Raw genomic sequence first — 110,592 nt, 5'->3', positions numbered from 1 at the left:
GTTTGCATATTATGGTGGAAAATAAGTATTTGGTCAGAAACAAACAATCAAGATTTCTGGCTCTCACAGACCTGTAACTTCTTCTTTAAGAGTCTCCTCTTTCCTCCACTCATTAACTGTAGTAATGGCACCTGTTTAAACTTGTTATCAGTATAAAAAGACACCTGTGCACACTCTCAAACAGTCTGACTCCAAACTCCACTATGGTGAAGACCAAAGAGCTATCAAAGGACACCAGAAACAAAATTGTAGCCCTGCACCAGGCTGGGAAGACTGAATCTGCAATAGCCAACCAGCTTGGAGTGAAGAAATCAACAGTGGGAGCAATAATTAGAAAATGGAAGACATACAAGACCACTGATAATCTCCCTCGATCTGGGGCTCCACGCAAAATCCCACCCCGTGGGGTCAGAATGATCACAAGAACGGTGAGCAAAAATCCCAGAACCACGCGGGGGGACCTAGTGAATGAACTGCAGAGAGCTGGGACCAATGTAACAAGGCCTACCATAAGTAACACACTACGCCACCATGGACTCAGATCCTGCAGTGCCAGACGTGTCCCACTGCTTAAGCCAGTACATGTCCGGGCCCGTCTGAAGTTTGCTAGAGAGCATTTGGATGATCCAGAGGACTTTTGGGAGAATGTCCTATGGTCTGATGAAACCAAACTGGAACTGTTTGGTAGAAACACAACTTGTCGTGTTTGGAGGAAAAAGAATACTGAGTTGCATCCATCAAACACCATACCTACTGTAAAGCATGGTGGTGGAAACATCATGCTTTGGGGCTGTTCCTCTGCAAAGGGGCCAGAACGACTGATCCAGGTACATGAAAGAATGAATGGGGCCATGTATCGTGAGATTTTGAGTGCAAACCTCCTTCCATCAGCAAGGGCATTGAAGATGAAACGTGGCTGGGTCTTTCAACATGACAATGATCCAAAGCACACCGCCAGGGCAATGAAGGAGTGGCTTCGTAAGAAGCATTTCAAGGTCCTGGAGTGGCCTAGCCAGTCTCCAGATCTCAACCCTATAGAAAACCTTTGGAGGGAGTTGAAAGTCCGTGTTGCCAAGCGAAAAGCCAAAAACATCACTGCTCTAGAGGAGATCTGCATGGAGGAATGGGCCAACATACCAACAACAGTGTGTGGCAACCTTGTGAAGACTTACAGAAAACGTTTGACCTCTGTCATTGCCAACAAAGGATATATTACAAAGTATTGAGATGAAATTTTGTTTCTGACCAAATACTTATTTTCCACCATAATATGCAAATAAAATGTTAAAAAAACAGACAATGTGATTTTCTGGATTTTTTTTTCTCAGTTTGTCTCCCATAGTTGAGGTCTACCTAAGATGTAAATTACAGACGCCTCTCATCTTTTTAAGTGGTGGAACTTGCACTATTGCTGACTGACTAAATACTTTTTTGCCCCACTGTATATATATTGTAGCGTTTCACCCACTACGTGTCTTGGGGGACACTCGCTTGGCATGGGATTAAAGCACTCGGGCACGGTTTTCTATCAAAAACACAGTCTTTACGGTTTATTTCGCACAACATAAACCACATCCACAGGAACTTAGTAACATCTTGAACAGTATCTGGACTTATTCAACTTTACCACAGTTCGTCTCTGACCCCAGTCAGCATTACACACGGTTTTCAGACCGTTGCCCGTTGGCAACCTTCACGGGTTCCTGGACACCTCTTGGCTTCAGAGGTGCCCCATACACAATGTCTCTCACTCTGACCCCGGTTAGTACAACACGGTTCCTTCCCGTTACCTGTCGATGCCGCACAGGTTTCTCGGATACCTCTCCTCACCAGAGGCATCCTTCAGTCGTTCACACTCAGTCTTTCCTTTTCTCTGACCCCGGTCAGTATAACACGAATCTCCATTCGTTACCTGCCATTGCTGCACAGGTTCTCGGATACCTCTCTTCCTCAGAGGCATCCTTCAGACATTCTCACTCTGACCCCGGGCAGTACAGCACGGATCTCCATCCGTTCCACAGCCTGGTCTGTGCGAGGTCCAGAGCCCCCCCGCCATGTGCTCTCCAGGGAGCCGACACTCCCAACACTTGGGGCTCTCTCTAGGACATTCCAGCACAACCATTCAGATCCACACTCAGAGCCCATGTGACCATCCCTCAGTCACATTATATAGTACTAACCACTCCCAACACATGGGAGCGTGCATGTGTGGCTAGTTTGTCCCACCCATCTCACACAACTAGCCTAGTAAATCTCCCTTACAACTATACAAACTCTTGAGGGACTACAGGTCCCAGAACAACAACATTGCAACAGACTTACCACGCAGACTCCCTCTGCGACACATATCGGCCATTCACAACACTGCCAGTCACTGTTTTACTACCATTATCACAACAAATATGCCTCCATGCATATCCCAAGGAGCACACACAGCGCCCCCTAGCTGCCACAGGGGTCACTATACTACTATATATATATATATATATATATATATATATACAGTAGATTTTTTAAATACAGATATGAAAAAAATATATAAAAAATGCTTCTAAAATAAAAAAAACTAATTTAGCAATTTTCTGGTGACACATTCCCTTAAACCTCTTCTCAGCAGCAGAATATTTTATCCAAAATGCTTTTGTGCCATTTTTGTTTGGCTTGATGTTCTGCTATTAGGGGACTTGGAGCGGGCGCAGGAGCTGAGCCTACGTCACATAGGGCAGGTGCCAGCTGGGACACTAGCTCCAATTGTTTCTGTTTAACCATTTACATAGCGCTGTCAGTCTCGGACAGTCTAGGAACCTACTGAATACCCTCTTCTATGCCAATGTGTACACCCATAGCGCCAAACCCATAGCTGGTCTTCATAGGAGAAGATCATTTTTGCTATATACTGTAGTACAGTCCAAAACATTGACTTTGTTTTCCTTAAGCCACTTTACCATTTTGGCAGTAAGCTTCGGGTCATTGTCCATTTAGAAGATTAATTTCTGCCCAAGCTTTAGCTTCCTGGCTGTTGTCTTGGGATTAAATACAAATGGACGTTGAGTACTAAGTAAATAGGATGTATATCATAAATTTTGTAAAAAACTAAATGGTAGACTAACATCCAAAAATTGAATGGCAGACCTTTCGGGAATGAACAGAAAAAAGGAATAAACCACCGAGTATGGAAGAATGGAGACGTCAATGGAGGCAACAGGCAAAACTATATACACCAAAGCACGTTCATCTCTGGGACACAGAACCGGTCTCCTTCCTAAGCTCCTTCCCATCTTGTTTGTACAAAGGGTATGTTTCCACGTTCAGGATTGCATCAGGATTTGATGCAGGTCAAATCTGCACCTGAGGTCACTGGCAGGTCACATGCGTTTTTTTAAGCAGATTTGTGTGTGTTTTTATAAGCTCAATATATAAAAAAAAAATGATGATGTAATTTCTTGTCCAACCTCTTCATTTACATACTCCATTGAAGAATGTTTACACACACAGATTTGTTGTGAATTCTGTGGTCAAGCTCCCTCCTGTGGTCATGAGTGGTACTTCGGCTGGTTCTGTCTATGAGCTTCCTCTGGTGGATGTGAGTGGGGCTGCGGCTTCTGAGTTTCCTTCCTCAGGTGTCGAGGTTAAGTCGTTAGGTGCTGCTCTATTTAACTCCACCTAGTTCTTTGTTCCTTGCCTCCAGTCAATGTTCCAGTATTGGTCTTGCTCTCTCCTGGATCTTTCTTGTGGCCTGTCTACCCTGCATAAGCTAAGTTTTGCTGGTGTTACTTTTGTTTGCTATTTTTTCTGTCCAGCTTGCTATATTGGTTTTTCTTGCTTGCTGGAAGCTCTGAGACGCAGAGGGAGCACCTCCGTACCGTTAGTCGGTGCGGAGGGTCTTTTTGCGCCCTCTGCGTGGTTGTTTGTAGGTTTTTGTGCTGACCGCAAAGCTATCTTTCCTATCCTCGGTCTATTCAGTAAGTCGGGCCTCACTTTGCTAAAATCTATTTCATCTCTGTGTTTGTATTTTCATCTTTACTCACAGTCATTATATGTGGGGGGCTGCCTTTTCCTTTGGGGAATTTCTCTGAGGCAAGGTAGGCTTATCTTTCTATCTTCAGGGCTAGCTAGTTTCTCAGGCTGTGCCCGAGGTGCCTAGGTCTGGTCAGGAGTGCTCCACGGCTACCTCTAGTGTGGTATGATAGGATTAGGGATTGTGGTCAGCAGAGTTCCCACTTCTCAGAGCTCGTCCTATGTTATTAGTAACTATCAGGTCACTTTGTGTGCTCTTAACCACTAGGTCCATTGTGGTTCTGAATCACCAGTTCATAACATAGATGATAGATAATAGATAGATGAGAGATAGATATGGGATATAGATAGATAGATCTATCGTATCTATTATCTATCTATAAATATATCGATAGATATATCTATCGATAGCTAGATAGATATATCAATAGATAATAGATAGATGGATGATAGATACGATCGATTAGATAATACCAAGCCCGATGTTTAGTATATCTATGTATGTATGCGAGAACCAGACTAGTGACCGGAGATAACCCCCGGTTATCGCGAGAACTGCAGTGGACGAGGGACTTCTGGCGGCGGGATAGGTGAGCCGGCATGGACATGCGTAGTAAGCTGCATTTACGCAGTTACTACGCATGTGACTAATCATTAGATGCGGTTTTACCGCATCTAATGATTATGGGAAATTGACGGAGCGGCGACGGATCGTCGCCGCATTGTAAACAGACATGCTGCGTTCTGAAAAGACGCGCCCTATGTCCGTGTATGCGGGTCTGCCGCCTGCGTGTTTTACCGCATAGTGGAGACGGGATTTCATGAAATCCCCTCCACTATGCTGTAACATCTGGACGCTGCGTGTTTGACGCTGCGGCTCTACACAGCATCAAACACGCAGCGTTTCCTGATTGTGGAAACACACCCTAATTGTTTGTGCAGATGAATGAGGCGCCTTCAGTTATCTTGAAATTGTACTTAAGGATGAGCCAGACTTGTTCAAGTCCACAATTTTCTTCCTGATATCTTGGCTGATTTCTTTAGACTTGATGCTACACAAAGAAGCAGTATGTTTCAGGTGTGCATTAAAATTCATCCATAGGTGTGTCTCTAACACAACATAACATAGGGGCAGTACAGATTAGTTTCAAGACATAGTAATCTTAGTATATGTTAACTTTTAACTTTGCAGTAAGTAGTAGAAAATGCCTTAGAATGCCTTAAAATATTCTCTCTGTCATTATTCTGGAATTTGGCAAATACAACCCCTTTCCGACATCGGGCGTAAATGAACATCAATGTTGTACCCCCTCCCTTTGCTGTGGGCTCCAGTGGTGAGCCCACATCTTTCCTGGCACATGTCAGCTGTTTTGAACATGATCTGATCATCACCTATATGTATCAGAGCCATTCGGGTTATGGCAGCTTCTGGTCTCCCATGGAAACTATTAAAGCATGCCAAAAGTAAAATAAAATGTTTAAAAAAAAATAAAATATAAACGTTCAAATCACCCCCCTTTCAGCCCATTCAAAATAAAACAAAAAAATCAAACATACACATATTTGGTATCGCCACATTCAGAATCGCCCGGTCTATCAATATAAAAAAAAATAACCGGATCATTCAATGGCATAACGAGAAAAAAAAGTCAAACGCCAGAATTATGTTTTTTTGGTTGCCATGACATTGCAATAACTGGCGATTAAAAGATCGTATCTGCATCAAAATGGTATAATTAAAACCGTCAGCTCGGCGTGCAAAAACATAAGACCTCTCCCAACCCGAGATCATGAAAAATGGAGACACTAAAGGGATCGTAAAATGGCACAATCTTTTTTAACAAAGTTTGGAATTTTTTTTACCCACTTAGATAAAAAAGAACCTAGACATGTTTGGTGTCTATGAACTCGTAATGACCAGGAGAATCATAATGGCAGGTCAGTTTTAACATTTAGAGATCAAAGTAAAAAAGCAAATAAAAAAACTGTGGGATTGCACTTTTTTGCAATTTCACCACACTTTGATTTTTTTTCCCATTTTCAAGTACGTGATATGTTAAAACTAATGATGTCGTTCAAAAGTACAACTCGTCCTGCAAAAAACAAGCCCTCACATGGCCCTTTCGGCCAAAAACTAAAAAAGTTAGGGCTCTGAGAAGGGGAGCAAAAAAATGAAAATGCAAAACCAAAAATACCTCTGGTCGATAAGGGGTTAATTATTATTTATTATAGCGCCATTTATTCCATGGCGTTATACATGTGAAAAGGGGTATACATAATAAAAAACAAGTACAATAATCTTAACACAAGTCATAACTGGTACATTAGGAGAGACGACCCTGCCCGTGAGGGCAGAGCTGGTCATGCAGTGGTTTGGTGGATAGGTGGTTACTGCAGGTTGTAGGCTTGTCTGAAAAGGTAGGTCTTCAGGTTCCTTTTGAAGGTTTCCACGGTAGGTGAGAGTCTGATATTTTGGGGTACAGAGTTCCAGAGTAGTGGGGATGCGTGGGAGAAAGCTTGTATGCAATTGTGGGAAGACAAGAGGGGAGTTGAGAAGGAGATCTTGTGATGATCGGAGGTTGCGTGCAGGTAAGTACCAGAAGACGAGGTCACAGATGTATGGAGGAGACAGGTTGTGGATGGCTTAGTATGTCATGGTTAGGATTTTGAACTGGAGTCTCTGGGTACTGAGGAACCAGTGAAGGGATTGAAAGAGTAGAGGCCAGGGAATAGCGGGGGGTGGGGGGGGATAGGTGGATTAGCCGGGCAGCAGAGTTTAGGATAGATTGGAGGGGTGTGAGCGTTAGAGGGGAGGTCACTGGAGCAGGAGGTTACTCTAGTCAAGGCAGGAGATGATGAGAGCATGCACTAGAGCTTTTGCAGATCCTGGGCTGAGGAATGTATGGGTCCGGGACATATATTTGAGTTGATGTCGGCAGGAAGTGGAAAGGGCTTGGGTATGTGGTTTGAAGGAGAGATCAGAGTCAAGAATTACCCCAAGGCAGCGAGCTTGTGGGACTGGTGAGAGTGAGAAGCCATTTACTTTAATGGATAGGTCTTCTGGAGTCAAGAGAGATTTTGGATAGATGATGAATTCTGTTTTGCCCATGTTAAGTTTTAGAAATCTAGCGGAGAAAAGGATGAAATAGCGGACAGACATTGTGGGATTTTGGTTAGTAGGGAGGTGATATCTGGTCCAGAGATAGATCTGTGTGTCATCAGCATAGTGATGATACTGCAAGATGTGAGATTATATGCGCTGTCCCAGGCCGAAGGTGTAAATGGAAAAAGACTGAAGGCCCTAGGACTGAACTTTGCGGTACTCCGACAGATAGGGGGCTCGGTGAGGAGGTGGTGTGTGAGTGGGAGACACACCACCTCCTCACCCCCTATCTCTCGGAGTCCCGCAAGGTGACGCGATCCAAGATAGAGCCAAGTTTCAGTGGGGTGATGCGGTCAGAAGCCAGATTATAAGTAGTTGGAAAAGAGAGCAGGAAGAGAGGAGGGAGGACAGTTCAACATGGATGTGGTGTTCCAGTAGTTTTGAGGCATATGGGAGAACTGATATGGGGCAATGGCTAGATACAGAGGATGGGTTAAGAGAGGGTTGGGATGAAGACTGGTGGTTTGGGATGAAGTGGGATGTGATCGGGTCAAGTGCACAGGTGGAGAGATGTGATCTCGAGAGTAGAGCAGAAAGTTGGTCTTATGTATTGGTGGAAAAGCTGGTTTTGGAGGAGGGCTGAGTAGTTAGGAAGGGGGGTTGTAGGCCAAAGCTTTCTCGGACGTTATCAATCTTCTGTTTGAAGAATGAGGCAAAGTCTTCAGCTGAAATAAGTGGAGAGCGAGGAGGTGCTGGGGACGGAGGAGAGAATTGAAGGTGTTGAATAGCTATTTAGGGTTGTGAGACAGGAAGGATATGAGAGATAAGTAGGTTTGTTTAGCTGCGCTGAGTGTGGCTTTGAAAGTAGCGAGGGACTGTTTTAATGTGATGAAGTGCTCGTTTGAATGTGATCTTTTCCATCTCCGCTCAGCAACCATGGAAGCCTGCCTCAGTTCTTTGGTCAGGCTGGTGTGCCAGGGTTGTCTGTTGATTTAGGGAGCTTTGGTATGTGTGAAAGGTTTGACTGATTCAAGAGCTGCAGCTATCATGGTGTTATATAAAGCGGCAGCGGCATCTGCACAGTATAGGGAACTTATGTATGTAAGAGGGGTGAAGGGATTCAAAGAGTGAGCGTAGGTCGAGGTGTTTTGAGATTTCTGCGAGGTTGTGCAAGTTTAAGGGGTGGGGATTGTGGACATGCGTCGGAAAGGGAAGATAATATGAGTAGATTGTGGTCAGAAAGAGGTAGAGGTGGGTTAGATAGGGAGCAGAGTCTGGTGAAGATGAGGTCCAGTGTATGGCCATCTTTGTGAGTGGCTGCAGAAGACCATTGAACGAGGCCAAAGGAGGAAGTGAGAGATAGAAGTTCAATGACATGTGAGTGAGACGTATCAATAGGAATGTTTGTCACCCATGATGATAGTGGGGATGTCAGCGGAGAGGAAATTAATTAGCCAGGTGGTGAATTGGTCGAAGAAGGTGGTGGCTGGTCCTGGGGGCGGTAAATGACAGCCAGTTGCAGGTTGGTCGGGGAGTAAATGCGCACTGAGTGCACCTCAAAAGAAGGGAGGGTAACAGAAGATGGCAATAGTATGTGGATGAAGGACCAGTTATCTGACAGGAGAAAAACAACTCTTCCGCCATGCTTGCTGCTGGGGCGGGGTGTGTGGGAAAGGTGGAATCCACCATAAAAAGTGCAGCTGGAGAGTCTGAGTCAGAGTGGGTGAGCCAGGTTTTGGTGATAGCGAGGAAGGAAAGTTAGCAATGAAAAGATCATGGATGTAGGAAAGTTTGTTGCAGAGCGAGCATTCCATCAAGCTCCTGTTACTGGGACTGGGGAAGCGGGGGCTAGGCGAATGGGTATAAGATTAGAGTGGTTACGTTAATTTGTTATAGATTGTGAATGGCAGGTAGAAATGACTGTGGGGGATGTGGTGAGGAGGGCCAGGATTTGGAGAAATATCACTGGCAGTGAGGAGCAGAGAAAGTGATAGCAGGTGGGAGCAGGAGAGGACATAAAGTGGCTGTCTGTGTTTGCAGAGGATTGTATGTTGAGGAAAAGTTCCGAGGAGGAGGTGAGGTGAAAGTGGTTGCAAGAGGCTGAGGTATAGGAAAATTAGTGTGGAAAGATCGGTCACGTACCAAGTGGTTGCAAAAGGTTGAAGTAAGAGAAAGTCACTGTGGAAAGATGGGTCATGTACCAAGTGGTTGCAAGGGGCTGAGGTATGGGAAAGTCAGGGTGGAAAACGGACAACAGGCTTTCCATGCATGTGCTGTGACTGTCACAGAGCTGCGACGCATGCAGCTACATCGTCGCACAGCTGATCAGCCGGAGCGATCCAGGAAGTCAGGTTCCCGCTGCAGCTTATTCCTTAAGCGCTATAGCTTGCTGAATAAGGAGGGAGACGAACATATTCGCTCATCTCTAGCGAAGAGTCGTCATTGGAGCTGCGAGAATTTGATAAGCTTGATTTTGTAACTTTTAGATAAATTAAGCTTTTATGCTAAAAAAAAAGTTAAAACTGGAACATCCATGAAATTAAGTGATGCATCTGTACGAATCCGTTCTCTTCCAGTCTGTAATCAATGTGGATTTAAGAGCAATTATGCCTAAAAGCAAAAAATGTGATGTCAATTTTTGCATGAGTTCACCTCTACTGTTGACTATTCTCACGATTTGTATTTAGGTATTGACTGTATTTAGGTGTTTCTTAGAAAGGTGTGTGACAATCAGAATGGATGCCTGTAGAGAACTAGGAAAGATATATATCTTGGTACGGTGTTAGCTAGTAGATAGAGAACTATGCAGATGTACAAACTATGAGGAGAATGTGGAATAGAAGTTATAGCCTTAAGAAGGGATTTCAACTATTAGTTGCACAAATCACAGAAACATTACTCAAAGATTACCTTTTTAGGTCTGGTCTACAAATACAATGGTAAAACATAACAAATATAAGATCCCATAATAATAATAATCTCTATTTTTATATAGCGCTAACATATTCCGCAGCGCTTTACACATGATCATCGCTGTCCCTGATGGGGCTCACAATCTAAATTCCCTATCAGTATGTGTTTGGAATGTGGGAGGAAAACGGAGTACCCGGAGGAAACCCACACACACACACACAACATACAGAACATACAAACTCTTTGCAGATGTTGTCCTTAGTGGGGTTTAAACCCAGGACTCCAGCGCTGCAAGGCTGCAGTGCTAACCATTGCGCCACCGTGCTGATCCCATAAAAAAAATTACATCCTATAAGCTCTAAGGACAATATTAATTATAACATTTGACATATGCAAATTGCCTCTTCAGACAGGAAGTGTACTAAAACTCTAGTGCCACGTTTTGGAAGTAGTCAATATCAACCCTCTAACAAGCCTTGCCATATGACTTAGGATAAAAACCAAACCAGAAATCACAATTTGTAGACACTTTGTTTCCAGGTACTGAACCTTGTCAGTGCAAAGTATGAGATCTGATTTGGCTGTGTGAGGCTCAAGACTGGTATTATTGTGGTGCACCATGCAACGGATGAAAATTATTATTGATTTGACATTGAAATAAATGTGCAATCAGTGTGTCGACATGGCCAGCTAACATGGGAGGCCAGCTGAAGCAACAGAGCTCCGATGTGACCATTGTAGCAGGCTGCAGTGATATGATGTCTCAGCTGTTGTCTTGTCTATTTGAGAATTCACATGTATCTAATTTTGCAGTAACTGTTTCGTGGTGTTGCCCGTAATCAGTGCAAAATATGAAATCTGATTTGTCTAGGTGAGAGACTTAAGACTGGGAAATTAAATATGTGAATTGCCACTTCAGAGAGGAAGAAGACCAGAACTCTAGTGCCACCTATTAGAAGTAGCAGTCCTAAATGTCAATATTTACCCTTTAATGAGCCTTGCCATATGACTTAGGATCACCTAGCCAAATCAGATGTCCTACTTTGCACTGACGAGGGACAATACCCCGAAACAAACACTGGGTCTGCAAATTTAGATTCTGGTTTGGCTTTTATCATAAATCATATAGCAAGGCTTGTTAAAGGGTATATATCAACTTTTACAATTACTACTCCCTATAGCTGGCACTAGAGTTCTAGTCCTCTTCCTCTATAAAGAGGCAATTTGCTTATTTATTTTCCCAGTGGAGCATGCATGGCGTATAAGTCTCCTCACTCTAACATGCCAGACCTGGCTTGGCACTCTTCACAAGGAGAAACGTTACCCCTTAGATCTCACTCTTATGTCTCTCACCTAGCCAAATCAGATCCCATACTTTGCACTGATGAGGGGAATACCCTGAAACACCATGTTTGCAAATTTAAATTCTGGTTTGGCTTTTACCCTAAGTAATATGGCAAAGGTCAATATTGAATTTTAGGATTGCTACTTCCAATAGGTGGCACTACAGTTCTAGTCTTCTTCATCTCTGAAGAGGCAAGTTGCATATTTAACTTTGCAGAGGAGCATGCATGGTGAATAAGTCTCCTCACACTGATAGACCAGGCCTGGCTTTTCGCTCTCCACAAGGAGAAATTCTACCCCAACATTTGCCCAAATACATTTCAGCAACATAAGGTTCTTAATTAATCTGGTAGAATTTGTATGTTTCTTATTATTTAGGTAATCTATATATAAATATATTTAAAAAATTCTAACAGCCAGCAAAAATTCCATTGAAAAAAGGTCTAATATGGGGGTGAATGTCTCAAAGAAGGCAAGTATGTATACGATGGAACAAAACTGACATGCAATCTGGTCTGGATATGCATTTGGTCTTCTCAAAATTGTGATCAATTGGAGAGGTTTTGCTGCATGTACAGTTCTCTACATATGTTTTTACGCAGGTGTGGAAAAATGCTGCAATGTAAGAATGCATTAAAAAAATAGAAATGTTAATAGTTTATATTTATCAATTAAAGGGACTTTTCCCAGGAACAAAGTTCATTTTCACCAATAGATCTTGGAATAATAATAAGTTCCACAATTGGATATCGTAAATAAATATGTTCCTGTACTGAGACAATCTTATAAATGTGCCCCTGCTGTGTTCTGTGTAATGGCTGTGTCTCATCATGCAGGAACATGGTCTGATCAGACCACAGCTCATGGGTAGGGGAGCCGCCATTACCACTCAGCAGTCTGCAGTCTCATATAAAAAGACCCCCATGTTACCCTTCACTAGCGCCCCCCGAGGAAGCAACGTGTGCGAAACGCGCGTCGGGGCCTCTCTTTCCACGCACCAGCAGCAGGTTGGTTCATTGTTCAGTTATATTTCTTACTCTCCACCTCTATTCTTTGTTATCATTAAGGATTTATTCTGGCCTTACCCACTGTATATTTATGGGACATCCCGGAAAATATCGGTATATATACCATCTCCAATAGGCTGTATGAGTTTTCTTATAGCACTAGGATTGTATTAAATTATTTTCTTGTACATATATACCTTGAACCTCCTAATTGATGTGTGACGCCATGGAGCCTTTTATTGTTGGTGTGGCTGCTCCTATGCCCTATTAGCTATTGGCACAATTATTCAATTAGATTTGTATGCATGTGGAGTTATCAGCTCACCTATTTTGGTCATTTATAGGCATATACACATATGTATCCTTTGTACGGCTTACCTGACTATTCTGCTTGTGCGTGGCACTAGTGTTGCCTTTCTTTTTTCATTGCATCTGTTTTATTGTTGTCTGTATTGCTGTATTTAGATACTTTTTTAGATTTTTGTCTTCAATAAAATTGTTCATTTTAGCTCGTGTGTCCATCTTTTATTGGTTTTCTTATATATATATATATATATATATATATATATATATATATATTATGGCGGAGTATTGACTTTGATTGCCCTCCCTATAGGTTTACTGGTGGGTCAAAAAGACAGACTGCCCACTGATATACTATCTAACATACTGTGTAAAGGTACCGTCACACATAGCGACGCTGCAGCGATACCGACAACGATCCGGATCGCTGCAGCGTCGCTGTTTGGTCGCTGGAGAGCTGTCACACAGACAGCTCTCCAGCGACCAACGATCCCGGGGTCCCCGGTAACCAGGGTAAACATCGGGTAACTAAGCGCAGGGCCGCGCTTAGTAACCCGATGTTTACCCTGGTTACCATCCTAAAAAGTAAAAAAACAAACGCTACATACTTACCTACAGCCGTCTGTCCTCGGCGCTCTGCTTCTCTGGTCTGGCTGTGAGCGCCGGGCAGCCAGAAAGCAGAGCGGTGACGTCACCGCTCTGCTTTCCGGCTGACCGACGCTCACAGCCAGAGCAGGAGGAGAGCAGAGCACAGCGCTGGAGGACAGACGGCTGTAGGTAAGTATGTACTGTTTGTTTTTTTACTTTTAGGATGGTAACCAGGGTAAACATCGGGTTACTAAGCGCGGCCCTGCGCTTAGTTACCCGATGTTTACCCTGGTTACCAGCAAAGACATCGCTGAATCGGTGTCACACACGCCGATTCAGCGATGTCTACGGGGAGTCCAGCGACGAAATAAAGTTCTGGACTTTCTTCCCCGACCAGCGATCTCCCAGCAGGGGCCTGATCGCTGCTGCCTGTCACACTGGACGATATCGCTAGCGAGGACGCTGCAACGTCACGGATCGCTAGCGATATCGTCTAGTGTGACAGTACCTTAAGTCTGTAATAGTGACTGTACATTGAGTGGGTTAAGCTTTGTTTATTGATGTGTGCTTATATGCTAATAGTGCTACTTAATCCCATCACCATTGATTGCCATATCTTGATGTTGAACTAAAGGACACTGGGTAATTCTAAAAATAGCTTACATGCCTTGGGTATAAAAAGACTCATAGTTGACATCCTGGGAGACTGAAGTACACAGAGCTACCAGCAAGACATTCTGCAAACCTCACTACAGACAGAAGAACGGACTGCAGCCAATTCATCATGGCACCATCACGAGGGACACTGGTCTAGGATTTTATAGGATACAACCTAGGGTTTTGGGCTCCGGTTGGAAGGACACAGATCTGATCCAGTGACCATCTCTGCACCATGGATATGTTTGGAGAAAGACAGGGTTGGGACCCGCTGGTCGCCTGGTTCCATGGAGATGGTCCGATAAGACAGGTGGTGACTCTCGTGTCAACTGGCTTTGGACCCTGTATGGACTCTATGGACAGTTCTTGGTCATCTCCCTATGCTTGTCGCTGCCCCTTCTCTGTGCGTTCATCCACAGATGGAGTAGCGACCCTGGGAGCTCTGATATCATGTCAACTGGCTTTGGACATGTATAGACTCTATGGACAGTTCTTGGTCATCTCCCTATGCTTGTCGCTGCCCTTTCTCTGTGCGTTCATCCACAGATGAAGTAGCGACCCTGGGAGCTCTGACATCATGTCAACTGGCTTTGGACCTGGTATGGACTCTATGGACAGTTCTTGGTCATCTCCCTATGCTTGTCGTTGCCCCTTCTCTGTGCGTTCAACCACAGATGGAGTAGTGACCCTGGGAGCTCTGGCATCATGTCATACTGGAAACACGTGGAGACGCAGTGATATTTTATATGCGCCCTCTGCACCATGGATATGTTTGGAGAAACACAGGGTTGGGACCCGCTGGTCGCCTGGTTCCATGGAGATGGTCCGATAAGACAGGTGGTGACTGTCGTGTCAACTGGCTTTGGACCTTGTATGGACTCTATGGACAGTTCTTGGTCATCTCCCTATGCTTGTCGCTGACCCTTCTCTGTGCGTTCATCCACAGATGGAGTAGAGACCCTGGGAGCTCTGATATCATGTCAACTGGCTTTGGACCTTGTATGAGCTCTATGGACAGTTCTTGGTCATCTCCCTATGCTTGTCGCTGCCCCTTCTCTGTGCGTTCATCCACAGATGGAGTAGCGACCCTGGGAGCTCTGATATGTCAACTGGCTTTGGACCTTGTATAGACTCTATGGACAGTTCTTGGTCATCTCCCTATGCTTGTCGTTATCCCTTCTCTGTGCGTTCATCCACAGATGGAGTAGCGACCCTGGGAGCTCTGACATCATGTCATACTGGAAATACGTGGAGACGCAGTGATATTTTATATGCGCCCATGTAATCAAGCAATTGCAGCCATGTTGGGATTGTTCTGTATGCTATTGTGTGCTGTGGTTCAATAAAGTATTGTCACACTGTTTTACCTTAACCCTGTGTTGTCTGTGTAGTGTATTGCCCACTGGGAGATAGAGCGGGCGTTCAGTGGTATGAGCCGTGGTCAATGCAGTCTTGCTAAAGACAGCTGGGCCAGCAGACAAGAGCACCCACTGACCCAGTTTCTCCGTAACAAAACTCCTTGCAGATGTTATCCTTGGTGGGACTTGAACTCTGGACTCCAGTGCTGCAAGACTGCAGTACTAACCACTGAGCCACCATACTGCCCTAATACATCCCTTACTAGCAGCAGATAGTCGAGGGAAGATTATCTCTGCCAAATACAGCAGGGTTAAATTCCTGCAGAGACTGGCCGTGCCTCCCCATAGCCAGGTGGTGACAGCAGGATGATGTAGCAGTGCTGGGGAGTGCTGCAATAGGCAAGCTTAGGTAGATGACCTGACACAAGGGGAAACAGAGCGGTGACTACAGTGAGTAGGATAGCGCTGAGAGCTACCTATGTGACACATAACTAGTAGTTATACTGCATCAGAAAGGGTCTCTGACAGGCAAAGATTCAAAGCTGACTGGGGTTTGAAGATGTGATGTTCAAGCTCTTTCAAATAAGCACCTATTAGGCCAAGTGCACACGCTGCGGATTTTGTTGCGGATCCGCAGCGGTTTCCCCATACGTTTACAGTACAATGCAAACCTATGGGAAACGAAATCCGCAGTGCACATGCTGTGGAAAAAAACACACGGAAACGCAGTGGTTTACAATCCGCAGCATGTCAATTCTTTGTGCGGATTCCGCTGCGGGTTTACACCTGCTCCAATAGAAAACTGCAAGTGTAAACCCGCAGTGGAAACTGTGGTAAATCCGCAGTAAAAACCACAGTGGTTTTGCACTGCAGCTTTCCAAAATCCGCTGCGGAAAAATCTGCAGTCCTCAACCATATGTGTGCACATACCCTTAATGATCAACGTTGAGGACTGCAAACACAATGGCTGGCCAATGTCACAGTGCAACAGATGAAAGACAAATCATACTTGCATCCATTTGAAATTGGTAGATGTTCAACAGTGCCATTAGCTCAGAAGTGTCAGCAATCAGATGGACTCAGCTACACCCATCTACCATTCAGATGTCTGACTAGAAGTTGACTTCATGGAAGACTTGCAGCCCAAATGCCATACCTACAACATGGAAGCAAAGCCTCATCTATGCATGAAAACACCAACTGGAGTGCAGAAAAATGTCAACCGGTACTCTGGAATTATTAGTCAAAATGTGAAATATTTGGCTGTAATAAAAGGCAGTTAGTTCAATAAAGGCCAGTAGAGTGGTACAATGATGAGTGTCTGCAGACAACAGTGAAGCATGGTAGAGGTTCTTGGAAAGTTTGAGGCTGCATTTTAGCAAATGGAGTTGAGAATTTGGTCAGGATTAATGGTGTCCTCAAAAATACAATACAATAAACCACAGGTGTGCTGGCCTCTCGGGGGTCTGTGCGGGCCTGTCAGGGGTCTGTGCAGGCTGCCGGGGGTCTGTGCGGGCTGCTGGGGGTCTGTGCGGGCCTCTTGGGGGTCTTTGTGTGTGTGTGCAGGCATCGTCCGATGGGACTATAAGTCCCATCGGGCTCTGCCTGCTACAATGACAGTGATTGACACATTAGCCAATGATGGGACAGTAGTAGTCCCATCATCCGGCTAATGTGTTGAATGTAAAAAAAACAAACATACATACTACATACATTCTACATACATAGAACATACATACATACATACCTACATACATACAACATACATACTACATACATACTATATACATAGAACATACATACATACATACATACATACAACATACTACATACAGACAACATACTACATACATACTACATACAACATACATACTACATACATACACACAACATACTACATACATACAACATACTACAAACATACATACAACATACAATACATACAATTTTTTACAGTGGCGGAGGAATACAGTGCAGAAGCAAACCTTCCTTCATTGTATTCCTGGAGCCACTAGAGAGTGGTCGCATCAGCTGATGCTGCTGCTCTCCACGGGAGATCGTCGTGGGACACTCATTTTTATTGGATTTCTGCGGATCAGGGAGTATATTGTTTGTTTATTATATTAATATTTTTTACAGGTGACACTGGCTTCGGGGATCAAAGTGACAAGTGATAGTGAGTGTGTACTCTGTTATATGTACTGTATGTTATATGTATGTATTGTATGTATGAATCTATTGTATTGTATGTATCAAGCGCAATCCGGTCGCTAATATAACTCTGAGAAAAAAACAGATCCGGCAAGAAAAAACGGATCCGTTTTTTTCAAAACTCGCCGGATTGTGCCTGACGGCAAAAACCTGATGTGCGAAAGTAGCTTAACTATCCATATATCTATCTACAACTATCTCATTCCTTCTGTCTATCTATGTATCTATCTGTCTATCTGTCTGTCTACCTATGTGTGTAATGGAGTGTGGGTTGGACAAATGTAAAAGAGGAGGTTGGACAAGACATGAGATCAAAAATCTTTTTTTTGTTCAATAATACATCTTTATTTAGCTTTCAAAAATGCATACAAAACCGAAACAAAAACCGCCAAGACCTGCGGATTTAGTGCAGGAAAATCCGCAGGCAAATCTGCAATGTGTGCGCATACCCTAAGGCTATGTGCACACGTTCAGGATTTCTTGCAGAACTTTCCTGAGCAATTCCGGACATTTTCTGCAAGAAATCCGCATGCGTTTTTACGGCGTTTTTTGCGCGTATTTTTTGCAGATTTTTCCGGAGATTTCCCAATGCAGTGATATAGTGGGAAATCCACAAAAAATCCGCAAAATTAATGAACATGCTGTGTTTTTTTACCGCGATGCGTTTTTTTCGCGGAAAAAAACGCATCATGTGCACAACAATTGCGGAATGCATTCTAAATGATGGGATGCATAATGTATGCGGTTTTTTTCGCGTTTTTATAGCGAAAAAAACTCAAAAAATCTGCAACGTGTGCACACAGCCTAAGGGTATGTGCACATGATGCAGATTTAGTGCAGAAAAATCTGCTGCAGTTCTGCACTAAATCTGCATCTCCTGGCAGAATCTGCAGGTGCGTTTTTGATGCGTTTTTGATGCGTTTTTTATGCGTTTTTGATGCGTTTTTTATGCGTTTTTGATGCGTTTTTTATGCGTTTTTGATGCGTTTTTTGAGCACAAATCTGCACAAAAAACGCATCAAAAACGCACCTGCAGATTTCTATTATGGAGGGGTGCAGAAACGCTGCAGAACTGCACAAAAGAAGTGACAGGCACTTCTTTGAAAACTGCAGCGTTTCTGCGCAGATTTTTCTGCACCATGTGCACAGCTTTTTTTTTTTCCCATTGATTTACATTGTACTGTGATCACAGTGCAGTTCTGCAGCGTTTCTGCTGCAGAAAAATCTGCAGCAGTTCTGCACTAAATCTGCATCGTGTGCACATACCCTTACTGTGCTTTTTTTTTATTTCAATTAAAGGAGTCTGTGTCATTATTTCAAATAAATTGAATATTTGAGAAGTCAAATGTGTTGTAATTAGAGATGGGCGATCCTGAACAGTAAAGTGTCACACCTTGATTGCTCAGTTACAATTCCTATACGTCTCACCTAGACCAAATTTGCCACCAGATATGACCTATTGCACTTGGTGTCTCTCTCTCTTTCCAAATTTTATATGCATCACAAATTTTATAGCACTCATGTTAGCTCCACACTATATAATGGCCCACACACTTTATGGAGGCCCTCCAGAGTAGTCCCTATAAAGTATGAGGGCAAACCAACATTAGCCCCCACACTGTATGAGGTCTGCCACATTAGCACCCACATTACATGAGCTCCCACGTTAACGCCATGCTATATACTACCCCCTCTACACTATATGTTTTCATTAAAATGAAAAAAAATATATACTCACTTATTGGCTGCGCACACCAATATAGTTAAGAGTAATGTAGCTCAGGGTGGGTCCCTCTGAGTGCGGGACCCAGGGATACCGCACCCTCTACCCTTCCCCCCACGCTATTGATTGCAATCACATTATACAGCACTGAGTACTTACAATTGCTCATTTTGCCTTTCTACCTAGTTAATTCTTCTGTGTTCCATTAGGTCTATGACATCACGTGACTAAAAACTGACTAGCTGAATCCTTCTAAGCTCTATGTAGAAACATTAGTGATGGGTCGTTCATGAATGATCCGGGACAAAGAGCCGGCTCCCTGCTTTGACCGATGGGAGCCGGCACCCCAGTGAGAGCCACTAAATTGTCTTAATGGCTCTCACTGGGTGTATAATTACCAAGTTCGGCTTGCGTAACTCTGCCGCCCACCTGAGATAAACCCTGCCCATTCATCAATTTAACCCTTTTCTGACCTCGGACGGGATAGTACGTCCGAGGTCAGAAGCCCCACTTTGATGCGAGCTCCGGCGGTGAGCCCGCATCAAAGCCGGGACATGTCAGCTGTTTTGAACAGCTGACATGTGCCCGTAATAGGCGCGGGCAGAATCGCGATCTGCCCGCGCCTATTAACTAGATAAATGCCGCTGTCAAACACAGACAGCGGCATTTAACTACCGGGCACCGGACGATGCTGGGCACCGGAAATGACAGCATCGCCGACCCCCGTCACATGATTGGAGGTCGGCGATGCTTGAGTATTGTAACCATAGAGGTCCTTGAGACCTCTATGGTTACTGATCCCCGGCAGCTGTGACCGCCACCCTGTGGTCGGCGCTCACAGCACACCTGATTTTCTGCTACATAGCAGCGAACAGCAGATCGCTGCTATGTAGCAGAGCCGATCGTGCTGTGCCTGCTTCTAGCCTCCCATGGAGGCTATTGAAGCATGGCAAAAGTAAAGAAAAAAAGTTTTAAAAAAATGTGAAAAAAATAAAAAAAAAATATAACAGTTTAAATCACCCCCCTTTTGCCCCAATCAAAATAAATCAATAAAAAAAAAAAAATCAAATCTACACATATTTGGTATCGCCGCGCTCAGAATCGCCCAATCTATCAATTAAAAAAAAAGCATTAACCTGATCGCTAAACAGCGTAGCGAGAAAAAAATTAGAAATGCCAGAATTACATTTTTTTGGTCGCCACGACATTGCATTAAAATAACGGGCGATCAAAAGAACATATCTGCACGAAAATGCTATCATTAAAAACATCATCTCGGCACGCAAAAAATAAGCCCTCAACCGACCCCAGATCATGAAAAATGGAGACGCTACGAGTATCGGAAAATGGCGGTTTTTTTAGCAAAGTTTGGAATTTTTTTCACCACTTAGGTAAAAAATAACCTAGTCATGTCAGGTGTCTATGAACTCGTACTGACCTGGAGAATCATAATGTCAGGTCACTTTTAGCATTTAGTGAACGTAGCAAAAAAGCCAAACAAAAACAATTGTGGGAATGCACTTTTTTTTTGCAATTTCACCGCACTTGGAATTTGTTTCCCGTTTTCTAGTACACGACATGCTAAAACCAATGATGTCATTCAAAAGTACAACTAGTCCCACAAAAAATAAGCCCTCATATGGCCACAGTGACGGAAAAATAAAAAAGTTATGGCTCTGGGAAGGAGGGGAGTGAAAAACGAACACGGAAAAACGAAAAATCCCAAGGTCATGAAGGGGTTAATTGGCTGACTGCACATGGGCGTGGTTTCGATCACAGGTGGGTGGAGTTTCAGCCACATTGACGTCACCTTAAATATGTGTTCACCTATAGTGAACACACATTTAATAGGGATCCATTTAGGATCCAAAAAGAGCCGGCTCTTTTTGGTGAGCAGAGCCATGAGTATAGATGTGGCATATACAGCTGCCAAATTTGGTTGATAAAACAAACCTAAAAAATATAGACATTTAGCTGTAACTGTAGGAAAATAGACATTGACCGCACAACCAAAACATATACAGTACATTGATCTATTGCGGCTCAGCAAACATTTACAAAACTGAACATAAGTTAACATTCAGATCAGACTGTATGCCGCCCACGGCCATGACACGACAAACTTCTTAGTTGACCCCCTACCTTAGAGGTGCAGCGTTGTGTGGCGACCAGCATAGAAGCAATAACGCACTAGCAGGGGAAATTACTTAGATGCTTCTACATTTTTTAGCATATCAGGTATCCATCAGTTCACCGCAAACACAGTAAGACTTTAGCACAGGAGCCAGTACAAAAGAATATAGATAAAACCATGAGGATAGCGATACAAGCTACGAATTCGTGAAATGCAGTAATGTTTTGACTCAAATGTGACTTTTTCAAGCTTACAACACATGTTGTATTACACGAATAAACATAGTAACATAGTAACATAGTTAGTAAGGCCGAAAAAAGACATTTGTCCATCCAGTTCAGCCTATATTCCATCATAATAAATCCCCAGATCTACGTCCTTCTACAGAACCTAATTGTATGATACAATATTGTTCTGCTCCAGGAAGACATCCAGGCCTCTCTTGAACCCCCCGACTGAGTTCGCCATCACCACCTCCTCAGGCAAGCAATTCCAGATTCTCACTACCCTAACAGTAAAGAATCCTCTTCTATGTTGGTGGAAAAACCTTCTCTCCTCCAGACGCAAAGAATGCCCCCTTGTGCCCGTCACCTTCCTTGGTATAAACAGATCCTCAGCGAGATATTTGTATTGTCCCCTTATATACTTATACATGGTTATTAGATCGCCCCTCAGTCGTCTTTTTTCTAGACTAAATAATCCTAATTTCGCTAATCTATCTGGGTATTGTAGTTCTCCCATCCCCTTTATTAATTTTGTTGCCCTCCTTTGTACTCTCTCTAGTTCCATTATATCCTTCCTGAGCACCGGTGCCCAAAACTGGACACAGTACTCCATGTGCGGTCTAACTAGGGATTAGAGCTTTTATAACTATACTATATGAACAAAAGTATTGGTACACGAGGCTTAGTCATTGATTTTGGTTTTCTTTTTGTTCAGTAACACTGCAACAGACGTAAAAAACCAAGTCATGGAGTCTGCCCTTGAAAGTCTCTAAGTCACTGCAACTGGACTCTGGAGCAGTGGGAATGTGTTCTGTGGAGTGACAAATCACACATCTCTGATGATCATGATGGACAGGTCTGGATTTGGTGAATCCCAGGAGAATGTTCCCTTGCTGACTGCACTGTGCCAACTGTAAAATTTGGAAGAGGAGGGATAATGTCAGCCACAGTGTTATGCACTTCTGAAAAGAAGGAAACGCTGAACAGAGTCCAGAGTAACTCTGCTGCCTCATTATAGTGAATTGTTCCCTCGGGGGTTTCATCTGAATCATGTCATTTGGAGGTTTAGATGGAAATCCCCATGTAAGTAAGGGCTTAGCGTAGTGGGCAGACTAAATGTGATCCAAAATGTTATGTAAAATGTCATCAATAAAAGCTTCAACTCATTCCACAAAAAAAAGAAGACCCCACTCAGATCCATCATCTGTCAACAAAAAAGCGCTATGGCTCCCCCCAAAAAGAAATCCAGCAGGTGAGGGATCTCCTCCCAGACCTGGACTAAAACATCCACCAACTCCTGGACAGTCTGTGGTGCAATGTGACGTTGGTGGATGGTGCGAGACATGATGTCCCAGATGTGTTCAATCGGATTCAGGTCTGGGGAACGGACGGGCCAGTCCATAGCTTCAATGCCTTCATCTTGCAGGAACTGCTGACACACTCCAGCCACATGAGATCTGGCATTGTCCTGCATTAGGAGGAACCCAGGACCAACCGCACCAGCATATGGTCCCACAAGGGGTCATCTCAGTACCTAATGGCAGTCAGTCTACCTCTGGCAAGCACATGGAGGGCTGTTCAGCCCTCCAAAGAAATGCCACACCATTACTGACACACTGCCAAACCGGTCATGCTGAAGGATGTTGCAGGCAGGAGATCGCTCTGATGGTCCATCTGATGGTCCCAACCCCATTAATAAGGCAAGAAATCCCACTTATTAAACCTGGCAGGGCACACCTGTGAAGTGAAAACCATTCCCGGTGACTACCTCTTGAAGCTCATCAAGAGAATGCCAAGAGTGTGCAAAGCAGTCATCAAAGCAAAAGGTGGCTACTTTGAAGAACCTAGAATATAAGACATAATTTCAGTTGTTTCACACTTTTTTGTTAAGTATATAATTCCACATGTGTTAATGCATAGTTTTGATGCCTTCAGTGTGAGTTTACAATTTTCATAGTCATGACAATGCAGAAAAATCTTTAAATGAGGTGTGTCCAAACTTTTGGTCTGTACTGTACGTACGTTTCGCGTGTTCCAGACACCGCTTTCTCAAGAGGATTATTTGCGCAATCACGAGAAATTGCACAACAAACTGTGAGGTCCAATTTTTCTTATTAGCCCTTATTAACAATTAAAAATTGTGGCTAAAATAACATTATATTGATATAAAATGTTCTTATTCTTTCTTTACCATCCAATGGTATAAAATTCTGTGAGGCACATGTGGTAAAAACATGCTCACTGTACCCCTAAATTAACTCATTGAGGGTGTAGTTTGTAAAATGGCGTAGCTCGTGGCATGACATCTGTAATCTATGCCAGTCAAAATGGCACTCTGTTCCTTTTCAAGCCCTGCTATGCACTCAAACAGTAGTTTTCCACCACATATGGTGTATCGGTCTACTCAGAATAAATTGTCAAAAATAATACCATTTTCTCCGGTTAACCTTGTGAAAATGAATAATTTTGGGCAATAGAAACATTCTGTGAAGAGTCTGTATGTTGAAGGTTGCTCATTACACCTCTAAATAAATTCCTTGAAGGGTGTAATTTCCCAAATGGTGGTCATCTGTGGGTGATTTCCACTATTTAGACACATCACAGGCTCTGCAAACGCGTCATGGCATCCGTTATCTATTCTGGTCAATTTTGCACTCCAAAAGTCAAATGGTGCTCCTTTCATTCTGACCCCTTCCGTGCACCCAAACAGTAGTTTTCCACCACACATTAGTTATCGGTGTACTCAGGAGATATTACACAACAAACTGTATGGTGCATTGTCTCCTGTTAACCTTGTGAAAATTAAAAATCAACATTTTTGTGGGTATTTTTTTTTTGTTCATTTTCACGGCTCAACTTTATAAAATTCTGTGAAGCACCTGTGGGTTCAAGGCAATCACCACACCTCTAAATAAATTCCTTGAGAGGTGTAGATTCCAAAATGGGGTCACTTGTGGGGAGTTAACACTGTTTAGGCACATCAGGGGTCCTGCAAGCGCGACATTGCGTCCGCTATCTATTTTGCACTCCAAAAGTCAAATGGTGCTACCTCCCTTCTGTAGTTTTACTACTACTACTTTTAACTCTCTAATAAAAAAAATTATGCTTCAACAATAATGCTAATGTAAAGTAGACATTTGGGAAATGTTATGTATTATCTATTTTGTGTGTTATAACTATCTGGTTTAAGGGCATAAAAATTAAAAGTTTGAAAATTAGGAAATTTTCAAATTTTTTGTAAAATTTTCAATATTTTCACAAATGCATATCATATCAACCAGCATTTGCCACTAAGATTAAGCACAATATGTCACAAAGAAACATGCTCAGAATCACTGTGATCCATTGAAGCATTTCAGAGTTATTACCACGTAAAGTGACAGTGGTCAGAATTCTAAAACTTTGGTAAGAAGGGTGAAAACAGGCTCAGGGGAGAAGGGGTTAATTAACAGAATTACTCCCAATAGCTTCTAATCATCAATTTGCTAGATATGCCAGTCTGTAACTGTGGAATGATGTATTTTATAATTATGCAGACAGGTTCATGCAGATTCTGCCACCTTTTGGTAAAATAAGTTATATGACTCGCTTTAGAAAATAAATATTCCCCCATAAAAAACATATGTAACTTGGTGCTTAAATAGCACCACCACATGGTAAAAAGGTAAAACGCAGCTTCAATACACCATGAACAATACAGAACAAATGCTACATAAAAAAAACAATTCTATAATTACATATTTTTCATTTTTCGGTTCATAAAACCAAAAGTAACAGCAGTGCTGGAGCTGTTATGAAGTGGACTCCATGGGTGCCCAACATTTCCCACTGACTCTGATTCAGATGTAAATCTAGCCTAAATTGTCTGTTAATAACAAATTAGGAGAATATCATTGTAATATACAGTGGCATGTAAAAGTTTGGGCATCCCTGGTCAAGTACACTGTTATTGTGAACAGTTAAGCAAGTTAAAGATGAAATGATATCTAAAAGGCCTAAAGTTAAAGATTACATATTTCCTCTGCATTTTAGCAAAAAAAACAAAAACATATATTTTCATCTTTAGACTTTAAGGCTATGTTCACACATTGCATTTTCATGCAAATTCTCACCTACGCTTTGCAGTACCAGAAAAGTCTATGAGAATTCAGAAATCTCATGTACAATGCAGGGGTTTTTTTTGTCCTCAGTATTTTGCACAAACCTAAGGTTTTGCAGATTGGAGCATCTACGTCTTTTAATGTTTTTTCAGCATGTTTCACCCATTGAAAGCAATGGGTGGTGCAAAAAATGTTGCAAAAACGCAGGTATCAGGTTTCGCTGCGTTTGCGTTTTTTGTGCCAAAACCTTATGAAGTAGTATGAGATTTTTGTTGTGCTAAACTTTACCAACATGCACAAGAGACCAATGTACCATGGAAAAAACCATAGGGAAAAACACATTAAGGCCGGGTTCACACTTGCGTGTGGCTGGGTAGTTCCTCCCTTAAACTTCGCCTACGCTCCGCCTACTTCTGCATGCGTCCTGCGTACCTACTACGCAGACCAGCCACACACAAGTGTGAACTTAGCCTAAAAAAAGCAGCAAAAACACAACAACAAAAAAAGTACGTTTCTTACTGCCAATAAAGCAGGTTTTGCCCATGGAAAAAAAAAATGCAACGTGTCAACATAGCCTAAAAGGAACATAGAAAATGGGCATCCTTGGAGCTTTGTGTGCTCAGATAACTTTGGCCAAGGTTAATTAGCCTGTTAGGGCTATGGCTTGTTCACTATTATTGGTAGGACAGGCCAGGTAATGCAAATTTCCGAGCTTTATAAAACCCAGCCTCCTCTAATCTTGTGCCAAAAAGCAGCCATGGGTTCTTCTAAGCAACTGCTGAGAACTCTGACAATGAAAATGGTGGAAGCCAACTAAGCAGGAGAAGCCTATAAGAAGATAGCAATGCATTTTCAAATTGCCCTTTCCTAAATTTAACATGTAATTAAGAAATGGCAGTTGACATGAACAGTGGAGGTCAAGATAAGTCTGTTACACCAAGCAAAATTTGAGTGAGAGGTGCTCGTAAGATTGCTACAGAGGCAAATCAGAACCCTTTATTGACTGCAAAAGACCTTCAAAAAGATTTAGCACTCTCTGGAGTTGTGGAACATTATTCTACTGTTCAGGGACACCTGCACAAATATGGCCGTTGTGGAAGAGTCATCAGAAGAAATCCTCTCCTGTGTCCTCACCATAAAATTCAGGGTCAGAAGTATGCAAAAGAACAGCTAAACAAGTCCAATGCATTTTGGAAATAAGTCCTGTGGACCGCTGAGGTTAAAATAGAACTCTTTCGCCACAATGATCAAAGGGATGTTTGGAGAAAAAAACGTACAGAATTTCAAGATAAGAACATCTTGCCAACCATTAAGCATGGGGATGGATCAATCCTGCTTTGTGGTTGTGTTGCAGCCATTGGCACAAGAAACATTTCATAGGTGGAGAGAGGAATAGATTCAATTAAATTTCAACAAATTCTTGATGCAAACATAACACAATCTGTAAAAAAGTTGAAGTTGAAAAGAGGATACCTTCTACAGATGGATAATGAACCCAAACACACATTAAAATTCACTGTAGACTACCTCAAAAGGAGCAAGCTGAAGGTTTTGCAATGGCCATCACAGTCCTCTGATCTAAACATCATTGAAAATCTGTGGCTAGACCTCAAAATAGTAGAGCATGCAAGACGATCCAGGACTCTCACAGAACTGGAAGAATTTTCCAAGGAAGAATGGATGGAAATCCCTCAAACAAGAATTGAAAGACTCTTGGCTGGCTACAAAAACCGTTTACAAGTTGTGATACTTGCAAAAGGGGATGTTACTAGGTACTAACCATAGAGTCAATATCAGCTGAACCAATAACATTCTGTATATGGTGTTAATATGGCCAAATGCCTACAAAAATGGCCTCAATATGTAATGCAAGTGGATAATCCCAGTACATATTATTCCTATAAAAACACAGAGTCCCAGTCCACCAGTATATCATAAAATCCAAGAAAGTTAATTGTATCAATACAAGGCATAAATTTATGTAACAGAAATCTTAAAAGTCAAAAGAACAGAGGCTCAGGAGTTTGGGACAGCTGGTCATCGGTGATATAACAGGGTAGGATAATATTGGGCCCCTATATATACATAAAGTGGTAATTGTCGTTATATAGACGCATAAAGTGTTTGGCGGACTCGTATCATAAATCAGAGAAGAACCAATACAATACCATACATGTACAATGTGTGCACAACACACTTTGTGCACAAGTGCGACCTCTATCGTTCACAATGCTAGTACAAAGATATAGCCAGGCATACACAGCCCATAGCTCGCGGGAAAGCACACATCTACACAAGGTACTACAATCCACTTAAGGAACAGTGATTAGTACGATTTCATATATAAGACCAACTTAGACATAGGTATGCAGCCCCAATGCGCGTTTTGCGTGGGCTTCCTTAAGGAGGTAGTATGCTAAAGAGTATTTCCTTGCAACTTTATTACTGAACTGTATGCAAGAACATATTGACCTGCATAGCATATGATGTAATATACTCTGCCATTGAAATGTCACGTAGAATGTATTTGTGGGTTCTTTTACTGGCTAGTGTCACAAGCTGCTTTATTATATACAGCAGACTTTAAAAGTGCACAAATGTAGTGTATGTATTAGATCCTTTTCTGACAATCCAAATACACTACACTGAGAGGCCACTTCATTACAGACACCGATCTAGTACTGTACAGAATCTCGTTTGTTTTTCAACAATTCATCCCAATATAGATTTCATTAGATGTTGAAATTATTCTGCAGGACTTTTGGCCCATGTGGACAGGATAGCTTTTGCAGTTGCCAAAAATCAAATGGACACTTACATGTTCTAATCAGCACATTCTATCTCATCCCATAAGATTAAGATCTAGTGACTGTGAGGGCCAGGTAAGTAAGGAAAATTTCCTCCCAAGTTCTTGGAGCCAATCCATGACTATACGATCCTTGTGGCCAAACTCGGACTGGCCAACAAGTTAATCCCCGGGCGGGCCCTTGTGCAGGAATAGGCACCATAGTCCTCCTATATGAGTAATAAACTTGACACAAAACATTTGATTTCTTATGTGCAGACAAAGTAGTACACCATAATTATTTTAACAAACTACCTGGTTTATTATTATATAAAAGCAGAGGCAAATGTGTGTAATATTTACATGCAGCTGAACAGTGGGTCCTCAAAGTGAATGTTATCGGTGAACTCTTGGTAATCCATTCCCTCACTGTATGTGGCATCATGCATTGACCTGCTGTAAAAGTGATCTGCACAAGGTGAAAAGCTGAATGATCACAATGCTTAGGTTATCCCTGCTGTCCAAATGTCCAAGAAAACATTCTCTGCACCATTACTCCACGTCAACCATCCTAAACTGTAGACACGACAGAAAGGGTTCATAGGTCCATGATGATTGTGCCTAATTCTGACCCTCCCAAGACAATAGTGTAACAGAAATATGGATTCATCTAATCAGGCAATGTTTTTGCGCTGCTTAATCAAACCATTTTTGGTTCTTTTCCCACTGTAGTCTTTTTTTCTGTTTCCCTTAGAAAGGTCTTCTACTGTTATGGCTCATCTGTGCTAAGGAGCTAATAAAAATGTAAATGTTTAAACAACCCCCCATACCTCAGTTTTTTTTTTACACAGATCTGGAAAGCAGAGTTGGTAATAAACCATCTTTGCCTCCTTTATGGGGACACAGGAAGCTCTAACCTTCTGCAGATGCTGACTCTACAAGGATGTTCTACTGGACGTATCAATCTGAACTGCAAGAAATTGTATTCAGACATCCATGGCAGCATACCCAACAACTACAATAAGCTGTCATAGTAAATAAAAATATTTTTGTCAGGTTTCCATTATTATTTTTAGACATTCAGAAAAATGTAGTTGTCTGTACCTTTTTGTCCCCCTAAAATTAATATCATTTTTTTCTTCGTTATTTTCAAAGGTAGAGATATTGAAAGGTAAAGCAGTTTGTTTCAAATTAGTATTCAAATGCTATTTTTCTTTGATTTTCCTAAATCGTGATGGAAATAAGTCAGTATAATTTTGAAATCATTCGTTAGAGTATAAATCAAATTTTATTGGACAAATCTATGAATGATAACAGTATTTGTTTAAGTGAAAAAACATAAAATGTCCTTTTCCTAAGTATTATACACAACAGAGTTTCTCTCCAAACATTTCATGGGTTTTAAAAAGCTGAAAATTGTCATTTGTTGAATTTGCAGCATTAAGGTCACATTTACTGAAGTCAAAAACCTTTTCAATCAAAAACATCTTAACAGGCCAAGTTACATGTTAACATAGGGCTCCTTGCATTAATTGAAATTGTGAGTTTTTGGAGAGTTTCTCCAAGTGCTACTATTTTGATGTTAACTGCCTACCACCTTCATAGATCTTTTGCTTCTGGATATTCAAAAGGTTCTCAAGATAGTTGAGGTCAGGGAAAGATGGTGGCCACATCATGAGTTTATCTACTTTTATGCCCATAGCAGCCAATGATTCAGAGGTATTCTTTGCAGCATGAGATGGTGCTTGTTCATGAATGAAGATGCTTTTGCTATGAATGACACCGTTCTTCTTTTTGCAGCATAGAAAAAAGTGGACAGTCAGAATCTCTAAATACTTTGCCGAGATCATTTTTACACCTTCAGGGTCCCTAAAGGGGCCTACCACCTCTCTTCCCATCATTCTGGCCCAAAACATGACTCTGCCACCTCATTGCTGATGTTGCAGCTTTGTTGGGACATTGTGGTCATCCATCAACCATCCGCTACTATATCCATCTGGACCATCCAGGGTTGCACCGCACTCCTCATTAAGGTAAAACTTTTAAAATTAGTCTTTATGCATGTCTGTGCCCACTGCAACTGTTTGTGCTTGTGGGTACTGTTTAAGTGGCTGAATAGTAGGTTTATATACAACTGCAAATCTCTGGAGGATCTCCATAGGCACCAGCTTCTTCAAACACCTGTTTGCTGCTTTGTAATGGTATTTTAGCAGCTGCTCTCTTAATCTGGTTAATTTGTCAGGCAGAAACCTTCCTCATTATGCCTTTATCTGCACAAACGTATCTGTGTCCTGTATCAACCACAAATTTCTTTACAGTATGATGATCACGCTTGAGCTTTCATAAAATATCAAATGTTTTCATATCTTGTCCAAGACATTGCCCTAGTTGATACTTTTCTGCAGCAGAAAGATGCTTTTTTTCCATATTGCTGAAACCTGTGGCCCAGTGGCGTAGGAAAGGGGGTGCGGGGGGGGCGGTCCGCCCCGGGCGGCACAATGCTGGGGGCGGCCGGCGCTGCAGGAGAAGAAGATAAAAAAAAAAAAAAAAAAAAAAAAGACGCCCCTTTAAATCTTCGGGCGGCGCCGTCCGCCGCCACGACCAGGGCCAGCTCCCCCCACCCCCGGGTCCCGCCCCCGCCCCCCGCTCTATACTCACCTCTCCTGGTTCCTGCGGCGCCGGCAGCTGCAGCGTCCTCTGACTCTGCGACGTCTCAGAGCAGAGGGCGCGATGACGTCACTACTGTGCGCGCCGCTCTGCCTCTCTGTCCTGAGCGTCGCAGAGCCGGAGAGACGCTGACTGCACCGGACCTGCGCTGGGAACGGGAGAGGTGAGGATTTTACTTTTTTTTTTTTTTCTTTATGTCTGACTGTCTGGGGCTGGGGCAATGCTGGACACACTGGGGCAATACTGGAGACCATGGGGCAGATTGCTGGACACACTGGGGCAGTACTGGAGACCATGGGGCAGAATGCTGGACACACTGGGGCAATACAGGAGACCATGGGGCAGATAGCTGGACACACTGGGGCAATACAGGAGACTATGGGGCAGATTGCTGGACACACTGGGGCAATACAGGAGACCATGGGGCAGATTGCTGGACACACTGGGGCAATACAGGAGACCATGGGGCAGATTGCTGGACACACTGGGGCAATACAGGAGACTATGGGGCAGATTGCTGGTCACACTGGGGCAATACTGGAGACCATGGGGCAGAATGCTGGACACACTGGGGCAATACTGGAGACCATGGGGCAGAATGCTGGACACACTGGGGCAATACTGGAGACCATGGGGCAGAATGCTGGACATACTGGGGCAATACTGGAGACCATGGGGCAGATTGCTGGACACACCGGGGCAATACTGGAGACCATGGGGCAGAATGCTGGACACACTGGGGCAATACAGGAGACCATGGGGCAGATTGCTGGACACACTGGGGCAATACTGGAGACCATGGGGCAGAATGCTGGACACACTGGGGCAGTACAGGAGACTATGGGGCAGAATGCTGGACACACTGAATACTGGAGACCATGGGGCAGATTTCAGGACACATTGAGGCAATGCTGGAGACCCTGGGGCAGACTTCTGGACATACTGGGGCAATACTGGAGACCATGGGGCAGATTGCTGGACACACCGGGGCAATACTGGAGACCATGGGGCAGAATGCTGGACACACTGGGGCAATACAGGAGACCATGGGGCAGATTGCTGGACACACTGGGGCAATACTGGAGACCCTGGGGCAGATTGCTGGACACACTGGGGCAATACTGGAGACCCTGGGGCAGATTTCTGGACATACTGGGGCAATACTGGAGACCATGGGGCAGATTGCTGGACACACCGGGGCAATACTGGAGACCATGGGGCAGAATGCTGGACACACTGGGGCAATACAGGAGACCATGGGGCAGATTGCTGGACACACTGGGGCAATACTGGAGACCCTGGGGCAGATTGCTGGACACACTGGGGCAATACTGGAGACCCTGGGGCAGATTTCTGGACACATTGAGGCAATGCTGGAGACCCTGGGGCAGACTTCTGGACACACTGGGGCAATGCTGGACACTGGGGCAGATTGCTGGACACACTGGGGGTAATATACTGGACACACTGGGGCAATGCTGGACACTGGGGGTAATATGCTGGACACACTGGGGCAGACTGCTGGACACACTGGGGAAAGGCTGGACACTGGGGCAGATTGCTGGACACACTGAGGGCAGATTGCTGTACACACTGGGGGTAATATGCTGGACATACTGGGGCAGATTGCTGGACACACTGGGGGTAATATGCTGGACACACTGGGGCAGATTGCTGGACAACATGGGGGTAATATGCTGGACACACTGGGGCAGATTGCTGGACAACATGGGGGTAATATGCTGGACACACTGGGGGCAGGACTTGAGGCATGGGCAGAATGTAGATACGGGGCATGATTGGAGACACGGGGCAGGATTGGATCATGGGGCAGGACGGATACGATGGAGGCTGGTGGGGCAGGATGGGGAGATCATATGGGGTAGAATGGATACTCATGAGGGCAGGATACGACAACATATGGCTGGAGCCAGGAATGAGATAAACGGGGCCAGGGTGGGGAATATTATTACCATAGGGGATAATTAAGGGATATTATTACTGCAGTGATGTATTTATTTTATTTTTTGAGTATACTGTTTTAAATGGGGGGGCGGTCCTGTTACTGTGCAGAGTGACACTATATCACCTTTTTTTCTTCATGTGGTGTAATGTAGAAGTTGTGAAAAATTAAGTATTGTGTTCTGCAAGCGGAGCTCGAGATAACTGTGTTATTTCCTGCAGAAACGAGTCCTGGCTGGAAGGAATGATGGCGGTCTGTGCTGGATGAAAGATGAAGGACTTCACCTAGAGACGTCACTGGTGAGTCAGTGTTACCTATACACTGACACTATACACTGTATACTATATAGAGGTCCTGTGTATAATGTCACCAGTGATCTCTGTATTACCTCTACACAGACACTGCATACTAAGTACAGATCTCCTGTGAATACTGGCACTTATGGTGATAGTATTGTGGTTTTTTTTTTATTACTGATCAGTATTGTAGTATTCAGTCACTATGTGGTGGTAATATGTGGTCTGGAAATGGTGCGGTGGTATTTGTCCCTTGTATGTAGTATTATTCGGTCACTATGTGGCCTGGTCATGGTGTGGTGGTATTAAGTCACAGGTGTGGCATGTGGGGGTGACACCATTAGGCCCAGTTTAAGTTCTACAAAACAGGAAAACCATTTTTGGTAACCTTTGTGTGTATTGAGCTGGGGGGGGGGGATAGGGGGGGGGGGGGGGGGCGCCAAACTCGGGATCAGCCCCGGGCGGCAAAAGCTCTAGCTACGCCTCTGCTGTGGCCTGTTTGAAAATGGTGAACGTCCTTCCTAAGTAGTTTTCCTTTAATTGGGCTTACCTTGCAAACTAACTATCACGGGTGTTTGAGATTGATTTCAGTGATCCAATGAGCCCTGAGGTACAAAGCATCCAAGATTTTATTTGAAAAGCAAAAATGTTCCTCTTTATGATACTTAAATCCAATTGCATCATAATTTGGAACCTGGCGCATAGTGTATGTTTTTAAAGGAGCACTCCCATCTTAATATATTGCAGTCATCATATTATATAGCACTAGGTATTTACAATTGCTCATTTTGCCTTTCTACCCAGTAAATCCTTTTTTTTATCTGCTCTATGTAGAACCAGGAAGTCTCTTTCCCCTGCAAGAACCATTCTCTTCTTCAATGCCTGATCCAGCTGCCCCAATACATAATAAAAGAGGAAATTATGAAACTCCATCCTGCCCCGTGTCTCCATTCTGCCCCTGTTTCTCCATTCTGCCCCTTGTATCCCATCCTGCCTCCGTGTCTCCATCCTGCCCCCATGTCTCCAACCTGCCCCGTGTCTCCATTCTGCCCCGGGCTGGGGCATCCTGCTGGTGAAACATAGTGTGGCTTGCCACTTTCAATAAAAATTTTAAAAAACCCTTTCTTCTTACCTGGCTGCGCTCCTGCGGTGATGATCTCTCTGGCCGGCCTCCGATTGGCTGGCGGCTTTAACTATTGCCGTGCGGGTCCACAAGGCAATAGAATAACTGAACCTGCATCTTGGACGCAAGTTCAGTTACTGCACTGGCAGAATCCTGCTGCTGGGGCCGGATCAGCAAAGGAGATGGGGCCCGGCGTGGGCACCTTCTGCTGATAAAGCCCCATACGCCAGTCAGAGCAGTAATGCCCTGATGGCAGCCCTGGACTGTGCTATACGTAATAAGTGAATATACTATATACTAAGGGACTGTACAATACATAATGAGTAAACTATATACTAAGGGACTGTGCTATACACAATAAGTGAGTACACTATATACTAAGCGACTGTGCTCTACATAATATGTGAGTACACTATACACTAAGGGACTGTGCTATACATAAGCGAGTACACTATATACTAAGGGACTGTGCTATGCATAATACGTGAGTACACTATATACTATCTGTGTGCAGTGTACAGTACAGACCAAAGGTTTGGACACACCTTCTCATTTAAAGATTTTTCTGTATTTTCATAACTATGAAAACTGTGAAACAACTGAAAATATGTTTTATATTCTAGGTTCTTCAAAGTAGCCACCTTTTGCTTTGATGACTGCTTTGCACACTCTTGACATTCTCTTGATGAGCTTCAAGAGGTAGTCACCGGGAATGGTCTTCCAACAATCTTGAAGGAGTTCCCAGAGATGCTTAGCACTTGTTGGCCCTTTTGCCTTCACTCTGCGGTCCAGCTCACCCCAAACCATCTCGATTGGGTTCAGGTCTAGTGACTGTGGAGGCCAGGTCATCTGGCGTAGCACCCCATCACTCTCCTTCTTTGTCAAATAACCCTTACACAGCCTGGAGGTGTGTTTGAGGTCATTTTCCTGTTGAAAAAGAAATGATGGTCCAAGTAAACGCAAACCGGATGGAATACATACTGCAGCAAGATGTTGTGGTAGCCATGCTGGTTCAGTATTACTTCAATTTTGAATAAATCCCCAACAGTGTCGCCAGCAAATCACCCCCACACCATCACACCTCCTCCTCCATGCTTCACGGTGGGAACCAGGCATGTGGAGTCCATCCATTCACCTTTTCTGCGTCTCACAAAGACACGGTGGTGGGAACAAAAAATCTCAAATTTGGACTCATCAGACCAAAGCACAGATTTCTACTGGTCTAATGTCCATTCCTTGTGTTATTGAGCCCAAACAAGTCTCTTCTGCTTGTTGCCTGTCCTTAGTAGTGGTTTCCTAGCAGCTATTTTACCATGAAGGCCTGCTGCACAAAGTCTCCTCTTAACAGTTGTTGTAGAGATGTGTCTGCTGCTAGAACTCTGTGTGGCATTGACCTGGTCTCTATTCTGAGCTGCTGTTAACCTGCGATTTCTGAGGCTGGTGACTCGGATAAACTTATCCTCAGAAGCAGAGGTGACTCTTGGTCTTCCTTTCCTGGGGCGGTCCTCATGTGAGCCAGTTTCTTTGTAGCGCTTGATGGTTTTTGCCACTGCACTTGGGGACACTTTCAAAGTTTTCCCAATTTTTCGGACAGAAAGACCTTCGTTTCTTAAAGTAATGATGGTCACTCATTTTTCTTTACTTAGAATTTGTATTATGGCAAGAAAAAAACAGCTAACAGTCTATTCAGTAGGACTATCAGCTGTGTATCCACCAGACTTCTGCACAACACAACTGATGGGTCCAACCCCATTTATAAGGCAAGAAATCCCACTTATTAAACCTGACAGGACACACCTGTGAAGTGAAAACCATTCCTGGTGACTACCTCTTGAAGCTCATCAAGAGAATCCCAAGAGTGTGCAAAGCAGTCATCGAAGCAAAAGGTGGCTACTTTGAAGAACCTAGAATTTAAGACATAATTTCAGTTGTTTCACACTTTTTTGTTAAGTATATAATTCCACATGTGTTAATTCAAAGTTTTGATGCCTTCAGTGTGAATTTACAATTTTCATAGTCATGAAAATAAAGAAAAATCTTTAAATGAGAAGGTGTGTCCAAACTTTTGGTCTGTACTGTAGGTGTGCTGCCCGCATTCGCAGGCGCATTGAGCATGTCCTATTCTGATCCTCATAATTGGATCAGAACAGAACATTCTCTGACCCTCATGTATCTCATTTCAGAGCCGTGATTTTCACAGATGTGTGAATGGACCTATAAACCTCTATGAGTCCGTGTGCTAAAAAAATCTAGCAGCACACGGACAAATGTGAGACTGCAGCCTAAGGGGTTTTACAGATAACATTACCACTCCACATCACACAGTACAGATTCAGAATAATATTTACAACCAGGTACATACCACTGACGTCTCGACATGTGTATCCCCTGCACCCCTGACTACAGATATGTACCCCACAATTAATATACTATTAGCTTTGCACCAATCAAAATATAAAGTGATAAAAAGCAGTTTCCCCATTAACTGTACTCTCCGCCACCCAATAATATAAACTGTTTAGTCTGTGACTCTCCCCAATTAACTGTAAGGCTATGTGCACACGGAAAATATGCAAGGTTTTACAGTACAAGCAAAGTGAATGAGATTTGTGAAATCTCATACACACGTTGCTTAGTTTTTCTTTGCAGATTATCAGATTAAAATCTGCATAATGTCAAGTCTTGAAGCGTATTCCACCCATACTAATGAGTGGGGAAAATTACGTAACAAAAGCATGTCAAAAACATGGCAAAAATGTATCTTACACAACATTCTTTCAGCCAACATATTAGGATATGCAGCAGAATTTTCTCCTGCAAATCCTGAAGATGTACACATAGCCTTAAGGTACCTTCACACATAACGATATCGTTAACGATATCGTTGCTTTTTGTGACGTAGCAACGATATCGTTCAGGAAATCGTTATGTGTGACAGCGACCAAAGATCAGGCCCCTGCTGGGAGATCGTTGGTCGCTGAGGAAAGTCCAGAACTTTATTTAGTCGCTGGACTCCCTGCAGACATCGCTGGATCGGCGTGTGTGACACCGATCCAGCGATGTCTTCACTGGTAAACAGGATAAACATCGGGTTACTAAGCGCAGGGCCGCGCTTAGTAACCCAATGTTTACCCTGGTTACCAGCGTAAAAGTAAAAAAAAAAAACACTACATACTTACCTACCGCTGTCTGTCCCCGGCGCTCTGCTTCTCTGCACTCCTCCTGCACTGGCTGTGAGCGTCGGTCAGCCGGAAAGCAGAGCGTTGACGTCACCGCTCTGCTTTCCGGCCGCTGTGCTCACAGCCAGTGCAGGAGGAGTGCAGAGAAGCAGAGCGCCGGGGACAGACAGCGGTAGGTAAGTATGTAGTGTTTGTTTTTTTTACTTTTACGCTGGTAACCAGGGTAAATATCGGGTTACTAAACGCGGCCCTGCGCTTAGTAACCCGATGTTTACCCTGGTTACCCGGGGACCTCGGGATCGTTGGTCGCTGGAGAGCTGTCTGTGTGACAGCTCTCCAGCGACCAAACAGCGATGCTGCAGCGATCGACATAGTTGTCGGTATCGCTGCAGCGTCGCTGAGTGTGAAGGTGCATTTAGTCCCTGTCCTATATCACCCTATTCATTATAAGTACTTGATGGCTTCATAATGAAGATATTATCAGGTACTGAGCATCCTCCGCTGCCTCCCAATTTCTTACAAGTCCTTGACAGCGCCTTCTCCCAACTTTAAATTCATCATGAAGTGTCCTATGCACTTTACCCCCTCATCTCCCCAATAAACAAATTTTAAATCCCTGATAGTGTCATAATGAATTCTGAGATGGGGGAGGGTGCTATCAGGGACTTGGCACCCTTTCCACCACACAATTCATTTTACATCCATAGCTAACATCCTCCTCCTTTTGTTCATAAGTCCATTAAAAGTCTCCCTTATCCCCATCCCCCACCCACATCATTGTCATCTCCCCTACATCCATTATTTCCTCTCCCCCACCACCATCATTGTCCTCTCCCCCAGCCCCATCATTGTCCTTTTCCCACCCCCTCATTGTCATCTTCCCACCTCATCATTGTCCTCTCCCCAACTCCCATCATTGTCCTTTTCCCACCCCCTCATTGTCATCTTCCCACCTCATCATTGTCCTCTCCCCAACTCCCATCATTGTTTTCTCCCCCACATTAATCATTGTCCTCTCCCCACTCCCATCATTGTCCTCTCCCCCACCTCATTGCTCTCCCCTACCACACCTCATTGTCCTCTCCCCAATGTATTCTGAAAAAAAGCTAAATAAAACAAAACACACACTCACCTCTCCATCTGTTCCTCCCCTGCAGCATCTTTGTCACTAGAAACTTTCTGTCCAACACAAGCGCACGCTGCATGCTGATGTCATCAAGCCTCATGCTCCTGTGTCAGAGAGAAAGCGCCGGGCAGGAAGAGGATGGACTTCTGCAGGCAGCGGAGCTGCAGGGATCCCCTGCCCACCGTACATAATGAGGGTAATCTGGCCATGGGCCCCATGAAGCCTCAGGCTACGAAATATAGGCCAGATTGCCCTCATTATTAGCAGCCCTGCAAGGGTTCCCCTCCACCTCCGAGCTCTGATGCACCTGCATCGGTTGTATGTCTGCCCCTCCATTTGCATGATGTTTACATACTTGACCGATGCCACATGTCTGTCTACAAATGTGAACTTCGCCCAAAGCGTCCTTGCAGTATCATGTGTGGACTGCCCCAACCTTTCAACAAGTAGTAAAGTCCAACTGTGAGCAAACCGCAGCAAGTTCAGTGTGTTTGGACTTTTCATGGCATTTTTCTCCATAGGCTTCAATAAAAAGTTTTCTTTACCTGTTGGCGCATTTGTATCAAATATACTGTCGGTGCAGGCATTTAGATGTACATGTGTGTCTGTAGGCATCGGCAGGCACCAATGGGCTTTCTGCAAGTTTAAGGCTATGTGCACACGATGCGGATTTTGCTGCGGATCCGCACCAGTTTCCCATGAGTTTACAGTACAATGTAAACTTATGGGAAACCAAAAACGCTGTGCCCATGCTGTGGAAAAAGCCGTGCGGAAACGCAGCGGATTATTTTCCGCAGCATGTCAATTCTTTGTGCGGAATCCGCAGCAGTTTTTCATGTGCTCCAATAGAAAATTGCAGATGGAAAACCACAGCGGAATCCGCAGTAGAATCCGCAATAAATCCACAGGAAAAACCACAGCGGTTTTCCAATGCGGATTTAGCAAATCTGCTGTGGAAAAATCCGCAGTGGTCCATTCTACGTGTGCACATAGCCTAATGGAGCCATGCTTCTGAGGTGCTGCCGTGTTACACAGTAGTTGTAAGTTGCAAAAAAAGATGTGAAATTTAAAACAATCCACAAATTATTAAATTATGTTTTGGAGGATACTGCGACATTCCTCAGACATATGGATTGTGATAGAGCAAGGGGGATAGGATGAGGTTGCACTGGCAAAGCTGGACCTCAGCTGGTATAAGAGCACATTGTAGGGGGTATAATATCAGATGATGCATTCTTCTAGTCACCTGACCCGTGCAGCCAATCACAGGTTGACATACAACCTGGATGGTGCAGACCTCGAAGCGGCTTGTGTTAGATACAAAGGAGTGATGAAGCATTAGTACGCCTCTGTTTATTTATTTATGCCCACCAGCATCAGGGGCTTATCTACAGCATTCTGGAATGCAGTAGATAAGCCCCGATGTATCCTGAAAGATGAGAAAAAGAAGTTAAATTATACTCACCTGGGCGGGCGGTCCGATCCGATGGGTGTCGCGGTCCAGGGCCTCCCATCTTCTTACGATGATGTCCTCTTCTTGTCTTCACGCTGCGGCTCCAGCGCAGGCGTAATTTGTCTGCCCTGTTGAGGGCAGAGCAAAGTACTGCAGTGCGCAGGCGTCGGGCCTCTCTGACCTTTCCCGGCACCTGCGCACTGCAGTACTTTGCTCTGCCCTCAACATGCAAAGTATGCATGCGCCGGAGCGGCAGCGTGAAGACAAGAAGAGGAAGTCATCGTAAGAAGATGGGAGGCGCCGGACCGTGATGCCCATCGGACCGGACCACAGCAGGAACAAGAAGCAAGAAGCAAGATTGCCTTGCGCAGGCGTGTTCTACGGAGGACAAAGAATGAACTTCAATCCAATATTGCGGCCAGCATGCAGCCAGCGGGTAAGGAAAGGGCGAATCAAAAACCCGAAAACTCCGCCCATATGACCAAAAACCGGTCCCGCCAAATTCAGGTGACCGGTTCCCTTTAAGGTTTAGCAATACAGCAGAGCTGAGTAAGCTAACCCTGCCCACAGCAGTCTCTCCATGTACAAAATCTATAGACAGGTGCTTTTTACAGGAGGGGACGGGTTGGACCAGGGCAAATGCGCAATGATAAGCTACTGGAGCTAAAACAATTGAATTCAGTATTTTAACCCCTACCTCATGCTGTCTTCAGATCACATAGCAAAAACCTGATGACATAGACTCCTTTACTTGAAATCAACACTCCATACCCTACTTTTCCCATTTATTATTGTAAAATAAAAAATAAGAAAACATCATAGTCCTCTCCTGTGAAATGGCAATCCTTTTGTGCCACGAAGAAGTCCAGCTCTGCTACATCTGGATTACATGGCTGAGTGGTGGCATGATGCGACTGCTCAGCCATGAATCCAGGAGCCGCAGCTTCAGTGATGAACGGCGAAGTCAGAGAGGTTACTGCCAGCTGTTGCCACACTCAGGTCAGTGTGATCCTCTGGCCAATCAACTGCGGTAACCTTCATGAAGTCACCGCTAGCATTGTGAGAAATCTAATTGGGTCTATGTGTGTCTCCGGTGAGAAAACTGTCACCACACGTACTGGAGACATGGACATGTGATGGAGGCCTAACTGACACCTTCAGCAGTATTTCTGGCAACAAAACTGAGGTGCGCAACACTAAGAGTGCGCACCATTGAGGAGCAGCTCACCACTGAGGAGGAACCCACATCACTGAGGAGCCCACACCACTGAGGAGCCCACACCACTGAGGAGAAACCCAGATCACTGAGGAGCGTGCACCACTGAGGAGCCCGCACCACTGAGCCCACACCACTGAGGAGGAACCCACATCACTGAGGAGCCCACACCACTGAGGAGCCCACACCACTGAGGAGAAACCCAGATCACTGAGGAGCGTGCACCACTGAGGAGCCCGCACCACTGAGCCCACACCACTGAGGAGGAACCCACATCACTGAGGAGCCCACACCACTGAGGAGCCCACACCACTGAGGAGCCCACACCACTGAGGAGCCCACCACTGAGGAGCCCACACCACTGAGGAGCCCACACCACTGAGGAGCCCGCACCACTGAGGAGCTCACCACTGAGCCCACACCACTGAGGAGGAACCCACATCACTGAGGAGCGTGCACCACTGAGGAGCCCACACCACTGAGGAGCCCACATCACTGAGGAGCATGCACCAGAGGAGCTCACCACTGAGCCCACACCACTGAGGAGGAACCCACATCACTGAGGAGCCCACCACTGAGGACCGAGCACCACTGAGGAGCCCACATCACTGAGGAACCCACATCACTGAGGAGCCCACACCACTGAGGAACCCACATCACTGAGGAGCCCACATCACTGAGGAGCCCACACCACTGAGGACCGAGCACCACTGAGGATATGCACCAAGGTCGTGATGTGGCGAGCATCTCTTAATGAATGCAACACCTTACAATCCCAGCAGTGGCTTTACTAAGGCTGTCATATCTTAACGCAGTGTTCCCCAACTCCGGTCCTCAAGAGCCACCAACAGGTCATGTTTTCAGGATTTCCTTAGTATTGCAAAGGTGATAATTCCATCACCTGTGCAATACTAAGGAAATCCTGAAAACATGACCTGTTGGTGGCTCTTGAGGACCGGAGTTGGGGAACAATGCAAATGGGCCTCCATGGGTCCAGTATCTGGCCTGCACCACACATGGACACTACAAGCATTCTGGCCGCCACTACCAGCAGCCTCGCACTCGTCTCTCTACACTGTCTCAGACACCTGCGCTCACTTTCATTTATTGCCCAGAGTTGAGGGCGGGGCTGCTTTTGGGTCACGTGGTAATCCGGATTTATATGGAGGGGGCGGAGCAAGCGAGCGGTAAGTGGAGACGATGGCTTTGCAGGGCGGGCTAGAGGACCAGGAGCTGCGGGAGGCGCAGAGAGAGTACCTCGACTTCCTGGATGATGATGTGCGCAGCCTTCGGCTTTAGTTACTTCTGCAGCGCCACTTGCTGGTGACTGCGTGTCATTACCTGTCAGGGCTGCAGCGTGAGCCGAGCTCGAATGTTACTCCCGCAGCGTCACCTACTGGTGACTGCGTGTCATTACCTGTCAGATCTCCGAGCTCGGCTCACTCTGCAGCATTTACTCCTGCAGCGCCACCTGCTGGTGACTGCGTGTCATTACCTGTCAGATCTCCGAGCTCGGCTCACTCTGCAGCATTTACTCCTGCAGCGCCACCTGCTGGTGACTGCGTGTCATTACCTGTCAGGGCTGCAGCGTGAGCCAAGCTCAGATGAGGTGTCGTGCGTCCGGTGCTGTGCGCTTTGTTTGCGGTTTTCTCCGTGTATCACTTGTATAGAGGCTCCGGCTTATATCTCGCTGTACATAATTTCTGCATACAGAAACAAATGTGTCTAATAAAGGGTCCCTGGCTTTAGATCTCTTGGAGCTGCTGCTGACATAGGATATATAAGGCTGTGTGCACACGTTGCTGATTTTGATGCGTTACCACATTGAATTGCATCAAATCCACAGTGTAGTACAGTAACAATGATAGTCAATGGGAATTTGAGAATTGCTGTGCACATGCTGCCGAAAAATCTGCGTGGATTTGCTGTGTTTTTTTTCTGCAGCATGGCCATTCTTTGTGCGTCTCTGCACCCATTGACTATAAATTGAGTAAGGCAAATCCGCATATCAAAAAAACGCATGACAATCCGCAAGTAATCCACAAGAAATCAGCATCCATTCTGCATTAACTCCGCAAGCATTTTGGCCTGCGCTTTCTGCCAAGAGATGCAGATTCTGTGTGGAAAATTCCGCAGTCCAATCTGCAACGTGTGCACATACCTTAACGCGTCTCCTACTGACCCCGTACTACTACTCCCATCATCCTCGGCAGTCACCTCAGTACCCTCTTCATTACCAGGTTTCTTGTCATATCGTCACTCCCTGAGCCATGACGTTTCATCTTGTCATCGGTGACTGAGTCTTTGTGGTCGGAGTCCCCTCACACAGGCGCCATGTCTGGGCACCTTGTGTTCTATGTACTCGGAGGTCCCCTGTAATATCACACCTGTGGTATAGATTTTGGCTTTGGTGCACCCTAGAAGCTCAGATCACATTACGCCCCCTCGGTTTACACGGTCATGTCTTGTCTGCACCTCTGCGGTGACATCCTGCCGTGCTTGGTGTCCGTGCGCGCTCTCATTGCTGGCGCCTGTGTGCAGCTGCTGCTTGTCACTGTACTGCAGACGGAGCCAGTGATGAGTGCGCGCACTGACACTGTAAGGGCTCACTCACATGAGCGTATATATCAGATGACTGCTATTCAACGCTTATCACGTAGCACTCGGACCAGTGTTATACTATGGGGCAGCGCAGATCTACAGATCTTTCCTACATACTGAATCGGTCTGTGAAAAAAATTACAGCATGCTGCGAGTGGCTCTGCAAATCTGATCAGGCGCACCCATACAGGTCTGTGAGAGCGTGTAAAACATCAAGCTGCACTCGGATGCCATCTTAGTGCTTTCTGTGGACACAGACTACGGAGAAATGACGTTCTGTCTACTGCTGATTCTTATGCCAGAGAGTTGGATCACAGTAAGCTGACACTTACTGATCTGATCTGGTAGAAGGTTTACACAGTAAAATATCGATATTTGCAGATGATACAAAACTATGTAAAGCAGTTAATACAAGAGAAGATAGTATTCTGCTACAGATGGATCTGGATAAGTTGGAAACTTGGGCTGAAAGGTGGCAGATGAGGTTTAACAATGATAAATGTAAGGTTATACACATGGGAAGAAGGAATCAATATCACCATTACACACTGAATGGGAAACCACTGGGTAAATCTGACAGGGAGAAGGACTTGGGGATCCTAGTTAATGATAAACTTACCTGGAGCAGCCAGTGCCAGGCAGCAGCTGCCAAGGCAAACAGGATCATGGGGTGCATTAACCCCTTACCGGCATCGGACGTACTATACCGTCCGATGCCGGCTCCCCTGCTTTGATGCAGGGCTCCGCGGTGAGCCCGCACCAAAGCCGGGACATGTCAGCTGTTTTGAACAGCTGACATGTGCCCGTAATAGGCGCGGGCAGAATCGCGATCTGCCCGCACCTATTAACTAGTTAAATGCCGCTGTCAAACGCAGACAGCGGCATTTAACTACCGCTTCCGGCCGGGCGGCCGGAAATGACGTCATCGCCGACCCCCGTCACATGTCCGGGGGTCGGCGATGCGTCTCCATTGTAGCCATAGAGGTCCTTGAGACCTCTATGGTTACTGATTGCCCGTCGCTGTGAGCGCCACCCTGTGGTCGGCGCTCACAGCACACGTGCAATTCTGCTACATAGCAGCGATCAGCAGATCGCTGCTATGTAGCAGAGCCGATCGGCTTGTGCCTGCTTCTAGCCTCTCATGGAGGCTATTGAAGCATGGCAAAAGTTAAAAAAAAAAGTTTAAAAAAATGTGAAAAAAATAAAAAAAACATAAAAGTTTAAATCACCCCCCTTTCGCCCCAATCAAAATAAATCAATAAAAAAAATATCAAATCTACGCATATTTGGTATCGCCGCGCTCAGAATTGCCCGATCTATCAAATAAAAAAAAGTATTAACCTGATCGCTAAACAGCGTAGCGGGAAAAAAACTCGAAACGCCAGAATTACGTTTTTTTGGTCGCCGCGATATTGCATTAAAATGCAATAACGGGCGATCAAAAGAACGTATCTGCACCGAAATGCTATCATTAAAAACGTCATCTCGGCACGCAAAAAATAAGCCCTCAACCGACCCCAGATCACGAAAAATGGAGACGCTACGAGTATCGGAAAATGGCGCAATTTTTTTTTTTTTTTTTTTAGCAAAGTTTGGAATTTTTTTTCACCACTTAGATATAAAATAACCTAGTCATGTTTGGTGTCTATGAACTCGTAATGACCTGGAGAATCATAATGGCAGGTCATTTTTAGCATTTAGTGAACCTAGCAAAAAAGCCAAACAAAAAACCAATGTGGGATTGCACTTTTTTTGCAATTTCACCGCACTTGGAATTTTTTTCCCGTTTTCTAGTACACGACATGTTAAAACCAATGATGTCGTTCAAAAGTACAACTCGTCCCGCAAAAAATAAGCCCTCACATGGCCAAATTGACGGAAAAATAAAAAAGTTATGGCTCTGGGAAGGAGGGGAGCGAAAAACGAACACGGAAAAACGAAAAATCCCCTGGTCATGAAGGGGTTAAAAGAGGTCTGGATACACATGATGAGAGCATTATACTGCCTCTGTACAAATCCCTAGTTAGACCGCACATGGAGTACTGTGTCCAGTTTTGGGCACCGGTGCTCAGGAAGGATATAATGGAACTAGAGAGAGTACAAAGGAGGGCAACAAAATTAATAAAGGGGATGGGAGAACTACAATACCCAGATAGATTAGCGAAATTAGGATTATTTAGTCTAGAAAAAAGACGACTGAGGGGCGATCTAATAACCATGTATAAGTATATAAGGGGACAATACAAATATCTCGCTGAGGATCTGTTTATACCAAGGAAGGTGACGGGCACAAGGGGGCATTCTTTGCGTCTGGAGGAGAGAAGGTTTTTCCACCAACATAGAAGAGGATTCTTTACTGTTAGGGCAGTGAGAATCTGGAATTGCTTGCCTGAGGAGGTGGTGATGGCGAACTCAGTCGAGGGGTTCAAGAGAGGCCTGGATGTCTTCCTGGAGCAGAACAATATTGTATCATACAATTATTAGGTTCTGTAGAAGGACGTAGATCTGGGTATTTATTATAATGGAATATAGGCTGAACTGGATGGACAAATGTCTTTTTTCGGCCTTACTAACTATGTTACTATGTTACTATGTTACTTGGCTCAAACTCTGATCAGTGTCATTAGTATAATGATTGAGTACAGACAGCGCTGTCATCAAGATGTGACTAATTGAGAGGGTGTAATGGTGCATGGAGTACTGTCTGGCTCACGCCAAAGGGTGCACCGAAGCCCCCTAATTTGTATGACTTTTTTTTCTTTTTATGCCTAATAAACTGCTAATATCTGTACTACAGGTATTACTTTTATAGGGTCTAAGTTCCAAAGATACACCCAAGAAAAATATTTACAAAAAAATTGAAAACAATGTAATCATAATATTTTATTAATATAAAATGCAATATGACACAATACATTTAAAAATTAATAGTTTATTAAAAATAATTAAAATATCAATTAAATAACAAATAATTAATTTCAGTATGTGGGGGTGGGGCACGTAAGGCTAATTGAGATTATATATATATATATATATATATATATATATATATATATATATATATATTACAGTGTAAAAAATAATATATGATATAATCAAATTCAATAAAATATAATATAAATATCACATGACTGGTGTAAATAGGGAAATAAATAACAAAATCTTCTCAATATTTCATATTATAGTAAAGTGCAATGGCTAGAACGTAGATGGAAATATATATTAATTGATATCCATATACATACAAAATTTCATAAAAATCAAACCATATAAAGTGCAATGATGAATAGATGATCAAAATAGAGCAAACAAATTATTATGTAATTTTATTACTGATGATGTGCCAAAAAATTACTTAACGTGCAATGTCAAAGTGATAAAAGTATATTTGACAACCAAATTCATGCAGTGATAAAACCAAATATAAAAAGTGCAATGGTGCTGTTAAAAAACCAAAAAAGTAAAAGAATATCAAAAAATAATGGCCAAAAATCAATTAGTGCTGTGTATATGTGTAGTAACAAAATTTTTGTGTATATATATATATATATATATCTCTGAAGAGCCCGGTGTTGCCTGGGCATAGTAAATATCTGTGCTTAGTTATAGCACCTCACTTCTCTTATTTTCCCATCGCGCCTCTCATTTTCCCCTCACATCTCTCATTTTCTCCCTCACTCCTCTCATTCCCCCCTAACACTTGTCATTTCGACCTCACATCTGTCATTTTCCGATCACTCCACTGTTTTGCACTCACACCTTTTCATTTTCACCTCACACCTCTCATTTTCACCCCAGTATATACATGTTTGTCATCTCCCTTATATATAGTGTACACCTGTATGTCATCTCCTGTATATAGTATATACCTGTATGTCATCTCCTCCTGTATATAGTATATACCTGTCATCTCTCCTGTATATAGTATATATCTGTGTCATCTCCCCTGTATATAGTATATATCTGTGTGTAATCTCCTCCTGTATATAGTATATACCTGTATGTCATCTTCTATATATAGCATATACCTGTATGTCATCTCCTCCTGTATATAATATATACCTGTAGGTCATCTGCTCCTGTATATAGTATATACCTGTGTGTCATCTCCTCCTGTATATAGTATATACCTGTATGTCATCTCCTCCTGTATATAGTATATACCTGTATGTCATCTCCTCCTCTATATAGTATATACCTGTGTCATCTCCCCTGTATATAGTATATACCTGTGTGTCATCTCCTCCTGTATTAGACCTCGTTCACATGTTATTTGCTCAGTATTTTTACCTCAGTATTTGTAAGCTAAATTGGCAGCCTGATAAATCCCCAGCCAACAGGAAGCCCTCCCCCTGGCAGTATATATTAGCTCACACATACACATAATAGACAGGTCATGTGACTGACAGCTGCCGTATTTCCTATATGGTACATTTGTTGCTCTTGTAGTTTGTCTGCTTATTAATCAGATTTTTATTTTTGAAGGATAATACCAGACTTGTGTGTGTTTTAGGGCGAGTTTCGTTTGTCAAGTTGTGTGTTGAGTTGCGTGTGGCGACATGCATGTAACAAATTTTGTGAGATGAGTTTTGTGTGGCAACATGCGTGTAGCAACTTTTTGTGTCGAGTTGCATGTGACAGGTTAGTGTAGCAAGTTGTGTGCAGCAAGTTTTGCGCATGGCGAGTTTTGCGCGTGGCGAGTTTTATGTGTGGTGCCTTTTGAGTATGTGCAAGTTTTGTGTGAGGCAACTTTTGCATGTGTTGCAACTTTTGTGCATGTGGCAATTTTTGCGCATGTGCAAGTTTTGCGTGTGGCGAGTTTTCCATGAGGTGAGTTTTGCACTTGTGGCGAGTTTTGCATGAGCCAAGTTTTTGCATGTGGTGAGTTTTGTGCGTGGCGAGTTTTGAGCGACGACTTTTGTGTTTTGACTTTTATGTGGCGAGGTTGGTGTATGTGTGGTGAAATGTGTGCTGAGGATATGTGTTCAAGCATGTGGTAGTGTGTGGCGCATTTTGTGTGTGTTCATATCCCCGTGTGTGGTGAGTATCCCATGTCGGGGCCCCACCTTAGCAACTGTACGGTATATACTCTTTGGCGCCATCGCTCTCATTCTTTAAGTCCCCCTTGTTCACATCTGGCAGCTGTCAATTTGCCTCCAACACTTTTCCTTTCACTTTTCCCCATTATGTAGGTAGGGGCAAAATTGTTTGGTGAATTGGAAAGCGCGGGGTTAAAATTTCACCTCACAACATAGCCTATGACGCTCTCAGGGTCCAGACGTGTGACTGTGCAAAATTTTGTGGCTGTAGCTGCGACGTTTCAGATGCCAATCCCGGACATACATACATGCGCGCACACACACACACACACACACACACACACACACACACACACACACACACACACACACACACACACACATATATATATATACACACACACACACACACACACACACACACACACACACACACACACACACACACACACACACACATATATATATACACACACACACACACACACACACACACACACACACACACACATACACACACACACATATACACACACACACATATACACACACACACACATATACACACATATATATACACACACATACACATATACACACACACACATATACACACACACACATATACACACATATACATACATACATACATACACATATACACACATACAGCTTTATATATTATATATATATATATATACATATATATAATCAGTTTTAAATGGAATCCATGCAATAACCACTGAATATATTAAATAAAAAAAGGGAGTAGTAAGTGGATATACATGAATTTCAAAGTGCACAGTGCTGAAAAATGTATGATGAAACTATGGCTTAAAATAGGTGTTTTTTTGCACTGGACCCATATGAGAGCCAAGAAGGAGAGAAAAATGAGTCAATCAGATATAGATAAACATGATACATAAGAAGAGACTGAAAGCGCACTCACCGGTATATGAACAATCAAAGCGGTTTATTCACATGAGATCATGCGGTGCAAGGAGGGTATGTGAATACAAAAGAGGATGACAGCTGTTTCGTGCTAGGTGAGCACTTCAACAGATCCAATGGCGAGTGAAGAGAGAGAGGGCCTTATAACTAAGTAGTCTTCCGGTCCCTCCCATTATTCACTTCGTCATAATGAACTTATTAGTCACTATTCGGAGGAAAAAAAAAAGGGGGGGGGGGGGAAAGTGAAACAGTGAAAAGTTAAAATACAATAAAAACATTAACGGGTAACGAAGAATGTCATTTAGGCAGAAATATACCATAATATGATAACCAATACACAGGAATTTTTTCCAAAAAAAGGAATTTTTTTTTCCAAAAAAAGGAATTTTTTACAAAAAAAACATGAATCTTATGCAAAAAAACATGAATTTTTTACAAAAAAACAGACATGTCAACTTTATCATTGAACCCTATTGGTCCAGAAGCATTAGCTCTTAATATCCACTTTGCTTCATTACGCAGAAGCATACGATCTAAATTACCGCCGTCCTGCGGTAGGGCAGTTTTCTCTATCCCCGCGAATCGAAGCAATTTTGCATCCCCTCCATGTTGTTCGTTCATATGTTTTATCAAGCGGGGGACCCCCTTACCTGTGCGCAATGAATTGAGATGTTCCCTGAATCGAACAAACATTGGGCGAATTGTTTTCCCGATATAGAAAAAACTACAAGGGCAATATAAGATATTAACCACATGAGTTGTCCTACAAGAGATGAAATCACGTACTGTATGCATTATTGGGCCAATTTTTAAATTAGTTCCTGTTTGATGTTGATTGCAATAATTACAATGCCCACAACGGAAATTCCCTTTGGGTGCAGTATCTCGGAGCCAATTGTTATGAGATGAAGTTACCCGATTTCGGACTATTAAATCCCCTATATTTTTACTGCGGCGGCAGGAACAAAGGGGACCCTTCTCTGTCATATCCTTCAACGCTGGATCTTGGCAAAGAATTTGCCAATTTTTTCGAATTGCTGTTCTAATTTGTGCGTCCATAGGACCATATTTAAAGCAGAAAACAAATTTTCTATCATTTTTAGATGTTTTTTCTGTTATGATCTCTGTTTCTGCTCGTTCCAACGCTGAGTTCAAGACAGATTGGGGATACCCCCTATTACTGAACCTTCCATATAATTCTTGGGATTGTCTTTGAAAACTCGCAACATTACTGTTTATTCTTTTTACGCGGAGGAACTGGCTGTAAGGTAATGCTTTCTTCACATACATTGGGTGGGCACTATTATAATGCAGCAGAGAATTACAAGAAGAAGGTTTACGATATACCTCTGTGTGCAAATTACCATCAATTACTTTTAGGGTCACATCCAAAAATGTTAATTCTGTGCCTCCAAACTGGTGAGTGAACTGCATGTTCATGGTGTTAGAAAGCGCCAGGTACTCCACAAACTGTGTGAATGAAGCCCGGTCGCCGTCCCACACCACGAACATGTCGTCCACAAATCTCACATAAAATTTTATGTACTTGAGATATGGATTTTTCTCAGAATATATATACCTCTCTTCAAATACAGACAGGAAGAGGTTAGCCAGGGTACAAGAGACTGGTGTACCCATGGCAGTGCCCTCCACCTGTCTGTACCAGGTATTATCGAATTGGAAAGTGTTATTTTTCAAGACAAAAGTCAAACCTTTTTTAATAAATGAGATGGTATTGGGGTCCGTAGGGGTACTATTCAAGATTTCTTGGATCGCCTCCACACCCGCATCTTGTGGGATGCGGGTGTAAAGGCTTTCCACGTCTATCGATGGTATATTTCTTCCTAAATGACATTTTTCGTTACCCGTTAATGTTTTTATTGTATTTTAACTTTTCACTGTTTCACTTTCCCCCCCCCCTTTTTTTTTTTTTTTCCTCCGAATAGTGACTAATAAGTTCATTATGACGAAGTGAATAATGGGAGGGACCGGAAGACTACTTAGTTATAAGGCCCTCTCTCTCTTCACTCGCCATTGGATCTGTTGAAGTGCTCACCTAGCACGAAACAGCTGTCATCCTCTTTTGTATTCACATACCCTCCTTGCACCGCATGATCTCATGTGAATAAACCGCTTTGATTGTTCATATACCGGTGAGTGCTCTTTCAGTCTCTTCTTATGTATCATGTTGGATCTGTTTTTCTTAAGCAGCACCAAGGTATAATCTTTTTAGCGTTTTTTTTGTTTAGTTTGTTTTCTGACAAAAGGCTTTAATAGTGCATTTTTCTGCCCCTGGAGCAGTAAGGGTCTAGCGTATAGCGGCTGTGCGATTGCATTTTTTTCTCTATATTCTGGACTTTGGATTTTTCTCATAGCTTTCAGCACGCCGTGTTTGGATTCCTGTATATAGCTCAAGTGTGCAGAGGTTCCTTGTAACCTATTTAGCACTATGGAAATGGATACTACAGCCTTGTCAAACAGACTTTTAGCAGGGAGGGAAAATGTGAATACATTTTTTTCGGAGTGTGAAACAAAAGAAGATATATTATCATTAAGTACTAAAACCTTGGAGTATAAACTGTTCAATACCGCAGAGAGGGAAGTAAACCTCTTTTGGACAAATAACTCTCTACAGTCATATATTGAATGCGGAAGAGTGCCACGCGGTTTAAGAATGCAGAAAGAAATGTCTCAGTTTAAAGACAACGAGAGTTTTAGAAAGGAATGGGAGAAAATCCTTTTGAAATGCTCACAGGATCTTTTGCAATTGGTTTTAAAACAAAATGTGATAAACTATGAAACCACGAAATTAGAACTGAATAAAACTATGGACGAATTGAAAACAAGACTATCGGAATCACAATGGTCTGCAGTAAATAAAAAATTGGATACGAAATTGATTTTGCTACAAAATGAGATAAAGCAAAGGAAAAAGGATAAGTTTATCCGAGACAAGAACGACTTTGAAAGCGGCAAAATATTTACTTGGAATAAAAATATTCAATTCCAGAAAAATTATAAGAAAAAAAGTTCTTCCAAAAAAAGTTATAGCTGGAGAAAAAATCAAAATAAAAAAGACTATCTTACCACTGACTCTGAATCTAGCGCTGGAGAAGACGCAGAAGTAAGATCAGAACCATCAACCTCGGCTATTAATCGTTTTTCAGATACAGTGTCCCTCCCTTTAGAAGAAGGACACGGCGTGGAGGAAAAAGAAGGGGTGAAAGGCAACGAACGGAAGAGGAAACAAGTCTCGTGGAGACCGCAGTAGCAGAGAGTGACAGGAATTTAATCGTAAATTTAACGGACTTTCCTTTGAATGAGGCACATGTGTCAGCCCTGTCCAAGGGCTTAAATTATTGCCTCCCTGAGGAGTTTGACATAGTGGACTTCAAGATAGATTTGTATAAGGCTGTAAGAAAAGTTCATCTATATAAAACGTTTACACAGAGAGCAGGTATTATTAATAAAAATCAGAATGAGAGTGAGAAAAAAATATTTCCTGCAGAACAACCTTGTAAAATGGGCCCTTTGGGTTTTTCACTATCGATGGATCCCTCTGAAAATGTACAACGAGAAGCGGAGTTATTAGTTAGTATTACCAGTGATTTATCACCTAATACAAGTACACTTCCAACAAGGCCTTTTAGAAAAGGGGTTAAATCCACATATGTTCCTCAGGTTTCCCCGGGAAATCTAATTGATGCCTTCGAGGCCCAAGTGGTCAAAGATGTGGAAGCAATCTTGTATAACAAAATCGGTAAAAATTTAAAACCAGCAGAATTAGAAGCCATAAAAGATATACAAAAACGCCCGGATATTATAGTACGCAAAGCAGATAAAGGTGGTAACACTGTTCTCCTTCAAAAAGAACTGTATATTAAAGAAGCCCTGAAACAGCTTTCAGATAGAAGAACCTATGAAAAATTAAAAGGAGATCCCACCTTTAAAATTCAGAACTCACTGCGGTCTCTCCTGAGGGTCTTTGTGGAGAATGGTACCTTGTCAAAAACACAAGCGGAAAAACTTTTTCCGGAATTTCCTAGAAAACCGCATTGGTACCATTTACCTAAAATCCACAAATCTCTAGAGGAACCGCCAGGTCGTCCTATTGTTTCCGGGGTGGGTTCAATAACGGAACCCTTGTCGGCTTATATGGATTGGCTTTTGCGACCCTTGTTGTGCGATACACCGGCATATATAAGGGACACTAAGCATTTTTTAAAAACTCTACGAGGCTTTGACTGGCAAGAGGGTTTTTCTTTAGCATCGATAGACGTGGAAAGCCTTTACACCCGCATCCCACAAGATGCGGGTGTGGAGGCGATCCAAGAAATCTTGAATAGTACCCCTACGGACCCCAATACCATCTCATTTATTAAAAAAGGTTTGACTTTTGTCTTGAAAAATAACACTTTCCAATTCGATAATACCTGGTACAGACAGGTGGAGGGCACTGCCATGGGTACACCAGTCTCTTGTACCCTGGCTAACCTCTTCCTGTCTGTATTTGAAGAGAGGTATATATATTCTGAGAAAAATCCATATCTCAAGTACATAAAATTTTATGTGAGATTTGTGGACGACATGTTCGTGGTGTGGGACGGCGACCGGGCTTCATTCACACAGTTTGTGGAGTACCTGGCGCTTTCTAACACCATGAACATGCAGTTCACTCACCAGTTTGGAGGCACAGAATTAACATTTTTGGATGTGACCCTAAAAGTAATTGATGGTAATTTGCACACAGAGGTATATCGTAAACCTTCTTCTTGTAATTCTCTGCTGCATTATAATAGTGCCCACCCAATGTATGTGAAGAAAGCATTACCTTACAGCCAGTTCCTCCGCGTAAAAAGAATAAACAGTAATGTTGCGAGTTTTCAAAGACAATCCCAAGAATTATATGGAAGGTTCAGTAATAGGGGGTATCCCCAATCTGTCTTGAACTCAGCATTGGAACGAGCAGAAACAGAGATCATAACAGAAAAAACATCTAAAAATGATAGAAAATTTGTTTTCTGCTTTAAATATGGTCCTATGGACGCACAAATTAGAACAGCAATTCGAAAAAATTGGCAAATTCTTTGCCAAGATCCAGCGTTGAAGGATATGACAGAGAAGGGTCCCCTTTGTTCCTGCCGCCGCAGTAAAAATATAGGGGATTTAATAGTCCGAAATCGGGTAACTTCATCTCATAACAATTGGCTCCGAGATACTGCACCCAAAGGGAATTTCCGTTGTGGGCATTGTAATTATTGCAATCAACATCAAACAGGAACTAATTTAAAAATTGGCCCAATAATGCATACAGTACGTGATTTCATCTCTTGTAGGACAACTCATGTGGTTTATATCTTATATTGCCCTTGTAGTTTTTTCTATATCGGGAAAACAATTCGCCCAATGTTTGTTCGATTCAGGGAACATCTCAATTCATTGCGCACAGGTAAGGGGGTCCCCCGCTTGATAAAACATATGAACGAACAACATGGAGGGGATGCAAAATTGCTTCGATTCGCGGGGATAGAGAAAACTGCCCTACCGCAGGACGGCGGTAATTTAGATCGTATGCTTCTGCGTAATGAAGCAAAGTGGATATTAAGAGCTAATGCTTCTGGACCAATAGGGTTCAATGATAAAGTTGACATGTCTGTTTTTTTGTAAAAAATTCATGTTTTTTTGCATAAGATTCATGTTTTTTTTTGCAAAAAATTCCTTTTTTTGTAAAAAATTCCTGTGTATTGGTTATCATATTATGGTATATTTCTTCCTAAATGACATTCTTCGTTACCCGTTAATGTTTTTATTGTATTTTAACTTTTCACTGTTTCACTTTTCCCCCCCCTTTTTTTTTTCCTCCGAATAGTGACTAATAAGTTCATTATGACGAAGTGAATAATGGGAGGGACCGGAAGACTACTTAGTTATAAGGCCCTCTCTCTCTTCACTCGCCATTGGATCTGTTGAAGTGCTCACCTAGCACGAAACAGCTGTCATCCTCTTTTGTATTCACATACCCTCCTTGCACCGCATGATCTCATGTGAATAAACCGCTTTGATTGTTCATATACCGGTGAGTGCGCTTTCAGTCTCTTCTTATGTATCATGTTGGATCTGTTTTTCTTAAGCAGCACCAAGGTATAATCTTTTTAGCGTTTTTTTTGTTTAGTTTGTTTTCTGACAAAAGGCTTTAATAGTGCATTTTTCTGCCCCTGGAGCAGTAAGGGTCTAGCGTATAGCGGCTGTGCGATTGCATTTTTTTCTCTTTATTCTGGACTTCAGATATAGATAAAACCAGTCATGTGTACCAACCAAAATGACGTGTCACAGCCCCTGCACACACCACTCCAACGCACGTTTCGCTACACCCGGCTTCAGAGACGCAATGAAGTGGGGGAGGAAAGTCATGCACATGTGTGAGATTTGCAGAGAGTTGTCAATGACGCTGACTCTTGCAAATCATTATACCATGCTGTGAGGGCCGACCAGTCTAGGTAAAATGCCACATCAACTAGTCCTAATTAGCATAGGAAAAGTGAACTTTATAAAAACTGGTTTAAAACCTGCATTTATGTGATAATCACTATAAGGGCTCATACTTGTGAGAAACTCGGATGAGTCTCGCACAGCAATACCCGGCACTCAGGAGTGGAGCGTGCGGCTGCATGTATTGCTATGCGGCCGCACGCTCCGATCTGAGTGCCGGGTATTGCCATGCGAGACTCATCCGAGTTTCTCACAAGTGAGTATGAGCCCTAAAGGGAGGTTAGGCAGGGTATTTAACAACAAATATACAAATGTGGGAGGGAATGGAAGACCTGTCAGGTTCCCGTGAAAACCCCCATACCTGTCATGACTGCTCAGTTGAAACCCATGCTGTGGCTGGGCTTCATAGGAGACAGTGATTTCTGCTATATACCATGGTGCAGCAGTATTAACAAAAGTGATTGGATGATCAGATTCAAGTTTCCTAGGAACTAATAAGTTTTTAAAAATTTGAATCGCTACCTTTTTCCCCCCACTAAAAATATAGATAAAAATCAGCATATTGCACAATATTTTTTTCACTGTGATTGTACATGGAGAATCGTATTGTCAGGTCATTGTTGCTATACAATGAACGTCAAAAAACCACAAAAAAAAACAAAACAAAAAAAAAACAGGATTCATAAAAAATAACCTTTAATAATATATACTACTAAAATCTCTAATCATTAAAACACAACAGCAGAAATGTGCCTATATAGTCCTAGAGCGACACTAAGCTTTGTCCTACCTGGCAGCGGGGGTTGGCACCCTAAATTACGCTTGGCGCCCCCACTCCACGGCGGCTGGCCCTCAGAATCCCTAAAAATCCCTACAATGCAGGAAACCTGGAGGGACCTAATAAACACCTAACGGACAAACCCTACCTAACAGTGGAGGTTGGCACCCTACTTTGAAACGGTTGGCGCCCCCACTCGACGTCGACTTACCCTAGGATTCCCTCAAACATCCCTACAATGGAGATAAAGGATAGAAAAATGTCCCAATACACCCTGATAACCACACAAAGAAATTGAAAAAAGTGAAAACAAAAACATAGGAAACATAAACCAACAAAATAGTGTAATGCAGTATTTCACAGATTGGGCTTCAATCAGCAAAGTAAGATATACCCAGCTGATGGAAATCAGATGTGCCCAGCTCATAAAGGTATATCAGGATGCAATAAATAAATCTCATATCATCAAAATAAGCGAAGATGATAGCAAGTATCCAGTAGGGGGACGCACTTATATCTCAAAGTCAAATAGGTAAATGACTATATAACCGAGACACAATCATCTCTAACAGGTCAGGCAATATACAGGTATCTAGATCAATTGCCCTAAAGGCCCCCTTATATGGACACAAACATAGGCTATTATATCATTCTCCAATCATATAGATACCAACGGCAATAATAAAGTGCAAAGTGCCAAACTAATCCTACACCCCTTAGTAGAGGGCACAGGACCGACAACTAAGCAGCGTTGTTGTCACAAAACAATGCCCGACGCGTTTCCCCCCCATCGTTACAAGGGGGTTCATCAGGGGTCAGCAGCACATGTAGTCCGAGCTCAATAACGTCATAAAAATGTTTGCGTATTGTTTTTTTTATTTCATTGCACTTGGGTCTTTTTCTTTTTCCCAGTACATTGACTGATAAAATTAATTACACTTAAAGTAAAAATAGTAAATCTCCTGATTTGAAACAGCCTAAGGCTACATTCACACTAGTGTCGGTATGGGGCCGTCGCCATGCGTCGGCCCGACGTACGTTGTGAAAGAAATGAACAATGGGGGCAGCGGATGCAGTTTTTAAACGCATCCGCTGCCCCGTTGTAATGTCCGGGGAGGAGGAGGCGGAGTTTCGGCCGCGCATGCGCGGACGAAAATGGCGGACTTAACTTTTTTTGTGCCGAGGGTCCGCCAAAACACGATGCATCCGTCGCACGACGGATGCGACGTGTGACCATACGTCGCAATGCGTCGCTAATGCAAGTCTATGGAGAAAAAACGCATCCTGCGGGCACATTTGCAGGATGCGTTTTTTCTCCAAAACAACGCATTGCGACGTACACCAAACAAGGCTAGTGTGAAAGTAGCCTTAGATGACCCATGGTGGCAGACAGATTGCCATGTCACATCTGAGAGAAGAGTAGACGAACTGTTCTTAGTTTTCATTGACAACTAGCAGAATTGGGCACAAAAAACATTCCGACCTTACTTGCAAAAAATGTATCTTTTATGCAAAACCTATTCATAAACAGATATGTTAAATTGAATATTCACCTGAGTGCAATCAGTCCATGTTTCATTCTGAACTATTGTCCAGTCTGCATGGCGTACAAAAATTCAGAGGAGGTATATTTTGCATCCACCGGTTCCAAGCTTCATTTTGGTGAGCCTGGTGCCTGAGAGGTAGGTTCCCCCAAAATGTAGCCTGGAATGTGCCGCAGCTTGAACTAACGCTTCTGGATTTTTATTTAGCATGGAGCCTGGACATTAGTTCAGAATGAAAAATGAAAGAATGACACCAGGTGAAAATGTAATTCAATGGTTATGTTTTGTACAGCAAAGATTGGGGGGTTCTTTTCCAAGGGAACATACTGAGATTTAATACATGACACCTCCTCAGCTTAGCAGTGCCAGTGTAGGCATCTGTCTCTGGTTATCACTGCCTAGATAAGAGAGCAGGAGTTTGGAGGAGGGTGGCGGCCTGCACCCTGTATGATCACGGCTAAGGCTAGCCATGGATGTATTGATGGAGGTGGAAGTACCAGACAGTGCTTTGCCAGGGAGATCATTCTTATGCTTGTAAATTACCTAATCACATAGTGATATGTCCTTTTATAATCTTTGCAGCAAGATCAAGGCATTTACCATGGAAAAGTAAGGGACATGATTGGTGCAAATGAACATCGTTTAATTGTCAACCTGAATGACCTTAGACGCAAAAATGAGCGCAGAGCTAATATGTAAGTATTAACATGTAAGGAGATGGATATACTGCCCATGTTCCCCCTTGAAGACGTGTATTGCTTCAATGTGTTCTGTTCGTAAGTGTAAAGATCTGTATTGTTGATGAAGCTGTATTCTGCCCAGCAACAGGTAGTTAACAGGGACGGTTAGGGTTAACAGTTGGAACTAGCCCAGAGTGAAGACCGTTTTCCTGTCAGGGGTTAGAAAGGGCCCAGTGTGCGTAGAAAAAAGACCTAAGGCCTAATGGGAGCAGTGCTGCATGACGTGAGTATTCCTAACAAAGAGGGCAAGACAGAACCCGAGGATAGCGTGATCCTAGTAGAGAGAACGAGGGAGAAGTGACCGAAAGAACTGCGTGATTGATTGGAGACTGGTCCTGGGTCTGGATGCCTACCAATACGGCCTAGAGTTTCACTCTGAAGTAATGGGCGTAGACGGGATAGTGCGTAATATGAGGAGAGTGCCTTGCGTGGGAGTTCCAGAACTTCAGAGGCAGAGAAGATGAGTACCGGCAATACTGTCAATACAGTTCCCTAATAAAAAAAAAAAATAATAATAATAATAAAAATAATAATTATTTAGCGAAAGAAGATGCAGAACCGCAGGTAAAGAATAGGACTTTTACTAACTGGACAGTAATATTCATCTGGGTTGGATAAAAGAGAACAGAGTAAACAATTGGTATTGTATGTTCATGAAGATATGTACCTGCTATTCTCTGTATATAATCCCTCCCAAGTTATTGTTGAGTAAAAAGTTTATTTTTGATTGGTGGTCTATAGTGATGAGCGAAAGTGCTCTGATAAGGGGTTATCTGAGCACGCTCATGTGCTAACTCTTCGGCATGCTCGAATAATATGTTCAAGTCTCTGCAGATTGTCTAGCGACTGTTAAGGTACCGTCACACTCGGCAACTTTGCAACGAGAACGACAACGATCCGTGACGTTGCAGCGTCCTGGATAGCGATCTCGTTGTGTTTGACATGCAGCAGCGATCTGGATCCCGCTGTGCTGTCACTGGTCGGAGCTAGAAGTCCAGAACTTTATTTCGTCGTCAGGTCGGCGTGTATCGTCATGTTTGACATCAAAAGAAACTACCAGCAACGTTTTACATGGAGCTAACAACCAGCGAGAACGATAAGTGAGTCGCCGTTACGTCACTGGATCGCTCCTGCATCATTCTGGAGTTGCCGTGTTTGACGTCTCTACAGCGACCTAAACAGCGACGCTCCAGCGATTGGCTTGTTGTCTATATCGCTGCAGTGTCGCTGAGTGTCACGGTACCTTTAGGCAGCCGCAACACATGCAGGGATTGCTTAACAAACAGGAAATCCCTGCAGTTGTTGAGGCTGTCTAACAGCCACGAGACATGCAGTCAAGGGGACTCAAATATATATATTTTTTGAGCATGCTGAAGACACGTTCGCTGAACACTAGTGGTCTCCCTTACTGAACTGTCAAACACCTAGTCCTGACCAACCCAAGTCACCGGTTGCATACGGCCAGCAAGGGCATAGCACCCCCACACCAAAAGTCCACATATCAAGCCAGGACCCCCACCTTCATGTAGCATTACGGAGCACAAGAGATGAGAACCTCGCCTACAGCTACCGCCCTGTGCCACGTTACAAACATATGCAATATTTCTGCATTTTTATAGTGCATTCATGTAGATGCTAAAACCCTCAATCGTCCAGTGTGAGGGTCTACATCCTCGTGTCCTTCACACTGGAGAATTTTGTGGTTGTTTTCAATATTTGTCTTAAATTTTTTTTTATCCTAAAAAAGTATACAATTGATTAATTCTTTGGTAGTGTTCACTCGCAGCTACTGGGCATACAGCGGCACGGTAGCAGGGTTTGATTTCCTGTTTGTCTTGGTGACACTTTATAACGATATGGATCACTCTTTTTGAATTAAAGGGAACCTGTCACCTGAATTTGGTGGGACCGGTTTTTGGTCATATGGGTAGAGTTTTCAGGTGTTTGATTCACCCTTTCCTTACCCGCTGGCTGCATGCTGGCCGCAATATTGGATTGAAGTTCATTCTATGTCCTCCGTAGTACACGCCTGCGCAAGGCAAGATTGCTCTTGGCATCTCAATAATTACAATAATACTTTTGGAAAGGAGGGGTTTAATAGGGCCGACCAGCAATCTTATACTGATCCTAACCCAGAAGGCATTTTGGGCAGCCTATGCACTGCTAACTGACGTCTCCATGAGCTGGTGTAGATTTAATTTGTTATAGCGCCATTTATTCCATGGTGCTTTACATGTGAAAAGAGGTATACATAGTAAAAAGCAGGAGGAGAGAGGACCCTGCCCGCGAGGGCTCACAATCTACAAGGGATGGCTGAAGATACAGTAGTTGAGGGCAGAGCTAGATTTGCACTAAAGCTTAAGCCAATTTTTGGGCTAATAAATGGGTTAAATAGGCCAGACAACAGGTGGCCCTGTGCTGTGCCCTCTAACACTCTGAGCATTGTGTAACGAGGCGCATCCAACCTCTAGAACATCACCAATCCATATGCTATCTCCTAATTTGTTCTAATTTTACAACCCCTTTAAACTTTTCTCTAATCTGGACCGCCAAGGACACTAACCTGAAGCTCTTCTCTGCCCTAGACTTCAAAGAATTCTGGCATTAATTCTTCCACTGCTCTAGATCATAAATGATTCTCACTTATTCCTTTAAGGCCCCCATACATAATGGCTATTGGTGAATGATCACTTGGCCAATAGCTATCTATCCCAACTCCCCATACACAGGAATGCTCTGCACATATTCAACAAGTCAGACCCTTCCCTCAGTCATCTGTCGGTCGAGAATTGGGGAGGCCCACATACAGGTTAGACTTTAGGCTGATACCAGAAGTTTCTGCCAACTTTGTTTGTGTATGAGGTCCTTTACAGTTACAAACCACCTGAGATGCTGACTGTACATCATTCATTTCCTTAGATTACCAGGATTTAGACAATAACATTCACTGTTCTAGACCTGTTTGTGCTTTACTTCTGACTGTATGTGGTGTGGCCTGATATACAGTACAGAGCAAGAGTTTGGACAAACCTTCTCATTTAAAGATTTTTCTGTATTTTCATGACTATGAAAATTGTAAATTCACACTGAAGACATCAAAACTACCTCTTGAAGCTCATCAAGAGAATGCCAAGAGTGTGCAAAGCAGTCATCAAAGCAAAAGGTGGCTACTTTGAAGAACCTAGAATATAAGACATAATTTCAGTTGTTTCACACTATTTTGTTAGTATATAATTCCACATGTGTTCATTCATAGTTTTGATGCCTTCAGTGTGAATGTACAATTTTCATAGTCATGAAAATACAGAAAAAACTTTAACTAAGAAGGTGTCCAAACTTTTGCTCTGTACTGTATCTGCCTGTTTTATAGCTAATTGGAGGGCTTTACATCAATATTTATTTATTGTTCTGTATTGCCCGAGAAAATAAAAAATGAAGTTTTCCTATTTTTAATACCTATTGTGACATGTAAAAAAACAAACAAACTGGCAACAATTTCTAGAAGTCCTGGAGTGAACATTGAATGTGTTTCAGTTTCCGCTTGTTTGTTTGTGAATCCTCTTACTGTTGTGGTTAATTACTGCATTAGTCAGACTACAAGGACCGCATATGTGTAAGTAAATATGAATATTGATGTTAACCGTTTCTTTGGGGCTTTGTAATTAACTGGATTATTTCATTGCAGATTGCTAAGTAATGCCTTTTTGGAGGTTATTGCTTTTCAAAGAGCGTTAAAGGATTTGGTGGCTTCCATTGATGCTACATATGCCAAGCAGTTTGAAGAGTTCAGTGTTGGGCTTGAAGGCAGTTTTGGAGGAAAGCACGTTTCACCGCGCACTCTGGTAGCAGGTTTCCTGGGAAATCTGGTCTGTGTTGAAGGAATTGTTACAAAATGTAAATAGTTTTTATTGTTCATTGTGGATTTAGCCGTTCAGTATACATTTATCAGTGCAGTTCAGTGACCGGTAGAACGTTGTCTTTATACTGTGTACTTGGAGCAGCACAGTATAGTTAAGGGGAACCTGACCAGTCCCCCATGCCCTCCAACATCCCAGCATTTACATGTTCCTTCACAAATGCCCTGTCTAACAAGCCTTTTATATGGTTTGACACAAACAGATATTTAAAGGGAACCTGTCACCTGAATTTGGCGTCACAGGTTTGCGGTTATATGGATGGGGTTTTCGGGTGTTTGATTCACCCTTTCCTTCCCCGCTGGCTGCATGCCGGCCGCAATATTGGGTTGAAGGGTTGAAGTTCATGCTGTGTCCTCCGTAGTAAACGCCTTGCGCATGCGCAGTATGCTTTGCCCAACTGTGGGCAAAGCCAAAAAGCATTAGTGCGCATGCGCCGACGCACTATGTCCCGGAACACAGCTAAATACTTCCAGGACATAGTGCACCGGCGCATGCGCACTAATGCTTTTCGGCTTTGCCCACAGCTGGGCAAAGCATACTGCGCATGCGCAAGGCAAGATTGCCTTGCGCAGGCGTGTACTACGGAGGACACAGCATGAACTTCAACCCAATATTGCGGCCAGCATGCAGCCAGCGGGTAAGGAAAGGGTGAATCAAACACCCGAAAACCCCGGCCATATGACCGCATACCTGTCCCGCCAAATCCAGGTGATAGGTTCCCTTTAAAAAGTTTTTACAGTCTGTTTTTAATATGTGAATTAACTATTTGACTAGTCGATGGGTGTTGGTTTCACCAGACTAGTTGTCACACTCAGCATGTTATCATGCCTCCGTGATTGGCTAGAGTCGAATTACTAGTCTAGGGAAGCCCTATCAACTATTCAAAAGGTTACCGTAATTTGCGTATTAAAAACTGACTGTAATGACTTTTTTTAAACATCTGTTTGTGTCAAACAGCATAAAGGGCTTGTTGGGTAGGGTATTTATAAAGGAATATACAAAGGCTCGTGGGTTGGAGGGCATGGGAGACCTGTCAGGTTCTCCATCAGTAGTGAAGTTACTTATCGATCCACATTGATAACTTAAAATACATGGATGCTGATTTTATGTCTCAGCTGTAGATTTTTTTTCCCTTTACTGTAATTCACAAGCAGTAATTAACTGAATCTTCAAATAATGTCTGGGATTTGTTCATTTATAAGTTTTTGGTTAAATGATTCCAGTTAATCAAAACTTTGTAATGAGTATTAAGCACCAGTAATTTTACTGGAGTAGTGAATAATGATTCTTATTAACCATCATCGGGTGTTAGGACTGACTAAGGCTACGTTACCACACTGCATATTTGGTGCAATTTCGATGCTGCATATTTTCTGCTATATTTCTGTACCAATTGGCTGAATGAGGTCACTTGCGTTATGTGCTTCTTTTACATACGTTTTTTTTCTGCGCTTTTTTTTGGGGGGGTCATGTTTTACATAAAACTGCTTTGTTTTGGATACTTACTGTTGCTTATCTTTGATAAAACTTTACTTATAGTCATGTGCGGATTACATGTGGCTTTAGTGCGTTTACATTCCGGCAGTGCACTAAAAGTGATGTGTTTTTACTTGTGGATTTTCCTCATCTTATTCAAACCTATGGGGAAAATCCACAAATAACTCTTATTTCCTGCAATAGAAACAGACATTGCAGCTTTCAAAAACATACCACAAGTCAGTTTGCACAGCATAAAAAAAGCCATTTTCTTTGCTGGCAGTTTTGGGATATAGTAACACATTGCATTTTTGCTGTTTTTTTTTTTCATGCAAATTTTAAGCTGCATTTTACTTTACCAGCAAAAAAACTGAGACTATAGAACAATGAGTAAATGCAAAAATTAAGGTAACAGGTTTTGCTGCGTTTTTGGTGCAGAAACCTTAAGGAAGTTGCATCATAATTTTTGGGGGGGCACTAAACTTGCAAATACATAGCAAAATCTGCTTTTTTGAGCAGCTGGTTTAATACAGAGAGAGCAAGTTTTGTCTTGCATTCATGTGATATCAGACTTCAGGCATCTGGAAGCTCCGTACACTTGTCCAGTGGGGGCTCTGATGCACGTGCGGGCGGCAGAGACTGAGATGCCCAGCATTTCTTGGTCTGCCGCGCTGCTCTCCACAGCGTGAGACAGCAGTCAGGGAGTCTGCCTAGCGCTGACGTGATGGTACAAGGCACACTGGGAATGGGCGTGCCTGTGTGACATCACATGGGGCATGCCGGAAGAAAATGGTGGCGCACTGCGCAAGCATTGCCGGCCGGGGCATGTGAGAAGAGCGTCCTGGCTGGTTCTCGCCAGGGTGGGGAGTTCACAGCAATCACCTAAGATATCGGAGGAGATAGACCCAGATGACTATATTGTGGACCCCTCAGTCCACAGAGAAGCTACTTGGGCTCCAGCTCAACCTCACATCCTGGCTACCATGGAGGATGAGGGCAACCAACCACAAAAGCAGCAGCCACCACCAACTCTCCATCGGCGTGGACACAGTAAAGGGGGCAGTTGTTTGAGTGGCAGGAGCAGCAGCCGTCCCAGCCAGAGGAGCAGAGTGTCTCAGGACTCCTTGATGTCCAGAGAGGATACACTACGTATCCTAGAACAGCCTCCGAATCCGGTACCCTTAAAGTGACAGCAGGTGTTGAGTGATCTTTGTGAATGTCACCATTTTAATAGGCCTCTTGTTTGTTTAAATCACTAGGAGAGACCTAAAAAAAGCTAGGGCTAAGAGGAACGGAGTGTTATTTAAGACCCCACTAGCAGTGGACTGGCAGAAAATCTCTGCTCAGACTGCATCCACTAAACAATCAGTGAAAAGATCAGACTTTGCAACAAGCCTCAGATCCGTTATAAGGGCTGAGGTGGAAGGCTCCCTTAAAATCCTATTAAAGAAATAAAAGAAAAGACCTAGGGAAGTATTCACTGACTCTGACTCTTCTCCGTTACCAGAGGAGTAATACCATAGCGAGTCTTCATCCTCTTCACCCTCTAATAGTGACACGGGGAACAGACCAGGTTTTGTCCATAATACATGATGGCACCACGAGAGAGGGGATCCGCCCTTCAAGGACAGGAAACCTTCAAGATAAAAGGGGCGGCTCCTCTCTCCACATCAGTTGGTTTCCTGTCCTTGATGGGGAACCCTCAAGATGAAGACTTCTGAAGAACAGAAGAGGATGCCTGGGTCGGGTGGATTTGGGCAGACATTTGTTTGCTGCACCCGTCACCAGGTACCGGTAGTCACCTCGGGGGCCATGTATTCCATGCCCCCCCTGAGCGAAGCATGGCCACAGCCCTTGAGGCGAATGCCAGGGTTAAGATAGGACCTCGGAACCACAGTTAGTGTAACCTCCCTGTGGCCGTAAAACCTACTGCTCCCTTTTGGTCCACAGAGGTCAGATATGGTGTCCTCCCTGTTGATCTATGGTGTCCATGCAGCCTGTGAGACACATCGGTGCCCAGGATAGGTAAGGCTCCTCGGAAGGTATTGAACCCTCCCTGTCGAGCGCTGAAGGGGGTTTTTCCTCTCCCCCCCCCCCTCCCCTCCTCCTTCCTCCCTTCCTGTATGGAGTACCTGTAAGCAGATGAGCGCAGGGAGGAGAGCGGTGTATGGGCAAGCTAAGCGGGGTGACTGCAACTTCCGTCTTGTGATCCAGGACACAGTGGAGTTCCTTCTCAGCACATGTATCGCGCAGCTGTAAGCAGGAAGCGCACATGCGAGCGGGCTGCATCCGGGATACGGCGGCACTCGGAACCTTAGATGCGGTGCGAAGGGGCAGGGGGACCAGGAATTCCAGCGTGCACCAGAAGTAATGGCCGGGTGTGCGCGTAGGAGGAAGAGTACGTGCAGATGCTGGCGCTCGGAGCAGAGGCAGGATCAACCAGGTGAATAGTTGATTAAGTAGTGCGCACCGGATGTGACTACCGGCGGCGCAGATAGAATGAGGCTGGAACGTTAATTTACTAGCTGAGGCTGGACGGCGGCAGAGGCAGGATCAGCCAGGTGATGAATTGATTAGATCAACAGACGGGGTGCATGCACTTGATTACAGCGCACAGGAACCAGAGCACTAAGCGGTTAACAGAAGCAGGATCAACCAGGTGTTCTTTTAAAAGAAGAAAAAAAAAAAAAAAAAGGGAAAGGAAGTTATTTCAAGACGGTCAGTAGTACTGCCAAGTGTCACCAACCAGTCCAGGTCCATTGTGACTGCTCTTGTTATGTGGTGGTTTGTAAGATGGAGAGTTTTTCCCCGAACATTTATTGCCACAGCAAGAGGTGCAGGAGAGGCGGTCTCGCTCAAGTGAGAAGAGTCAGATACGCCATGGCAGCAGTAGAAACTGCTCGGACAGCGTACGGATGGATCCGCCATACCAAGGAGGGGTCCTTGGTCTCACTGGGAGACGATGGGAAAACCAGTCAACCTCCAGATCCGGTACCCATACTCTTAAGCGTCCGAGTGGTGAGTGAACTTCGAGAAAGTCCAGCACCCTAATGTCTGTTCTCTTGTCTCCATCTCTCCCCTCTTTTCTAACATACATTTGGGGGGTGGAGTGTAGGAGGTCCCCAAAAAATATAAGGCAAAAATGAAGAATAAGGAATGTCCCTTGTGTAAAAACCCTTTAAAAACATAGTGGAGTAAAATACTCTGTCAGGAGTGTATCAACAAGACTGGCGGAGGATACACCCTCCTTTACGGAGAGCCTAAGATCTCTGATCCAGTCAGGTCTCTAGGTCTGTAAAAGCGTTAGACAGCCGACACAGATACCAGATCTAGAGACAGATCCAGCCCCTCAGTAGCATCCCAAAGGGATTCCTCGGAGGCAGAGAAGGACTCAGATACAGCTCGTTGCTCAGATAGTAGCTCAAAGGAGGAGGATACATTTCCAGCGGAGGCTACGGATAAGCTTATAAAAGCTGTTTGCTCTACCATGGGGCTGGTAGACAAGAAAGCAAAAAAGACAGCCCAAGAACTTATGTTCAGTGGTCTGCAAAAGAAAAAACTGAGATCATTCCCTATTAATGAACAACTACAAGAACTTATTAAAAAGGAATGGCAAAAACAGGAGAAAAAGTCCCAGATAATCAACTCCCTAAAGAGGACATATCCTTTTGAGGAAGATGCGTCCTCCTCTTGGGATACAGCTCCAAAGATTGATGTGGCAATTTCAAAAGTGGCCAGAAAATCCTCCCTGCCATTTGAGGATTTGGGTCTCTAAAAGAGCCTCTGGACAGAAAAACGGACCTTTCCCTGAAAACAGCATGGGAAGCCTCGGCAGGAGCACTAAGGCCAGCTATCGCGGCCACTTGTGTAGCCAGACCCCCAAAAATATGGATAGATAACCTGGAGGATCAGGTAGAACAAAAGGTTCCCAGAGAAACTAACCTAGAGGCAATACCGGCCATGAGGGCAGCGGCAGTATTTTTAGCTAAGGCATCAGCAGACTCAGCAAGACTGGCAGCAAAGTCAGCAGATTTAGCCAACACAGGACGCCGCTGTACTTTATGGCTTAAATGCTGGGCATGAGATACACAAGCAAAGATGAAACTTTGCTCTTTGCCATGTGAAGGGAATTTCCTGTTTGGACCGGCATTAGATGAGGTGTTAGAGACGGCCGGCGACAAAAAGAAGACTTTTTCAAAACCGTCATTTCAGCCCTTTCGTCGCTCCTATCAGAGAGGCTGAAAATTCCGAAAACAACAGTATAGAGACCGAGACGGGAGCAACTTTGACAAGCGATCCAGGGGAGGAAAAGGCTTCTATTTTGGTAAGTCCTCCAGGGACACTAAGAAACCCTCCCAGTGACGGTCCTTCTCAGGTGGGAGGGAGGCTCTCTCATTTCCTTCCAGCCTGGGAGAGGATCTCATCCAGCGTCTGGATCAGACAAATTATAGGATCAGGCCTAAAATAAAAATTTCACCACTGTCCTCCAACAAGATACATGCAGACTTCAGTACAGTCCTCACAAGAGAAACAAAGCAGTCTAGAAGGGGAAGTAATATCTCTTCTAGACAAACATGTCTTGGAAGAAGTTCCGATAGAGGAAAGGATGAAAGGTTTTTATTCCCCCCATTTTCTCATTAAAAAAAACGGACAATTCTTGGAGGACAATAATAAATTTTAAAAGGTCTCAACAAATATCTAATAATTTCATCATTCAAAATGGAGACGATAAAATCAGCAGTGAAACTTCTATATCTTCGGTGTTACATGGCAGTCCTAGACCTAAAGGACGCTTATTACCACGTCCCAATCAGACAACAAGATTGGCAGTTCAGATGGGGTCCCAGTTACATCACTTTCAGTACAGGGCTCTGCCCTTTGGGATAGCAATAGCCCCATGAGTATTTTCAAAACGGATTGCAGAGGTCACAGCACATCTCAGAGAGAAAGATACTCTGATAATACCATATTTAGACGACTTCCTGATAGTGGGGAAGGATCTTTCTCACTGTCGGGAGCAAGTCAGAATAGTAATAAACACACTCGAGACGCTGGGATGGCAGCTGAACTTCAAAAAATCCAAGCCAGAACCAGCAATAGTTCAGAACTTTTTGGGGATAATCGTGGACTCGATGGCACAGGAGTGTCGCCTCCCAGAGGAGAAAGAAGAACAGATCAAATAAATAATTTTGACATCAATAAAAAAGCCAGAAATGACTTTGAGGAAAGCTATGTCGGTGTTGGGGTCCCTCACCTCATGCATACCGGTGGTAAAATGGACCAGTTCCATGAAAGATAACTGCAATGGTGTGTACTGCAGAACGACCTAGAGCTTCAGGGACAGTTAGAGTGGAAGCTCACCCTCCCGGTCTCTGTACTCCAATCGCTCAGATGGTGGTTACAGATAGACATCTCCGAGAGGAGTCCCCTGGACATACACGGCCTACAAAATAGTCACAACGGACGCCAGTCCTTGAGGGTGGGGAGCCCACTTAGACACACTATGGGTCCAGGACCCCTGGGCTCAAGAGGAAATAATCTATCCTCAAATGAGTGGGAACTCCTAGCAATCGAAAAAGTGCTAAGAAGGTGGCTTCCACACTTAACAGGGCATCATGTGAGAGTCCTATCGGACAACCGAACAGCGGTCGCATTCGTAAACCACCAGGGAGGCACCTGTTCTCGGTCATTAATGCACATAACCAAAAGACTCATGACTCTAGCCGAAAGGCATTTCCTCTCATTATCAGCCCTGCATATTCGAGGTGTGGACAATATAAAGGCAGACTTTCTAACCAGGAACCAATTAAGGCAAGGGGAATGGACCCTAAAAAAGTCAATTTTTCAAAGGATAGTACACATGTTGGGAAGACCCAGTGTAGACCTTTGCCTCAAAAGGCAACAAAAAAGTGCAAATGTTCTGCTCCCTAAATCCAGCAGACAGACCGTTGGCAGTAGACGCCTTCAGCATAGAATGGACGTCAGGACTCTTGTATGCCTTCCCACCGATATGTCTAATCCCAGCAGTTCTGAGGAAGATCGGGAGGACAAGGCCAGAGTGATTGTAATACAGTAGCTCCCTTTTGGCCAAAAAGACCATGGTTTTACTGGCCGAGAGTGATGTCAGTGACAGACCCATGGGTTCTTCCAGAGGACCAGGACCTTCTAACACAGGGTCCCTTCAACCACCCACAGAATTCTAGGCTGCATTTGACAGCCTGGCATTTGAAAGGTCGTTATTAAAAGAAGGCTTCTCAGCTGGTTTAGTATCCAACCTTACTTAGCAGCAGAAAACCAGTAATGACCAAGATCTATGGGAGAATATGGAAGAAATTCTTGTCCATCTCTGGGCCAATACAGGAAGGGGAGGTCCCAATAGTGGCAATACTGGAGTTCCTGCAAAACGGTTTAGATCTAGGATTGGCTGTTAGTACCCTCAAAGTGCACACTTCAGCTTTAGCAGCCCTATTTAACTGTGACCTGGCAAGCAATAGGTGGGTGATGAGGTTTATCCGAGCTTGTAGTAGAGCTGACTCTGTTCCATCTCCTACTCCTCCACCATGGGATCTTAATTTAGTGTTGACAGCTTTGACAGAAAGCCCCTTTGAGCCACTAAATTCAACAGATAAGATCTTAACATTAAAAACAGCCTTGTTAGTGGCACTTACATCGGCCTGTAGGGTTGGGGATTTACACGTGTTGTCAGCTGACCCCCCTTACACAAAAATTATGGACGATAGGGTTGTATTAAAATTAGATCCGGCATATCTCCCCAAAGTGGTATCGAGATTCCATAGGGCTCAGGATATAACCTTACCCTCTTTTTGTCCTATTCCTAGCAACAAGAAAGAGGAGAGGCTCCATTGCCTAGATGTCAGGAGATGTATCTTACAGTATTTAGAGGCAACAAAATCCCGGAGGAAACAGAGGACTTTATTTGTTTCATTCCAGGGGTCAAGAAAGGGCCTTAAAGCCTCCAAACAAACTATCGCTAGATGGGTGAGAGGCCATTATTCTAGCATATAGTAGTGCAGGCAGGGCTGTTCCACAGGGTCTAAAAGCCCACTCCACGAGGGCCATGGCGACATCGTGGGCGGAGAGAGCAGATGCCACCATCGACCAAATCTGTAAGGCGGCCACTTGGTCCCCTCCGTCTACATTTTTTAAACCTTATAGGTTAGACCTATCTGCTACCTCTGATCTCACATTTGGGAGAAGAGTGTTACAAGCAGTGATCCTTCCCTAAAAAGAATACAAATCTCTGTAACTCTCTCGTGGTGCTGTCATGTATGATGGAAAAACACGGGTATTACATACCTGGTAATGTCTTTTTTCATGAGACATGATGGCACCCTTATATTCCCACCCTAACTAACGTCATTAGTTGAGTACATTATAAGCATTATTAGCGTTATACACTCCCTTGGGTGTTGGTGATTAGAATCATATAGGATGTATTATTTATGTGTACACTAACTGGCGGAGTTCCTCTCGTGCTCTGTAAAACAACTGATGTGGAGAGTGGAGCCGCCCCTTTTATCTTGAAGGTTTCCTGTCCTTGAAGGGCGGATCCCCTCTCGTGGTGCTGTCATGTCTCATGAAAAAACACATTACGAGGTATGTAATACCCGTGTTTTCATTGGAGGCTATAGATAGGCTGGTTAAGGCAGTTAAATCACCAATGGGTTTAAACGAGAAGTAGAAGTCCCTGGAAGACGTGCTATTCGGAGGGTCAGAGCAGAAAAAAAAGCGCGCCTCTCGGGATAACCGTAAAATCCATGGGCTCATTAGCCAAGAGTGGAGAAAAACCAAGAAAATTGGTGTCTTGCCTTCATCTGCGAAAAGGAGATATCCTTTTGAGAAGGACTCCGAATTATGAGATAAGGTCCATAAAATTGATGGGGCCGTATCAAAATTCTCAAAAAGGTCAGCCCTACCCTTTGAGGATTCTGGAGTGCTTAGAGATTTGTTAGACAAAAAAGCAGATGGATATCTAAAGCATACGTGGAAGTACCAGCAGGGGGTCTGAAACAGACTATCGCTAGAATTTCTACCACCTGTTCCCTTATGATCTGGCTGCAATAAATGGGGGAACAACTCAAGAACAAAACCCCAAGGGATAAGATTTTTGCTAACCTGCCTGTGTTATATGGAGGTGCAGCATTCCTAGCAGACACACTGTCAGGCTGGCAGCTAGGTCAGCTGGATTATCAAATGCAGCAAGACTGGCCTTGTGGCTCAAAGTCTGTCTGGGGGATCTGCATTCAAAAATAAGCTGTGCTTGATACCATGTGATGGCCAATTTTTGTATGGGGAAAAAGCTGAATGACCTCATAGACAAGGGCTTTTCCAGATTCACCTGTGATTCAAGGAAGACTTCCTTTTGGAGGAAAAAACTTAATTGGGAGAGAGAAAATGGGAGGTTTAAATAGGAAAGAGGCTGGATTCATGTTCTGCGGTTCCTCTTCTTCACAATGACGCCAGGCTAGTAGTATAGGGAAGGGTTTCAATCTTCATCCAGGCCTAAGAGAACATCTCCTCCAGCATCTGGGATCTGGATATAGGAAGGGAAGGCCTGAAAATAATTCTATCTGCCTAGTCAAACCTTTTGTAATGCCATGAACCAGAAAGTCAGTGGAAGAACAATTGACCCTGGAGACAGATCTTGGGCCTGGTAGAGAAGCAGGTTCTGTGCGAAATACTGGATAAACAAACAGGGGATTTTATTTCCCCACCTCGTTTTGATAAAGAAAAAGATTTATTCGTTGAAGACAATCATCAATCTGAAGAATCTCAATCGGTGGATAAAAAAATCGTACCTTCAAGATGGAATCTGTGAGTACAGCCATAAAACTGCTTCATCACAATTGTTTCATGGTCATCGTTTTTTAAGCATGCTTATTCCCACATCCTGTTTCATCCAGACCGTCAGAGATACCGAAGAGTATAAGGGGAAGTCAAGCATTACTAATTCGGAGTGCTTCCTTTCATGCTGTCTGTGGCTCCTAGGGTTCTTCACCAAGATAATAGCTGAAATGATGGACTTTCTTTGCATCCAGAACAATTATTGTCCCTTATCTAGATGACTTCCTCGTAATGGGGAGATCAAAAGACCACTGCGCAATACAGTTGAAGGACGTGAGAGTTGTCTTAAAAGATCTAGGCTTGATGGTGAACACTCTCAAATCAAGACTATAAAACCAGTAAGAATACAGACTTTCCTGGGCCTTGGCTAAGTTCAGAGCTTCACACTTGTCTTACCCGAGGACAAAGTGCGCAAAGTGCGCCTAAGGAAGGCGATGTCCCTGTTAGGAATGCTGACCTCTTGCATTCAAGTGGTCAGTCTACCTCCCTCTCGTGGTGAGCAGACAGGGCAAACCTAACAGGGGTCCAATGGGTGAGGAAAACTTCATACCTCTCATCTGATGTAAGCAACTCCATTTAGGGGAGCATACCTGAGGGATCATACAATTCAAGAGTCTTGGTCATTCTTAGAGAAGGATCTCTCATCAAATCTGAAAGAACTATGGACTGTAGGAAGAACTCTAGAGGAATTCCTCACCTTCCTCCTTGGTCAGCACATCCGGGTCATGTTGGCCCACCAAGCTTCGGTGGCGTATATCAACCACCAAGGGGTAACCAGATCCCACTCCCTCATGAAAGCAACAGTCTTTTCCAGCTGGCACAACATCTTTTGTTCCTAACAGCGCTGCACATAAAGGGGTAGAGAACATAAAGGCTGACTTTCTAACTGAAACAAGGAGAATGAACCCTACACTTCCAGGTGCTCCAGTAAATCGTTCATTAATGGGGATGGCCGGAAATAGGCTTGTTTGCCAACAAACAGAACAGCAAAGTCCTGTTCACTAAACCCAAGGGAAAACCCATATGCACTAGATGCCCTTCAGATCCTCTAAGACTTTAGGATTGCTTATACCTTCCCTTCGATAACTGATTCTAGCAGTCGTGAGAAAGATCATGGTGAAAGTGATTCTGAATGCACCTTTCTGGCCAAAAAGACCATGGTTTCCCTACTGAGGGCAATGTCTTTGTCAGATCTATGGATCCTGCCGAAGATCCCAGACCTTCTCACTCAGGGTCCAATATTCCACACTCAGTTGAAGGACTTCCATCTAGCACCATTCCCTCATGGAATCTAAACATAGTACTAGAAGCATTGACCAAAGATCCATTCGAACCCTTACAGGACTTGTCAGCTAAATATCTTACCCTTTGGTAGCACTGACATCAGCCCGCAGGATGAGTGATATACAGGCCCTTTCTATAAGCCCACCCTATACAGATACAGGAGGATAGGGTTACTGAGACCTGATCTGACTTGCCTTCCTAAAGTAGCCCTAAAGTGTCATAACTCAAGAAATTATACTGCTCTCCTCCTTTTGTAACAACCCCAGGAATGCAGCGGAGGAGAAATTTCACAACTTAGATGTTAGAAGAACACAATTACAGTATATGTGTGACCAATTAGTGGAACAAAGCTCGATCCCTGTTTGTAGTGCAGCGCCCCAGAGATCTGGTCGTTGCAGTAACGTCGCTCTGCCACTAAGGGGAGTGATGGTACGTCTGATGGCACTAAAGGAGTTCATCTGACCAGGTATCACCAGCACACATTACACTTCACACTCCGGCCACTAGGGGGAGCAAAAGGTTTTATTTATTAGGCCACTCCTCACACTGATAAAACTAGGGGTTGGATAGGAAGTTAGTCAGAAGCTGACTGGGTTGGATTCAGGCAACATCCTGTGGCAGAGGGTGTTGCAGGGAGAAGATTCAGGAGGGTCCCTGTCAGGCGTGGGAACCTGGCAGGTACCTAGCGACAAGAACAGAACGTTACGGAACCGCGCCTGCGCTACCCGCGGCGGTATCCTAAGAAAGAGACACGAAGCGAAGGATATTGTGGACAGTGAGAAACGAGATCAAGCACAAAGGAGAGCCAGTAGGAGTCGTGCCCGGAGAACGGCAACATCTTACTGAGGCGCGTAGCCGGTGGCCGGAACACCGAGGAAGTAACTGACTCTATGCCTTACTTCAAACTCCGCAGGACAGTTAATTATAGGTTGGCTGTCTATCTTACATCACCTAAGCAGACATAGGGGGCAACGCGTGGAGAGGGGCGTCTCTAGGGTCCCGGAAGAACTCCGAGCCTACCCATCAAACGGGTGCGTCCTAGCCATCACATACCTGGGGGACGGAGAACTAGAAAGAACTGGAACGAATTAGAACGAACGAGAATAGAAGTTGTGAGGACTATCCCGAATGCTCAGCAGGGAAGCACTACAACACACAGGCGCTAGTGGTAGGCAACGATTTCCACCTGCAAAGGGAACTCTGGATGTGCCTTCGGACCGGCCGGTCTCAGACAGCCCTGTTAACTGTGCTCTGGATTGAGGATCCTCAAGTCTTCAGTAAAGAGACTGCAACCTTGTGTCCTCGTTATTGTCTGCACCCCACACCATCACCATCCATCATACTGGGAAGCCCTGGGGACATACTTCACCTGTGGGAAGGTATACCATCTAGCTGCCATCACATCACCCCAGTGGACCCCAAGCAGCATCAGTCACCCTGACCGAATACCACAGGTGGCGTCACTAAACCTTGACAGACTCGTATCACCTTTCATTGGACTCCCCTTAGCAGGGTCACGGACCGGGTCCAGCCACCGTGACATCCCCAGAACCGAGCCAGCAGAGGACCGGTACCGAGTAACCCGCGGCCCTTCGTCTGGGGGCGCTCCAGTAGCCTTTCAGGGGAAAGGATACGGAGTATCCAAAAATACCATTGCAAGGTAGATTAGAGGCGCTATTAGTTTAGCCTACTCTGCTAGTGGTGCTCTGGTTCCTGAGGGCCTCAAGGCTCACTCCTCGAGTCGTGGGGACATCATGGACAGAGAAAGTGAAGGTATCCATTGATCAGATTTGTAATGCCACTCCCCGGTCCTCACCATGTACTTTCTTTAGGCACAACAGACTAAATCTATCCTCCTCTGCTTACTTAACCTTGGTAGATGGGTGCTGCAAGGTCCCTCCCTAAGGTGTTTTAATTCTCCAGAAATGTCATGGATGACGGGAAAATGCCAAGGTTCCTTTACCGACAGCTGTGTTGGTTTTTTTTTTTTTTTTTTTTCAGAACACATGTCCGCACCTGTATATCCCCCCTCCCTCCTTTTTTCTTACTATATGGGAGTGCACTCTAGATTGGGTGATTATTTTTGATTCAGTGTCTATCATGTATATAATCTGTTTGAAGGTCTTCTCGTGCTCTGTAACCCAACTAATGCAGGGGAGAGGTACTGCCCTTTTCAGTAGGTTTCCGGTCCTTGGTGGACGTATCCCTTTCTCAGTTGTGCTAACATGGGTTCTGGAAAAAACTGCTACTGGTAAGTAAATTTGATGTTTTGTGTTTTAAGCTGCTTTTTCTCTGGCTTCTTAATAGGTTCCTTGGTACGACCTAAAGTCATGAGAAGTGTACATTACTGTCCAGCTACAAAGAAGACTCTGGAAAGAAAGTACACTGATCTTACAACACTTGAAGCCTTTCCATCCACTGCAATTTACCCCACCAAAGTATGAATTATAAAGTATAGTTGCCTGTAATATTTTCTTATTGTTCAACCATCTCTTGTACAAGAAGTGTAGTGATTACTAATGTATGCTCTTAGGATGAAGAAAACAATCCACTTGAGACGGAATATGGGCTGAGCACATACAGAGATCATCAAACTCTGAGTATACAAGAAATGCCAGAGAGGGCTCCTGCTGGGCAGCTGCCTCGCTCCGTTGATATCATTGCAGATGATGATCTAGTGGATAAATGTAAACCTGGTGACAGAGTCCAGATAGTGGGTGTATACCGCTGTTTACCGTCCAAGCAGGGAGGATTCACATCTGGTACATTCAGGTATGAGGGATAACTTTCTTTACTATGTAATTTCTTTTGATTGCGATATTCATAAATAGTCATCCCCAACTGTACTGCTAAAATCTCTAAAACCGTACAGTGCCTAAGTTTCTTGAAGAGATTAAATGAATGAACCCACAATTATCTGGGATAAACAATAATGTAACATGTTTATCTACAGTTATTAATTTTGGCTTGTTTGCTTGCGTTTAGGACCATATTATTGGCCAATAACGTCAAACCGATGAGCAAAGAAATTGCCCCAACATTTTCAGCTGATGATGTTGCCAAAATCAAGAAATTCTGCAAAGTTCATTCAAAGGTAAGGGTTAAACTGGCTTTAAAATAACCAATGGATTCCTTATCTACATGTTAATTTCTTATTCTTGTATTAGGATATTTTTGACCAGTTAAGCAAATCATTGGCACCAAGTATTCATGGCCATGATTATATTAAGAAAGCCATTCTATGTATGCTGCTTGGAGGAAATGAGAAGGTTCTTGAAAATGGAACTCGTATACGAGGAGATATTAATGTTCTCCTTATAGGTAAAGACTATTTAAATTTGTCACATATTGTGTACCTTTCTTCATTGGTATGACCAGTTGTATATATTGCATTTTCTAGGTGACCCATCTGTTGCCAAATCCCAACTGCTGCGATATGTGTTGCACACAGCTCCAAGAGCCATTCCCACCACTGGTAGGGGATCATCTGGAGTAGGGTTAACAGCAGCTGTCACAACTGATCAAGAAACAGGCAAGTTATACCTTTCTTACGTGTTCACAGTATTGAGGTTAAAGCTTTACATGCTTTCTATTCGTGATGCATCAGCACAAGATTACACCTAGGTTCAGACTTTATTGTTAATTAAATCACAATTGGCTGTCAAATAGGAACAAATGTACTGATACACATTGCAGGCTAATTAGATAAACCAAAAGGAGTTTTGAGGCTTTTTCCGTGTTTCCGACTGTACCAGTAATTTGGACAGAGTGATTAGCAATGGATACCATGATCGTACAGTTTTTTTTTTTTTTTTTTAATAGTGGTTTTTGTCAACTGATTTCGGTGTATTCCGCTTCATCAGTGTGGTTTGTCCTGATAAATGGTATACTGTGAAACATGTTGACAAACCGCTATTAAAACTCTTTGATCCTGGGATCAATTTCTGAACACCCTTGGTCCAAATTACCGGTATCGTCGGCCATGCTGAAGAAAATCCCCAACCTCCTTTTAGATATCTAATGGCTTTTATTTAAAGGTCTACAGCATCTGATTTTGTGAAACAAACAAAAAAAAAATTACTGTTGTAGTTGCACAATCATATTAGGTGAGCAATCATTTGCCTTTTTTTTTTTAATTTCTGTAGTGTCATTGGATAAGACACTATTTGTGCTAAATATTTTTCCAGCATCTTCTACCACATTTCCGGCTAAGAAGCACACAATTAGTCTTATTCATTATTGCATTTTCGCATGAATGACCAGATGTGCAGCCCCCTTGAATCGCCATCCACAACCAGTCCTTGTGTCATTTGGCCAACCTGAAAAGAGACACTTTAGTCCATACAGTCATAACCTCATTGGCAAGGAGCCTGACTTGTGGAATAATAAGGGCTAAAGTCTAGCTATTTATTTACTGCACATGTGTAATAATCTACCTTTTCTTGTTAGGGGAGAGGCGTCTTGAGGCTGGTGCCATGGTGCTCGCTGACCGAGGTGTTGTATGTATTGATGAATTTGACAAAATGTCTGACATGGACAGGACCGCTATACATGAAGTCATGGAGCAAGGTCGTGTGACAATCGCGAAAGCTGGGATCCAAGCAAGATTAAATGCCCGCTGCAGTGTTCTTGCTGCAGCCAATCCAGTTTATGGAAGGGTATGCTTTGATATATGGTCTATCTTTAGCAATGAACATGCCTATTAGTGGTCTTTAAGCATGACCCTTTTAATATTTGATCATGTTTGGAGATAAATTGATATATCTAGACAGGATCCTGAGGCTTCCCTTATTGGTTATTTCTAATAGTATTTTGCGCTATCCTAATATCTGCTCACAAGGCTTTTGACTTTTGATCAGATTCCATCATGTGTTTTAACAAAATGGCGCTATATGATAAAATGGTGGGCAACTTGAGGGGCCACCGTACAGTGCTTTCATGTGACAGTGCTGGATTAATGAAAGACCGCAGCTTTCCATCTCCAGAGATACTGGGTAAGTCTCTCTTCTGTAGAATGTAAGCTCTCCTGGTCAACAGGATCCACACTCTCCTTCTCAATTACAAGTTTTCCCAGTATTTATTTTCCGCAATTTAAATTGTGGGAAAAAACTGGACAAAGTCGGCAGATTTGAATTCCACAGGTTCCTTTTGTCTGTAGTTGCAATATTTTAGAGAAAACTGTTTTAAAACAGCTGGGATCATGAAGAATTATAGTGGGGCAGCTTCCCAGCTGACTTAGCTAGATTGACAGGTCACTATGTCTTTATATGTAGACTAGATGGTGGCCCGATTCTAACGCATTGGGTATTCTAGAATATGCATGTCCACGTAGTATATTGCCCAGCCACGTAGTATATTGCCCAGCCACGTAGTATATTGCCCAGCCACGTAGTATATAGCACAGAGCCACGTAGTATATTGCCCAGTACAGAGCCACGTAGTATAGAGACTTTAAAAAAAAAAACATATACTCACCTATAGCCCGTTGAAGTTGTGCTATACTTACCATCCGCGGCCTTTGCCGCTCCTCGCCATGCTCCCTGGATCGCTCCATTGCAAGCGGCAGCTTCCGGTCCCAGGGCTGGTGTGAGCAGGACCTATGATGACGTCGCGGTCACATGACCGTGACATCACGGCAGGTCCTTGTCGCACACCAGCCCTGGGATGGGACCGGAAGCTGCCGCTTGCAATGGAGCGGTCCCGGGAGCGTGGCGAGGAGCAAGAAAGGCGGCGGAGGGTGAGTATAGCAGGTTTTTTAATTATTTTTAACATGACATATTTTTAATATTGATGCTGCTTAGGCAGCATCAATATTAAATAGTTGGGGACACACCGGGTTAATAGCAGCGGTAACGGAGCGCGTTACACCGCGGGCCGTTACCGCTGCCATTAGCGGTGAGTGGAGGGGATTATGGAGCGGGCACCGGGCAGTGAGTGCAGGGGAGGGACTAATCGGACTGTGGCCGTCGCGGATTGGTCGCGGCAGCCATGACCGGCAGCTGCCGAGACCAATCAGCGAACGAATAACCGTGACAGAAGGACAGATAGACAGACGGAAGTACCCCTTAGACAATTATGTATATAGATAGACCTGTCAATTTAGCAGAGAAAGGGAAGCTTGCTTCTGTTAAAAATACTATATTTCAGTTGCTTTTCTCCTGCTGAATTGTTGCTGTTTGACCATATCTTCCTTATGCACAGTAATGCATGTTCCTTAAGCAGTGGAGGTAGCTCATCAATCATGAATAGGAGAACCTGGTCCATGCTCTGCTCTGCCATCAGTGTGAGATATATGTATATGTACATAATACCGTTGCTCACCTGAAATGGTAGAAGCTGTAATAAAACAACCAAGGGCTGCTGCACGAACAGCCAGTTCTGATAACACAAAACTGAATACAGATGTCAATAACGAGATGAGATTGAGGTATTGTCTGTGCACTTTAAGTATCTAAAAAGGTGGATGGATCGTCCCTGAAACACGCCCAGGCGGTACCGCTATCTCCTCTCCTTCCTGGCTTCTATTTTCAGTTTTGTTGTTGTAACTGGTGGTCTGTGCAGCAAATCTTGGTGGTTTTAATACAGCTTCTACCGAAATACAGGTAGGGATAATTCTTCTAATTTTTATAGACGTACATGGCATTCACAGAAAGGTATCCAGTCACTTTTTTTTTTTTTTAATCAGTTTATCGCAACTCATCTTAAACTACAGAGCTTAACTGCTCTTTCGGTAAATTATCCAATCTATGTTGGAAAGCATCCCTTCCGCTAGAGGTAATTGATGCACCCTTGTTAGTTAGTTCTTGGCATCAATAAATCATGATTGATCATGTTCACCTTTCACATATTTTTATTTATACAATTAACAATGAAATTGCAACACCAAGAAGGAAGTCTTGGAATTATGGCAATCACAGTATTGACAAACATGTTAATGATATGCAAATGATGGGGGGTAAAAATCTATTTATTCAGTAACGAGTGTGAGCTCCACACACAGAAATACATACATTTAGCATGTCAAGGTGTGTATCAATGAGATTCTCTAAAAAATATTCTGCCATGCTGAATACACTTGGGCACGCAAATCATCAAAATCTGCTGGCAACACCTTTTGAAATTGCTGACAAATGTCCCAGATGTTCTTGATCAGTAAAGTCTAGTGACGCTGCAGGCCGTGTTAGCATGTTTCGGTCATGCATGCTGCTTACTATAGAATGAGTAACATGTGGTCTGGCCTCGTCATGTTGGAAAACAGATTCTCGGACACTTGATGTACCACTGGTTCCACAACCCAATAAAAATGTAATAGCACATGGTGTTGCATACAAAACAAAAGTGGGGCTTATTGCTGAAGAGGCTAGACCTTCATTTCATCCTTCATTGCTGTTTTACTCTGCAACATGATGGGCTTTGAGAGCAGTGGCATGTTGTTAGACAAACACCTGTAGTTGGAGGTCTGGCTTGTAGCCTAATGACATGCAAAAGCCTTCTAATTTCCTCTAATATAGCATGTGTAGACACCCGTCTGATGTTGGTGTGCAACATCCACTTTCACTTGGAGTACAGAACTGATCTGGTGGTATGGTCATTTCATTAAAGTTTCCGAGGAGCAGTTTCTCAATATGACAATGATAGGCAGCATGCTGCTCGTGCTATTGTGAGCAGCCTCCATGGCCTAAATCTGTTACCATGGCCTGCAGCATCTCCAGACTTCTCTCATTGAACGGTTCCAATTCACTGGTATGCATTCAGCGTGGCAGAACATTCCTCAAACTGTCATTAAATAAGCTCATTGGCAGCCAGTGTGTGTAAGGGTATGTTCCTACGATCAGTAAACACTGCTGGTTGGACGCTGTGTACATCAGCAACGTCCAACCCGCAGCGTCCAGATGTTACAGCATAGTGGATGGGATTTCAGGAAATCCAATCTCCACTATGCATGCACAGATGCCCACGGCTCACCTGCAGAGATGGACATGTGGTGCGACTCTCCAGACCGCAGCATGTCAATTTATCTTGTGAAGATGCAAGTCTCCACAAGATAAATGTCACCCGTACAATGTATAGGACGCGGTGATTCCGCACGGTTCAGTGATCACATGCGGAATCCCCTGCGTTCAAAAGCCGTCAGCTCTTTGGACACAGCGGACATGTGCTGCGTCCAAAGCGCTGCCAAATCCTAACCATGGGTACATACCCTAGGTGATTGTAATTTATGTGCATGGTGCTCATACTTGATATTGAATACCTCGAAATGTTTAGAATGTAATGTGTTTTTTCATCATTTGCATTTATCATTGACATATTATCCTGTGATTTCCATAATTCCGCGACTTTTCCTTTTTTGGTGTTACAATGTCATTGTTGTGAAGTATAATCATGAGGTCAGACTGGCAGCCGGTTCCATTCCTTGCTTTGGTAGCCTGTTTTTAAAGTTTTCTTGTGCACACACTATTCCACATACGGTATGACTGGCAACTTGTAAATTATTAGTCCTGTGTTCTCATTGTTTGTTTCTACTCACCATTTGATGCTCTCAATTTCTCCAGCTGCCTGATATTGATTTCTAAAAATTCCTAAGCTCCTTTCTCTGTCAGTTTGTCAGTTTACCCAGTGTGTTCCCATTTAGTAAGCAATCATGGCGTTTTTTATTGTTTTTCTTTTCTTTCCCAGTGTAAAATCTTTTTATTCATAACTGGCAACCTTTTGTATTAATTTCATATTAACATATTTTCATTTTACAGTATGATCAGTATAGGACACCTATGGAAAACATTGGCTTACAAGATTCTCTGCTTTCAAGGTTTGATCTGTTATTTATTGTTCTGGATCAAATGGATGCAGATAATGATCGTGAGATTGCAGACCATGTGCTGAGAATACACAGATATAGAACACCTGGAGAGCAGGATGGATATGGTATGGCCGATGATCTGTATTTAGTAATATGTGACCATATGTCTTGTTTTTTTTTAGAACCAATACCATAGCAAGATTTGTGTATTCTTGTTCTAGCTCATTTGAATCCATTAAAGTGGTAGTCTCAAGTTTGGAATTTATCCCTGATTCATGGGATAGGGGGGTAACTTCCTGATCGCTGTGTGTGTGTGGCTGCTGGAACCCCCACTGATCCTGAGAAATTGTTCTGATGAGTTCTGTGTGAATTGAGCAGTGGTTGATGATGCACTCTGCTGATATTCATTTTTATGGGAGTGACAAAGGTCAGCCGAGTCCAGGCTTGTCTATCTCCATCAGTTTCATTAAGAATTAATGTAGAGACACTGCGCATGATTCACCACCGCTCCATTTACACAGGGCTCTTCACAGCCTCCGTGCTCTGGATCCGTGGAGTTCCCAGCAGTCAGACTCCTAGTGATCAGGACGTTGTTGCCTATCACATACGTGAGAATACTCCTTTTAAGCTGACGTCCTCTTCACTCAAGTACATGGTTGCCATATGGTTCACATTGCGTTAGTGGGTGTCCGCTAACAGAATCCGTTACATGGCAAAATTGGTGCAATTAACGCTATGTAACGCATCTGTTAGCGCACCCATTGACTGCAATGTGCTAACGCATCGCTAACATATGCCTTTTTTGGCATGCGTCAGCGATGTGCCATTAGTTTCGGACGGACCTCGAACGCTGTTTGCAGCGTTCAGGGTCCGTTCATTACTAGCGCAAATCGGGCATCTGCACTAGCGGGATTGCCAAACGCAATCCCTTTTTGGACATTGCGTTAGCGCAATCCGTTAGCATATCCGCTAAACGGATTGCACTAACACAATGTGAACCTAGCAAGGGGGCAGACAGACAGCCGTATTTCTCATATGAGGATCGCATTGGAATCCTCGGACTGACCATCCATTCTCCTGACCTGAGCATGACTGTGGCATAGAAATCCATCATGCTAATCATGATCAGGTCAGTAGAGGTGCTGGACCAGCCTGTGCACTGCCATGCGATCTTCGCACAAGAATTACGTCCGTCTGTCTGCTCCCTAACTTTTCAGCTCTGGACTGTTCAGACCGTTTGTAAAATCTATTGAAACCTATAAATGAAACAGTTGATCAAAGAAGCCAAGGAACCAATTGATTTAAAACACAAAATCTGCCTGATTTATTTATCTTTTTCTCTTGAAATGAAACCCTTGTCTATGGGCAGTTTCAGGTGTTATAGCCAGTCCCCATTAACGTGAGTAAGGCTGTAAGGACTGAGGCTGTCTTTAGAGAAGATCCTTCTTTTTTAATTCTGACAATCCATTTTAGCATTTTATCTGTATGATTGAACAGCTAGCTTAAATACAAATCTAACACAATTGCAATAACCTGTGAAGTGCATTCATTCTTAGTCGTTGGCAAGATGCTGCCGACCTATGGTATATCTGTGTATAATCGTGCATAGAAAGATGACCACATGCCTTCAAAGTGTGATTGGTCTTATTGAGCAATTATAAAATTCCATGGCATTGTGAATAAGACTGGGTTCAGGAACCATTTAGGATAAGTAGATACTATGAAGAGAACCACTCCTTAATCATTTACTCTTTCTTTAGCTGTGCTGTTGAGTGACGTTACCAGGCTCCTAAAATTTTGTGGATAACCGATACCTAATTAAACTTACTATTTTTTTTTCTTTCCCATTCATAGCCATGCCTCTTGGGTGCAGTGTTGAGATTTTTGCTACCGACGATCCAAATGCTACTGATGTCACTGATCAAGAGCTGCAGATCTATGAGAAACATGATACTCTTCTGCATGGACCACGGAAAAAGTTTGTAATTTTCAGTATTGCTTTTCTCATGGGGAAACGGTCAGGTTCGTTATTGCCATTAAGCACCAGATATAGGGTTAATCTGCAGGTTAATAGCATTATGAAGATGCTCAAACGCTGTACTAAGTGCGGCACCTGAGAGAAAATCAACTCGGCTGTAAGCACACCCCAGCACTGCAGTGCTCTGAGCTGTGACGGTAATTGCTTCAGGCACACATTCACGACTGAAAGCCGGCGGCTCCCGGGAGAAATGAAATTCATTTTCTCCAAAGTGCAACACGCAATATAGCGTATACCTATCTAATGTGTAGTAATGTTTCAATAGTTTGTTCACCCTATTCTGGAATGTAGTCTCTAATTTATCAAAACTTTTACGCCAAAAAAGTTGTGTGATGTAAAAGTTTTGAAAAGCTGCAAAATGTTTTCACAAGTTTCTCCCAATTCCGTCAAAATAGACAAAGCTGGAATAGGGATGTGACAGGGGTGTGATTCCACAGGAAGATGAAGAAAGGTGTATAGTCCAGCTTCTAAAATCTTGAAATGCTTTATTGGTGCATATAAATATAGCGTGATTAAAATCCTTGCTCAAAGGTGGATGCAGTCATGAGGATAGACAACGCGTTTCGATCTATGCAATCTTAATCATGTCTAACAGCATATGAACATTGCCAGTATGAAACCAATCACTGAGTTTCACAGTCACATGACTGAGAAGTCGCAGGTCCTACCATGCCAGTATTCATAGTACTAAGAAACCAATCACTGAGTTTCACAGTCACATGACTGAGAAGTCGCAGGTCCTACCATGTAACAATAAAACTAAATATAAATGAATAAAAACTATTTAACAATAATATAATATTTCGTTTTTCTTATTTAAATCTAACGGTGATCTCGTTTGTAAAGTGTATATCCAATATGCTTCCCTAGTTAGGAGGCGTCTTTTGATATCTCCACCACGATTTGAGCATTTAACCAATTCTATGCCCTGGACAGACATCGCTGCAATGTTACCTCCGTGGCAAGTAGCAAAATGTTTGGCAACCATAGATACATTTCGATTACCTCCGTTATAATTACTTGTATCTCTTATATGTTCAGAGTTTCTCGTTTTGAGCTTTCTGGTGGTACATCCCACATATGAAATTTTACACTGTGTACAGTTGATCTTGTATACCACATTTTTAGAGTGGCAATTTATAAAATCTCTAATTTTATAACTTTTAGAGTTATCATAATTAGTGAATGTATTGCCTAATTGGCTAGATGCACATGTGCTGCATGCAATAGTGCCGCATTTATAGAAGCTTTACGTTCCAACCACGTATTAGATTTAGGTTTGCATGTGTATTGACTTGGAGAAATTAAATCTCCTATGGTTGGGGCTCTTCTGGCTACTATGTTAATGCCATCATTTAGTATATTTGACAAAATGTCATCCTGTTCTAAAATAGGTAGCCGTTTCTGTATAATCGATTTGATCTCATTGAAATGTGAACTATACTGAAGGCAGACATATGGTTTATTTTGCTTTACTGCACTACTTTTTTAGATTTAAAATTAGATTTTAATAGATTTTCTCTATCTTTTTTTATCCACCATATTTCGGGCTCTTTTTAGGCACCATTTAGGATAGCTGCTCCTATCAAGTCGTGTTTCCAAATTGTCAAACTCCTTCTCTGTCTATTTTACTGCAATTTCTCTTGAGTCTAGTAAATTCTCCCACCGGTATGGATTTAATTGTGTGGGAGGGGTGACTACTCTTGGCGTGTAAAACCGTATTCCCACTCATGGGTTTGATATGTGTTTTGCTGTGAATAGATTTACCGCACTCACCCTCCAGTTCTAGATCAAGAACGATATACACTTTTTGCTGTGCCTGTGCGCAAACCTAATACCAAAATCATTACTATTGACATATTCCATGAATTCCGGTATGGCAGACACATCGCCCCCCAAATATGAAGGTGTCATCGATGTATCTGCCATACCAGAACAAATGATCAAGAAACGGGTTATGAACAGAATATATGTACACAGATTCCCAAAAAGCCATAGTCAGATTTGCTAGCGACGGGGAGTACTTGGCTCCCATAGGAACTCCAGTCCTTTGTCTGTAAATAGTCTTATTAAATGAAGAAAATAAGAAAAACTAAATATTATATCATTATTGTTAAATAGTTTTTATTCATTTATATTTAGTTTTATTGTTACATGGTAGGACCTGCGACTTCTCAGTCATGTGACTGTGAAACTCATAGTGATTGGTTTCTTGGTACTATGAATACTGGCATGGTAGGACCTGCGACTTCTCAGTCATGTGACTGTGAAACTCATAGTGATTGGTTTCTTAGTACTATGAATACTGGCAATGCTCATATGCTGTTAGACATGATTAAGATCACATAGATCGAAACGCGTTGTCTATCCTCATGACTGCATCCACCTTTGAGCAAGGATTTTAATCACGCCATATTTATATGCACCAATAAAGCATTTCAAGATTTTAGAAGCTGGACTATACACCTTTCTTCATCTTCCATTGCTGCACGTCTTGGTCAGGACAATATCTCTGTGCTCCTTCGGTCTGTCGGTGAGCTGGCTGTGGCTTTTTTAGCCTTATTTTTCTATATATTTGTGTGATGCCACACCTTGTCTAATTCATGATGACCTGTGGAGTTTTGTACTCCAGCAATCTCACGCCAGTCCCGGATTGGAGTAAAATGTTTTGACATAATGTAGAAAGTTGCACGTCTCATCATCAGATGCTTCAGATTTAGGAAGGCATGCACCTCTTAATGAATAAGGAGCATCTGATTCCACCAACCACCCTCAAGTCCGGCAAGAAAATTGCTGGTCTTGATGAATCGAGGCATAGTCTAAAGGTCTTCAAAGAACTGGAAGCAATCAATAAATGTAGCCTTGATAGATTTATTATTGATTTGATTCATTACAATGTACACGATGGTTTTTATTTTACTTTTTTTCTTTTCCTCGCTCATAGCAAGTCTAAAATTGTAAGCATGGAGTTCATACGGAAATATATCCATGTGGCTAAACTCCTAAAGCCTGTCCTGACGTCTGAGGCAGCAGATCACATTTCTCAAGAATATGCCAAACTTCGGAGCCATGATGAAATAAACAATGACAGAGCTAGAGTATGTAAATATATAATGGCAAATATATTACTATTGCATACTGATGGTTTTAGATTTTGTTAAGCAGACACGAAACCTTTCTTATTCGGGTGACATGTACACTTAAATGGCCTGTTAACTCGAATGAAAGAAAATTACTGTTTATGCCCTTTGTACTCGCATAGTCAACATTTTAGATGAGATAATCTCTCTACTGGATTAAATGAATATCTTTAGGATAGTGTAATTTTTCTATGGGTTTTACATCATGGGCAGAGATGAGCTAGCACTAAAATGGTCGGGTGCTCGTTGCTCGAACAAAGCCATGCCTAATACTGGAATGCTTATTTCGAGTGACCTGTATAACGGCAGTCAATAGGAAAGCCGAGCATTTTTTCCAGCACAACATTCAAAGAGTTCTGGGAGGCAGTGACCATGTTCAAATGGATGGGAAAAGTGCTGAATGGAAGGCGAACTGCATGGGGAAGAACCCTGGAAACATCTGACAAATGACAGAAAACAGTTGTCATGATTGGTACGTTCTCTAAACGTGATCTCTAGTCAGCAGTGGGGACCACAGGGATCTGTGGTAGGACCAATTCTTTTTAACCTCTTTATTGAGGGTATAATATCAGTCTTTGCGGTTGACACCAAAGGATGTAGGATACTAAAATTTAATCTTTTATAGTACAATATTGCAAAACGATCTGGATAAGATGTCTGGGCAGAAGCTTCGCAAATGAGGTTTAACCCCTTAACGACCGCCGATACACCTTTTAACGGCGGCAGTTAAGGGTACTTAATTAACGGCGCTGTGGAAAAAGTGTATAGCGCCCCCCAAAGCCGGATTTTCTCTGGGGTCTCGGTTGCCAGGGGTAGCTGAGACCCCACAGAACATGATTCAGGTCGGTTTTTACCGACCCCCAAGTTGCGATTGCCGCCAATTAACCGTTTACCGGCGGTCGCAAAAAAAAAGCTTTGCCATTTAATTTCTCTGTCCTCCGATGTGATCGCACATCAGAGGACAGAGAAATGGGGTCCCCGATCGCCCCCGATACTCACCCGTCTTCACTGGTGCTGCTCGTGGTTCCCCATGGGTGCTGCCATCTTCTTCCTGCCAAAAAATGGCGGGCGCATGCACAGTGCACCCACCGGCCGGCACCCGGAAGATCTTGTGGGTCTCGGCTGCCGGGGGTAGCCGAGACCCCAAAGAACATGATCGGGGTCGGGTTTTACCGACCCCTGTTTTGTGATCGCCGGTAAATAACCGTTTACCGGCGACCGCAAAAAAAATGCGGCGTGTTACTCTGTCCTCTGATGTGATCGCACATCAGAGGACAGAGAAATAGGGGGATTGGAGGGTTTCAACTGTTTAGGTACTTCAGGGGGTCTCCAAACGAGACAGCCAATTTTACGCTCAAAAAGTCAAATGGTTCTCTCTCCCTTCTGAGCTCTACCGTGCGCCCACACAGTGGTTTACCCCAACATATGGGGCATCAGCGTACTAAGTACTAGTTGGACAACAACTTTTGGGGTCCAGTTTCTCCTGTTACCCTTGTAAAAATAAAAAAAAATTGGGGGCTAAAAAATCTTTTTTGTTAAAAAAAAAAAAAAAAGTTTTTATTTTCACGTCTCTGCGTCATACTTCTGTGAAGCACTTGGGCATTCAAAATGCTCACCACACATCTAGATAAGTTCCTTGGGGGGTCTAGTTTCCAAAATGGGGTCACTTGTAGGGGGTTTCTACTGTTTAGGTACATCAGGGGCTCTGCAAACGCAACATAACGCCCGCAGACCATTCTATCAAAGTCTTCATTCCAAAACGGAGCTCCTTCCCTTCTGAGCTCTGCCATGTGCCTAAACAGTGGTCCCCCCCACATATGGGCGATCAGCGTACTCAGGAGAAATTGGACCCCAAAATTTATTTGGCAATTTATCCTGTTACCCTTGTGAAAGTAAAAATTTGGGGGTGAAAAGATCATTTTTGTGGAAAAAATATGATTTATTTTCATGACTCTACATTATAAACTTCTGTGAAGCAGTTGGGGGTTCATAGTACCCACCACACATCTAGATAAGCTCTTTGGGGGGGTCTAGTTTCCAAAATTGGGTCACTTGTGGGGGGTTTCTACTGTTTAAGTACATCAGGAGCTCTGCAAATGCAACATGACGCCCGCAAACCATTCCATCAGTCTGCATTTTAAAACGTCACTACTTCCCTTCCGAGCCCCGATGTGTGCCCAAGCAGTGGTCCCCCCCACACACAGCATACTCAGGACAAATTGGACACCAACTTTAGGGGTCCAATTTCTCCTGTTACACTTGGGAAAATAAAAAAAATTAGGGGCTAAAAAAATCATTTTTGTGGAAAAAAATATTTTTTATTTTCATTACTCACATGGGTGTTCAAAGTGCTCACCACACATCTAGATAAGTTCCTTGGGGGTGGACTAGTTTCCAAAATGGGGTCACTTGTGGGGGGTTTCTACTGTTTAGGTACATCAGGGGCTCTGCAAACGCAACATAACGTCCACATACCATTCTGTCAAAGTCTTCATTCCAAAACGGTGCTCCTTCGCTTCCAAGCTCTGCCATGCGCCCAAAAGTCCCCCCACCCCCACATATAGGGAATAGACGTACTCAGGATAAATTGCCCAATAAATTTTGTGGTCCAATTTCTCATGTTGCCCTTGAGAAAATAAAAAATTGCGAGCTAAAAAAATCATTTTTGAGGCGAAAAAAAGGATTGTTTGTTTTCCCGGCTCCACATTATAAATTTCTGTGAAGCACTTGGGGATTTAAAGTGCTCACCACACATCTAGATAGGTTCCATAATGGGTCTAGTTTCCAAAATAAGGTCACTTGTGGGGGGTTAGGCACATGAGGGGCTCTCCAAACGCAACATGGCATCCGATGTCAATTCCAGCCAATTCTGCATTGAAAAAGTAAAACTGCGCTCCTTCTCTTCCAAGCTCTGCCGTGCGCCTAAACAGTGGTTTACCCCCACATATGAGGTATCGGCGTATTCAGCAGAAATTGCACAACAAATTTTGTGGTTCATTGGTTCTGAAATAAAGTGTTTGCAAAAAAAAAGGTAAATGTTCATTTTTTTTCTGTCCACATTGTTTCAGTTCCTGTGAAGCACGTAAAGGGTTAATAAACTTCTTGAATGTGGTTTTGAGCACCTTAAGGCTGGAGTCACACTAGCGAGTTTTACAGACGTATGAGTGCAGAAAATACGTCCGTAAAACACGCCTAACAAACGTCCCAATTATTCTCTATGCCCCTGCTCCTATCTGCCGTATTTTACTGATCAGTATTATACGGCTTTCTATGTCCGTAGAAAATCGCAGCATGCTGCGTTTGTCACCGTATTGCGCAAAAAAAATGCCAATGAAAGTCTATGGAAGCCAGAAAAATACGGATTACATACGGACCAGCAGTGTGACTTGCGAGAAATACGCAGCGGTGTTAGAGAGAAAAGCCGGCAATTCAGTGCAGTGTACAGTAAAATCACACTGACAGCTTACAGTAGAATAGGTAGAATAAATGTGTACACATAGAATAGGTGTATATATATCTATATATATATATATATCAGTGAGACACATATATGTATATATATTATTACTTCATACAGCGCTAGATAGCTTTAAAGCCGGTAATTGAATTACCGGCTTTTGCTATCTCCTTCCTAAACCCGACATGATATGAGACATGGTTTACATACAGTAAACCATCTCATATCCCCCTTTTCAATCTATGTAACTATGTAATGCAGCAACGAAATGTACCCAAGAAGATGTAATACCCTATGGATGAGCAATATAATACAGATTAAAAATTTTTAACAAGTTTCTTTTGAGGGTTATATACAAACGAACTGTACCGGAGACATAATGCATTATGGCTGAGAAATGTATCCCATCAAAATTTTTCAACTTTTTTTGAGTCTTGTATATCACAAAAATGTACCCCAGAACACAGAATAGTGTATGAAAATGTTGCTTGTTTGTACATATTTCTTACCCAAAGTTTTTTTTTTTTTTTTTCTTGCACCATTATGTACCACGAAAATGTGACAGCACGAAATACTCTATGGATGAGTAATCTAATACGGAAATATTTTTCTACCCTTTTTGTACTTTTTATATACCAGAGTAATGCAACAATAACAGTGTTAAACTGTAGGGATGGTTCATTGAATACATAAAACTTTCAAAATATTTTTATTCCAAGTGTAGTTCATGTACTTATATAGTCATAAAGGCTTTGCAGAAAGTGCAAAGCCAGACAGAAATTGAGGGTCATCCATAGGCGCATGAAAGGCAGCTCACAGAGCTCATTAAAATATCGAATATTGCAAACCCTTTATGTGCTGTTGTCATCTGGTGTGTAAAAATGTGGGCAAATCTAGCTTTTTTTTGTGACAGGCGAAAGCGCCTGTCTGTAACGACTTCCTGCAGCACTAAAAACCCACTCAGATGAGATGTTAGCGGCAGGGTAGCACAACATCTCCAAGGCACGGTGGGACAACTCATGCCAGGTGTCTAGCTTTGAGACCCAATAGCTGAAAATCAGACACCAAGTAAAGACCTTTTTAGTTTAAATAAACTCACTCCCCTACCCTTTTACCCATTTATTAACCAAAAGATAAAAATCAAAAATCAAAGTAATACTAACTTTTTTTTAGAAATAATGAATGCCCATGTTCCATGACAATCCGTATAGTTTGGTGAGCGGTGCGACTGCTCACCACGCCAGCTGAAACACTGACCTGATCATGAGAACGTGGCTGCCTGTGACTGGCGGTGATGTCATTAAGGTCACTGGCAGCGGTTCTCATGCTCGTGTTCCAGCTGGCGTGGTGAGTGGTCACATCACTGAAGTGACCGGTCACCACATCATCTGGAGTTGGGATCTTTTTGGGACACGAGCATTATGGATTATTTTTTCCAAGGAAGAATTGAAATACTCTCTTGCCTGGCTACAAAAAATGTAACAAGCTGCGATACTTTCAAAAGTGGGTGCTACTAACCATGCAGGATGCCCAAACTTTTACATAGGACCTTTTTGCATTTTGCAATTTTAAAAATGTAAAGAATGAAAATATAATAGAACTTTTTGTATAAAATACAAAGGAAATGTGTCATCTTTAACTTTAGGCCTTTTAGAGCTCATTCTATCTTCAACTTTTCACAATAACAGTATTTTGACCAGGGGTGCCCAAACTTTTACAGGCCACTGTATATTTCTCTTCATATAATCACCAGACTGATGACCAAATCTAATATTCTGATGTCCATGATTAAGTCTTTTGGTCAACAAGAAGGGAGTGCTCGTCTTCTCTTTAGCAAACCTTTCTCCAGTTGGGCCACTTTACTTGAACAGATTCTCAATCGGTACTTCATTCCATTCCATCCCTTCTTTCTGTTATTAATACACAGCCAATTGTAATCTATAAATCTATTCATATGAATGTAGCTTCCAAATTACATTTTGTGGATGGAAAATGTCCATTGAGGTCGAAAGAAAGTGATTTAATATGCAGATTTATAATTGTGTGGTTACATCAGTAATTTATCCATTTTGCATCAATATTTTACTCCTATCGCATGGTCTTTTGTAGTTTGCCAATCTTGCTGTCAAGAAACAAATATGTAACACTTCTTATATTCTGAGGCAATTTCATTCCTCTAGTTATGGAAAGCGTAAGCTTTTTTTTGTCCATCTCGCTTCTATGGGAATTATGCCAGTTTCTCACTTTCATGAGACACCGATTGTGCTCTAATGGGAGGACTTGGGCCAACTGCTGATCTCTACCTGTGCTACCTGCTTCATATGTGCTTGTGAGGCCATAAGCTCATGTCAAGCGACCCGGCATGTCTGGTTGCTCACAGTAAAGAAACAAAGGTGGAATTATGACCATCATCATTTGTAACTGTTGGATATGATATGGTGGTTCCGATCAAAACTGGAGAGCAAAACGGCACTGTACGCTCTCCGGTATATTGACAAACCTTTATGGAATCCTAATGATCTGCAGTCGGTTGCATTAGGCTGCAGGAGCCACCGGTGTCAAATGTGAGACATTATTTTTTTTGTTCTGCTACTATGACAGAACATGATGAACAAACACAGATGTGAACAGTGCATTTTATCTGCCATTTGGAGGGATCACTGGGAGGCCGTATAGGAGGTGATTTAAAAGTTACAGCCAAATCTTCATCCTACTGGTACTTGCAGCTTTCCACCTACCATTATACTTACAGTGCCTACAAGTATTATTCAACCCCCTGCAGATTGAGCAGGTTTAATAAGATGCAAATAAGTTAGAGCCTTCAAACCTCAAACAAGAGCAGGATTTATTAACAGATGCATAAATCTTACAAACCAAAAAGTTTTGTTGCTCAGTTAAATTTTTATAAATTTTTAACATAAAAGTGTGGGTCAATTATTATTCAACCCCTAGGTTTAATATTTTGTGGAATAACCTTTGTTTGCAATTACAGCTAATAATCGTCTTTTATAAGACCTGATCAGGCCGGCACAGGTCTCTGGAGTTATCTTGGCCCACTCCTCCATGCAGATCTTCTCCAAGTTATCTAAGTTCTTTGGGTGTCTCATGTGGACTTTAATCTTTAGCTCCTTCCACAAGTTTTCAATTGGGTTAAGGTCAGAAGACTGACTAGGCCACTGCAACACCTTGATTTTTTGCCTCTTGAACCAGGCCTTGGTTTTCTTGGCTGTGTGCTTTGGGTCGTTGTCTTGTTGGAAGATGAAATGACGACCCATCTTAAGATCCTTGATGGAGGAGCGGAGGTTCTTGGCCAAAATCTCCAGGTAGGCCGTGCTATCCATCTTCCCATGGATGCGGACCAGATGGCCAGGCCCCTTGGCTGAGAAACAGCCCCACAGCATGATGCTGCCACCACCATGCTTGACTGTAGGGATGGTATTCTTGGGGTCGTATGCAGTGCCATCCAGTCTCCAAACGTCACGTGTGTGGTCGGCACCAAAGATCTCGATCTTGGTCTCATCAGACCAGAGAACCTTGAACCAGTCAGTCTCCGAGTCCTCCAAGTGATCATGAGCAAACTGTAGACGAGCCTTGACATGATGCTTTGAAAGTAAAGGTACCTTACGGGCTCGTCTGGAACGGAGACCATTGCGGTGGAGTACGTTACTTATGGTATTGACTGAAACCAATGTCCCCACTGCCATGAGATCTTCCCGGAGCTCCTTCCTTGTTGTCCTTGGGTTAGGCTTGACTCTTCGGACAAGCCTGGCCTCGGCACGGGAGGAAACTTTCAAAGGCTGTCCAGGCCATGGAAGGCTAACAGTAGTTCCATAAGCCTTCCACTTCCGGATGATGCTCCCAACAGTGGAGACAGGTAGGCCCAACTCCTTGGAAAGCGTTTTGTACCCCTTGCCAGCCTTGTGACCCTCCACGATCTTGTCTCTGATGGCCTTGGAATGCTCCTTTGTCTTTCCCATGTTGACCATGTATGAGTGCTGTTCACAAGTTTGGGGAGGGTCTTAAATAGTCAGAAAAGGCTGGAAAAAGAGATAATTAATCCAAACATGTGAAGCTCATTGTTCTTTGTGCCTTAACTACTTCTTAATACTTTAGGGGAACCAAACAGAATTCTGGTGGGTTGAGGGGTTGAATAATAAATGACCCTCTGAAAAGACTTTTCACAATTTAAAAAAAAATAAATAAACAAAGAAATAACATTCTTTTTTGCTGCAGTGCATTTCACACTTCCAGGCTGATCTACAGTCCAAATGTCACAATGCCAAGTTAATTCCAAATGTGTAAACCTGCAGGGGGTTGAATACTACTTGTAGGCGCACTGTACATTGACACACAACCAAAAAGTACGATTTTTCATCGGTCTCCCCAAATTCACACTAAAGCTACACCCTGAATATCGCGGTTAAGCTTTGATCATGGTAGCATTTCAACATTAACCCCTTACCGGCATCGGACGTACTATACCGTCCGATGCCGGCTCCCCTGCTTTGATGCAGGGCTCCGCGGTGAGCCCGCACCAAAGCCGGGACATGTCAGCTGTTTTGAACAGCTGACATGTGCCCGTAATAGGCGCGGGCAGAATTGCGATCTGCCCGCACCTATTAACTAGTTAAATGCCGCTGTCAAACGCAGACAGCGGCATTTAACTACCGCTTCCGGCCGGGCGGCCGGAAATGACGTCATCGCCGACCCCCGTCACATGTCCGGGGGTCGGCGATGCGTCTCCATTGTAGCCATAGAGGTCCTTGAGACCTCTATGGTTACTGATTGCCCGTCGCTGTGAGCGCCACCCTGTGGTCGGCGCTCACAGCACACGTGCAATTCTGCTACATAGCAGCGATCAGCAGATCGCTGCTATGTAGCAGAGCCGATCGGCTTGTGCCTGCTTCTAGCCTCTCATGGAGGCTATTGAAGCATGGCAAAAGTTAAAAAAAAAAGTTTAAAAAAATGTGAAAAAAATAAAAAAAACATAAAAGTTTAAATCACCCCCCTTTCGCCCCAATCAAAATAAATCAATAAAAAAAATATCAAATCTACGCATATTTGGTATCGCCGCGCTCAGAATTGCCCGATCTATCAAATAAAAAAAAGTATTAACCTGATCGCTAAACAGCGTAGCGGGAAAAAAACTCGAAACGCCAGAATTACGTTTTTTTGGTCGCCGCGACATTGCATTAAAATGCAATAACGGGCGATCAAAAGAATGTATCTGCACCGAAATGCTATCATTAAAAACGTCATCTCGGCACGCAAAAAATAAGCCCTCAACCGACCCCAGATCACGAAAAATGGAGACGCTACGAGTATCGGAAAATGGCGCAATTTTTTTTTTTTTTTTTTTAGCAAAGTTTGGAATTTTTTTTCACCACTTAGATAAAAAATAACCTAGTCATGTTTGGTGTCTATGAACTCGTAATGACCTGGAGAATCATAATGGCAGGTCATTTTTAGCATTTAGTGAACCTAGCAAAAAAGCCAAACAAAAAACCAATGTGGGATTGCACTTTTTTTGCAATTTCACCGCACTTGGAATTTTTTTCCCGTTTTCTAGTACACGACATGCTAAAACCAATGATGTCGTTCAAAAGTACAACTCGTCCCGCAAAAAATAAGCCCTCACATGGCCAAATTGACGGAAAAATAAAAAAGTTATGGCTCTGGGAAGGAGGGGAGCGAAAAACGAACACGGAAAAACGAAAAATCCCCTGGTCATGAAGGGGTTAAAGTTTTGATCTGTAATATAATGTCCAGCTATTAAATTGTAGCTATGGATAGTGTGGAAAATGTGTTACAGATGTCCTTTGCAAGGAAACTGTTTAGTGCAATATCTTTATATGAATGGTGTTGTCTTGCATTTGATAAGGCGGTCTTATTAAAAATAGACTAAATAACCTTATGGACTGTTAATATGTCTTTATTTTCTAGAATTTGATTTCCATTTTTTTTCATATATTTTTGTGACCTTTATCTAGACTATGCCAGTTACTGCGAGAGCGCTTGAAACGATGATCCGATTGGCTACAGCTCATGCTAAAGTCAGAATGAGTAAAACCATTGATCGTCAGGATGCAGAAATGGCACTTGAACTTGTTCAGTTTGCGTATTTTAAAAAGGTTTGTACAATTCTGGTTAGCATAAAATAAAGTAGATGAATTAATCTTTAGGTTAATATTGGTTAATTGCAGATTTATTGCGATGTAAGGCTTTCTAACATGTTGCTTTACAAAACACTGTGGTGTAGTCAGATCCTCCCAATGTTTGTAACATTGTAATGTTTGTAACAACCGTATATAAGACATGACTTTTTATGTTCAAAATATTTATGTAACGTATTTCTATAGTTCTTATAGCTTATGAAACGTATTAAACATTTTTTTTTTTTTTTAGATATTGCCAAAGGAGAAGAAAGTGGAAAAAGATTCTAATTTAAGTCAAGAAACTCCAAGCCAAGAAGGAATACGGTATTTGTGAAGCACTGATTATGCTTGGTTAACACATAAGAAACAGTGTTAATGTTAATTTTCTTTCAGAAAAAGTTCAAGACGTGCAGGGAAAATGTCTGACTCTCAAGATTCCGTGGACCCGTATGATTTTAGCCAGGATGACAGTCAGAATCAATGTAAGTACATGCCTTTAACATTATTGTTCAAACTAAAATGATAAAATAAAAAGTAATGATCAGTGTCAAGATATCGCAGAGCCACCCGCTGTGATCTGTGTTGTACAGATCTACAGCATACTGCCACCTATCATACGGACAATTACACGATTCACCAATGATTATTGGAGCAAGCTGCATGCTGTTTCCACTAATAGGCTGGTTATCGGCACACTAACTATGCGTATGGTATATACTCTTCTGATTCCAACGTATGGAATATATGTATATACTCCCAATACAGTCACTGCGAACTCCACAATAACCCAGGACTACTCGCCATCATCGCCAGTCATTTTTTAATTTTTTTATTTTTATTCAGGCTGATTGTAGCCATGGTTTTGGTAGCATATGGCTTAAGAGGTGTGGGTTACAGAACAAAAGGAACAGAACTATCTAATTTTATATTTAATTCACAATGAGGCAGCATTTATTTAAGGTACCGTCACACTGAACGATATCGCTAGCGATCCGTGACGTTGCAGCGTCCTGGCTAGCGATATCGTTCAGTTTGACACACAGCAGCGATCAGGATCCTGCTGTGATGTCGTTGGTCGCTGCAGAAAGTCCAGCACTTTATTTCGTCGCTGGACTTCCTGCTGACATCGCTGAATCTGCGTGTGTGACGCCGATTCAGCGATGTCTTCGCTGGTAACCAGTGTAAACATCGGGTTGCTAAGCGCAGGGCCGCGCTTAGTAACCCGATGGTAACCAGGGTAAACAGCGTAAAAGTAAAAAAAAACAAAAAAACACTACATACTTACCTTCCGCTGTCTGTCCCTCGGCGCTCTGCTTCTCTGCCCTGTGTAAGCACAGCGGCCGGAAAGCAGAGCGGTGACGTCACCGCTGTGCTTACACAGGGCAGAGAAGCAGTAGTGTAGTGTTTGGTTTTTTTTTTACTTTTACGCTGGTAACCAGGGTAAACATCGGGTTACTAAGCGCGGCCCTGCGCTTAGTAACCCGACGTTTACCCTGGTTACCGGCATAGTTGGTCGCTGGAGAGCGGTCTGTGTGACAGCTCTCCAGCGATCAAACAGCGACGCTGCAGCGATCCGGATCGTTGTCGGTATCGCTGCAGCGTCGCTTAGTGTGACGGTACCTTAAAATATCGTAGTTACTTACCGATAACGGTATTTCTCTGATCCCATGACGGCACTAACGAGAGAGAGGGATCCGCCCTCAGGGACAGGAAACCCACAGGTTCAAAAAGGCGGGACCTCTCCTCCACCTCAGTTTGGTTTACAGAGCCTTGCAGGGAATTTCTGCTGTAACTTAATTGGTTATTTTTACACAACAAAATATAACTATATAACTTATATAAGCTCCTTTATTTATATATATATATATATAATATATATACATATTTATTTTTATTTTTTTTTTTTATGCACACCTCGTGACTTAAATTATTAGTAGTGTGGGCACCCATACGTGAAGGGAGGGAATATACAGGTGCCGTCATGGGATCAGAGAAATACCGTTATCGGTAAGTAACTACGATATTCTCTTACCCCATGACGGCACTAACGAGAGAATTTCAAAGAATGAAAGTTTAGGGTGGGACTACTGCCTCAAGAACTCTCCTACCAAAAGTTAAGTCTGAGGGAGAAGATAGATTAAGCTGATAGTGCTTGAAGAATGTAGAGGGGGAAGACCAAGTGGCTGCTCTACATATTTGATCTATTGATGCTCCACCACGTTCAGCCCAAGAGGTTGCCACCGACCTGGTTGAATGAGCCTTAATTGTGTCCGGAGCTTGTTCTCCGGAAGAGGTATATGACATCTTGATGGCATCTCTTACCCACCTTGCCAACGTGGCTTTCGATGCCTTGTGACCCTTATTTGGTCCCTGAAAGCAGACAGAGCCCTCCCTTTCCTACACTCCCTTGTGGCTGATAGTGTGTTAGACATCTCTTTACATCTAGTGTGTGTAGAGCCTCCTCTTTTTTGTTTTTTGGATTGGGGCAAAAAGATGGTAACGCTATCTCTTGAGATCTGTGGAATTTTGACGCCACTTTGGGAAGGTAAGAAGGGTCAGTTTTAAGGATTACTCTGTCATCTAATATTTGGGTTAGAGGTGGGTAAGCTGATAAGGCCTGCAGATCACTAATCCTGCGAGCTGAGGTTAGGGCCACCAATAAACAGGTTTTCCAAGATATTATTTTCAGTGAAGCCTGAGATAAAGGTTCGAACGGTGCCTTAGTTAGTGCTGAAAGGACTAAGTTCAGATCCCAGGGAGGAGCGGTGAGATGTATAACTGGTCTGGACCTAGTAGATGCTCTAATAAATCTTTTTACCCAGTGATTCGCCGCCAAATTCTGGTTGTAAAAGGCACCCAATGCTGCAATCTGAACTTTCAGAGTGTTTGTTGCTAGGCCTTTCTCTAATCCTTTTTGAAGAAATTCTAGAATTTCCTGAATTGGCATCTGATTTGATAGGATAACCCCTGACGTGGAGAGGAACTTTTTCCAGACTTTGCCGTATGCTCTGGTAGTTATAGGTTTTCTACTGGCCAGCAGGGTAGAAATTAGATTTGAAGAAAACCCCCTTTTTGTTAATAATTCCCTTTCAAAAGCCAGGCCGTCATGTGCAAACTTTTTATTTGTGGGTGATTCACTGGCTCTTGATGCAGAAGGTCTGGGATATCTGGGAGTACCCATGGATCCGCTATGGACATTAGGCGTAGCCATGGGAACCATACTCTTTTCGGCCAGAACGGAGCTATCAATATCACTTTGGCTCTGTCTTCCCTGATTTTCTTCAAGACTAAGGGAATTAGAGCTATCGGAGGAAACACATAAGCTAGATGGAATTTCCATGGAATTAACAACGTGTCTATAGCCACTGGACTCCCCCGAGGATCTATCGAGCAGAAGGCCTCCGTTTTCCGATTTTGATTGTTTGCAAATAGATCTATATCCGGGGCCCCCCAAAGATCCACTATGCGTTTGAATATTTTTGTATTTAACTCCCATTCCCCCTGTTTTAATTGGGTTCTGCTTAGAAAATCTGCAGTTTGATTTTCTGACCCTTTTATGTGAAGGGCTGTCAGGGAGGACAAGTTGGCTTCTGCTTGCGACATGATGAAATTTGTCACTTTCATTAGGGATTGAGACCTCGTCCCTCCCTGATGATTTAAATATGCTACTACCACCCTGTTGTCAGTCAGTACTCTCACGTGGTGGGAACGGAGGGATGTTAAAAAATGATTGATGGCGTACTGAACTGCTAAAAGCTCTTTCATGTTTGAAGTAAGGTCTTTTTCTTCCCCTGACCAAGGACCTTGGGCAATTTGCCTGTTTAGGTGGGCCCCCCACCCCCAAGGACTTGCGTCTGTGGTCAGGATTATCGAGACCGGCCACACCCATGGAACCCCCCTCCTGAGATTGGACGGATTTGTCCACCAGGCTAAGGAAGTTTTTGTCCGAGAGGATATTTTTAATTGCTTCTCTAAATTTCCTCCTGCGTGGGATACCGCTTCTAGTATTTCCCACTGGAGATCTCTCGAGTGGCTCTGAGCCCACTGGACCGCTGGGATACAGGATGTCATTGACCCCAGTATGGACATGGCTTTCCTTAGAGTGATCAGAGGAGAGACACTCAACTGATTCACTAGATGTATCATATTGGATACTTTCTCTTCCGGTAGACGACACTCTTGCTTCGTTGAATCTATTACTATCCCTAAGTACAGCTGCACTTGAGACGGGATAAGCCTGGACTTTTCCAGGTTCAGAAACCATCCTAGATTCGATAGGGCTACCATCACTCTGTTTAGTTGCTGGCTGCAATGTAGAGAGGAACTGCCCATCACTAGTAGGTCGTCCAGATAAGGTACAATCAATATGTTTTGTTCCCTTATATGGGCCATTACTTCCGCCATTAATTTTGTAAATACCCTTGGGGCAATGGCTAGACCAAACGGAAGAGCTCTGTATTGGTAATGTTTTAGTCTCCCTTGTATCATCACTGCCACTCTGAGGTATTTTCGGAACTCCGGATGGATTGGCACATGATAATACGCGTCTTTTAAGTCTATAACAGTCATGAAACAAGACGGGATAAGGGATCTGACACATGATTTTATTGTTTCCATTTTGAATTTTTCTATCACCAGGTATTTGTTTAGTTGTTTCAAATTTATTATCACCCTGAAAGTTCCGTCCGGCTTCGTTCGAAGAAAAAGCGGAGAATAAAATCCCCTCGTCTCTTCCTGTCGCGGAACTTCCTGTAAGACTTTCTTTTCCAGAAGACTGAGAACTTCCCTCTGGATACTCAGTTGCTCGATCTCCGACTTTCTTTGTGGTGTAACCACAAACTGACTGTGTGGCATTGTGTGAAAAGCTAGTTTTAGGCCCGTCTTTATGATGTTTAAAGTCCAGGCACTTCCAGAAATTTTTTCCCAGGTTTGAAGAAAGTGGGTCAGTCTCCCTCCTACCTGGGGCGCACCCTCATTGTGGCTGTTTTTTATTATCCGGTTTGTTAGACATAAACCCTCCTTTTTTGAATTTTCTGTCTTCCCACCCCTCCTTTTGGTTTTTTGGGGGGCGTCTTTGTGTGAACCTCCTCCCTCGAAAGGGCCGCCTGTAAGACTGATTTGGGAATCCTGGAAAGGCTTTCTTTTTATCCACCGCTTTTTCGAGGACATCGTCTAGGGTGGGACCGAACAAATATTCACCTTCACACGGTATGGAACACAACTTGGCTTTAGTTTGCAGATCCCCCGGCCAGCACTTCAGCCATAGTGCTCTCCTAGCCGCATTTGAGAAAGAAGCTGATCTCGCCGTCAGCCTAACTGAGTCTATTGAGGCATCTGCTAGATACGCAGCGGCACCTCTCATTGCTGACACTGAGTCCAGTATAGACTCTCTCGGGGTTTTATTTTTTAATTGAGTTTCTAAATGATCCAGCCAGACCATCAGAGCTCTCGCTGTACAAGTAGCGGCTATACCGGGTTTTAGCCCCCCCGCTGGCGGCCTCCCAGGACCCCTTTAGAAAGACATCGGCCTTTTTATCCATAGGATCCTTGAGGGTCCCCATATCCTCAAAAGGCAGAGCGAATTTTTTGGAGGCTTTCGCAATGGCGACGTCTAATTTTGGCGCCTTTCCCCATGATGCGCAGGCTGGGTCGTCAAATGGGTATTTTTGGGTGTTAACAGTACTTACTTTTTTGTCTGGTCTTTTCCACTCCTTTTTTATAAGGGCTTGAATTTTTTCGTTTAATGGGAACACTCTGTACTTCTTTTGTTCCAGGCCACTAAACATAAGATCTTGTACAGATTTTTTGGAACGAGTGTCTGCCAGACCCATTGTCGCCCTAACCATTTTTACCAGCGCATCCGTTTCATCTATTGGGAAACAGTTGCGACCGCTTTCTGAAGATGTGGAGGAGGATGCTGAAGCTGTAGAGCTATCTGAATCCTCACTCGAGCTATCTCCCTCGCTGGAGCTGTAATCTGGAGTTTTTTCTTTACGTTTTCTTTTACGGTTTTTTACACTTTTTAGTGCGTCTGCCACTTGGGTTTTAATTAAGTCTTTTAATTCAGATGTGAAACTCGGCGTCTCCTCATTAATGGTGTTCCTAATACATGACGCACAGAGTTTTTTAACCCATGAATCTGGCAAATCTGCTGAACAAAGCGGGCACACTTTATGTTTACTTTTCCCTTGGCATTTCTTTCCCTAGGAAACAATAAACCCCTATTAGAATATACACTTTCACGGAGGTCACTTACCCTCCTAATGTGAGGAAGATACCGGTTGTGGCTTTGAGGATGCCTCCTCCACTTGAACCACCGTCTCCCTCCTGGATCCACCAGAGCCTCTGCTGCGCTGGGATCCTGAGCTGCTGCGCTGCGTAGGTTTCCGTGACGAATGGCGCTCCTTCGGATTCTTTGTCACAGGGGCCTGTGAAATTTCTTCCACCGACTGCTCTATTCCACTCATGGTGGTGTCTTTTGAGCAGCGGTATGCCCCTTCTCTTCCTGCTATATACTAACAGTGCGGCGCAAGGCGACTTCCGGATTACCCAGAGGTCCCCTGCGCCGCCCCGGAAGTGACCCCCGCGCCTGCGCAGTAAGTCGCGCCAGCCTCGCGCGCGCTCCATTAGCCGCCGGCTTCACAGAAGGGACGGAGGGATCCCCGCAGCCGCCGCTGCCCATACCAGAGCCTCCTGTTGGTGACCGGCGTCACCCCCTTCTCTGAGCTCCGTCAGACCGGCGGTTTCCCAGGTAACCGCCGCTACCTATTACCGGCTGATTTGTAGGAAAAGAGAAGAAGCAGACTTGTTCCTCTTCACTGCTTCTTCTCCACACATACCAACAGGGCCCGCCGACCCCAGAATGTGTCCTCAGGGAGGATATCCACCCGGAACCGCGGCAGGGCCCCCCGCTGCCTGAATTCGGTCCGATGGTCCCTGGAATCCCGCGACGAACGGTGAGCTGTGGGTTCCCCGTCAGGGACAGGAAACCGAACTGAGGTGGAGGAGAGGTCCCGCCTTTTTAACCTGTGGGTTTCCTGTCCCTGAGGGCGGATCCCTCTCTCTCGTTAGTGTCGTCATGGGGTAAGAGAAAACAAATTTACAGAAGATTTTATAAAGGGGACAAAACAATACAGCACAAACAATACATAGAATTAAAAGGGAATAACAGAAGAAACTTACTACGCCACTCAGATGAGTCAACTTAGCCAAAGGAGAGCACATAGATTTAGGGGATGTTCAGCGAAAGACATTCATGCAGACACTGTATATCTCTACAGGAACCAAGATCATAATGTGTCTTGACCTTTTATCAGTATCCGAGTTAAACCCCCACACCGTGATTCCCTCACATGGAACGGGTTGTGGGATGTTCTCAGCCCTTCAGAGTTTTATGAAATCCCCAACTTATGTGATAACCTCATTCCTGATGATCACAGAAGTTTGATATCGCCACCATATTTTCCATTGGGATTTTGCCTTTCCACAGATCAAACATGACATGGCTGTTGTCGGTTATCTGGCCACTATGGATTTGTGGCTTATAGTCAGGGGGTGGCAGTGAGGAGAAAACATGCATATTCTTCCCCGATTAACCCTGAAGTTGAGAATGTATGTCCCATCACGGTAGGATTTATAGAAGCCCCAATATTCATTCTTTTTATTGGTGTCTGTTTCAAAGATGTTTGAATGAAAGGAATGTGCACATGTGAAGAATAGCTGTCTGTAGGGAGGTGAGAGATCCCCTTTAATCCTTTCCAAAACTTAAAAGCCTTTCCCTGTCTTAACTATTTGACCAATCTGTAACTTTGTTCATGCTCAACAGACACCTTTGTATCTCACAAAGGATCTGCCTGCATGTTAATTAGGATAGCTCACTTTTTTGTCTCCAATGGAAGTCTATTTTAAGAGTGTCAGCTAATTTGCAAGCTCTTGTTCCACTACAAAAGAGAAGGGAAGAAGGGAGGGGGTGCCACAGGACAGAGTCTTGGATATTTTAATATTTATACAATCAATATGATTTTCAGGGCTGGAGGCATGATTGACAGCTACCTCTTCATGCACACTTATAATTCAATCAGTGAGAAGGACCATCCCCTTGAATGAAACGCCTCAATGATCAGCAATTTTAATGAATGAAATCCAAGCTATAATGAATCTTTTCCTCTAAACCACTTTTAATTTGTTCAGCACGTTCAGCTCTATAACATGATGCTGGCATACCAGTCTACATAAATCGGTGTGAGTGGTTCTCTTTAAGTACATCCTGAGGCCATCTTCACTGACAAGTGTGCTGAAAACTTAACCTTTCAATAGTCTCTTAAGGGTCATTTTGCTGGAATTGTATGGTATAAATATACTTGAACATGTTTAAAATATTGCAATAAGCAAATAACTATGTAACCATTATTCTTGTAGCGCCGTGTGCTAATTGCAGGCCTTCTCTGAATCTGTTTTTTCACACCATAGCTCTACGTATGAGAACTCCAAGGAAGGTTTCTGAAAGTCAGGGGATGATCAACACCAAGAGTTCACTGAGTCAGAAGAGGTAAGAAGAATTAAGGGGGCAATTCTTCAACTGTGTTCTGTCAGTGTACTGGTGTAAAACACTTTAAAATGTCTCAAATTTTTCTGAGTGCAAAAACGTAACAACTCTTGTCTTCACACTAGTTTGAAGCAACTCTGCCAAAATAGGCAGAACTGGGGAAAAGACAAGGTTGGATGGGTTGTGGTTATGTCCACCCATCAAATTCTGCAAGAGTGCTGGTATTTTTTGGTCCAGAGATCCTATTTCAGTCCTTAGCTGGGGTAGTATTTCTGCCATAAAGCAATGGGGGAGCATACCACTGAGAAGATGTGCCGAATTAACTGGTGTGTGCCTTTTTAGATGAATTCGGGACACCGCATACTCTAGCGAGCCCTTTATTAAGACTTAATAAACGCCAGTCTTAATGAATCGGCCCCAAAGGGTTTTTTAGGGTATAAAATATGCTCACTTTTTAGTATTACATATACTTGATCCATCATTTATATCAGACTAGTGATGAAATTGCTTTGACTGAAGCACTTCCGTGGTACAGAGGGGTGGCAGAAGGGTGCATCGCCTAGAGTGATGACTGGACGGTAATCTCCCACAGAATTGTGAGCCAGGAGTTATACATCTGCCTTCTGACTGCATAATTATTCATCTAGATTATCTTAAATTGGCAAATAAATTATGTTACCACAGAGATAGTACTGGATCCAGCTGACTAGGAATTTCATGATGCATCAGCACAACATCACAGAGTATAGGAAGAATAAAATGCAGGTGAAGTTTGGGAAACAAGATGAAGCCTGAAAAAAATCAAAGAGGAACCTGACCCTCAGAAGTGCAATATACAGTATATGAAAAAGTACAAGTGTTGAGGGAAAAAATTACTGGACTTCGTCTGTAAAGTTATTGTATAAATGCAAAACTACAGGGTGGGAGCTGTATATGGATACACCTAAATAAAATGGGAATGGTTGGTGATATTAACGTCCTGTTTGTAGCACATTAGTATATGGGAGGTGAAAAACTTATCAAGATGGGTGGTGACCATGGCGGTCATTTTGAAGTCTGCCATTTTGAATCCAACTTGATTTTTTCCAATGGGAAGTGGGTCATGTGACACATCAAACTTATTGAGAATTTCACAAGAAAAACAATGGCGTGCTTGGTTTTGACGTAACTTTATTCTTTCATGCGTTATTTACAAGTTTATCTTTGTTATCCCCAGCGACATGTCAATGGCTGTAAACACGTGAGGAGCAGATAGAAATTGTGTTTATCTGGTGAATATAGTTCCCGGGTCATTGCAGCAGATTTCAATGCAAGACACCCTACGCAAGAAAACTGTCACCATTCTCATGTTATTTAGGAGTATCCATATAAATGGCCCACCCAAAAAAGTTTGCCTCATCGGTGAACATAATGTTCTGTGAAAGCTGAGGATCCTGTTCCAATTTTTGTTTTGCCCATTCTGCAAATTCAGCGCGCTGATCTGGCATCAGTCAAACATCCCTTCGGCAGATATTAGCTACTCACAAATGGCACCCTTACAAAATCCAGCTGCTGCAGCATCTCAACGAGGATGACCCAGATAGGCGCAAATCATGTTGTGTTCCTGTGTAGTCGGCGGGCACATCAAAATGACGCATCCGCATACAACGCATGTTCCTGCGTACCCAATGTTAAAGATAGGTACGCAGGACGCATGTAGAAGTAAGCGGAGCTTAAGGGAGGAAGTATGCAGCTTTAATGTGTGACACCTTGTAATTTTGCTGTTTAACTGATTATTTGTTTGTGAGCTTTGAAGTCATGAAATGTTTTTATTTCCTCCACAGAGTAAAAGAATTCAAAGCTTCTCTGTTAAAAGCATTCAAGACCACACGTTCCCAATCTATTGCTGTTAGTCAGTTGCTTGAACTAATCAATAATGGGAATCCTGAACCATTCCAGGCTTCTGAAGTAAAGGAAGAGCTGGACAACATGCAAAATGAAAACCAAGTCATGTTGGCAGATGATGTGGTGTTCTTGATTTAACTGTGTCCCTGAAAACAGATTGCATTATTCTGACTTTTTTGGTTTTGCCTTTTTTGTACACTTCATATGTTTATTTTGCAAGTATTTATAGCAAAAATAAAATGAAAGCTGTTGCTCTGGATTTTATTTAATCGGTTGGTAAACGCAGACTCTGAGAAGGGATAGTTCTGGTAGTGGACACCCCCTTAAATTACAGTTCTCCCTAGTGCGGAGCCATTTCAGCAGAGTCTGCTCTGGCTCTCCCGAGGTTTGTCTGACATTGGATGCTGGGCTTACATGAGTGTGACGGGGTTTGCAACAGAGCAGGAAGAGACACCAGGCTGATAAACAATCCAACAAGATTTATTGGAACAGGGAACTGGGACAACACAGATGAAAGTAATTCTGCAGCGACCGTACTTTAATATATCACTGAGTGATAACTGGATTGTGGGGCTATTGGGGGGCTGTATTGCATTCTATGGGGGCTGTGCTGTATTGCATTCCATGGGGGCTGTGCTGCATTACATTCTATGGGGGGCTGTGCTGCATTAAATTCTATGGGGGCTGGGCTGCATGACATTCTATGGGGGCTGGCTGCATGACATTCTATGGGGGCTGTGCTGTATTACATTCTATGGGGGCTGGCTGCATGACATTCTATGGGGGCTGTGCTGCATGACATTCTATGGGGGGCTGGGCTGCATGACATTCTATGGGGGGCTGGGCTGCATGACATTCTATGGGGGCTGGCTGCATTACATTCTATGGGGGCTGGGCTGCATGACATTCTATGGGGGCTGGCTGCATGACATTCTATGGGGGCTGTGCTGCATGACATTCTATGGGGGCTGGGCTGCATGACATTCTATGGGGGCTGGCTGCATTACATTCTATGGGGGAGGGCTGTATTACATTCTATGGGGTGCTGTATTATATTCTATGGAGGGGCTACATTATATTCTATGGGGGGCTGCATTATGCTCTATGAGGGGGCTACCATATATTATATATACAGGGGCTGCATTATATTCTCTGGGGGGGTTACATTATACTCAGGGGGTTACAATATATTCTGTGAGGTGGCTGCATTATACTCTGGGGTGGCATCATTATACTATATGTGGGCTGCATTATACTGTATCGAGGACTATGGGGAATACATTATACTATATGAAGAACTATGGGGTGCATTATACTATGGGAAGTGAATTGTACTACATGGATGACAATGGCGGGGCATTATACTATATGGAGCACTATGAGGAATATATTATACTATTTG

General features: G+C 43.4%; 1 protein-coding gene across 2 annotated transcripts; it reads left to right on the top strand.

The window, feature by feature from the left end:
* The first annotated feature begins 42,656 nt into the window (after positions 1-42,656).
* LOC138642786 (maternal DNA replication licensing factor mcm3) lies at positions 42,657-109,441 on the top strand. Of its 2 annotated transcripts, XM_069731259.1 has the most exons (17): positions 42,657-42,677; positions 59,475-59,587; positions 63,318-63,526; positions 77,482-77,612; positions 77,708-77,946; positions 78,160-78,268; positions 78,342-78,495; positions 78,575-78,706; positions 79,624-79,832; positions 83,922-84,096; positions 85,826-85,949; positions 88,954-89,107; positions 98,597-98,737; positions 99,012-99,085; positions 99,155-99,243; positions 107,231-107,309; positions 109,130-109,441. In XM_069731259.1, exons 2-17 carry the CDS (start codon positions 59,511-59,513, stop codon positions 109,326-109,328), a joined length of 2,295 nt encoding a protein of 764 aa, XP_069587360.1. In that variant the 5' UTR covers positions 42,657-42,677; positions 59,475-59,510; the 3' UTR covers positions 109,329-109,441. The 2 variants fall into 2 exon arrangements, with proteins under 2 accessions (XP_069587360.1, XP_069587361.1); XM_069731260.1 differs by lacking the exon at positions 42,657-42,677 and having other exon boundaries at positions 63,318-63,498.
* The last annotated feature ends 1,151 nt before the right edge of the window (positions 109,442-110,592 follow it).

Source organism: Ranitomeya imitator, chromosome 6, assembly GCF_032444005.1.
Source record: "Ranitomeya imitator isolate aRanImi1 chromosome 6, aRanImi1.pri, whole genome shotgun sequence".
NCBI lineage: Eukaryota > Metazoa > Chordata > Amphibia > Anura > Dendrobatidae > Ranitomeya > Ranitomeya imitator.
The sequence above is the reverse complement of the archived record's forward strand: the minus strand, read 5'-3'. Positions and strand labels throughout refer to the sequence as shown.

Coding starts and splice junctions, on each gene's coding strand:
- LOC138642786 (XM_069731259.1), top strand. CDS start 59,511: ATGATTGGTGCAAATGAACATCGTTTAATTGTCAACCTGAATGACCTT. Junction 59,588..63,317: donor AATGAGCGCAGAGCTAATAT/GTAAGTATTAAC, acceptor ATTTCATTGCAG/ATTGCTAAGTAATGCCTTTT. Junction 78,496..78,574: donor TATTAATGTTCTCCTTATAG/GTAAAGACTATT, acceptor TGCATTTTCTAG/GTGACCCATCTGTTGCCAAA.